The 124,384-nt window shown below is 42.1% G+C and overlaps 2 protein-coding genes and 1 non-coding gene across 3 annotated transcripts; 2 read left to right on the forward strand and 1 right to left on the reverse strand.

Annotated features, from left to right (window-relative positions):
* The first annotated feature begins 25,167 nt into the window (after positions 1–25,167).
* Positions 25,168–69,595, forward strand: GAS6 (growth arrest specific 6). Its single transcript, XM_033147707.1, is given in 15 exon segments — positions 25,168–25,353; positions 26,336–26,508; positions 41,113–41,137; positions 41,712–41,774; positions 49,712–49,834; positions 50,790–50,912; positions 53,484–53,609; positions 55,056–55,177; positions 56,040–56,158; positions 56,800–56,989; positions 59,666–59,830; positions 60,537–60,716; positions 62,617–62,787; positions 64,688–64,916; positions 68,908–69,595. Coding segments are annotated over 15 exon segments (2,028 nt in total). The 5' UTR covers positions 25,168–25,286; the 3' UTR covers positions 69,060–69,595.
* On the forward strand, positions 38,836–38,909 carry TRNAH-GUG. The gene has a single exon. It is a non-coding gene; the product is annotated as a tRNA-His (tRNA).
* Positions 68,884–110,595, reverse strand: TMEM255B (transmembrane protein 255B). The gene is given in 12 exon segments (XM_033147706.1): positions 68,884–69,065; positions 72,204–72,360; positions 72,362–72,387; positions 73,249–73,331; positions 73,334–73,391; positions 76,681–76,840; positions 78,571–78,656; positions 79,468–79,548; positions 89,340–89,429; positions 99,795–99,857; positions 100,795–100,937; positions 110,415–110,595. Coding segments are annotated over 11 exon segments (987 nt in total). The 5' UTR covers positions 110,476–110,595; the 3' UTR covers positions 68,884–69,065; positions 72,204–72,224.
* Between the last annotated feature and the right edge of the window lie 13,789 nt (positions 110,596–124,384).

Raw genomic sequence — 124,384 nt, forward strand, 5'->3', positions numbered from 1 at the left:
TGTAAACTGGTGGTGATAGGGATCCAAGAGGACTCGTTTCAGAAGAGCTGCATAAATTCAGAAGTGCATAATATGGTCTTCTTCCAGGCAGGCTTATCCATAGGTAATCTCTTGTTCCCATATGCCAAGGGATAGCTGGGCCCTGTACTTAGTAGAAAGCAAGCTCCTTGAATATATGGAACCAAGAGAACAAGTTGGGAACCTGTAGGTTCTGCTTAACCAGAGAAGTCAATGGATGGCCTTAAACAAGCCAACCTAACCTACTTTTCATAGATTGTCTATGAAATCTCACCTTGGAGAAAGGCTGAGGTGCAGATGTGGGAAATAAATACACCTCACTTTCATTGCATTACCTTGTGACATGCATATGTTGGACTACAAATCTCATCAACTCTGGCTATCGTGGGACCATCTGCAGAGCCCAATGTTGGCCACCTCTGGTACAGCACTTGCCCTATTCTAATACGCTGAAGTGTTTTTAATTCTATTCGTTTTGTAACTACTGTTACTACTAGATGTTAATTTCCTTCTGCCAGAAAGGCTAATACGTTTTGTTAATGGGGCTGCCCCAATGAAGTAACACAGCCATCAACTTTCTATCCAATCTTTTTAAAATAATAATAATAATAATAATACAATTGTTTTTATTACAGATTGGGTTGCAACCTTTTTGGACATCAGTCCTACAAGAAATATGCAACATAACGAAACACATACAGTATTAGAAGCCACCCCAGAACTAGCTCTACTGAATATTTTCCAAGACAATAGCACACACTCACACCACAAAGAGCTTATAACCCAACTTACTCTCAGCAGCCAGGAGTGTCATAGCGGGACTGTGGAGGGAACTGTCAGAAGTAAACCATGGACCACTGGTAACAAACTGTATGGGAAACAGCCTTACTAGAAAAGCTAACCAACAAACCAAAACTAGCATGGGGTCCAAATAAAACAGGATGCCTTCACCCCCGGTGTGGCTCCCCTTTATTACACACACGGGTCAACAAGACTTTCCATCCAGTCTTCAGTGTCTACAAATGTAATTTATGGAAAGCTTGATGTTAGATTTTTTGGCAAGGTCTCAGATAGATCAACAGAGACACCTGCTGGTCAAAGGAAACACAAGAGTTGCAAATTGTAGGTGTTTTAAAACAAACATACTACGGTACTCTGTCTACACACAACTGCTGACGCCACACAACTGCTGCAGGTACAGTATTTTGATGCTGTATCGCCGTTCGCCTACAGCAAACCACACAGTATAGGTCTAGGACCTGGGAGAACAGGGTTCAAATCCTGACTCAGCTGCAAAGCTCACTGAGTGATTTTGGGTTAGTCACTCTCGGCCTAACCCACCTCAGAAGATGGTTGTGAGAATAAAACAGGGAAAGAGAATCAGGTACTCCACTTTGAGCTTCATGGAGGAAAGGTGGGATAGAAATGTAAGAAACTGAACAAACAAATCCGTATCTTTAAACACCCGTGTGTGTGCCTGGAAGCTCAGATTGGGCCGGGAGTTCCTGATGTGTGAACGTGGGTGTTTAAACATGCAAGCATGGTGATCTATGTGTTACAATTGGGAGTTTACAATCCCATTCATGCAAGGGGCTGGAAGCTTCAAACATTTTATCTTTGATATGCTTGTATTTGTCAAAGTGCATAAACAGGACACTTTATCTTGGCTTCAGCTTAAGCAGGGCAATTTAAAATGCTATTTGCTAGTTCTTCCAACAATTGACAAAAAGGAGGCAGATCAGCAAAAAATAAACGAAAACAGTAATATATCCTAAAATTTGGAGCATTGGGAACTGTAGTTTGAGCTGTAATTTTTTACAGGGAAACTATAGTTCCCAACGTTCTTTGGGGGAAGTCGTGTGCTTTAAATGTACATTGCACAGGCTTCAAATGTGCTGTGTGGATCTGCCGTAACAAAATAGCACCTGACTCTGCTGCGGATTGCTGCATAACCCTGGGCAGGTCACTTTCTTTTTTGCCGTTTTCCTCCCATGTTTACTTTGACTGTGTTGGTATACTGCCTAGTACAATAAGGCTCATAACTTGCGGTTGCTTTGCCTCCAGAGACAACATTCAGGCAAACAACAACACAGGCAGCCAGCATTGCCCATTTTGTGACTGCTTCCATTCTCTGTCCGTCACATGTTATGAGCATCCACAATTATTCCAAGTAGTTAATCTTTAACATGCCTGAATGCCACAAACTGGAAGCTGTTTCTTCACTTACATCTATTTGCTGCATATGGTTCTTTAAATGCTAAGATTTTGGAGGTTAAGAATACAAATCGTGTGAGTGAACTGGCAGTTTTTATGGATTGTACGATCTGTCCGTCACTTGCCCCTGTGACATGTCAGCACCTGTCTGCAATTCTTTACAAAACAGGAACGCTATCATGATTTTACATCTGTAGTAATTGTGCTGCCCTCTTTTGTTTCATTCAGTTCTCCAGTAACAACTTTTCTTATTATCATATTCAACAGAAGTTGGAGGCAGTCCAGTCTTTGTTTAAATGGTTTATGTAACAGCTCTGGAAGGTACATAATAAAAATGTGTTTCTTTTGCACCTGCAATCTAACTCAGAGCTTGAAACTCATTGTTAGGTAGATTCAAATAGTAGCAGCACCTCGGATTAAGTTTTTAAAAACATTTGTGTACACATAGCTACAAAAAAAGAATATTTATTGTAGTTGGTAGTAGGTTTTTTTGGTTAAAAGATTATCGGGTGCCAGTACTGTTATCCCAATCTAAATGTCATGGGGGCAAGCACAAAATGGCTGCTTATGAGTAACAAAAGAAAAGAAAAGAAAAGAAAAGGGGGGGGGGGGGGGGGGGGGGGGGGGGGGGGGGGGGGGGGGGGGGGGGGGGGGGGGGGGGGGGGGAGGGGGGGGGGGGGGGGGGGGGGGGGGGGGGGGGGGGGGGGGGGGGGGGGGGGGGGGGGGGGGGGGGGGGGGGGGGGGGGGGGGGGGGGGGGGGAGGGGGGGGGGGGGGGGGGGGGGGGGGAGGGGGGGGGGGGGGGGGGGGGGGGGGGGGGGGGGGGGGGGGGGGGGGGTGGGGGGGGGGGGGGGGGGGGGGGGGGGGGGGGGGGGGGGGGGGGGGGGGGGGGGGGGGAGGGGGGGGGGGGGGGGGGGGGGGGGGGGGGGGGGGGGGGGGGGGGGGGAGGGGGGGGGGGGGGGGGGGGGGGGGGGGGGGAGGGGGGGGGGGGGGGGGGTGGGGGGGGAGGGGGGGGGGGGGGGGGGGGGGGGGGAGGGGGGGGGGGGGGGGGGGGGGGGGGGGGGGAGGGGGGGGGGAGGGGGGAAAAGAAAAGAAAAGAAAAGAAAAGAAAAGAAAGACAGACCCATTTTAATTACTGAGGGAGATACAGTGGTACCTCAGGTTTAGAAGTTAATTCGTTCTGGAGGTCCGTTCTTAACCTGAAACTGTTCTTAACCTGAAGCACCACTTTAGCTAATGGGACCTCCAGCTGCCGCTGCGCCGCCAGAGCACGATTTCTGTTCTTATCCTGAAGCAACGTTCTTAACCTGAAGCGTCATTTCTGGGTTAGCGGAGTCTGTAACCTGAGGTACCACTGTACTAAATCAGAGAGGTTGCTTATTTATTTAGGCTCTACAATAATTCTGATGTATTACTGTAATATGGGATTATAGAGACAAATATTAAAGTTGATATTCCATTAACAAGTGGCGGTAACTTAAAATTTAATGATCAAAATGTATTCCACTCTTCTTCAGTATTTCAAAAATACTAAATATATACTCCCTATATTAGTGTTCTTATAATATGTAAAGTTGATTAATAACTAATTAAAAGGCAGGAGATTTGACAACTAAAACGGTTTAATCAGTTGATGTCCCTAGATTTCTTTGTTTGTTTGTTTGTTTAAACCATTTTTGTAAAATTAGGATAGTGGAAATTGATGTGTGATTATGCTTCTCGTGCAAAAGTGATGAAGCATTTCTGGCTGGGGCAACTCAGTCAGATGAGCAGGGTATAAATAATAAAATAATGATGATGATGACATCTGAAATCCAGGATTTAGGAGGAAAATATTGCTATTTCAACTCACTTCTCTGAGTAGTGAGAAATTCCAAATCAACCTGGGTTTGATTTTTATTTGGAAACCTATTGGTGCTTTGTGTAATATTTGCATTTATTTACATCTACAGTTTGAGGATAGGTGGAAACACATCTTAGTGATCCAAAAAGTCTACTGTTCCCACGTCAAGGAAGAGCCAGTACCCTGAAATGCCGACCGAGTCCAAACTCGGCTCTTTGTTTTACCTTTTGGGGGCACTTCCAGAAAAGTTGCTATTCATGGGAAGGGCTCCATCGCATATCAGCAAATTTAGCTTGCACAATTATAGTGGATTTGGAGATCTTGCACAACAAACCCACTTCCCCAAAAGATCGTACTTTTGCAGTTATTAAAGTGGGATAATGTCTAACCTTCCCACAAACAAACCGGAATGAATGTTCAATAAATAGTTCACAACCTCCCTGCAAACGAATCGGGATGCTCAATAAACAGGTTGTCTGACTGTTGTTCTTTTCACACAGAGACACCTTGGCTCCTCCCCATTACCCATCATAAAAAATGAGTCATCTCCTCTGGCTATCAACACTCTCTTTTTGTCAAGTTACAGATAATGGCCAGGTATTACTTCAGGACAACCCACACACTGGTAGATGCTGTTATGAGTTTCCTAATAAAGCAGTTGTTTGTTGGACAGTTACAGAATGACCTCATCTCATTTTTACGGGATTTATGTGTAAAGGTTCAGATAAGGTCTGTCCTCACCATGACCTGATGTGAGTTTGCTGGAAATGTTTTCAACATTTCTCACAACAGGTCAAACTGACTTGGGCCACGCAGAAGAGAACCAGCTAATACTATTAATACACAGCTTTCAGCTTTATTGACATTATTATTATTTCTTAAATTTCTATACAGCTCTTCATCCGAGGACACAGGGTGGTTTACAATACAAAAATATAAAGATACCACAGTAACAAGCAATAACCCCTTTAAATCAAAATTAAGCCTCTTAAAACCCCCAATTTCAATAGAAGAGTTAAGCACACACTGTAAACAATGGGACTTGAAAGGATGCAACTATGGTTTAAGTAAACAATGGTTAATATACTACATTAAGTTACAAGATTAACTTGCACAGTGCCATATAAGGATGGTCACTTTTGTGATAACCAAAGGAATCTATTAATTGTCTTCGTTCCCGTTTTTCTCAAGCTGCAATCCCATCAAATCTTACCTGAGAGTATATCAGTGAACCTATTGTATGGCTTTTATCTTTTTGACATCGTAAACCACTTTGATGTTTTTTATGATTTAGCAAATAGGTATTTTTAAATAAATAAATAAAGAACCCACTGAACTCAATTGGACTTGCTACTGACTCTGAATCAATGTGCACAGGGCTGAACTGTGTGCCTTCAGGGATATGCAGTTTCTATGGAATATTTTTTTTTTGGAAGTAAAACCGGTTTAGGTCTGAACCTCTAAATCAGGGGTCGGCAAACTAAGGGCCGCGGGGCGGATCAGGCCCACCTGGGTCGCAAATCTGGCCCGCGCCGCAAAGCCGGAACAAGCCGCAAAGCTGAGACTCCCGGTGATGGCAATGGGAGGAAGAGGCTGAGCGGCAGCGGCTCTGCCACTCAATCGCCACACCTGGTTTACCTCAGCGCAGCGCGGGGACGTCTCTGACAATCAAACGCTGTGCCTGGTTTACCTCAGTGGCATTTGATTGGCAGAGCTGCCACCGCCAGGCCTCTTCCTCCCATCGCAAGGAGGCAAGGCAGCGCCCACCGCCAGCTCTGGCTCTACCTCTGGAAGTCCGCTTGGCCTTCCCCGTCAGCTTCCACCTGCGCTGCCAGGAGACAACGCGTAGCCGCACCCTGCCCTGCCGTTGGATGCATGGACACCAAGAGCCGTAAAGATGCGCTTACTCGCAAGTAAGCTGCAATCGTTTCAAGGTCACTTGTTCAGCACCTGAAGAACTGCTCAAGCCCACTGAGATTAAATGCACTACGGATCGCACCCCTGGGAAGGTAAGCGCAGCGGCTGGGCCTGGCGGTGGGGGTGGGGAGGAGGACTACTTGCCCCCCATGCCTCTTCTTACATCTCCCCCCCCGTGCCGCTTCTCCGGCCCGCCACAAGGTCTGAGGGACAGTGGAGCAGCCTGTGGCTAAAAAAAAAATATTGCCTGCTTTCCCCCACCATGGATGTTTAAAGAAAAAAAACAGGTATAGTGTTAGTCCTGAGTCATTTGATGGGTTAAAAATAATAATGAGGGATGAAAATTAACAGAGGTTGCCTGACATCATAGTATCATCCCGGCGTCCAGGTTCAAGGACAATGTACGTTTTCTTAAGGTATGCCAAATGAACTCATTTTTTCCGTATTGCTCAATCTCCAGTACAATGAGGGCAGAGCCATGCCTGTGCCACTGCCAGGGTTGTTTCTGCAGTTGCTGCAATTACGTGTTCTGCACGTTCCAATATGTTTTAGAGCATTCCTTTAAAAAAGATTTTGAAGATACCAAGTTTCGGTTTTCTTTCATGCCCTCATGTGTGTGAGAGGGGGAGCCTTGGTAAAAAACCGTGGGCAGGTGAGTCTGCCTGGAGCATAAATAGGTTAGATTGAATAGGTATTAACCCCCCCCCACACACACATTATAGCTGACAGAGGCACCTTTGAAACTCTGTCTGTCTGTGTTAGGCTGTTGTTTAGGAATCCAACAACAGAATCCTAGAAGTTAAACACAATGGTGTGGGGCTGTGGAGGGCATGACCCTGGCTAAGAATGCAATTTTATGTTATATCAGACATATATTACTTTGCAAAGCCTCTATAAGTATGCATCCTCCACAAAATTCTGCATTGTCATTAGGACTCGCTCCCAATATTTAAACTCATCGGCTACAGTGCTACAAAAACTCCCTGCAACTAGCTAGCTACAGCAGAGCTTTCCAAACTGTGTGTCGCGGCACATTAAGTGTGTCGGCTGCAGTGCGTAGGTGTGTCGTGCGAACGCTCCCCACGCTCCTCATGGGGCTGGAAAGGGGTTAGTTTAACCTCCGGTTAGCTAGTAAAACTGAATTACTGTGTCGCGAAATGATGCATGGCTCAGAAAAGTATGTCACAAACATGAAAAGCTTGGAAAGCTCTGAGCTACGGCATGTGCCCAATACAGTGATATGTAAATGCAAACCAACTTCTAATAAAACGTTGGAGAAATGTAGCATCAAGTTGCTGCTGAGAGAAGGCTTTGGAAGTTTACCCGGCCAAATCAATAACACATGCTCCAATCTAGCCTAGTGACTTATTTGTACCTTTGGGTTTAATGAGATGTAGTTGTGGCTAATATGAGCTGGACCTAGGCCACATATCTGTCTCTTGCACATAAATTAAATGCCCCAAACACCAGGTTGTATTTTTAAAGGACAAAATGCCTGACCGCTCTGCAGAGAGCAGCCTAAAGGCTCTTTAAATAGCCTCTCTGCAGTGGGCTGGTATAAAGCCATTATTTTTTCGATGCCATCTCACTTTTCAGCACTGAGCAGCAGCGTAGCAAGTCGCTGGGGTGCCTGGGATGGGTACACGCGCCCTACATGTGTGCCACCCATGGGGGAGGGACCTGCTGCCGGAGCTGCATCCCTCCCGGCCCCCTTCACCTGGGCGTGTTGCACATGCGCCAACCCAGCACTGCCTGCAAAAGCAGCATGGGGCTGGGGCCTGAGCTGCCATGTTCCTCCCGGGTGCCCTCCAGATGGAGATTTTGGGTTTGTGCAGTTGAAGGGCTCTGTAGTCCTGGCACAACAAATCCACTTAAAAATAAACAAGCCTGGGTGCACACATAATACTAAGCTATGGTTAATGTTAACCGAGGTTGATAAACGAGCTACCAACCTTGGTTTATGTGTGTCCTTTAACCATAGTTAATCCTGGTTTAGCCTCATGGCCAGGTTCAGACAATCAACTTTAATAATGGTTAACTAAACTATGGTTTACAAACCATGGTTTAGTGTTGTGTGCAAGCCATGCCAATGAATATTTGATTGTATTAATTTAGTTCAACCTTGGGCAATCCCTCTTTCACTCACACAGTATTGTTTATCTACCATTCCACTTCTGAGTAAGCATGCATAGGATTGCACTAAGGAATCCACAATCTTTTTGTCCCTATGCTGTTCTTCCCTGCTTCATCTGCAAGTGCAAGTGGAGACAGCAGTATTCAATCCATTAGGCTTGGTTTCTGGATGTAAAAATGGTGGAAAACTTCCTTTAAAAAGCAACAACTTTGCGGGTGTCAGGAACTTTATGAAATATGGCAACAGCGGGTCTCCAGCTGTTTTTGGACTACAATTCCCATCATCCCTGACCACTGGTCCACCTAAGGATGATGGGAGTTGTAGTCCAACAACAGCTGGAGACCCATGTTTTGAAAACTCTGATCTAGAAGGGCTTCACATAGGGCAGAACTAGATGCAATGTTATTCATCTTGTTTGGGGTGTACAGTATAAACAAATAGCCAATCCAGGGGTGGGGGGAAAGCTGGATAGGGACTGTGGCATAGGGAGAGGGAACTTTCAACACCTTGCTCCTGCTGCAGTCCCAATCAGAATAGGGGGGTCCTGAACCTGCCATTCACAATGGAAGGAAAGCTGCTGAATGTCTGCACCCCTTGAGAAATATGAGTTGCTTTTATTTCAGTTCATTTTTTGGTTGCAAATGGAAGGGAGACCAACAGGAAAGGGTGGGCTACCACCTACACTTTACATGATAATTTCCAACCATGGAGCATAAAATAAATACGGAGCTGGCTTTAGATGAAATTCCAAACCAAAACACAATTGTAGCTGAGCGGAACTCCAAGAAGAACTCTGAATGAGGTGCTACTTGTCACACATCTTTGGAATCTATGTAAAATTCCAAGAATACAGGAAACAGACGGAACAGGGACAGAGAAAGGCGATATGGGGACTCAGCTTCAGTCCAGCGAAGAAATGAGGCAAGAGCAAGGAACTTCAGCCAGGGTAGTGCCAGCTCAAAGTTTGGCTCACAAGGACCTCCTGCCTGACTTGCATCTCCTCTCAGTACAGTTGTTTGCAAAAGTGTGGTTTTGAAGGCAGCCAAGCCATATCTATGCAATTTGCCAGTTGTCTGCACTGGGGCAGGAAGGACAAAACTTTCAAATAGAAGGTGCATTGGACCCAACTCATCTGCCCCTGAGTTGCACCCTCCTCCGTCATTAAATCTAATATTTAATTTTCAGCCAAGACCAAGATTTCAGGGTGCTTGGGCTTCAATCATGCAAAGAAGTACCTACAGGCTGACCCAGTGGTGGAGGAAGGGGGGTGCGGTGAGTGCGGGCCGCTCCGGGTGTCATCACTGAGGGTGGTGACAAAAATATGAGGTTTTTAAAATAAAAATAAGTCTCTCAAAACTTTTTAGTTCAGTCAAGAAACGTAATGAAACGCGGCTGGCACTGGGCGCCACACCGCGGGGGGCCAGCACTTACTGTGGGGCCTGCAGCGTGCCCGAGCCACACGTCTCTTCTGGGAGTGACATGGTGGCTTGGGCGCCTGCAGGTTCCCACCGCCTCTCCCTCAGCCGCCCTATAGCTGAGGGGGAGGCAGCTGAGAGGCTCCACACAGCTTGCCCTGCCCCGCCCACGGCTGCAGGATGTGCACCCTGCACTGGGCACCCGAGCGGCTAGCTAAGCTGACCACTAACGGAAAATATTAACGCTTTTACATGAGTTTACAATAGATGCTTTTTCTTCTTTTGCAACTGCAGAAGTATAATGAGGGTCCCACACAGCACTAGGTAGACCACTAGATTATTCTGCAATGTCCTATGACCAAGATCCTTCTAAAACATCTACTCAGAAGTAAGCTCCATTTAGCAAATCTTATCTTAACATTAATCAAAAGTGATTTCATTACTTTAAAAAAGAGGGGAAATTGAGTAAAATAAGTAATCTAATCTTAAATTTGGTTCTACATATTTTGCAGCAATTTGTCATTTTTATGTTTTATCTTTTACGAAAAGAATCCTGATGAAAATTCACCAGCATTTTAGTGCAATTTTCTCCCAATAAACACATTTTTATACGTAGCTTGGACTAATGTACGTATCTTTCCCCTAATATAATGCATTTTTGTATGTTATTTTCACTAATATCTTAATAATTTTATGTACATTTTCCTCTACTATATGCATTTTTGTAAACATAACAAAATTTGGGTGCGTGCAAAGTTCCAAGAACAGCTGTGTTTCAGTTCAGATAGCATTTGAGAAACTGATGATTTGATAGATTCGATTTAAATGCATACTGAAACCAATTTATCCTCTATCTCAGGGGTAGGCAATCTAAGGCCCATGGGCCACAAGTGGCCCACTGGGGTCGTTTAACCAGCCCACAAGCTGCCCCCGAACTGAGCCACCTGCTCGGCGACTCCCAGCATGCTGTGCTAAACTGGCAGACGCAGACGACGGAAATTGCGTGCACGCACACAATCTGGCCCGTGGAGGGATTCCGCTGGAGTGAATCGGCCCAGGTGAGATAAACCTTGTTGACCCCTGCTCTATCCTATACCATCTTACAATAGCAGATTCCATTAAGTATACTTTAAAGGAATAGCAATTTTAGGTAGATATGGTAGCATAGATGCACCCTACGTGTGGGTCACTCCATGTAGCCAGTTCACATTCTGCTTCTCAACAAAGCAATCTACCTTTTAACATTTACATGATGAATATCACTGGATCACTGTGGCAAATGGCTGCCTGCATTCGGTGAAAATTCCCATAAATTGCTTTGAAAAAGTCCATTACGCTTGTTTGTATTCAACCAATCCACACACAAACACTGGTGTGGATGTAGCCTAAACTATTGTGGCTGCAACCCACAAGCAACCTTCTGTTAAACCCACTGTAATCATAATCATCATCTGTTTATTTACTGCATCACCTGCTTTTTATTTCATTGACCTGACTACTCAGCAATATATTGTCAGAAGTGTGTCTGTGGTTATATTGCTTTTGCTGCAGCAATCCAAGAGGTATCACTCTTGTCCACAGTTTCTCTTCCTTCACTGCTTGAAATAATACCTAAATATATTCACAAGCTGGAAGTAGTCAAGTATTTCTTCCCAGAATCGGAACACAGATACTGTGGATAACCACAAATTTATCATCCGCATTCCTTTATGATAGTGCATAGAAATGAAATGGTTTCAAAACCAAAAGTAACTTCAGTGCATGCCAAACCTTAGTATGCATTGCATATATTGGTCAAACAGAATGTCTTAAGGTTCCACCTAGATTATAGTAAAAACTGGCTCTGAAAAAGCAGTATCTGCATGATTCAGAATTTACTGTGAAAACACTGCAGGATACCTATGAGATGTTTTTATAAACCAAATAGGACATGTGGAGATGTTTAACAGCGCATAGAATGTGCTTCAATAAACTAATTTCAAGAACTGGAGCATTTGGCAAAACTGACAGCAGCAGCATTTTATAACTTTGAAATTAATATCCTGGTTGCAATCCAGTTTACAAACTTCATAGCATGATAGTGTTAAACCAAAACCAAATAACACAATTCATCTTTCAGTAGCTAGGACTGAATCAATGTCCTTGAAACTATGCAGTTTCTTACCGGAAAGAGATAATCAAATTCTTGTGGATTGCAATGCCATGCATTATTTACTCAGAAGCAAGCTCGACTATGTTCAATGGAGCTTACATTCATAGAAGTGTGCACAGAATTAAAGTTGTGCAATACAATCCTATGCATGTTTACTTGGAAGTAAGTCCCAATGTTTGCAATAATGCTGACTCCCTGTATGCCCTTACCTGGGAGTAGGTTCAACTGAACTGAATGGGACTCAGTTCTGAGCAAATCATGTATGGGATTGCAATGTCAGTTGTCATTATTTTTTAAAAAAAAAAACAACAACAGTTATCTATCAAGTAGAATCTCCTATTAGATAACAGCTAATTTTTGCAAAGTTACTAAAGAGAAGAACTTACAAACGTCTCCTAAATTTCAAAACTGTTTTTATTTCTCAGGAAATAAAATATTGGCCACACCTCTTTGACACAACTTTAAGTCAATCTTTGGAATGAGAGCAGCCCAAAATGGGCTGAAGAGGTTTCTGGCTGCAGTTGCAATCACATGAAATAAATGTAAAGCTTGTGGCTGGGATCCATACATCATTAGACATGGGCAAGCACTGAATGAGCTGAGTGGGATTTCATGGGTTTTTCCTCCTTTGTGCAGCACCTACTGTCCTCTCCCAAGGCCAGTACAGACTCTCCCTGCACTTCTGAATGCTCTTCCAGGGAGCAGGCAATGGGAGGTGGTGAATGATTTACTGATGGACCCAGTTGCAGGGATTCCAATCCACAATTTCAACAACAGTGCATTAGGCTGCTTATCACTCCCTTTAAAAAAAAGGTTATTTTCCCTCTCTCCTATCCCCTTCCGACTTAGCCCCCACACTTCTGCACCCTTTTTATGTATTTATTTTTTTCGGCCAAGTTGCAATTACGCAATCTAAATGCACACAAAGTTGTGAGTCTTCTGTATAAGTTGAATATGCTGCTGACACTATGACAACACAATTAACACCTGAAAATTGCCCAGGGATAGGAATGAATACACATTCCTCTAGCAAAGAGACCAACTTTGGGCAGACAACAGTTTTATCATTGCTTCCTCAGGTTGTTCCAATGAGTAAGTGTTGGCCAGTAGCTTTATCTCCTGTTGCATCTAAAATTCATACACACAGGCATTTTTGGCCAAGCAATGGATTGCCAGTAAATCCTGCTTAATACTCCAATGGATATTTGTTCTGACAGTATTTTCTGCAACTATTTATCAGCAGCTAACATCTAGTCATGATGCATGAGATATACTTCAAATGCCTGGAAGGATTTCTCCTGGGAACAATCACACTTGAAATAATGTGGAATGTTGTGCAATGCTGTTTTCCTCACTAATGAAATTCTTGGACAGGGAGGAAAACAAATGGAATGTAATTGGAAGTGGTGTTCCTTTCTCTCTTTTTTTAAATGCCAAAATTATGTTCACATTTTGGTGCTTTACTCATCTAATAAAATACTTATACATCGAATACTTGGAGTTTTGCATAACAAAAGTTGACGTGAACTCAAGTTTTATTTGGACCACCCAAGGAACTAATTAATCACCTTTCCTTGTGCATTAGCTATCAGTACAAGGTGGATTCAAATGTGCCTTTTCATGCTCCACATAAAATAGTTTATTTTAAACTTGTAAAGACTTTCAGAATAATTGTATTACTGTTTATTTTTAAGGCATCTCCCCAGCTAACAAACTCTTTAGTGTTTGCTTCATGTTGGGAATCTTGTACCTAAAAAATTGCTTACCACATCACTGATATTTTCTATATACTCAGGTACGCAGCTATGTACACAAATATTAGTTTGAATGAATTACTCGGGGACAGTTACAGCCACTGAACTAGAATGGTTTTCCTTGCCAAGTCACTATGCTTATAGAAACAGCAGTATCTACTCACCTGTAAACAGGTACTTCACACCATACTTTTGCATAATGTGAGAAGACCCTCAAGCATTTGGCTGCTCTGTGCCCCAGCATCTCTACTTGTAGACTTCTGGAGCACAGATGAATTAGCACTGGGGTGTGTGTGTGTGTGGATAAATCAACTGCATCTTCTTTCAATATGCTATTATGGGAACAGCTTATCATTTATCAGTGCAGGTGCATAGATATGTGTGCAAGCCAGGCTTGCACAACATGTGACTCATCAAACAAAACACACACACACACACACACACCCCAGTGATGATTGGCGACTTGCCAAGACTTGATAAACCCCTGACCCTTGTGGCCTGGCTGGGGTGTTATCAATCCCATGGCATGGCACAAGAGGTGTTGGGTCAGGTGGGGCGGGGGGGGGGGTTGGTCAGATGCGGGTATGATGAGTCACAGGTTGTAAATGAAAAGGACATTTTGTCTGTTACCAACTTCAGATAGAACCATAGAATCACAGAATTGTAGAGTTGGAAGGGACCCTGAGGGTATTCTAGTATAATGCAAGAATCTCAACTAAAGCATTCAGGGCAGGTGGTTATCTAACATGTGGTCCTTATTGAGCATCATTCTTATTTGTTTATGTGGCAGTTGTATGACAAAGAGCATTCATCCTGGATTTATCCTGATTTACTTTTGGAGTATTTACATGTCTTCCTGTTATTCATTCATTCTACACCTTTCAGTGCATTTTGCTGTCACTTTCTGAGCTGAAATGTATATTGTTGTTTTTAAGTGGATTTGTTTTGCTAGGACAACAGAGCCCTTTCATCGCTTTAATTTTGCAAACCTAAAATTCCAGTTAACACTTGAGTCCATTACACAAAACTTTGACAGCGTAGAGCGCGTATAGGCAAACTAAGGCCCGGGGGGGGGGCTGGATCTGGACCAATAACCTTCTAATTCCAGCCCGCGGAAGGTCCGGGAATCAGCATGTTTTTGCATGAGTAGAATGTGTGCTTTTATTTAAAATGCATCTCTGGGTTATTTGTGGGTCATAGGAATTTGTTCATCCCCCCCCAAAAAAATATAGTCCGCCCCCCCCACAAGGTCTGAGGGACAGTGGACCGGCCCCCTGCTGAAAAAGTTTGCTGACCCCTGGGGTAGAGGCACCCTGTGGCATGAATTTTATTTATATATTCTTTGTACTTACAACCCTCCTCTTTACAGAATTGTCCCAGGATGGGTTACAAAAAATAGAGTTAGAACAAGCAGGAAGTTTAATTATGATAATTAAAAAAAAAAAAACAACTAACACCAGCCAACCATCAACAAAGTTAACAAAGCAGAAGTACTATTTTAAAGAAGCAAGACAATGCCTAGATTGGAATGGCTTGGGAACAGGTGGGCTTTTATCAGTTAAAAGACTTCTACTCCACTGCGAAAAGAACAATTCTTTACCAGCATACCAAATCTTAAATGGTCATGGTACCATTTCAATCAGTTGCTAAGATTCCTGCTAAACCCAGATATTTCCACTCAGGCAAGCAAGAGCCTAACAGCAATAGAGCATATCTTTGTTCACATCTCTCTGTCCTCTAAGGCCTTATCTTCCTCAATTTATAAAGCTCTAATAAATCTAGAATACGGCAATGTATTGTACACAAAAATGCCGTGGGAAAAGGACCTGGGAGTGGCAAATACCAAATGAAAAATGGTCTGCTTTATGGTCTAAGAGACCATAAAAAAGAGACAATTTCTGCAAAAATCAGACAATTCTCATTATAATTGCTGCATTGGTGGCACTATAACTGGCGAGGCTATTCTGGATATCTGATGATGTCAACCATAATTGTTGCAGGAGGTATGCAGTCAAAGGTACATATTCTCATACAGTATGTGGTGGTTTTGCGACATCTTCAAACATTTCTGGAGCACTGTTTCAAAGAAAGAAGCTTGATCGGGGCTTTTTTTCAGTGGGAATTTACTGGAACACAGTTCTGGCACCTCTCAGGTGGGCGCCATTGCCATTGTAAGAGAACAAGGGAGGCATTCGTGGCGAGTTCCAGCGCCTCCTTTTCTAGAAAAACAGCACTGAGCTTTATATATAACAAAACAATTGAAATGTCTCATGCTGCTCAGGCTTAAAATCTCACCCACTCAAGATTATCCTAATGATGACCTCTTAGCCTTTCTATTGACTGCTGCACATATGGAATTTGCTCGATGTTGGAAAACTGGGGTTGGTCTTAACTTTGATTCCTTATACATCAGGGCGTGGTCAATGGCATTGGCAGATAAATTGATATGTCAGGTTAGAGCGGCTAAGGGTAAGCATAACCCCTGCTCCTTTTATAACAGAGTCGTACCTTGGAAGTCGAACGGAATCCGTTCCAGAAGTCCATTCGACTTCCAAAATGTTCATGTTCCAAAGAACACTCGCAAACCGGAACACTCACTTCTGGGTTTGTGGCATTTGGGAGCCAAAACATCCGAGTACCAAGGCATTCAGGATTCAAGGTATGACTGTATGTGGAAATCATCTATTGAATACATGAATTGTTCAGACCATGGTAGGAAACTACCCAGTACTCATGGGAAAATGTGGTGTGCAGAGTAATCAAATGAATTTTTTTTTTAAATCTAACATGAGGCTCAATTTGTATTGAGCTCCTGGTCTGTAAATACCAGTATCTAGATTTATGTCTAAATTTGCTGCCTGTTCTGAGTACAGATGGTTCTCTAAGTGATGTACTGACTCTATAGTATAAATAAGCCCCGCTTCATTGAATTTTAACACTGCAAACAAATAACAAATAACACATTCTTGAAGCAAATTATTTAAACCTGTTCATCCTATTGGTTGGCCTTAAGCCATTAAAAACCTGCTGTCAAGCTGGACTTGACTTGGTAGGTTGGCTGTGAGATTTCAAAAGTTTGCAAGGGTGTTTTATTATTTGTCGTATCGTGAATGAGATGTCGAAAGAGTTGGCTTTCTCCTCAGGTTTGTTGGTTCTGTAGCAGTTCCAGTAACACATGGGAGTGGATGTGTTTTGAGAACACATGCATGGACACGAATTATGATAAACAGATGGTGCTGGGGCGAATTGTTTCTAATACATTCCCATAAATGTAAAAATTATATCTATTACTCCTTCCCATGCCTAGCTCTGGGCTCCATACAGTATCCATTTACAGGGTTTTTTTAAGTGTAAACATAATGGATATCATCTTACACTGAGCTGCAAAACAAGATATGTATAACCAAAGTATAGTGAAATCCTACACATCTCTGTTCAGAGATCTCACTGAGTCCAATGGGCTTACTCCTAGGTAAGTGAAATGAAAGAGGAAATGGCAATCCTATAAACACAGACCCCATAGAACTGCAACCTTAAGGCATTTTCTTTCATTAAAACTTATAATTGGAATGTATCAGAAAATATTCAGGTTTGTTTGAGAAAGATGCCTTCATGGCTTTACACATTTGCATGAAGCTTATATATCCTAGGAGAGGGGATTTATTTTTGTTCACAAAATAATCAAATGAAGTATGTTCTTACTACTCCTGTAGAATTATAAATCCATGTATTCAGCACAGTACTCAAAAATATTTATCCAGATATTTTCACAATCTTGAAACAACTTCCACCATCATATCATATCTGGCTGGCTTCACGGTTTTTCCTGCATCAAGATTTTTGTCGGTACCTGTTATTGTGATATGCAGAAGTTCATAGAAGTGTTGGCTGGCTGCACGGTTTTCCCCACATTGTGATTTTTGCATAGCCCCCCCTCAACACATACCCCATGATTCACGATATACTGCCAAGTCTAAAATTATGAAACCAATATCACGATATGGACTTCAAACTGGTTTTGGGCGATATTTTGATATATCGCCCAGTCCTAGAATGTGGTCACATCAAATAGCACAGCCCTCTACAGCTTGTTACTGGGCAAAACACTGCCCCAACACCCCAACATCAATTGTGGGTCGCCAGTTATTATTATTTATTGAATTTCTATACCACCCTTCATCTGAGGATCATAGAGCAGTTCATGTCTCATCTGCTTTTGTGGCCCCAGTTACGTCAGAAAAAAATAATGGTCACCCAAAGGACCACCACACATGCCTAGTGGACTGTGTTTAACTTGCTAGATCACAGGTTGTGCTGGCTTTAAATAACATGTTTTGAAAACATGATTTTCATAAATGTAGAAGCTGAATTTCTAATGACAGTTACATGAACCAACAGATATAGGTGGCACATTTATATGTTCAGGAGACAGAGAGAGATGGTACATGTTAGATCTCTCAACTCAAAAGCAAAAGACCTGAGAACAACCACACAGATGCTTTAGTGGCCGACAAGGGAAAGCCTGGAGATAATGCATTGTCCCTTCACTTTCTTTACTGAAGTAGCTTCTTCCAGCAATAGTTTGTTTGCAATGGAGAGGAGCCATCATGCTAAAAAGAAAGCAAATTGTTCAGTTTACCTCTAGGAGGCAGAGCTTCCAGGTATACTGGCCCAACCTCAGCATAGTCTCTTCTTATAAATCAACCACTGGAGATTACTGGTATCTCTTTATAGGCAAAAAGCACTGCACAAAATGTCCTTTGGTTAATAACGGGGAAACAGAGAACTTGTCTAGATCCCTTCAAGTAAAAGAAAACTAGAAACCCTCAGCTGGCCATGTTAATCCTTCCTTCTGCTATGGGGAAGTGAGAATACGTCAAAAACAAAAACAAAACCTCAACTAGTTCTTCTTTCACAAGAAACAGCTTTTGAAAGATTCTGTTCCATGATAGAAGGCATAACCAATGATGAAAAGGACTGATGAAAAGGACTCCAGTCCTTGGAGAAACACAGCCAGATGGGCAGGGACATAAATAATAAAAATATTATTAAATTATCATTATGTATGCAATAGTAAATTGGTTCACCTTTACGTTGCTACAATATTTTTTGTTGTTTTCAACAGCAATTAGGTACAGATATGACAAAATAAAAACTAGTTCTGAGCAAGCTGTATAGAAAACCAGAGTTACAGTCACCCAAACAGAATATATAGTTGCCATTTTTGGGAGAGATGGCTATTTGTCAATATGACTTTTTGGTTCCTGAAATTCATGCTGATTGTGCAGATAAAATATAATGGATAGAACTCTACAGTATGTGTTACTAGTGTGTGAAAACAGTCAAGATCCAATATTATTACAAAATAAAAAATAATATTACTCACACCTGCATTCTACACATTTCTTTCTTTGAGTCTATGTGTGTGGAAAGGGAACCATTTTTCCTACAAAAGTCATCCTGAAAAGTTTGCATGAAGAGGGAGTTCACAATGCTATTCTGCATCTCTTGCCTTTTTTTATATAGCAGTGTGATCTTCCACATGTCTATTTAGAAGTTTGGATTTGATATCCCACTTTATCACTACCCGAAGGAGTCTCAAAGTGGCTAACATTCTCCTTTCCCTTCCTCCCCCACAACAAACACTCTGTGAGGTGAGTGGGGCTGAGAGACTTCAAAGAAGTGTGACTAGCCCAAGGTCACCCAGCAGCTAAGTTCCACTGTGCTCATGGAGGCTTATTTCCAGGTAAACAGGTATAGAAATTTTAGCCTCAATTCCACACTCAGAAAGGCTGCTCATGACCTTTAAATGAAACCTAAATTCCTCTTACCTGCAACAGCAAATTAAAGCAATGCAGAGCATGAAGTTTGGTTGCAAGAGATATGCCACAAATTATCTCATTAGTTCTGTTTTTAGCTGAGCAAATTTGCTTGTTAATTTTTTAAAAACAAACCTATGTGCTGGTAAAGTCACTTCAGGACAAACTGGACAAAAATGGCTTACTTAGCCAACATTCCACTTTCTTCAATTTGGTCTGAGCACGTATTTTATTACTACAGGAAAAACACAAGGCCTAATTGCCTTTTGAATCTAATGCAACAATTTCACAATGTTTCTTGTAAAAGTCCTTGTTCAACAAGGATAAATGCCATGTGCTATGCTCCCTTCCCATTTGCAGCTGATAACAAACATAATTCTCACTGATAAGCCCCACAATGTGCTTTTATACAAACCCACAAAATTACTGGTAAACAAAGCGGGAGAACAACAGTCATGACATCACCAGCTTCTACTGTCAACCCACCCCCGTCCTATTTTGTTCTTCTACGGAAGCAAAAAGACAAGCGTTCATTACAATTGTCCCATTTCTAGCCATTACTTCCCCAACGGCTCTGAGGGGTAAAACAATGCGGTCTTAACAAAGCTCCCAATTTATATTGATTAAGTCCCATGTTATCTAACCTGTCCCTGGTCACCCAATGCCCATTTCAATTTCAAAAAGAGGGCTTTATGTTGTTTCTGGAAGACAATTTGATGGATCCCTCCCGGCAGGAAATTTCAGGGATGAGGAACAGCTTTTGTGTCTATCTACCTGTACATTCCTTACTATTAATGTGAATTGACATATTGCTATGGTTCTTACCTGACTAAGAAGAATGAATAGTGAAGGAAATATAACAAAAGCACTGCAGTGGTCCTTTGCCTGGAAATCTCCACCTCCTTGCTTGTACTATGTGACACAATCAGTAGTGAAGACTGAGAGACAGCTAGGTTTCTGAGAACCTCCTATGTTCAAACCATGGTTTCAGAGCCTGGCTAGTTTAAACCAATGGTAGGGAACCTCAGGCTCGGTAGCCAAATACAACCTTCCAAGCCCCCCTATCCAGCCCAGGGCTCACTGCAACTTTCTCATGTAGGACAGGGGTGGAAAACATCGGGACTGGGGGCAAATGCCATCCTCTGTCGGGCCCTAAAGACTCTCCCAGGACCACACTCCTTACTAGCCATGCTTTTCACCCTCCTCAAGTGCTTTTGCCTGCATCCTTGAACTGCGATAATGTCTTTTGCTTCATAAAGAAGTACAGTGGTACCCTGGGTTACGTACTTAATTTGTTCCGGGTTACAGTACGTAACCCGAAAAGGACGTAACCCGAACAATTCGTTCTGTGCATGAGCAGACCAAAAAACCCCCAAAAACCAGAAAAAATGTGAAAAATGCTCTGCGCATGCACAAATCGCACGTGCGTCAGTTTGCGCTTCCAGGTTAGTAGAGTTCGTAACCCGAAAAGTACGCAACCCGAAGCGTACATAACCCGAGGTACCACTGTACATGTGTGGAAACAGAAAACCTCTGACCATTGAGTGTCCATAAGTAACCTATAGTACAAGCATTGTATGCCTTTGTGTATAGTACAATAATGCATGCATCATTGAATTACAATGCAGGTTTGTCATTCTTTTTCTCAATTCCGATTGAACCTGGCTTCGGGGGAAACACGTCAAATCACAGAATTTCGTAAGAAACAACATGATAGATGCAGGATAGCTGTGGATTGTGCTTAACCTTGTGTGTACAACCACTTCCCAAACCAGCCATGGGAGTGTGCTGGATGTACACAGCCTTAGAATCATATCCACTGTTCCACTCACGTGTTGTCCCTGAATCCTCCTTTTCTTCTCCTAATCTTCTGGCCCCTGGAAAGCTATTCACTATGGATTGCAGTCCTTGGGTTGAAAAAGGCTCCCCACTCCTAACAGAGGGGAAAGTTATGGTTTCCCAGTATGTCAGAACTAGGCCAACGTGCTGTGTGTCATCAATAAAAGCAAATCTAGTTTTAGAAGTTAATATGGAGAAGAAAACCACAGGCGATACATAAAAATATATGGTACTTACAAATGTGGAGGTCTTTGCAGAATTCTAGTTGCCTCATTTAGTTGCTGTGAAAGAGAAATAAAGGATCTATTAAAATAGCCATAGGTTGGGACACCTTCCCTATAAAGTTTAGAAAAAAAGATGACTAAGAAGACTACAGTATGGTGAAAATTTATACTGTACAATGATAAAGGATGTGAAGAGAGTGGATACAATTTAGTGAATTCCACTCATTATGTTAGAAGAACTCAAAGCCACCCAATAATATTGATGGGTACCAAGTCAAGGATGGACAAAAGGAAGTTTTAAAAAAACCTTATGAAACACTCCTAACTCTTCTTAAAATGAAATATCTTTTTTGCCATATCATTTTTATTGGTTTTATAACAATACAGTAATAAAATCCATCACATTATCTTTTCAACTCTTATCATTTTGGCTTTTTACGGCCATGACTTCCTTCAAACCCTCCTTAAGATATCCTAACATTCATCACTAATATCTATACTTCACAAATTAATCACTGCTTAAAATTATCACACTTAAACTTATCACTTAAATTTCGTATTACAATGACCTTCCTTCTTTAATCTACAAAGCTTCTCGCAATCCTATCAACGTATTCAATTCAATGCAATTGTCCTTCAAATAATCTGCAAATTTAGTCCAATCTTTGATGAACTTCTGGTCCCACTGTTCTCGGATTCTTCCCGCTTAAAATGAAATATCATTCATTCATTCAGCCAAATTTTATTGGCATAATTGAAATATTTATGGGCTGTGGTGTGCAGTACATTGTGAAAAACTGCCTTTGTTACAAAGCATACATTTTAACCCACATGCATGTCCAACACATACATGTATCCCTGTACATACTCCCAAGAGGTTTAGGGTCCTTCACTGGAGCTAAAACATGCGTCCATATGACTATGCTATAATAAGAAATAACTTTTTGCCATTATAAAATAGTTAGTCTTTAAGACTAACACGGGACACTCTCATCATTTTTGCTACAACAGACAAACATAACTACCCCTCTGGAACTTCTTGGTATTGAGAGAGCACTTTGAGAATCCATGATGTGTCAATATCACGTGTAACTGTGCAACTAAACGGAGGTAATTTTTTTCCAAGGTTTTAAAAAGGGTTGGGTGAAGTGCAGCCAGAGGAACATTTTGCAGGAACTTAAAGAACCCTTTTAAATTCAGAACAGCTTCCTTTTAAGCATTGTAAACATCTCCTGAACTAGATGCACAAGTCCTGACTGATTTTAAAAGCTAATTTCATCTGTCAAATATGACCTCCAATTAAAGGAAATCACACTGAGAATTAACTAAGGCACACATTGTGGGGACAAAACAGTCCAGCATTTCCTGTCTTTCAGAACCATGCTGTACTTCCTGGCACCTGTGTGGAAAATACAATTAGAAAACTAAAGTGGCAAGTTCCAGATCGGAATGTTTCTAAGGCATATTTTGACACATTCCCAGACTGCGCCGTGTTCTCTCAAATTACCCAATTTGCAGTTACTGTAAGTAATTCTAATATTTTTCTTCTGCTCAAAAAATCCTTCCTCTTATAAAATGTGTTGCATGCCAACAATGATATGTACTGATGCATAATTCTTATTGGGTTGCTTTCTGGCTGACCTAGTACAAGCCAGAACTTGCTACAGAGGCTTGATAAACTGAAGCACAGCCCAGACAACTCTGAAACAGGCATGCAGCCCAATCCTATGCATGTTTACTTGGAAGCAAGTCCCAATGAGTTCCTACAGAACTGCAGCTGCGTAGCACTGAGATGCCCTTGCAATTAAGTAGAACTGCTCATAGGTGAAATATCATTAAAGGGACGGAGGAGGGCACTTCATTCCCCTTCTCAAAAGAATGAATAAGAAGCAAACGATCCCTTTACCCATATCACATTATCGCAGTGGACCATGCAAACAGCTCCCTCACTCCATTTGTAAGTAACATTCCACGGAAGGGAATTTTTACAAGTCATGTTTGTGAAAATGGATCCCTCCCCCTTTAATAAATCAAATTTAAAAGCTGCCTCAACTAGTATGTACATTACATTAAACAATAGGCTTTTTTCTGCCAGGAATGTTACAAACTTTCAGAAGTGATGGCTTGCCAGGCTACAAAATGCATTCCCTTCATCACTTAGATATAATAAAGCCAAGTTAAGCATTTGTTTATGTAGAAAGTTTTTAAAACTTGCTAGAGGAGTGCTATACAAGTGAAGAAATAGTTCTAATACAGTATTATTTTGTGTGGCACCATAACCCTCACGGGACCACTTCAATACATGTACGAATGGAAGACAGAGCTATGAGTGCCATATGACCACCCTGCATCCCTTGAACTAATCTGCTGTCCCCAGGTGAGATCATAAGAATCATAGAATTGTAGAGTTGGAAGGGACCCCAAGGGTCATCCAGTCCAACCCCTTGCAATGAAGGAATCCTGCCCACAGCCGTCCCTGGGTGGGCTTGAACCACCAACCTTCTAGTTAACAGCCAGACGCACCAACCCATTGTGCCACAGTAAGAGTGAGTGATGCTGTTCCATTGCAAGAATAAAATAAAGATTCAACTATCAGTCTGGTGGGCACCTGTACATGAAAAGGGAGGGTGAGACTGGCTGCATACATGCCATACTTTTAAAGCACATCTGAAAGATATTTCTACCCTCAAATAATTCTGGGCAATGTAGTTTGTTAAGGGTTGCTGGGAACAGTAACTTTGTGAGACATAAACGGTAGAGCCCAGGATTCTTTGAGGAGAAAAATGTGCTTTGAAGGTAGAGTGTGTATGTATCTGTCTTGTCCTTTGCCTCAGGTGACCAAATGTCTTGGGCGGAGCCTTCATACATGCTCTGAGGAAGTGATGACCAATGGCAAGTTCTTAGAATGAAAGTGTGCAATCTGTGGGCGCTGCCAGGCTGTTGCTATTCAGGTTGCGCAATTAAAGTCGATTTGAATAAACTCGCTTCCCTCAAAACTGTATTTGCTGAGAAAAGGAAAGTGACAAAAAAAATTATAGGGAAATCACTTGCTTTGAAGCAACATCATCTAACTTCCCTGAAAACAAATCAGAATGAATGTTCAGTGACCAACATCGTCTAACCTCCTTGCAAACAAATAAGCATAAATGCTGAATAAATAGGCAGTCTAGAAGTGACTATGTGCATATCACTATACCACTACCACACACAGGAGCCTTCTCCTAGGGGCTGAGGTCCCTTCGACGAAGAGTAAAATATTTGAGGGGGCTGCTCACCCCAAAGTTGATTGGCATTGCCATTTGAATGGTGTGCATGCGCCACGTCATGTGATTAATTATGTGGGTTGGGGCTTACATGCCCCCCCCCAATATTTTATTCAAGTTGGATGGCACTCCTGCACACACACGGCATGGGGCACGCGCACCATTGTGGATATGCAACGACTGCCACTTAAATGCGTTAATAATCCTTACGTGGGCTATTTCGCGCTCAGAATTGCTGTCCACGTACGAATGTTGTCACCTCAAACGAAGCACAAACCTGAAGGCCGGAGGGCAAGTACTTGTACACAGTGACTTCGTAACTGTAAAGGAATCTGGGGCGCACGCGGAAGCTGGCTCGGTGGCACCGGGGGGCATTTCCCCACCACCACCACCACACGGGTCACTCGGCTCGTCCTGCCATATTCCCTCCGGGCCTCGCCTCTCTCTGCCCCTCTTTCCAGCGACCCTGCACCGAGGGCGCGCGAAGCCTGAGGTGTGTCGCTGTGGCTGCATAGCCCTGAGCGCGAACTTTCTCAATTGATTGGCTCAGCTGCACAAGCGACTCCCCCGCTGGGCTCGGCGGAGCTCGCGCTGCCTTCCAACAGTAGCTGCGCTCGCTCCTCCTGCACCAGACCGCCCTGCTCCTCTCCGCCACTCGGAGGGCGCAGCCCCAGCCTCAGCAGCAGCAGCCGCATCATGCAGCAGCCGCCGGCTCCAGCTGCTGCCCTTTTGCTAGTCCTGCTGGCTACAGACTCCTCGCAGAGTGAGTAGTACTTCGGGGGGGTTCGCCTTTTCCTCCCCCCCCCCGTCCTCACTGGAGAAAGAAAACACCCCTCTTTTACCCGCCATTCCTGCAATTTCTCCCTGCAGAGAAAAATCTCACTTCGGCTTTATCCTCTCTCTCCACCCCCGCCCCACTCTTTAATTAACCCCCTCCTTTAATTATTAATCGATATAGCAAAGTCTCCACACGAGCAATGCAGCTTCTCCGGACTGGGGAAAGAATCGGTATATTGTATAGAGACATGTCAGCCCTTTCGCTGCTCTAACCATTGTCCCTCAAGGTCAGGACATCCCAAACGCCTTTCTCCACAAGGAGTCGGTTGCACCCAATGAGCCACCCTGCCTGCCTGCCTGCCTTTCACTTCAAGGGTGCCTTAAAACAAAACAAATGTTTATGTTCTCAAACCTCCCCCCCCATCACTTTTTGGAGACCTCCTAATGCTGGGCTTAAAGGGCTGACTTTACCATTTTCCAGAAAAAGGGTGGGTGGTGACACTCTCTCTCTGCTCCCCCCACCCACCCACAACCACATCCCCGGCCAAGCATTGTTTCTTGGGGAGCGAGAGAGCGCGCGCGCTCAAGAGGGCAAGGGGCGCAGGGATGTCATTGTTTATGGCCCGGTGAGGTGGATCTCGGTGGCGCCGCTCTGGGCGCGCTGGCTGCTGCTGGGCATTGTTTTGGTTGCTCGAGGCAGGCAGAGGAACTTCAATGGAGGAGCTAGTCTAGCCCCCTGTGAGCTGAGGGGACAGGGAAAGCCGCAGCGGGAATCTCCCCACCCATCCACAATGACAGTTTCACCGACTCCTCTGGCTGCCAAGTGCGCGGCGGGGCCATTGTTTCCCGAGCGCGCGCGCGCCGCCCCACACCCCCGCGCAGCTTTGCACGCTCCGCTTTGTTACCGTCCGGGGGGGGGGGCGGCTTCCAATGCTAATTCCTTTCCCTGCTTCCTTTCGGGGCCCCAGCTATGCTGCTGCACAGAACCCGGGAGGAGGCTTCGCAGTTCCTTCGGCAGAGGCACCGCCGAGCCTACCAGATTTTCGAAGAGACCAAGCAAGGCCATCTGGAGCGAGAGTGTGTGGAGGAGCTCTGCAACAAAGAGGAAGCCCGGGAGGTGTTTGAGAACGACCCTGAGACGGTAAGGAGGGAGAGGGAGAGAAGGTGCCGGTGAGAACTAATTTAATTAATTTATTTTTAAAATTAAATGAGCAGCAGTTGAGTGTTCAGGCCTGCTGCAGCTGCAGGAGTGGGAACGAGGGCGCCAGCTGCTTGCACAGCTGGGGAAGTTGTTTGGAGGAGGAGCTATTAGATAAATAACTGAAACCACACAGGGTAACCAGCACTTCGCTTAACAAGATTGCATTGGGATTTCTAGGCCAAGAAAGCAGCGGGGAGGCGCTGTTTATATTGGACTAAATTGGCATTAATCTGCTAATACCAGTTTCTTGTGGGGAGGGGGGGTTATTGGGGTGGGGAGAGAGGAGTTTAACTTGTCATAATACTTATGAGGATCCTTTGGGATATCTTGGTTTTCTGCTTCACTCTTCCACCTCTCCTCTTTAAGTATTTAAAATGCTTGTAAGCCCCAAGGATTTTGCTGAAGCAATCTCCTGAAAAGAAGCATTTTGTATTTTTCTAATTTAGATGAGTGATCAAAATCCCCTATTGGATCAGGATTCCCCCCCCCCCATGAAAACTTTTGTTACTAGGTAAATGTAAGCAGCCATTGAGCTTATGTAGAATGAGTCTGGTTTTTTTAAAGTAGTATGCCTAGTGGGAACAACATGGTCCTAAGTCTGCAGCTGTTTAGTTCTAAAACTCTCAAAAGTGTAAAAAAAATGCGTTTTAAATAAATGTGTTTCAAATGGGTCATCAATAGGTATGTGTTATGATTGTACTATTCTGACTGACTAGTATTTTTGCAAAAATAGAATGGCATTTGAATGGCCGCTTAAAAATGATTTTCTGATTTGCTTGCATCTTCCAGATGTGCTGCTCTGAATAGGCTCTTTTATGGCTCGGATTATCTGGCATTAGTTTAGGGAATAAATTTCCTGGAGAAGAAATTGACTGGTGATTTTGCACAGGGCTGTGCTTTCCCGTTAATGATTTGATGCGAGCGGGTAGGGAAAGAGTTATGTAGGTCAAAAGTACTGAGAATGGGAGGGACTTGGCTGTTTTCTCTTAGAGTAGTTAATGTTTCGTATTTAAGGCAAAACATGTCTTGACATGCATACTTTTAATAGACTTGGAACTATCGCAGCACGAAGAATAGTTGCAAAACAATAGGGGGAAATGCAGCAAGTAACTTCTGCTAGAAGTGTTTACTGTGAGGTTTCAACACCAAGATCCAGGTGAAATCAAGGGTTGTTTTTTTTTAGTTTAAAGAGCAAAATAGACTGGGATATTATTTTCCTATTTAATGGCATGCAGTTAAGACTTTATAAGTTGGGTAGCATTGCAGAGTAAACTCATTAACAGTTGTATTCTCACTGAGTTGATCTCATAAATTACTTACTGACACTTGTACATCCTTAACTTTTAAATAGTAAGTGCCATACTTGAGCTGCATTGGTAAGGCTTTGGGTGGAGAATAGAATGTGGTGCATTCATCTCTCCTGGCCTCCACTGGTGGAGAAGAGCATTGTTCATGGGGGTTTCTTCATTGCAGCGGAGGCCAAAGTGGTTGGTACCACCATCCCTGGTGGTTTCCCCTTTAGCCAGTGGTTTTCAACCAGTGTGCCTTGAATGATGGTCAGGGGTGCCGCGGGCAACACTGCCCTCTGTCTCTCCTTCCTTCCTTCCTTCCTTTATTTGATGGCCTCTCAAGTCTCTGCCTCCAAAAGGCGTGTGCAGCTGTTTATTGCAGCAGCCCTGGCTATAAGTTCCACAGGCCAATGTTGCCTCTATGAGGCACCTCTTTTGGGTGGCGGCAGGGGGGGGGCAACCAGGGATGGCGGTGGCGGCAGCTGCCCGGAGGATTCCCAATGAGAGGGGAGAGGAGTGGAGGCTGGGGAAACACTCCACAAGGCAGGGTGTTTGAAAAAAGGGTGAGGGACTGCCAGCTCTGCAGGCAAGGGGTGACATAACTGGGCTCCTGAGTCCCACAGGGGTGCCGCAGAAAGAACGTAGTTGGTTAAGGGAGCCATGGACTCAAAAAGGTTGAAAACTGCTGCCTTTAGCAATAACCAGTAGAAAGCCAGGGTTCTGGAGGCTTTGGATCTGTGGGATCCAAACCCTGCGGATCCTTGAGGGACTCAGTACTTGGGCCCTGTGTGCCAGACCTGGAACTAGAACAGCAAAAAAAAGGAAGAAATACCTCCCCCCTTTTGCCATGACCATCAGGAACTGACGGGGCTTCAGGTATGGCATTGACTCTGCCATTCTAATCTTCCACAACCTTCTTAGGATGGCTCCACCCACTACAGACAATTCTCCTGAAATTCACATTTACAGATTTGCTGAAATAATTCATGGTAGGTCATGGAGTAATTTTTTTTTAAAAAAAACTTCAAATCTGAACTTCCCTGAAAGAAGTATTCTGAGGTCACCACAGTTTTACTCATTGGTTTTTAACCAAGAAGGTTGCTATGAATTAGAAAGCATACCACGCATGCTGAGTTTGTTAGCCAACGGTGAGGTCTGGTGTAGTGATGTCCTTTACCTTTTTTTTTTTTTTTTACCTTACCGTAGTGACATTTCAACTGCCCTTATAAAACGGTTGTGTCCCACTGTAAAAGAAGATGCAGTACTTTCTATTCTGCTGTTGCATTTATTAAAATACGTACAGCTATGAAAAGGGTTTGATTTCTCTGTGCCCCTTGTTTGACTTCCATTGTGTGCCATTTTACTTTTCTTCTTAAAACACCATCAATTTGTTAAAATCATTTTATCATTTCCCTTTGACTAGGGAGGAGAGAGGGGAAGTGGGATTCTCCTAAGCTTCAGGGGGAGAAGAGAATGGAGGGTAAAGTCCCTTACAAATATGGAAATGAAGTGAGCTTGAAGAGGTAGAGATGTATTTTTGGGGTTCAGCATTCAGTGCACTTAATGAAAGCTAATGCAGTGACTGAGCTCTGAACAGGGGATGCTTCTGGTTCAAATGCCATCTCAGTGATCAACTACTGGGTAGTATTAGGCAAACCTCTGTCTGTCTGTCTCCTTCCCTTTCCTCACTCCCTTAATAGTATGTGCTGTATAAATGCAGATAAATTATAACACACCTATGAATGTTACTAGGAATTAATGCCACTTTACAACTTTTGTAAGTCAACATCATGTAATTTGCAGGTTTTACATGCTATCATAGCATGGCACTGAAAAAGAACATCAGAATTGCCGTTTAGGTCAAACATTTATGCATTCCAGCCTTTCCTAAAAATACATAATGCTGCATTTCATTTGGTGTTTGAGTTAGGCTAGAATTAGAAATGTAAAAGCAAAGCAAAAGCTGGTGCTCTGTTGTTCAGAGTCATGACATGTGTAGTTGTCTGTATGGACCTTCTTCCCAAAAGGTATGCTGGTCTATGACCGAAATAAAGTTTGATACTGATACTCCCAAAAGGTATTTGTGAACTGTGCTTCTAAATGGTCCTACAGGATGTGACATTACTCATGTCTTTAACTCTGGTTTACATAGAAGAAAGTGGGGGGGGGGATCCAGACCATAACACTGGGTGCGGAAGAGTGGCTCTTTGACCCATCCAAATCGAGTTCCTTTGTGCTGGCTACTTGCAAAGGTCGGAGAACTCTTATTGGCAATTTGAGGATGTAGCTTTGTAGCTTTTTTTTTTTAATACTCAGGGTGCACAATATTTTTCTATAGCTGTAATGCTTTTCATATTTGGAAGTAGAAACTGCTGGCTCTTTCTCTACATGGTTGTGGAGTCTTTTCCCCGCTTGACAAATTAAAAATGTAAGATATTTGGTTGTGCATCCCTGCAATTAACACGTGTCCTGGGATGCAAGGACATTGATTTGTGTGATATAATTTCTCTGCAGGGGAGATGGTTTGTTGGAGAATGACAATTTATCATGGGGATTAAAGAATGTTTTGAAAAAAAAGCATGACATATTTATTGTCAATCCTGTTTACGCCATGCTGTCACAGCAGCCGTTATATCCCAGTTTATGCATTTCTATGCTGGCACAGCAAGTATTAGGCTTCTAGGTCATTAGGGATTTTCAAGAGATAATTTGGATGTAGCAGAAAGAAAGGGGGGGGAAACATTTTTTTAAAAAACCCCAACAATATTTTTCAGTTTCTGAAAATATAACAAACAAATACCCATATAGCCCTACCCACCAATAAACATTCCATGCATAAAGAATATAAATGATGCAGTCATACATTAAGTAGGTTTGTGTAATATTTTTGAGTTGATTATATCAGTTAAGTGTCTTCTACTCTGTTTTAACAGATTGTCCCAGTGAGCTGTTGGTAGCTGGTAGCAAGGGAACAACATTGTCATTTCCTGAATAAACATGTACCATGCAGTTTCAGCATTTTATTTGTGTTTCAGTTGGTAGAACATGAGGGTTGTGGGTTCAATTCCCACGTTGGGCATAAGATTTCTGCATTGCAGCGGATTGGACTAGATGACTTTCGTGGTCCCTTCCAACTCTACAATTCTATGATTCTTGGTGCTCTAGGATACAGTACTTTGTTGGTTTCTCCATAAGAGCTGCATTCCATAGTCTATCCCACCATGCCTCTAGAGTTAAGTTAGTAGCTGTTTTCCAGTATTGCGTTAACATATTCCTAGCTGCAGACATGAAAAAGATTAGTACGCCCTTAAACAGTAGATTATTGTTGCCCTCTATTAACATATCTAATAAAGCAAGTCTCAGATCAGGTTTATAACCTGCCCTGTTAGAAGAAACTTATTCAAATACCATTTTCCAAAATCATTGTACAGGTTTGCAGTCCCATCACTTACAGAGATGTAAACCTAAGAATTAACATCCTCTCGAACATAAAGGACTTGAACAAGAACTTAACCTGTGACATTTCACAGGTGTAAAGTGCCAGCTGGGAATTCTTTTAAAACTGCTTTCCCTCACTTCAGTTGACACTTTAAAAAGAAAGAACAGAACCTGGGTACAGAAGTAAGTGTTTGAGCACACATTAACACAGTGTTTTTCAACCTTTTTTGGGCAAAGGCACACTTGTTTCATGAAAAAAATCACGAGGCACACCACCATTAGAAAATGTTAAAAAAATTAACTCTGTGCCTATATTGACTATATATAAAGTAATTCTCTTGAATTTTTCAATTTTTCCCACGGCACACCAGGCAACATCCCGCGGCACACTAGTGTGCCGCGGAACAGTGGTTGAAAAACACTGCATTAACAAGTAAGCTAGATGTTATTACTAAGGTTGAAATTGAGGGGGGGGAACATATGGGATACAAAGCTTTACAAGAAAGTATGTTGCAGTGTTGTGGAATGTTTTCAGATTTACTAGGAACACAATTTATTTCAGATTCTTTCTACTGAGCAGAGTGAACTCTCAGTGAGAAGATTGTGCTACAAAAACCTGTGGTGGTTACAATGTGCAGAGAAAGAAATAATTGACCTTTTAGTGTTCAGCCAGGTACACAAACTCGATAGCAGAAACTGCTGTGGAATTTGGCTGATCTCAACGTAAAAAAATGTTTCCTAAACAAACATCTGAGTGAAAACTGAAGGCTTCTGTGGGAAGAAACTAGATGATTTTTTAAGGAATAGTGATTGCATCAATACCTGGCTCAGACGTAGTGCTGCTGCCTGATTGCCAAATATACCATCACGAGGTATAGGGCAGTCGGACACCTATTAGGTATTTTAAAACGTTCTCAACTTGGCTTGAGTTGGTTACAGATCACTTTCTTGTTTTCCTCAAGGACTACTACACAATGGCAGTTAAGTTCATTTTAGTAGTTTGTATTGTGAACTGATCTTCACACTTAGTTGATCTTCACATTTAGTTGATTTTAGTTGAAGATAGATGTTGACCCAATGTGTGGCAGCTGTGAAAAAGGCAAATTGCGTGCTAGGAATCGTTAGGGAAGGAATTGAAAATAAAACTGATGGTATCGTATAGAAACCTATGGCGTAACCATATTTGAAGTACTTCTGGTTACAGGTAGGTAGCCGTGTTGGTCTGCCATAGTCAAAACAAAATAAAATAAAAAATTCCTTCCAGTAGCACCTTAAGAAACCAACTAAGTTTGTTCTTGGTATGAGCTTTCGTGTGCATGCACACTTCTTCAGATACACTGAAACGGAAGTCACCAGACCCTTAAATATAGTGAGGGAGTGGGGAGGGGTATTACTCAGAAGGGTGGTGGGAATGGGTGATCAGCTGATAGGTGTGGAAAACCTGTTGACGACTGTACTTCTGGTTCCCTTATCTTCAAAGTATAGAGTTGGAAAAGCTTCAGAAAAGGGAACCAAAAGGATCAAGAGGATGGAGAAAATGCCCTGTGAGGGTTGGCTGCTTTTGGGACGTTTTTTGGGAGGGGACTAGTCCAACCTTCTGCATTGCAGGAATCTCTACTAGATCATACTTGGCAGATGGCCACTTAACCTCTGCTTAAAAACCTCCAAGAAAGGCGAGACCACCACCACCACCACTTGTAGGAGTCTTTTCCACTGTCAAACAGCTCTTACTGTCAGAAAGTTCTAGTTACAGGTGGGTAGCTGTGTTGGCCTGCCGTAGTCGAAACAACAACAACAAAAAATTCCTTCCAGTAGCACCTTAGACACTAGGTTTGTTATTGGTATGAGCTTTCGTGTGCGTGCACACTTCTTCAGATACACCTGTAAGGTGCTACTGGAAGGATTTTTTTTTTATTTTGTCTGAAAGTTCTTCCTGATTTAACTGTTAAAAAAACCCCATAAATTAGTACAGTTTTATCAACCCCATATTGTAGTGTTGGGGAGGGGAAATGGTGGTTTGTCTAATTAGGAAAATAGGAAGCTGCCTTAGAGCAGGCCATACTTAAGAGCAAAGCATGTGTGCTGCCACTTAGCTGCAGTGCCATTGAAACCTAAGCTTAGATCTCTTAATTCAGAGTCTAGAATTCCCACTAGTTGAGGCTATAATAGGCATACAATTCGAACAAGGGTCCTCCGAGCTCAGCCAACCAGCTCTATGTTCATTTTAGATGTGATTGCATATTTGGCACTGTGATTCTCAACTACATTTTCTCTTGAACAGATGTCTAGTATTAGTAGGAACAACATTTAGTACCAGACAGGATTAAGAATGTGCTTCCAGTTCTGGATTTTGTGTGTGTGCGTGCGCACACACGCACATGCAGACAGTGAAACTGAAAATCTGACTAACAAAGATGAGCATGCATTGTCAGTCATGTATAGAATAGGCTTGCCACATGTTGAAAGACCTGTTCCACTATACCAAAGGCTGCTGATTAGGTAGATGGGAAGGGGGGAGCTCTGGTAATAATCCAGGACTAGAGAGCCACATATAAACATAGCATCATTTGGTGAAGCAGAACAAAAGGTGAAAGACAAATATTTTCAAACTAGCTTTTGAGAAGTTCTGCTTTTATAGGTTTTTCTTGTTTATGTCCACTGCTGTTTAATCCTTAACTGCTTTTTATTGTAATGCTGCAATTGTTTGCATGGCTTTATCGTTCTATATATTAGTTTTAAATTTTGGTTTTAAATTTTATAAGGTGCCTTGAAGCACTCTTGAGGAGGAAGGGTGGAAATCTGTAATTCAGTGGAGAGGATACGAGGCTGATCTCAGAATTATAAGTTACAGTATTGTGTCTTACTTTACTTTATTTGTAGGCCATGTAATGCCTAGGATAAAGCAATTTTACATAATGGGAAAGGCAAGGCCTGACAGCTCTAGTCAAGTGATTCCTTGTTTTAATTAAGAGAGGTGTCATCGTTCTCCCTACACACTTTGAGTTTTATCAAGGATTTTTGAAAAAACTAAAATAGTGGACAAAAAAGACTAGAGTTTTGAGCAACTTACTTGATTTTGCTATTATTTCTCATTGGATTATATCCAGTGCTAGTCGGAGAAGACTCGATGAAGTTAATAGACATATCTAACTTGTGTCCATTAATTTCAGATAGGTTTACTCTGAGTAGAAGTTAGTTGGCGACAACCCACTGTGATTAAAAGGGCGAGAAAAATGAATGTGGTAATCTAAGACCTGGATCACACTTGCCTGTACAGTGGTACCTTGGTTTAATAACAGCTTAGTTTATGAACAACTTGGATTAAGAACACTGCAAACCCAGAAGTAGGTGTTTTGGTTGTGAACTTTGCCTTGGAATAAGAACATGTTTCGCTTCCTGTTGAGTGTGTTCCATTTGTAAATTGAGTCCCCCACTGTTATGGGAAAGCACGCCTTGGTTTAAAAATGCTTTGGTTTAAGAATGGACTTCGTAAACCAAGGTACCACTGTAGTTGTGGACACGATCCATTCCGGGGTGCAGTTCACACCCCGAGAAGTCCGCAACTAGAGCAGCACTTCTGCGCAAGCGTGGAGTGCGATAGAGCACTTCTACGCATGTGCTTCTGCGCGTGTGCGCACGGCAAAACCCAGAAGTATACACTTCTGGGTTTGCAGCATTCGCAAGCCGAAAAGACGCAACATGAACCTAACGCAACACAAGGTATGACTGTATATCACTGGCTAAGTTTGGACATCACACAAATTTGTTTGTAATTAAAGTTGTATACCACTCTTCATCCATATATCTCAGGGCAGTTCACAACATAAAAATACAAGATCAAAACACAAATACATAATAAAAACCAGAACAAAAGAAATCACACTAATTTAGTGTGATAACAATGAGTGTATCCTCCTCCTGGGCTCACACAAACTCCCTCTCCTATTCTCTTGCAATGGGAGGAGTTTGGAAGTTTTGGCTTCTCCTTTTTTAAAACCACAGTTTGGTGTGTTGTCTAGGCCTGGAACTATGGTTAACCTTAACTATGGTTACTTCACAAAACCAGTTCCAGTAACTCTGGTTTGATGCTGGCTTTCTGAAATTAACCACAGTTTATTGATCTGAATGATATGGTTCAACAAAAAGCAAAAACCATGGTTCAACAAAACCATGGTTCAACAAAAGCAAAAACGTTCAGATTCCTCGTACTGGTTGCCTGGGAGGAGAAAAGGGCAAGGGAGAACATATGAGACTGGGAGGAGGCTAGGTTAGTTTATGTCTTACTAAACCATAGTTTAGCATGATGCAGTCACTTGATAATAACTCAAATTTGTGAATGAGCTACTAGATCTACCAACACCAACAGAATTCCTTTATTGTCAAGTTCCAGTGCAAATGCAATAGTTTTCAGCAGAGGCATTTCACGTATTCAGTGTCTAGTAGCAATCCAGTGAGGGGAGGCAAGTGAGGCACATGTACATGTAAACGAGGGTGCTTGCTTGCAAGAGTGGACGGAAGTAGTGATGATCCCAGTAGCAAAAAAAGGTGTGGAAGAAAAACCCTGTTCACTGTGGGGTGTTGTGTGTGTGTGTAAGATGTCTGTATGGCCATGATCCAATCAAAACAAAGCATTTTACCGTTGTACTGATATTAAAGGAGAGAGCTGAAGATATGCTTTAGCATGTCACATTGAAATCCATGGGGCTTGCATGCTTGACTTGGGCTGGGTTCATCTTAGGACCACTATAGCCCTCTTCAGGTGTCCAAAGTGAAGAAGGCAGCGAAGACGTACGTGTTCATGACTCCATTCCCGGTGGGGACCTTCATGCTTTGAGAAGGGAAGGTTTGAAGGAGGCTTCAGAGGAACACAGTTAGGTACCCAACAATATCCGGCTTCCCTGATTGTACAGAGGCTTATAGGTAGTACATTCATCCAAATGCAATGGGAATCCCCCTTCATACCGTCCCGTTCAATGTGGGAGATTCAGGGCAATGGGGGTGTGATGATAGTTGTGGCGCATGTTGCTTGAATGTGCAAACAGGACTTCAATGGCCAAGGATCATCTAAACATGGCAACTGCATTATGTGCAGGGGTTTTTTTTTAATTAAAAAATGTGTTGTTATTTTTTGTAGCGGGTTCCTAATAATGCACTGCTGACCAAATGATAAATATAGTAGCAGTTACCCTTCTTTTCTACAAAGGATGTTTGGCAGCCACGATAATGAGACCACTTCTAATAATGGAAATATTTAGATATAAAGATATAAATGGCTATCTAAATGTTTATTAATACATTAGAGAATGAGGAAAGAATGTAATCGTGGTGAGGGAATGGAGGATTAAGAGAGTATAAAATGTCTTTGGTTTATGTTGGTGGACTTAAGTAGTCTAGACATAAATATCATTGGAAATGCAACCTAAGTCTAGCCATCCTAACAACAGTTACTATTTTGATTTGAGATATAAATCTTTCAAATCTGGTAAAAAAAATTATCCTGAAGATTTTAGCATTGCATTTCTTGGCGGATTTTACTAAAATGTTTCTGTGTGGATCCATGACTTTGCACCGATTAGACGCATTTCAGCATTCAAGGATAATGTGCCATTAGCAAACTATAGTGCTAGGAAGCTATATTACTACATGGGAACATGTCGTTCATTTGCCAGAGGCATATTTAGGGAGTATTGGGTGCTGAGCCTCGGGGGCGCCACAGAGGATGCCACAATTACTGTATTTATAATGGAGCACGAGAATTGGGGGGGGTGCGCCAAATTTTGGTGTTGCACAGAGTGCCACTGAAATTTGAGACCTCAAGTCCCAACACCGTATTTGCCCAATGACAGCAGAATCCCCTTGTTTTGGACTTGGCTGCAGTTCATGTGGGCGGAGCAGTTTGCGTTAGTACAATAAGGATCCTGAAGTGCCCCCTAAATGGCATTATGATTTAAATGCACAACAACTTCCTTGGGTGGGCAAAACTCTAGCTTGTTTCCACTTCTTTCCCTCTCCATGTCAGCTCACCTCCTGGGATTGGCTAAAGGTTTAGGTCTACTTATGTATCAGCAACTGCAGGTGATGCACACATCTCAACTGAACTGAGGAACTGGTAAATTTTTGTCACACTGCAGTGTGATGAAGAAATGCCAGAAAACTGGCTTTTATATACTGGACCAGCAAATGCTTTTTATTATTATTAATGGGTGCTTCAGTAAATTGCAAGGAAGCATGATGCGACAGAATTGGTTAGTCGCATTCTATCAACCCCCATAGTAGGAAAGCAAATTGGAGAGCAATTTTGACTGGAAAAACAGCTGACAGAAGAAGAGTTCAGCACACACACACACTGGCCCCCATCTGCTCAGTCATGCTCACAACCTTCTAAGGCTGCTTTTCATTAAAAAAATGTAGACCAGTTACAGGCTTCTGTGCATAACTTCTGGTTTTGGTTCTCAGAAACTGGTTCAGTTTCAGGGCAACTCCAAGCTATAAACCAGTGCCCAAGCCATAAAAATTGTGCAATTCATGCTGTGGTAAATGAGCCTGATGTAGCTGATTGTTTATCAGGAGTTTGAAGCTGGGAGGTGCCACCTCTTTCAAAACATTTTTAAAATCAGTCTTCATGTTTTATGTAGAGTGTGGTTTGATAGTTATTACTGTAATATGATTCTATTAATTGTAGTTTTTGTTGTTTTGAGATCATCACTATGCAAAGATGGAAATAGAGTTCTATTTAATGAGACTGCTCCTAAGGACTTGGGCCAGAAAAAGATGTATACCGTAATACTTTTCAAGTTTTAAGTCATAGCATTTCTTCTAAATGTTGCTGCACGCTCTCATTCCAGACATCAGAGAAAATAGTCTGGTGCCTCTATCGGGCAAGCTCACCTTTGTTTTCTGAATGATGCCGCCACCTTAACCTCAGCTGACTTCTTCCTCTATAGGATGCAATTTGCTCTTCCTGTCAGATTAATCCTTTTGGTATAAGCTGAACAGAAATGCCAATCTACAGAGTTTCGGAAGCCTGAATAAATGGAAATGTCATGTGTAGGAAAAGGCTATTTCCAGCTCAGCTCTTGTTCTCGTTTTTTGTTTTTCTCAAGAGTAAACGAAACTATTTGGGCTTTGCAGATATTCAAAGTCACAGATGACTGCCTTCTGAGCAGCCCATTTGACTTTGTCCCATAGTACAGTTCTGGATTAAATAGGCTGTGGATGGAAGTTTAAGCTGCTTAACAAAATTAGAAATATTCAAGCATCAGAAACATAAGTACCAATAGTTTAGAATTTTGTTGTGGGCATCTTGGTGCATTCTTTCATTATCTTGGCCTTAAAAGCCCTCCTCAGCCTCCAGAAGTGCTTACCATTTGTGTAACACTGCACTTTTGGCACTCTTGTTTGTTTTTCATCTCTCCTTCCTATCTACCATGCACTTTTCTCTATGCAAAAATCTTCCATTCTCTTCCTTGAATTCCTCCTCATGTCCCACAACAGCTGCTTAATATCCACTGAGAGCTAAAAGTCTCAATCATATCATTTTATTTCTGTGGCACAATGGGGCAGTGTGTCTAGCTGTGAACCAGAAGGTTGGTGGTTCGAGTCCACCCAGGGATGACAATGGGCAGGATTCCTGCATTGCAGGGACCCTCGAGGTCCCTACCAACTCTACAATTATGATTCTACAATCATTTTGTTTGCTTTTGGTGTCGTACACTAGGAAAAGCACTGCGTATGGCTGTTGCAACTGTTTCGATTCTGGTCTCATCCTCTTAATCTCTCCTGTTTATTGGAAATGAGAGGTGAAAGCTAAGTTGAGCTTCAAGTATCTGTCAGGGTGCAGTAACTGTTTCCAGATCTTAAATTCCTTTAAAAGCTAGGCCAGTTGCTACTTACTTGACCTTTGACTCAGTTTTGTTCCTCTTAAGGTGCGATGATTTTTGCACCAGCTTCTTTTCTTGTAATATATCCTGAGAACAGTTTATAGTGTTGGTAGCAAGCCTTGATTGGAGTCTATGTTTGACGCTCCACTCTAAAGTTTGATGTAGGCAGGCGGTAGTAGTTGTTTCACCTGTAGCTTTATTGGGTGTCTTTGAGGGCATAATTGAGATCTTGCAAAATAAGTATCTCCTGGTGATGGTGACACTGGAAATTACTAGGTGTTTGAAAAGATTGTCACTAAAAACCTGTTGTGAATGGGTTTGGACACTTGCCTCAGCTAAAGAGCTGTTTTACAAACTGAAAGGATCCAGAGAACTAACAAACTTTGACTCGTTTTATGGTACATAGCATAGCTTTATTGCATACATCCTTTTGGGGGGGGATCATGGAAGGCTTTGGAGAGACCTGCTTGAAATGACTGCAAGAAAATTTCAGCCCTTATAGTATAGCTCAGGGGTGGCCAACTCCCAAGAGACTATGATCTACTCACAGAGTTAAAAACTGGCAGTGATCTACCCCCCCCCTTTTGGGGTTCAGGTCAAAGTTATTGAGCTGTTTTTAAGGAAGGAGGAAGGCCCATTTTGGGGGGGTTCGGGTCACAGTTGTTGAGTGTTTTCAGGGAGGAGGTAAAATGTTGAGCTATTTTTAGGGGAGCCTCAGCTTCTTTGGGGGGAGCCAATGATCTACCAGTGATCTACCGCAGATGTCCAGTGATCTACCAGTAGATAACGATCTACCTGTTGGACATGCCTGGTATAGCTCATTCGGTAGAGCACCTTAGGGTCGTGGGTTCAAGCCCCATGTTGGATGAAAGATTCCAGCATTGGAGGGGTTCAACTAGATGCCCCTCATGGTTCCTTCCAATGCTACATGATTATTGCGTGTAAAAATTGGTATTTTTGTATGGTTGTTTGTTGCAAGGTTTTTAATTGTCTTTTTAAAAAGAAGAGCTCACTTTCCTTGTGATGTTCAGATTTTTTGGTGGGTAGAGTTCTTGCCTCGTTATTGAAATGGTGCCTTCCCCATCTAGTAGATTTGTGTTGCGGAGCTGGGGCTCAGTGGCGTAGTGGTAATTTTAAGTGCAGAATAGCATACTGACAATCCCCATAGCCATGTTCCCAAGGCGAGCTCATAGCCATGCCCAACAGAAGTGAACAAGAATGCAGGCAGCGCTCTCTCTCTCTCTCTGTGTATGTATCTATATCTATATATAAACATATATATTTGCCACTAAAGAGAAGCACTGCAGTACATAGTATGATACCCAAATCATTAGGACAGGCTGACTATTGTAGAATAAACTGGCAAAGGTGTTAGGGTGTTGAACCCTACCCCATAGGGTTGTTATGAGGGCAAAGAGGGTCGCTCCTCTTTCAGGTATATTGCTGTGGTGCTCTGAAAAATAAATGTCCTCGCTCCTTCTGTGGAAAAAGACCTGGAACTGTATTTTCCCTTGTTCCTTCTTCACAAACACCACTGCTTGGGAGAGCTACATTTCAAGTGTTGAGGGAGAATTTGGCTCTTGAAGCAAGTTTGCAAGAGCTACTGGGAAAGGCTCAGTTTTCAAGCGGGCAGCTGGGACCCACTGAGTCTGCTAATGGGTAAGCCACCCAAAATGGCAGGGTTACCAGCCAGCCTACCTGCCCATCAGGTGGTTTGAGGCAGCTGCTGGAGAAACAAGAAACAATGGTGGCTTCTGGGAAAACCTTGCTTCTGCTGATCTAAAAAAAAAACTGTTTCAAAGCACATACCTTATGACCTCTGTTAAGACCACATTGCTCAGCTATAAAACTGTCAGGAGCTTATTTTAATATGAATTCAGTTGTAGACCAAATCTAATAATCGTGTGCTCCCCCTCCCCCTTCTCTCTTTCCAACAGGATTATTTTTACCCGGGATATTTGGGTGAGTTGCAGTGATACCCTTTGCTTCGTACTACAGTGTTTTGTTGTCACTTTCTAGGTACAGTTAATATCTGCCCCAAAATGTGCAGCATATCAGAGTACATCTCTTTATCTTAAAAGAGATCAAGTTGCTGATTCTTCTTTTTCAAAAAGAGGCACATTTTATTTGCATACAGTTACAAAGTAATACAGTTGTAATGACTATTATTCAGAGAATTGTGACCCTTCAATATCTATTACCCTATTAAATTTGTGTTGAACATGTAAACACTAGAATCTTGAGAAAACTATATTCTGTCTTGAGTAAATTCTTCAGATTCCCCCTCCCCCCAAACTAGATTAATCACAGGTCCTAATAAACTTTAGCACCATTGAGACATCTGCATTTCAAAGCAACAATATATTTTGACAAAATTAATAACGTTTATAGCATTTGAATTATGTTTTTTTTTCTAATAAGGCAGTTGTAGTCTAAATAGAACAAACAAGCAAACATGCTGAATAGAATACTAGGAAATCAGAAGTTAGTTAATATGCCAACTTGCTTAATTATAATGTTTGTTTTTGTTCTTCAGGATGTATTAGGAGGTATGGGTCACCATATACAGGAAATCCAAATTTCCATACATGTGTGCATAGTAAGTATTTTTCACTTTCTATGTTACTAAAGGAATACAGTATCGTTGGTTGTTGGCTTAGGTGAAGAGCAAGTCAAGTCCATGTGAATATTGTCCAATGCTCCTTGTAATTCTTCCCATCAGACTTCTACTTTGCTCCATTCGATAAAATATTGCTTGTATTTGGATTTCATAATAAACTATGGTTATGGTGGGCAATGATATAGTGGAGAAGGAACATGGAGGAGTGAAGCTCTGGTATTTTTTTGTCATGAGCGATGGCATTATCTGCTGGAGCAGGCTTCATCATTTGTGTAAGATTTGTCAGGATTAGACGACGGCTCTTCCCTGCATGTGATCCCTTTGTGAGATAGGCTAGGATCAGCTGGCCCAGTGTTACCCAGTGAACAAAAATTTCCACAGCATGCTTATCACTGCACCAACCTTTGGCAGCTCACTTTTCTATAACGCGGATGGCACTGTGGCCTAAACCACTGAGCCTCTCTTTGGCTTGCCGATCAGAAGGTCGGTGGTTCAAATCCCCATGACGGAGTGAGCTCGCATTGCTCTGTCCCAGCTCCTGCCAACCTAGCAGTTGGAAAGCATGCCAGTGCAAGTAGATAAATAGGTATCACTGTGGCGGGAAGGTAAACGGTGTTTCCATGCACTCTGGCACTCATCACGGTGTTCTGTTGCACCAGTAGCGGCTTAGTCATGCTGGCCACATGATCCAGAAATCTTCTGTGGACAAACGCCGGCTCCCTTGGCCTGAAGCGAGATGAGCACCGCAACCCCATAGTCACCTTTGACTGGACTTAACCATCCAGGGGTCCTTTAGCTTTTTTTAAACCTTTCTATAACAGTTGGGTATAAAACAAAATCGAAAATTCTTTCTAGTAGCACCTTAGAGACCAACTCAGTTGGTCTCTAAGGTGCTACTAGAAAGAATTTTCGATTTTGTTTTGACTATGGCAGACCAACACGGCTACCCACCTGTAGTTGGGTATAAAACCATGTTTTGCTGCTTTGTAAGATACAGATAGAATGGATCAAGAGACCTACCCGTGTAGGTCTCTTCGGGGAGGTGACTATGCAGGCTGTCAAGATAAGTTCATGTGCTTCAAAATTCCACACTGTGCCATAGGTGACAGGAATAAGTCTAACCTCCCTCCCACCCACCCTAAAAAAGCCATCTCCTTCCCCCATTCTTCTGTGGTCCAAGTATGAGGAACTATTGGGTAACCTCTAAGTTCTGATTTTTCAGTTGACCACAGTTTAGCATTGGACCTGAGGAGGACAACAAGAGGAAGTTACATTGTGCAGCCAAGAGTGCTTGCACTATAGCAAAACTGTGTTGCTGAATGGAGTCCATAGTGATTCAAATATCTTCTTACCTTGCAATGGTGCCTAGTCTCCACCCAGTGTAACGCCATTGCAAGAAGGTCTTGGGGCTTGAGAAACAGGAAGGGACTCGCCAACCTTCTTGCAATGGCATTCCACTGGATGGAGATGAGGCACTGTTGCAAGGTAAGTTGAGGGAGAGGCTTCTGATTGTTGAAGTGCTGCTGGGCCCTCCAGCATCACAGTGGAGGGCATCCAAGCAAAATAAGCAAAGCAATATTTTATAAAAAGTTAAATTGCCAAATTTCTGTGGATATTGGGAGGCCAGAACCAGCCTGTAGGGCACAAGTTTTCTGCCCCTGGTATATAGAATTGTAGCCTAAGTGTTTTATTACAATCTCGTCAAATGGGCCATGTAATCCTGTCAAACGTAGGGAGTCTTTCACTATATGACATGCAGCCTATGCTTCACTTTATCTTTCAAGATCAGAACCCATTAACATTGTGAAAGATTCACCTAAAAGTTAACAGATGTGGCTGTAACTTAATTATGGGATTAATATGCAAAATCTCAGCAATTGCTGCCTACAAAACTATTTTTATTCAATGCAGAATAACCCTTCTTGCAATTATTTTAGAGCTGCTCTGCTATCAGTGCTCAGTCGTGTGGTTGTGCTACAGCTGCAGTTTTTTTTTGTGGTCACCATTTAGTATCTGCAGCAATGACAGCTCTTCCTCCATTCATTGCCACTGCCATCTACCACCATGGATTGGGCCCAGGGGGAGAGTGTAGATGAGTAATATGGCAGATGCAGAGCTGAGTTGACTTGGGCTGTTATGCCTACCTGAAACCAGACTATGTGTGGCCAGGTGGGCTTTTGGGCCTGAAAGGACAGTAAGAGGAGGTGATGAGAAGTGGTTAGCTTCTACATTAAAAAAAAAAATACCATCACAATCATAGCATACCCGCTTGTTAGTGTTAGAAATTCAGATATATAAGCTAGGTGCCAAATGGCTCCTTAAAAACCAGGGTTACAGTCGCCAAAACATAATGCCTAGTTGCCATTTTGGGGCCAGATGGCTTGAAAGTCGTATTTTTCAATATGTCTTTTTGGTTCCTGACACAGTTTTCTACTGTTGTCCATCTTTACAGCCTGCAAAATTTTTTTGCTAGAGTGATTTCCTTGTGACAGTGTAACGTGCTTAGAGGGACAGAGTTCCTTGCTCTAATTGAAGAGGTTGGCAAGCATTGTAAATGTATACATCTTAATACTTCAGATGGGAAGGAAAAATAGAACACACTAGGTTCTATTTTTCTATTGCGATCAAAGAAATCAACAAATTATTTGTGTGCTAGGCAGGTGGCATGGTGGAGGCTGCGCCATTTGCCTGTCACAATTGCTGCTTGTGAACTGCTGCGGAAGCTCCGCTAGTGCCGTCTTGGTAGTCAAGATAACCCGACAATTAACTGGTAGTAGTTGTAACCATGAGGTCATATATGCTTATATTCACTTGCTTTGATATGAGCTAATTGGCTTGCTTTGATGTTATCCTTATCTGTGGGCTTCGGGTGCTGGGCTCGGAGCCCAGAAAGGGGAGCTATCTGTAAGATGTGGCTCTTTGCCACCTATGCTCTCATCTGGCCAGGTGAAGTGATGGGAAGTCCTGGCCAAAGTGACACACGCTGCTTTGTGTATAAAGAATGTATGAACGTTTGCTTGGGCGCGGGCAAGCCATCTCCTTGCTGCAGTGTCCGTCCTGTGTTTGTAAAGGCTGGGAGACTTAGCAGGCTGATTTGCTGTAAGTCTACACCTTTCTCTTAATAAAGCGCTAGAACTTGATCACTCTGATGTTTTTGACATCCTTCTTTGGTATCCCTGCACCCAAATGCTCCCATGAGCCACCCTGCAGTTCAGGATATTGTTGCATATTCGGATGGGGAGCAGTGAGGCGGCGGTGAGGTCATTGCAGTGCAAATGTGCTGGCTAGAGTGCTGGCATGTTTGCACTGCACTGACCTCACTGTTGCCTTGCTCCTCCCCCCTTTCCATTGTGATATACAACAGTGGCACAGCCAGGCAGAGATCAGGAAAGCAACATGACCCCACCCCACTGTCCATTGCTGGTAATAGGGTCCAATATTCTTTCATAGTATTTAAAGGTGTGGTTAGCACTAGGCCTGGGTAATATATTGGTATATTGATGTACATTGATATATTGCCCAGGACTGGTATGTGGGGGCAGACTACACTGACAGCTTCACTCAGCAGTATATCACTGGTGAAACTGTCACCGCTCTTGAGTCCCTCTGCTTCCAGCCCGCTGAGGGAGAAACAAACTAGCTGGGAGCTGGAAGCAGAGGGACTCGAGCGGCGGCGGTTTCACCAGTGATATACCATTGGTGAACCGCTATCATATTCTGCCACAGCAGAGGGAGAATCACGCTGAATCAGCGAGGTGCTTGGCTACCGCCTCTTGGTCCATCTTCGGGGAGTGGGGGGCAAGCGGGCAATGTAGCTCGCCTTCCCCCCATGCCAGCAAAGGCAGAGGAAGCTTGGCCAAGGAGCCCCAAGGTCCTTGCTGCTCCACCATGAGTGGCAGGGGGCTCAGAGCTGGCTCCATTGGGGGCAGGAGCTCTTCCGCCCCCCCAGAGGAGGCTGGCCAAGGGGCCTCAGGGCTCGCTCAGCTGAGGCCAGGAGCCTTTCCACCCCCTGGCTGAGCAGCAGGCTGGGGCCAGCCATATTGGCCACAGCCCATGAGGTGCTGGGGTTAAACTGCCTCAGCTCCCACGATGAGAGCTGTGGTGGTTTCACCCAGCATCTCGCTGGCTGGGGCCAATGCAGCTTTTTTTCAACATTGTGTTATTTCGCCAAACCGCGATGTTTGGCTGGTGATACACTGTGATGTTGAAAACCCAACATCGCCCAGCCCTCGTTAGCACTACCAGTACAGTGGTACCTCGGGTTAAGTACGCTTCAGGTTAAGAACTCCGCTTAAGAACAGAAATCGTGCTCTGGCAGCACAGCAGCAGCAGGAGGTCCCATTAGCTAAAGTGGTGCTTCAGGTTAAGTACGCTTCAGGTTAAGAACGGACCTCCGGAACAAATTAAGTACTTAACCCGAGGTACCACTGTAGTTTATTGCATGTGTGTACTATGGACATTAAAAACATTGCTGGAGAGGCTGGGATAATGAGAGTGAGCTCTCTTGCTATGGTGGTCACCTTCACCATTGAAAGTAAGAGTGAAGCAGTGAAACCAAAGATACCCAAAGCATTGTGGGAAGAAATTCTTTGGAAGGTGAGGAAAAGGCAAGATGATTGGATATGGAAGGCCTGTAACATGCTCACTTTTTGACTAGCTATGTGCAGTGTTAGAAACTGAGATATGAAAGCTAGGAGCTAAATGGTACCTTAAACCTAGTTTTTGGGTGCAGCAACAGATTGTCTAGGCGTGGGGGGTTTTATAAGAAGAATACAAAACTGAAAATGAATGAACTGCAGCGAAAATATTATGTTCATTTACCACATGGTCTAGTCCTTTCCCTGCCCACCCCCCTAATATTCTTCAGAGGGTCTCTTCTACAGTCTTAAGAAAGTAGCTGGAAGTGGGGAGGCAGAAAAAGGTCCTCCTTTCCTTCCACTCTGGAGTTTTAATCTGAAATCTTAGGCGCAGTACTGCGCCCAGAACTCAGAAATCCCTGTCGCAAAATGCACCTAGAACAATGGGAGTTTCGAACAATAGCCCATGTGCAAAAAATGTCTCTGTTCAGAGGACAACAACAGAGGCATATATTGTTTGGAAATGAGGCTAAGAATGGGAGTGGTGACTGAGCAATGGAAAGCATGGTTTAAAGCAGGGGCCCCCAAACTAAGGCCCGGGGGCCGGATGCGGCCCAATCGCCTTCTAAATCCGGCCCGCGGACGGTCTGGGAATCAGCGTGTTTTTACATGAGTAGAATGTGTCCTTTTATTTAAAATGCATTTCTGGGTTATTTGTGAGGCCTGCCTGGTGTTTTTACATTAGTAGAATGTGTGCTTTTATTTAAAAATGCATATCTGGGGCATAGGAATTCGTTCATATTTTTTTTCAAAATATAGTCCGCCCCCCCCCTCACAAGGTCTGAGGGACAGTGGACCGGCCCCCTTCTGAAAAAGTTTGCTGACCCCTGGTTTAAAGAATGCCATCTGTTGAGCAAGAGGGAAGAAGAATAGAACAGATGCAGTGTTTTTCCTGTGGGTGAAAAATGCTTCACATAACAGTTATCTCGATAATCCTTAACAACAACCTGTAAAGTTGGGTATGTAAAGCTGTGAACTCGCTAGGTTGCCTAAGGCAATCTGTTGTCTCTCAGATCCTGGCAGGGAACCTCTTACTTAGAAATGCTGTGCTGTGCCTGAGAGATAGCAAGCCTGCCTAAGGCAACATAGTGAGTTCAGGGGGGGGGGGGTACAAACAAGAAACCTCACAGCATGCATTCTTGGCTAACAGATTTATACAAGGAAAAGAAACAGACTGAGGACTGGCGTGGACATCATAGTAAAAGGATGATTAGAATCCCTTGTCCTTAGCTACTATTGTTCTTAACATTGGCATAGCTGACACACAGATCTCACCCATGGTAAGATTTATGCCTGAAATTAATTATGGGAGGTGGCAGGCTATGCCTGTGCCATATAGATACATAGAAGTTAGAATAGTATAGAACTCCTGGCTTTCTGATTTATTTGGGATACCTACTTAGATTTGGCAAAGTGGAGGTGGCAGCTTAGCTTGGTTTAATTTTACTGCAGCCAAAGGATTTTTGTGTGCACCTGTGGGATCTGTTCTGCTGCATTGGCTGTTTTCAATATGACTTTGTGAATATCTCAAATGGTTTAGACAAGTAAGCACTATTAGCAACATTTCACATGAAATATTTGAATACCATGTTACGTCACTGCCCTACTGTCTTGTCTGCATCTTGATGATACAGGTATTTGCTGCATTACAGTGCAGACCTGTGGCTGCAGAGTTGTGTTCCACTGATTAGAGAGACTGTGATATTTCACGAAGGCTTCATTAGAGAAAGCTCAAATGTGCGGTTTGGGAGTGCTCCTGTATCCTGCCTCCAACTATGTATTTCTTCAAGGTCTTGCTTACAGTTACATACTTGGAAGACTTTGTGATGGGGATTGTCTTTGCCTTTCAGTAAGGCTTCTTTTGCTTTAGTGTTTAACAGTCAAACAGTACAGTTTATGGCTTTCAAGATTTTAGCGAATATTATAGGTATGCTTCCCTTTGGCAGAGGATAGTCACATGCCACTCCTTAAGAATTAAGCGTTCTTTCCTCCCTTTCTTACAACAGAACATTCTGCTACAATTCAAGATAAGTTCCTATCTCCAGAAGAAGAATTCCTGAAGCACAGTCTTGTTAGGCTTAGGACATAACACATATAATTATTATTAATAAATTGTATGCCATTTCTGCAATTAATGTTTTTTCTTCCAGAATGATGACTTCAAGTCAGAATGGGCAAAGTAAATGGTTCCCACATTTTTTTTCTTTAAAGAGTGAGCTCTCCAGGACAATAATTCATTTAGCTTTGCAAGTGTATTCACTTTTCTGTAATCGAGCAAATTGCCTAGAACAGTGGTTTTCAACTAGTGTGCCTTGAAGTATGGTTAGGGGTGCCATGGGCAACTCTCGCCTCTTTCCCTCTTTCCTTCCCTCCCTCCTCTGATGCCCTCTTGCGTCTCTGCCTCCTAAAGGCTTGCACAGTTGTTCGTTGCAGCTGCCCTGGCTGCAAGCTTCCCAAGTGAATGGTGCCTCTGGGACTGGCCAGGGGGTGCTGGTTGCTAGGAGCTGAGGTGGCCTTGGGAGTAAGCAAGCAAGTGGGTGAGGGAGCCCAGCCAGCTAGTCTGCCAGGCCTTGCTTTTGGGAATGGACAGACAAGTAGGAGGCCAGGCAGGCAGGCACTGTGCGGGCCTTTCTTGTGCTTGCTGTGTGCAATGCCTGCCAGGGAGCTGAGTGCCCAGTCCTGAAAGGGAGCCTTTCCACCATGCAGGCCCAGCAGTGCCCACTGCTGCCTAGCAAAGTAAGGTACTAGCCTCACATTCACCTTTGGCCAGTCTCTGCTGGGCCACTTAGGCTGGGGGCATCCTCTTCCCAGGTCCCTCGGAGGCAGTGTGAGGAGGCAGCTCTCTTTGGGGCAGGGAGGGCAGCTCAGAGACCGGCGGCAGCGGCCCGGAGGACTCTCAAGTAGAGGGGAGAGGAGGCAGAGGAAATCCTCCACAAGGGAGGGTGTTTGAAAAAGGGTGAGAGGTTGCCAGCTCTGCAGGCAAGGGATGACATAACTGGGCTCCTGAGCCCCACAGGGGTGCCGCAGAAAGAATGTAGTTGGTCAAATGAACCGCGGACTCCCAAAGGTTGAAAACCTCTGGCCTAAAAAACAGTGCCTTGTGGCAATGCAGTGCTGCCATCTTTCTTTACAAAACAATGCTAATAACTGCCTCCTTTCTCCATGCATTTGCCACATCCAGAATTTGTTTGAATGGTAATAGCAATATTGTCTTAAATAATTTGATTCCAGGGTAAAAGTTTTATGTGGTGTGTTTTCGACCCTTCCCTCCACCCCCAGATTTGCCAAATCAGTGTTTGCCTAGTCCGTGTCATAAAGATGGTACAAAAACATGTGAAGACTTGAAAGGCGGATTCCTTTGCCACTGCAAACCAGGCTGGCAAGGAGAAAAATGCAATGAAGGTAAGTCTTGTTCTGTGCTGCTTGTGGCTGTGTGTTCACGATGAGGATAATGAGATGGGGAATGGTTGCGGCTCAGTGCATACGCTTTGCATGCAAACATTCCCAGGGTCAATACTACTACTACTACTACTACTACTACTACTATTATTTATTTATTTATTTATTTATTTATTTATTTATTTATTTGCTACCCACCTGACAGGGTTTCCCCAGCCACTCTGGGTGGCTCCCAACAGAGTATTAAAAACACGATAAAACTTCAAATACTAAAAACTTCCCTAAACAGGGCTGCCTTCAGATGTCTTTTAAAAGTCAGGTACAGTTGTTAATTTCCTTGACATCTGGTGGGAGGGTGTTCCACAGAGCGGGCGCCACTACCGAGAAGGCCCTCTGGCTGGTTCCTTGTAACCTCACTTCTCACAATGAGGGAACTGCCAGAAGGCCCTCGGAGCTGAATCTCAGTTTCCAGACTGCACAATGAGGGTTGAAATGCTCCTTCAGGTATACTGGGCCAAAGCTGTTTAGGGCTTTAAAGGTCAGCACCTACACTTTGAATCATGCTTGGAAATGTACTAGCATCTGTAGGTAGTGGTGGAAAAGACTCCACTCTGAAATCCTTGAGAGTTGCTGCCAGTCGGTGTAAATCAGGGGTAGTGAATCCATCTCCCATGTGACAGATGCAGTCCCTGTGGCTTCTCCTTACCCTGCATAGAAATTGGGCTTGAAAACAACCTTTCATGGACACCAAAAGGAGGCTTTTTCTGTGGTGCAGGGTGAGTTTCGGAGATGAGTGTCTACAGCTGGGGTGGGATAAGTTTACTCCCCCCTCTCATGCACTCCCAACTTTTCTGCTGAAAACCCCCCTTTCCCACATGACAGTGAAGTTTGAAAAAAGCCATCTACTGTGTTTGCAGCACCGAAGTGAATACACACAATATTTATTCTTTCTTTCCAGATATTAACGAATGTGCCGAGCAGAATGGTGGCTGTAGACATATCTGTTACAACACGCGTGGCAGCTATCGCTGTTCTTGTAATAATGGGTTTGAACTCGTGGATGACAATAAAAGTTGCAAAGGTAAGATGTGAGTACAGAGTAAAGCTTAAACCACATACATGAACCATAGGCTTCCTCATGCATGATGGTTCATTCACTCCTCTGCTGATTTAAAGCAAACCGATAGTTCGCTGATTCAGAAGAAATGCCAAACTAGGATTTGCATCAAACCAGGAAAGGAGGAATGCCAGGAGCAAGGAAGCAAGCAGAAGAGGAGAAAGCACGTGTTACGTCTGAACTGCCCCAATGATTTAAACTCCCTTTTGTGGGAATTGAACATTTAGCAGGGTTTTGCAGAAGACAGCCCTGGGTTATTTGACCCTTTAATTTGTCCCCTCCTGTAAAAACTACATAAGACTCTTAAAGTTTAAAGAACTTTACTTAGTGTAGTTGCAGATACAGATTAAATATACTGTGCAGGTGGATATTTCTTAAATTGCTAATACAGGGCGCATAAACAGTTACAAACTATTCTACTCCAAGGCAGACAGCAGCACAACATAGCCTAGCTGCTGTAACAGTTAAAGACTGTTCAAGTAACTGCCATAACTGAACCAACTGCCATAACTGAACCAACTGCCATAACTGAACCAACTGCCATAACTGAACCAACTGCCATAACTGCCACAGAGCATATGACATCACAGAGTTCTACAGCTCTTACAATTAACCCTTTACATGTGATGTGCATTTTGGATGCTAACATCCCACACCCCTTATGTACTATGGGGCTATGATTGTTTCATTTTGTTGTTAGTCATGACTCCAGTGCTTTTCCAGAAGCCTACTGCACAAATGCCACTGGAATGAGTGAAAGCTCGATAACATCAACGTTATATGACGATTGCTTCCGAGAGGCCTATTGTAGCAAAAATAGGGGGAGTGGGGGAAGGTGATGAGATAAGACAGTGGTGGGGATATATTGATTGAAAATGTATTGTATTGTAACTGTATTGTAACTTTTGAATAATTTTTTTAAGACAGTTTTATTCTGCACAAGCTGTTCAAGTGAACTCTTTTGCATCTGATAAAATGGGTTCTAATCCATGAAAGACAAATCAACAATACATTTACCAGTCTTGGTGCCACAGGACACTCCGTTCTCTTTATTAGCATGTTGCCACTGATGGCTAAATTGAACTGTTACGAATACTTCTTAGTTTCTTACAACTGTGGCTTAAGATTCCAGTATGAAAAGCCAAGTGTACATGTCTAGGCATGTCTGTAGTTATACCACAGAACTGTCCAGCACCATAGCAAAGTGGTGATTCACAAAAGATTTGTATGTTGGATTGTGCCAGCGTGCCCCAGCTAACCAGCCTACTTTGACTCTGAAAAATAGTGCCTTTTGAAGTGTAGATTTTCTTAGTTTTTCTATATATTGCATTGCATTAGCTCATGAAATAGAGTTGAGTTTGGAAATGTATGAATGTTTCAACAATATTTGGCGGGAATCTTTGGATTATTCAATAAAAAGTCCAGTAACAGTGGACAAGTAGCTGTAAGTCTGGGGGTTTCTTTCCTGTCTGTGTTTTTAGTAAACTATGTAAGACTTCTAGTTACAGGTGGGTAGCCGTGTTGGTCTGCCATAGTCAAAACAAAATAAAATAAAAAATTCTTTCCAGTAGCACCTTAGAGACCAACTAAGACTTCTGTCTTTTCAACAGAGTAATGCTGTTGTAGTCTGCATACGGAAAAAACCCTACCCTGTACCCATTCTCTTTTGGCTGCCTTTCTAACCTGGTGCCTATCAGATAGATAAGCACACACGTGCACACATATATCTACAATTCCCATCATCCCTGACTCTTGGACATGGTGACTCAAGCTACTGGGATTTGTAGCCCAAAATATCTGGAGGTACTAGGTTGGGGAAGGTTGTCCTATAGTGTAAGTTTCACTTGGTGCCTTCTAGATGTTGTCAAACTACAACTCCCACCATTCCTGGCCATTGACCATGCTAGCTGGGGCTGATGGGAGTTGCAGTTCATGTCTGCAGTTCCAGGAACACTTCTATTAAACACACATTTTTAAATCCAGACCAAGAGAGTGGAATGGGGTGCAGGTGACATCATTTTTCACACCCTGCAGTGCAAACAAAGGTCATGTTCTCGTTCACATTAGTATGCAATAGCGAATTTGGATATGAATCTGCTCAAGATCTGTGCACATGATTCCAGCAATAGAATCACATGCAGAAGCATCCTCCCGTGTGTGTGTGTTACTGGATTGAAAAGGTTTTGAAAATATGTTTTCATTTTTTCCTCAGCAAAACAAACAATTTGTCATTTCCTAATTCTGTGATCCTTTTTGTCCCACAAATTCTGACCTTACTTTATATTGCTGTCACATTTTTCCTGTGATTTTTTTCGATGTTTCCTCTCTCAATAATGTGGTAGCATTTTACCCAAGATGCTATACAACTTACAAAACAGCAGCTTCTGGGAAGACTGAAGTCATTTCCTACTTCCATTATTTAGTTGTAACAATGGAATGAGAATTGACTCTGGACCAAGATGGAACTTGGGAATGATAGGCATTGAAAGAATGTTGACATTCTGATTATTGCTGTTGATTTTTCTTCCTTTTCAGATATAGATGAATGCACAGTATCACCAGGCATCTGTGGAGAAGCTCAGTGTAAAAACGTGATAAGCTCTTATTCGTGTGTCTGTGATGATGGCTATGTTTATGATGATGTCAGAAAGGTTTGTGAAGGTTAGTAGATGGAATTAATTCCACAAAGATAATTCTGAGGCTTGATAGATTGCTGTCGTAAAGTTCCCCTCCCCCCTTTGATAGTTATTTTAAAGTTTTTAGGGCAGTGATTCCCAAATTCCTCCTTCACCCCCGACCACTTGGAAATTTCTTATGGTCTTGTTGAACCTCTTAAAGATTTTTTGCCCTTTGTAGCAATCATAATGTAGGGTGCAAGATGTGGTATGATTTTTAATTCTCTTTGTATTGCTTCTTTTATTTCATATGTTGCATTTTTTATATTACAGTTTGCAGTCCAAAGAATTCAAACTAATATAAGAAAATGCGATATAATAAATAAAAGACAATTGAGATACAGTTTAAAATCCATGTGAATATGTAATGTGGACAGTGCTGTGTACCACCTGTATGAATCAGTGGTCCTTGAACTAGAGTTTGGGAACCCTTGTTCTAGAGAGCTGCTATCTTTTGAATATTTTTTAGCATCATGAATTTTTTTTGGCCTCATTTGTTTACTTGAATTAAGCCTTCATGAGACATTGTGGACATGGTGTTTTCTTTGGATAGCGACCATTCAGTGCTGATAATGCTGCAAACAGGTTGCTTCATAATACCCCTAAAGATGCAGTAATCTGAGTCTTCCCCTTGCAGAATGCCAATATATTACCAACAATGAGTCTTGGAAGGTTCCCCCGGTGGACAAAATTAACAACCAATTTTTTTCCCAACAATCTCAGTGGAAGGTGACTAGGGAGAGCTTGGTATTATGAAGCAATCCCTTTTGCATAATGTCATAAACGTACTACGCAATTTCAGAAATCAATGGATAGACATGGAATAGGACAAACTGAATCATATTAGCATCATGGCCATGCTTTCTATGCTATCACTAACACATTTTCTAGCACTGACCTTGGGAGTGTGGCATTCATTCCTGGATCTCAAAATTAGTATCCCCAGTCTGGCCTCTGATCCCTTTATGTTTCATCCACAATTTTACAATACAGGCAGGACCCAACCAAATGATTCATTGGAGAAGTGTGAGATTATATAGAATTAGGGACTTTTATGACAATGGCATACCCCTAACAGGTGAACAACTGTCAACAAAATTGGGGGAGAAGAGGGAGTGTTAGCTTTATAGGCACCAGATCACCCACTTTGTCACCGCCCCAAGCTGTCCTTTCCCAATCCACCAGACCCTTGACTCCATTCAGAAATGTAATACTCATTGCAACTCCAGAGTCCCCCAAAAATGTTTTCTGTCATGTATGAAATTATTGATAATACTATGTTCCCCTCCACCTGCTCCAGAGGGAATAAGACATGCTAGATATTACTTTTGGACAACAGTTTTTTTTTTTTTTGTTTTTTTTTAAGCCCAGCACATTAAAAAGGAATGTAAGAATCTGTGTCTCTGCTTTCTCCATTGTTGCTGGAGTATAGATGTGGACGAGTGCGAACAGAAATATTGTGAGCAAGCATGTGTCAATTTGCCAGGAAGCTACAGCTGCCACTGCAATGGAAGAGGTGGAGTAAAACTTTCCAAGAACATGAACACCTGTGAGGTACTGTGCTTACTTCTGTTCACCGAGATAGGAACGATAGAATGCAGTCCCAAAGCTTTGAAACAACTCTATACAAAGGGGAATAGTCCAACTGGCTCAGACTCCCTAAGACTGGAGGCAAACCCATTAAAAGACCAGCATAACTTCAAAAACATTGTGTGCCTACAGTGGATTTCAGTTCCTGGAATGTAATTAACTTGGTATTTGTTGCCTGCTTTCTCCTCCCTCCCCTTAATTCTCAAAAGGAAATATTACATAGGAACATAGGAAGCTGCCTTTTTCAGGGTATGCTGTTTGTTTATCTACCTTATAATTGTCTATTCTGCTTGAGAGCAGCTCTCCAGGGTTTTCACCGGACATGCCAGGGTTTGAACCTGGGACCATCTGCATGTGCCCGCTCACTGAGCTGCATCATAATCAACTTGTTCTTCTTTAGCTGTGTCTAAACATACATTTCTATGCCCAGACTCAGTGTGGAAGTAGGTGACTGCTAATCTGCAGTTGCTAACTGGAATGAGGAGGGATTGTTGGGAGTGGACTCAGCTAGACAGCTGCAAATAAAACGTTTTAGGTGTGTTGTAAAGTGTGATATACAAATGTGACACTAGATAGCGATGGTGAACTATGGCAAATTCAATATATTTTTCAAAACATTTTTTTAAAAAGTATTTTCGCAGCACTCTTTATATGTGTGTAGATTCCACCTGTGTGACTGTAGTCCCCTGGTTACTATTGGACAGTTGCAGTAGCACTGAATTATCAGTGTTTTGAAGATAAAAGAAATAAAAGAGAATTGCTGTTTCTAAACCTTGTCTTAAAGTTTTATGTGTGCATTATGTGTGATTTGCTTTTCTCCCTGCAGGACATTTTGCCCTGTGTATCTTTTGATACTGCAAAAAGCGTTAAATCCCTCTATCTTGGAAGAATGTTCAGTGGCACACCTGTTATCAGACTACGTTTTAGAAGAAAACAACCAACACGGTGAGAATCCATTTTTAATTAAAGAGGACAGGTCTTTTCTAAACACATGCTAAACGGGGGGATAGGTCAAAACAGATTATCTTTCCGTGATCAATAACTTGCTGTCACTATTGTAGACTGAATTCTAGAAAAGTATTTGAGGCTACAGACAGACAGTATGGTCTTTTGTAGGCAGAAGTCATGACACTTGCAGTCCTATGCCACAATAATGTAGTGTTCATAAGCAGACATGGGGAACCTGCAGCTTCTCAGATATTTCTGGACTACAGATTCCACATACCTGACTATCAGACATGCTGCCTGGGACTGATGGGAGTTGGAGTCCAGTAATACCTGGAGGACAACAGATTTCCCTATTCCTGTCTTTAAGGTACCACAGGATTCTGCAGTCATGTTTGTCACCTGAGTAGATGATTGAAACCCCCTACCATTTCTTGGCATGCCTTTGGGTGAGTGTGTGCGCTTGTGAGTGTGTGTGCTTATGAATGGCAGCTGTCATTGACAATGTGATTATATATCCTTTATAGTCAGTACCTGCATCTCTGAAATGAATCAGTTAGATGGAAAGCACACTTATGTTTCCTGTTTCCTGAAACACTGCATAAATTACTGATTTCTATTTCTTGTATCCTTGTGGCCAGACTTGTGGCTGAATTCGACTTTAGAACCTTTGATCCTGAAGGCATCCTTTTCTTTGCTGGAGGCCATCGAGACAATACATGGATCGTCTTGGCTTTGCGCAATGGACGGCTAGAACTGCAACTGAAGTACAATGGAATAGGCCGTGTGACCAGCAGTGGACCAATGATCAACCATGGAATGTGGCAGACAGTGGGTATAGTACAGGCTGCTGTTCTCATGCCTTATAACTCTTTAAATCCCACACCTCCAAACTTGTTTATTTAGAGCTCTCTGTATTTCACAAATGATGAATTCTGACACTTAATATTTTAATGCAGAGTATCGTTTTATTTTTCTATAACATGATGTCAATTGCTAACCCCTAAAGCGCACTTTAAGAAATACTAAAAGCATTAGTGCCTGGCGTGCTCTGGTCCATGGGGTCACGAAGAGTCGGACACGACTGAATCACCGAACAACAAAAAAAGCATTGCTTTTTAAAAAAAATTGTGGAAGTATTCTTGAATACTATTGTGTGCAAGAGAGAGAGAGAGACTCCTTATTTGTTAAGGAACTAATGGATAAAACACATCCTCTGCAGTGCTTTCCTCATAATTCCAGTTACGCCCATTCATGTCTGGTTCAGTTCCTGAACTACCATCAAAACAAACAGTTTCCTCCATTCAGTGGAGCAAACTGTGAATATAGTTTGTTTGTGTGTATGCGTTATAGGAGGAATTCATCGACATGCTGTTAGAAATGTTCTATCAGTGCAAGATTTCTGCTTGCCCAGCAGAACCATATCTCTTCCCCCTCTGCATGCAGTTCTAGGGGTTCTCCCAATGCTGCCCAGAACCAAAGGACCAGGAGGAAAAGGGGAGGAAGCCTTAGTGGATGTGCTTGCATGGGCTTCAACTAGCAGGATCAGTTAATTAAATCTGGCCCAAAATAGTCTTTTTTTGGCGGGGGGAGTAATACCTTAACAGTATAAAGTGCTCTCACATGTGTAAAATGATGGATTAGTTAAATGTTTTTTGTTTATAAATAGTTTAAACTTACAGTGGAAATATGTAATGCAGATAACATGTATAGGCTTGTCAGCTGCAGCAGTAAAACCAGAATTTCTGGGTTACATAATGAACATCTTGACCAAAAAAACCTCATTGTAAAGTAATGCCAGCCTACAAAACCAAAAAAGAAAACATTGCATTTATCAAAATTAATTCCAGATTTTTACTGCATTAATTGGTAAAGCGATGAATTTGTATGATATCATTGTGGTTGTGTGTGTAGAATCCGGTGCTTTTAGTACTGGATGGAAGAAATGTGGACTGGCAAATGCAATTATTTTGTAATTTGATGTAATTGCAAGAGCTTTTCTGATAGACTAGGAAGTAGTTTTAATCCCTGTTAATCTTCTTTACTCTGTCAAAAATTGTTCCTTTAGTTGCACTGTTGTAGTTGATGACTTGTAATTCATGTTCTTCCTCATAGTTCTGCATAAAAATAATAGAACAAAAAACTCAACAAGTGATGTATAAATGTCAGTGCCCATGAGGCTTGGTATATCTTCTTGGTTTTTTTTTGTAAATAGGATCAGGTGTTAAGAACAAAAATAAAAACCCAGAGCAAATTTGTAAATATCTACCTATATGCTCTTAGGAGAAAAAGGAACAGTTCTTGGCAGTCTGTTGCATTCATCCAGCTAGAATTCGTTGGCTTGGATTGCTCCCAAAGCTTCCCCTAAAACTACTGTATTTGTGAGTTTGAGGCCTTTCTCCAAATGCCTTTCCCTTTTAAAACATTTTGGAGTTATGCAGTCCTTCAAGTGTGTGTCCCCCCCACCTTCTTCCCACTGTGTGTGTCTTTAAAAATGTTACCATCTCCACACTTGCCATATTTCATATGATCCTCATTCCTGTGTAACATAGTCTGGTGTTTGCTGCGTGGGCTCCTTTGGGAGAAAGGGCAGGAAATCAATAAGCAAGCAAGCTTCTACATGGGCTACTTCCTGGTACATGCAGGCTGAACATTTCCACTTTGCTTCTTTGTTAGCCAAACAGGGAAACCACCTTGTTGCGGCTGCCTTAGTGCTTATGCTTGAACCAGCACTTGTGACTTGTTTCTCCCAAACAAACCATTGTCAGGAAGTCAAGAACAAATGTTGGATTCAGATCATGGTTTGTCTGGAAAGAAACAAGCCTGAACCATTGGTTCAGACTTAACACTAAGCCTGCCACTCCATGGTTTGTTTTCCTATTTGAGGGCAGCAGCAAAGCAGGGATCTTGTGCTGTGGCAGAGAAATCAAAGGATTGCACTGGAGCAATCAGATGGCCATCAAACAGGATTGCTAATTTTTCCATCCTAAAAGAGAAGCCATATTCCTCACGCACACTGCACATGCCACAGCTCCTACATGGTGCAAGGCTACCTGGTGCAAACCTTCCTATAAGATGTGGCACAGAACTCTGCCTCCATAGCCCATTGTACTCTCTCGGGTGCAGAGGATGGGGCTGGTTCCCAGGGTAAAGGGATTAAGGGCTTACCTTGCAATAGTGTTGGAAACTACGAACTATATGGTCTTCTTCCTTTGCATCATAAAGATCGGACTGCAAATATAAAACCGCCATAGCATTCTGTAATACTGCCTTCACTTTTGCACATAAATTGGGCTTGCTTATTGTACGTGAAAAGCCAAAGGAGGCTTGATCATAGCTAGGTGAGCTATGTGAACTATGTGAATTTCTGGAGAGACAAGAATGCTGAGGATGTGATGTTACTGTAGCTCCCTCACCTTTTTTCTTTTTCTTTTGTGGATGCTTTTTGTATCACGCAGGTACTAAACTTCTGAACTGTACTGTTTGTATCCCCCCCCCCTCCTTCAGATATCTGTGGAAGAGCTGGAGAGAAGTTTGGTTATAAAAGTCAATAAGGATGCAGTTATGAAGATAGCTGTCTCAGGGGATTTGTTTACTCTGGACAGAGGACTTTATCAGCTGAACCTAACCGTGGGAGGTGTTCCTTTTAAGACTAAATATCTTGTCCAGCCTGTAAGTACTACTGTTAAGTATATATAGCTGGCAGCCCATAGGTCAGATCCAGCCTCTGAATCAAATTAATTTGGTTTCTGGCATTCTTATTGAATTTGTATTTATGCTGTGATAAGAGGCCCAATTTCTATCATAAGATGAGATTTTAATTTTGTATGTAGTGTTGTGGGTATTCCTGGGCTCAAGTGTTCTGGACAGTGGAGTCCTTATTTATCGATTAGCTTTTCCCCAACTTGGTGCCCTCCAGATGTCAGTGTTCAGTAAGGGATGAACTCCATTAACATGTACAAACATCTATTAGCCCCTCTCCTCATAGTCTTTCCCTCCCAAACTAAAAAGCCTCTTGCGTTTTAGACTTTTTCTCATAGGGAAGCTACCATAAGTTTTTTCCATTACTGTGATATCCTATTTGAGATAGGTTCACAGGATTGTGCACAGTGTTCCTAGTGCGACTGTACTGCAGATTTATATAATGATCATTTTCACATAAGGCCATCTTAGTATCTTTGAAAGACATAACCTGACTTTTTGGATCTGCTGTACTTTATGATTTTATTGCTTTTCTGTGCCCTACCTTGGAAATATTTATATTTAAGAGAGATATTCAAGTCTTTAAAAATAATTTATAAAATGTTTATAACCCATATCCCTCATTACAAATTCAGCAAAAAAACTGAAAGTAAAGCCATGCACTTAATCTTGTTAGATTAACCCACGAATGGACGGGTGCATGAGGGGCTGGAATTGGCTGAATGGCGAGGATATGACCATCCAAGAGACAGTGCGAGTGAATGATAAGATGCAGTGCTTTGCAGTTGCAGGAAGAGGCTCCTTCTACCCTGGCAATGGTTTTGCTGTGTTTAATTTCAGCTATGGTAAGTGTCTGGTCATGTTATGCTGTAGAAAATACACATTTAAATTTTTGCAGAGAAAGAGAGTCAGTTGAGGAGTGTTGTCTTAAAATTGCCACATCCTCATAAAAAAAGCTCAACCTAAATTAGAGATTCAAGTAGTAAAGGAGAAAAAAATGTTAGGTATATTAAATCCCGCACAATATAGAAAACTCTGGTTTACATTTTGCTGCTTGCACTTCACAGTGTATTTTTATATTTCAGTTCAGACTTTTCTTGGTCAGGTCAAAGCCTTCCATGATTTGTTATCTGGTGAAACATTCCCTATGGGTTAAAATGCAATGGTGAGGGTCATTTCTCGCTCTCTGGCCCTCTGGCAGTGTTGATTACACGCACAGTCGATGTGGTCACCTTCTCAGTGACATGTGCTGAGTTGAGACTAATAATCCTACACAGACCGAACACAGTAGAGGCCTTTAGGAGGGTGATTAACATACACATCCGTTTCAGCCAAGATTGAAATTGGCATTTGCTCCCTGAACATATACTATATCGTGTCATTTCAATGTTACACACAAGAAGAAAGTCTAATGTGGAAGTGCACACCCAAAAAGACTATCTAGAATTAATGGGTCAAGCGAAACCTTGCCATTTAAAATCAGGTGTTAATATAGGCATACATACACACTTGTGTGCTTGGATAGATAGAAAGAAAGATATAGAAGACTTTAAAAAGCAGTTTAAAATATATGATTGTTGTACGGGATCATTTCTTTCTGTTGTATGGGATCATTTCTTTCTGTGTAGCAGTTACATCTTTAAATAGGTTGTTTTAAATTCTCCTCCCTAAATTTAGCAATGCAAAGTACAAAAAAAGTTAATTCAATATCTTGTATACATATGCCATCAACCCGCTAGGCTCTTTTGAAAGCAAGGATGGGATAGGAATTCAAATTAAAAAATAAAGCTATTAATACATTTTTTTCCTGCCAGTTTTTTTTAAATAGGGCACCAGATGCCCTATTAAGGAAATTAACAAACTAATATTTTATAGAAGATAGATGATCAGTTGGACAGATTTATTTATTATCCAGAGAAGTCTCTTCCTTTGGGATTATAAAACATACTGGTGAATCTTTGTGATATTGGCCTGTCTCCAAGCCAGATGCCTGATCTATCTCTCCTTTGTTGTACATGCAGACAGGTATCAGTCAGACTGCTTCCCACAATCCCAGGTGTGCTGGGTGATTTGACTCATTCTGTCCCTATGACACTTTATAGCAGGAATTATCAGCAGTGAGCACCACAAATTTCCATGATGAATTGTGCCACAACAAGGAAGATTAAAATGTGCTGCAAATAATAGCTCACCCAAAGGCATTCTGCTCCCAATTTAATAACTGACGTTTTAAAAAACAAAACAAATTGTGCTAGTTTGGTATCCATTCACAAAGTATAAAACTGAAATAAGTGAGAACAGAACCTGGGGCTACAATTAGGTCATGCAGACTACGTTCTATTTATACATTTATATTGCTGTGAGTTTTATGAAAGTCATCTTGTTTTCCCCTTGGGTTCGTTCATATCAGATCACTCAGTTACTTCCTAAAGCTCAAGGCTGATGCAGAAGCTGGATGACTCACATTGTAGGATCCCCAAGTACGGCGTGTTGATAGCCTCTGGCAATCAGAAGTCTCCCTGTTGATTAAAAAGCTTAACCTTGGCTTCAAGCAATCTACAGGGCCATAGCACTTTCTGTAAGATGGATGAAACAGAGCACTTAAAATAGTTTCGTATGGAAAAGCACACTCCTTTATACTGGTGATTTAATAATATGTAGCTATCTGTCCATCCCCCCCACCCAATGAGGAAATCTTATCTGTGCTTGACTATCTGAAACTTTTATGTACCTAAGTTCTGTCTTTCTCTCTGTAGCCCAACCACTTGACACAATGAACAGTGAAGCAGTGGGAAGTAAAAGTAAATATTCTGATTCGACCAGCCACAGATACTGGGGTGCTCTTTGCCCTCATCAGCAGTGAAGCAACAGTCCCTTTATCGGTGGCTCTGATTGACTATCATTCCACCAAGAAACTGAAACAACAGGTAAATATGTATTATTTTAGTTTTTTTTTGTTTTCATTTGGTGTATTGCTGAGGTTTTTAGGACCAGGATGAGAAGGCAGCATGCCAGACCAAAGATGCAATTCCAATAGTTATGTTTTCTACACACACACCCCTGCATCTTTCTCTATCCTCCATCCAGGCACCCAAGAGGCATTATCAGGGTTCAAAGGACCCATTCCAGCCAAAAACACTAAAAAAGGGGGGGTATGAGGTAGGGCTAGTAAAAGATGTGGCCACGGGAGTGGGTGTGTTCTGGGGAGAGTCCAGAGGGCTATATAGAAAGGATTGGAGGGCCACATTTATCCCCCAGGGCTGAGGCTCCCCACCTCATACTTAATGTCCCCCACTTAAGACTCCCAACAAATCAGGCATGAAAGTTTATTTTGCTAGATGTTACCTGATGTCATTAGAGTTGAGAATAACACAAATAAGGAGGAAGGGAGTCACATTGCTGTGTTGAGTAACTGCTGCAAAACAACAGCAAGTTTTCATAGGTCGCGGAGTCCACACTGTCAGATGCATCACAATAGACTTCTATGGATAGACACATAGAAAGCTGCCTTCATACTGGGCCAGACCTTTCTTCTATGTAGCTCAGTATTGTCTTCTGCAGTGACTGGCATTGCCTTCTCCAGGATTCCTGGCAGGGGGCATTCCCAGCTCTACTGGAGATGCCATTGGGGATTGAACCTGGAACGTAAGCATGCAAAGCAGATGCTCTATCACTGAGCTTAAGGCCCCATAATTTAATTCACTGAGTTGCAACCTGTGCCTTTTTGTTCCATTTTCTCTTTTGATACATTGTGAATTGTGAATGGTTTTATTGAACTCAAGGGACATACTGAAATTGTACCAGCAACTTTCCAACTATGCCCACAACATAATATATACATAAATTTAATTAATTGCCAGAGATGTATATCCATTAACAATGAAGTTTCACAAAGCAGAATACTAAAGTAGTGGGAACAGAACTTAGGGCTATGATAATTAACTGAATAGAGTGATTAATGCTGTGCTTGGCGCTGGATTTCATGGAATTCAGTGGAATCTACTTCTAGTAATCATGCCTCGAATCATATAGTCTGATTCTATACCCTCTTGTCTGAATTCAATGTGGCTTTATTTTCAGTAGAGATGTACATGATTATATTGTAAGACTATAACCTTCATTGACTATAGTGGGGCTTACCTCTGAGTAAACAGGCACTGGATTGTGCGTTGATGGAAAGGCGTTCCTTGACGCTAGTATTAAATGTTTAATAGCAAGAAATAAATTCTTAGCCAGTAGCGTTTCACAGACCTAGACAGTGATGGTGGAAGAGGTAAAAAATGAAATATAACATCCACCTCCTCAGCTTGCTTTTCTTTGCTCACTTCACCCACCATACTTACGCAGGTCCCTTCTTGCCCATTTCTTATCGCCATAATAGCTAAAGTGGCATGTCCCATGTTCAGATGTAGTATACAACTGATTAACCACATTCTGCAGAACAAGCTGTGTTTGTTGGCTACTAGCTTAATGTCTTGGTTATGAGTTTTCCAGAAATATCTACAGTAGATAGCCACTGCAGTGCTAGAGACTAGCAACGCAGTTCATGCGGTTAAAGTACTGAGGAGAAACATTTGAATTCAAACAGAGTTGGTTGCCTGCTAGTTTCAAAGCAAACTTTCCCAAAGCCTTTTCTCCTGAGTGGGGATAACAGTGTATTTGGGAGTGGTTGTCCACTACATTTTTGAACAATCCTTGCATTTGGTAATAGTATCTTAAGTTCCTTAAATATTTCTAAGGTAACAGGGTGTGTTGGTGCTATATTTTCCTATAAATATCTATAACTTCCATTTTCCATTTCGTTCCTTATTCTTTCTTGCTATTCAGTTCGTTGTCTTGGCAGTGAAGAACACAGTGGTGTGCAGACTAGCAGTAAGCATTTGTGATGAACAGGAACACTTGATTGACATCTCCATTGACAGAGGTCAAATATTGATGACTGTCGATGGCACTGCAGGACAGAGTGAACTAAGCCATTCACAGCTAGAAGAAAATTTGTCTCTCTTGGATAATTACCTTCAATCATCTGTGAAGACCTATGTGGGAGGATTGCCAGGTGAGTATCAAATGTTGCAGTCTAGAATGTTCACTAGAAGTGACCATGTTCTACTTCTGTTTGGACAGCATTCACATGTCACAGTAAACTGTGGTTAATAGTTAACAATGAATCCTCAGGTGAGACTCATTTTGCTTCTTGTCTAGTACATACAGGAGCAACAAACTATGATCACTGTCTGGTGATGTGTCCAAACTAGGGACTGTGGTTTGTTTTGGTTTGAAGTTGGCTGCTTGTTAAACCAACCATAGTATGTTGGTTTGTGTTAAGCTGTTTATTGTGCCAGATAACACAACAAACCACAGGTTAACACAAACTGAAATCAAAAACTTCTGAAGTTGTCTTCCTGGCTGCAGATGAGAAAAGAGGGGTGAGCCTGAGGTTTGCTGCAACTTGTTCCTGTCACAATAAAGCATGACTTGTTGTGACATCTATAGCCTGCCATTTGAAATTTTGCCTGTTTGGAATGAAGCACAACTGAACCTGAAGGGTGTTTTTGTCAGGAAAGGATGGGAAAGGAAAATAGTATGTTCCCAAGCAGAAATCACAAATGTGATCATTATTCTAAATTGCATTCCATTGTAGTAAGTGAGGGTTGCTTAGTAAGGGGCCACATAGAAATATTGAAAGAGAATGCAACATACATTTTATGTTCATGAAATGCCAGAGAAATGTTTCTAGAAAGATTATACTACTTAAAGATTGGTTTTATATAGATCTCCCTTTAAAGGCTAGCAGATCCTCCTGTGATTCTAATGTGACAGGAGTGGAAGCTAATAATCAGTCTGGCTGCTTCCAGGCACTTTGAATGCAAAGGTATAGCCCCATTCATGTGATGAATTAAATCTGGGCTATTCACACAAAATAGTGTTGGAATAAGAGACTTCCTCAGTGTGGAAACATTATCAGGCATCACCCTTTGTTCTGTTTTCGGAGCGATAAAATCTGGGTGTCTGCTTTTAGAGACACAAGGGTTAAAATGTTTTGGTTTGCAGAGAAATTCTAGTGTACTGGGGGAGTGGAATGGAAATACCACCAGATGTCTGCATCTGCAGGAATGTTTCCTGCCCCGCCCCACCAAAAATATTATACGCTTCAGTTATTTTTTTTCCTCCCAAGTAGCCGGTGTCTTTTTGAGGAGTGCACAGTTCTTCCTGACTTTATTTCTGGGCATCAGCCAAGCCCTAAGCAATAACTTTAGTGAGAGAAGGCATGGATTGTAAAGGATGGTTCCATTTTCAGGCACAGTTCCAAGTGCTGGTCTTTAAAGTCCCACATAGTTTAGGACCAGCAAAGGTTTGAGGATTGATATTCCTGTTCTGATGTTGAGATCTTCTTCAGAGGCCCTTCTACAGGCCTTTGGGAGTAAGGTGAGCAGTGATATGAAAGAGGATGTGTTAGTGTTGGTGCCCTGGCTTGTCTTCCCCAGGAAGGCTTGCCTGGGAACTGAAGACCCTTTCCTTTTTCTCTTTGTGCCTGGGCCTTTTAGATGTTTTTTGATAGGTTTTTGAATCTTTCTAGGCTCTGGTTTCAAACAGCTTTAATGCTGTTTGTTTTGGTTTTATTTGGTTTTATTATTCAATATGAAGAGCAAGAAACGTATAAATTAATAAATGTCTATGGGAAGTCTCTCAGTGCATGCATCTGGAAGGCTCTAAGCATGCAAAGTGGATGGATCTTGCCCAATAGGTTACTTTTTCGGTTTTAACTACTGTCCATTGGTGGTGCTTTAGGGAATATGACAGCAGCATAATTTGAATAGTAGAACATCTGTTCAGTTTTTCTACATGGTAGCTCAGCTTAGTACAATGTGCACACAGGGATCCTTCATCTCATCAGCTCTCCTTTTTATTTTGTGTCTTTTTCTGCAGTGGCCCCTTTGTTAGTTGCAAAGTCTTTTCCTAAAAGTTTTTTTTAAGGATATTTAAGAGGCAAAATACAATCACACTGAAAAATCTTTACCTAATCATACCTTAAATTTCCCCAAATTTACTTTTATTAGAATGCTAATGGTATTGCTGCAAAAAGTGTCATGTGGTTTTCTTAAATCAATGCGTTTTTTTTTTAGTTTCCTCCACAGAAGCATTTTGTTTCAGCCAATTTTTGTTAGATATCAATACATAGCTTGTTTGTTTTTAATGACCTCCAGAGCACAAGATACTTACTTTTTTTTTGGCAAATTTTACGTTTGCCAACTTTTGATCAAAGTCTTGTAGTTGTGTCTTTAACGGAACCCTGCTCTGCAGGAATTTGCAGGCTGTGCTTCTCTTTACCGCAAAAGGTTCACTGTTAATTCCTGCAGATCCAGCTTGTGTTACAGGCAAGCTACACAGGAACGACTACAGAGGTTGTTAGGTCAAAAACTGAAACCATGGTGTGCTTGCAAATTGAGTGAGAGAATGATTCTCTGCAGATTAAATTGCAGGTGGATTATAAATTAGACATAGTAATGTTGATATAAGCTGATTTCTTCATGTATTGGCTTATACTAAAACCCTGTCTCTCTCTTCTTGCTTCAGTGTTTACATGGATACTGGTAGGCATCTAATAAAAGATTTTTACCAATTCCAACACAGCTGTGATCAAAGGTTTATGACAGATATATTATCTTAAACATCTCTAGTGCAGGTTGCCTTCCCGCCTTTTACTGAAAAAAAGTATTATTTGGCTGATTCCCAATAATAGTAAGGAAAAGATTTCCATAGCCTATATGCATGTTCTGTGCCTGACAGGGAGGTCATCCCTCTATCAAACAGCACTAGGCACATTGAAGTCATTTGCTAAATCTTTATCTGGGTTCCTATACTCCTCTGCCTGCATCCTCACCGCACAATGCTACATGTGCACTTAGCCACCATCTATTGGAATGAGTGCCCACTTCCACCATGGTGCCCAAGGTGGGGTACAGGTGAAACTCAAAAAATTAGAATATCGTGGAAAGGTTCATTTTTCAGTAATTCAACTTAAAAGGTGAAACTAATATATGAGATAGACTCATGACATGCAAAGCGAGATATGTCAAGCCTTTGTTTGTTATTATTGTGATGATTATGGCGTACAGCTGATGAGAACCCCAAATTAACAATTTCAACTTTGGGGTTTTCGTCAGCTGTACGCCATAATCATCACAGTTATAACAAACAAAGGCTTGACATATCTCGCTTTGCATGTCATGAGTCTATCTCATATATTAAACTCCAGTAGCTAATGAAAACAATTGCTTACATAAATGGACTTTTCCATGATATTCTAATTTTTCGAGTTTCACCTGTATATGTAGTTCCCAGGCAGTTTCCCATCCTGGCACTGACCAGCCACAAATCTGCTTAGCTTCAGGAAGGTGGTGACCTCATGCTCCTTTGGACCATACCCCAAGTCCTGGGAACACATCCATACCTTCAGATAACATCAGCCATCTTGTGCTGAGCTGTAGATAATTCAAAACTGAATGGCAAGCGAGATGAGAACATCTTCAACAGAATGAGATTATCAGATAATTACACTTCGTCAGAAGTCGCCTCTGTCCTAAATTATGTAATGGTTAATCCAGACCTTAGCTTTTCCCAGACAGAATCCTAAGCTGTTATCAGTGCAGATAGTCCTGAGGGGGAAAGAGACCTGCAGGCTAAGCTTGCCTTGGTGCCAAAACTTAATCTTACAATTGAACAGAAGACCTTTGAAAGGAAGACAAGAATAAAATTTGAGAAAGAGAAGAAGCAGTGAAACACTACATCTCGGAACAATTTCTAATTCTTTGTATGCAGAAACCTAAAAGCAGTTGAAGTTTCTTCTGCGAAAGCTTCCCTGATTTTTGCAGCTTAGCTATTCCCATAGCTTGTGTTAGTCATAGACCCACATACAGCTTAGAATGTTAAATGGAAAAAAATGTTTTGTTTTAGAATTAACAAGAATGAGGAACTTGGTGGTAACCTTTATTGAAGATGTTTTCCTTCTCTTTTCTTTTAAAAAAAAAACAAAACAAAACATACAGATGTTCCTGTCACTTCAACTCCAGTCACCGCTTTCTACCGTGGCTGCATGACAGTGAAAGTTAACAAGCAAGCTGTGGATCTAGATGAAGCTGTCTACAAGTCCAATGACATCACATCTCATTCTTGTCCTCCAATAGAGACTGGTCAATAGATGCCACTGCAACACACACAAACGTTTTATATTCAGAAAAGTCCCATTTCAATGCTTTCCTTTATATATATAAATTATAAATATAAATATAAATAAGATATAAATTATTCAGACTTCCAGCACTGCGTGTATAGTTCTCTTGAACACTGAAGTTATGTAGGAGCTACTGAAACTCGTGTGTCAGATTAATTATTGAAATATTTCTTCGCTTGGGGGGGTTCAAAGATGTAATATATTTGTAAATAGTTGAGAAAACTGATATTAATAACCCAAAGCTGCAAATTATTACCGAAGGTGAGTTGTTAAGAGGCAGGTCATACCTGCCATGTGGCAACTGGTAATATATTCTGAGTGGACTGGAAGATTAAAAAAATAGTTCTGTATTTTTTATTACCAAATGCTTACTGACTTAATGAAATATGAAAGAATAAAATATAAAAACTTTTTTTGGACTTAGCTGAAGCAATGATGATCTGTGTTCTGGATGGAATTTTACTTTATTCATGTTGATTTGGAGCAATATTAGAGTTTTACAGTATATCAAAGCTTGGTTACTTTGCTGGCTGATGATATTTGGCAACTAGGTTGTGTCATTTTCTAATGAATCTAGGCAGAAAAATTTGTTTGAGGCTTTTTGAAAAGGCAAAGAGTGATAGCAGTTATTGGGGGAAGATGGGCTTTTTAAGGACACATGAGCAATGGAGCTGTTGGCATTTAAACCAGAAGCAAGTGCTATCTATCATGGCAGAATAGATCCCTACAAACTGGAACTGCCTCTATATGTTGCAGGGGTGGGTGGTTGTTGCTGTTGTTTGTGTGGGGCGTGAATACTTTTGCTCTCTTGCATTAAGTCCTTTGGGTGGTGCTAGTCTCTGTTATGAAATAGTTTGCTTCACTTTATGTATTCTCTAGCACATCCATACGCACAATGTTTGGTATGTTCTACTCTCCCCAGTGGAAATGACAAGGCTTTTCCTCCCACTTAGGAGTATTGGAGACAGATGGTTTGCATTTTCAGCATGGGTGCAGAAATAGCAGTGGAATAGAGCACTTTATCCCTCCCCCACCCTCTCACTGCATGCAGAACTATACATATGGAGCATGGAGAATAAAGACTTCTACTTTCCCCACTGCCTGCCCTCTCTCCTCTAGCTGTTATGGTCTATCACACAAACTCTCTTCTGTAGTGAGGTAAGTCTGGAACAGGGTCACTATGCACCATGACGGGGTGGCTGCTGTGCCCTAGGCAGCAAAATATCTTGGGCTGGCCCCTGGAACTTATTCCCTTTTGATGCTCAGCCCACTTGCTTCCAATTTGCTCATAGTTAGGATGGTAAGAAATTCAGTTTGGTTTGTGTTTTAATGTGAGCATATCTAATTAATACTTCCCATAATTAGCAATTCTTTGAATTTTATGCTACACCTCTCCAACCAAAAAAGTGTGCATTTCCTTTCTTCACATTGAATTCTGAACTTTTCATTAAAAATCCCATATCAAATAGGGAACCTGTGGCTGTCCAGATATCTGTTGCCTGTGGTGTGTGTTGGGAGTCCCATGTCATCAAGGGCCACAGGTTCCACATCCCTGGTATAAACCGCCCCATCCTGCTTGCTTTCTATTCCTCTTTCCTCTTCTCTGTTCTCAAGTTTCTTCATCATTATCCTCCACCCACCCCACTGTCTCATTCTACATAATGTGAAAATCTCTAAGCTAGAAATGGGTAGCCTGCGGACTCCATCCTGAGATAGATCCTGAAACCAAAGCCCTGTCTCATTCCAAACCTCTGCCAAAGGTTGCTTCCCTGTAAATAGCAAAAAGCTTTTAATATAGCCCCCCCTTTTGTTATGTACCAACATTAAATACTGCATCACTTGTTGAATCTGTAGCATATGGAAAAGATACTTTATTTTTAGTAGTAGTAACTACTGCACAGTACAACTGTTGAGACAAGAGAATAAATCCAAATATTTTAAAATACTTTGATCCTTCAGTATATTTTAACCCTTTGGAAAAACAGTTCATATTAAATTATGATATTTGATCTCATCTATAACATGCATAGACTAAAGGTACAAATATATTACACACAATATATTATTGTAAAATAATCGTCACAGCCTTTTGGAAGACATATCCACCCAAAAGAAGATATTAATGCTATGAAAGAAAGATAAAAGAATCTTTCCCTTTCTAAAACAGCTGTCTGTGTGTACCACAGTAATAATTTAGATTCTAAACTGGAGGTAAACCCAACTATTATGAATAAGGAAATAAAACAAAGAAGCCAGAGTTTTGCAGCTTTGTGAAGTGATTTACATACAAAGTGGCTTTGCCACTGTGCAGTGAACTGCTGCACATGCAGCTCAGATGTGTATCTGCATAGCTATTCTCTCTGGGTAGAGATGAACATCCCCTTGCAATATAAAGGCTGTTTATTTGCATCTAGTACCTATATTGGGCCACCAAGCACACAACATCTGCATTCAGACATACCTAGATTTCTTCCTGTAACAGTTTATGGTTAAGCTTCAAGTTCATGTGTCCCCATATAATCAGCATGACTGTGAGAAGGATATAAAAAAACTTGCTTCTATGTTTGACAAATCATAGTAGTGTTACGTGCAATTGCAAACAAACTGTGGCTTGGGGGCGCTTTTTTCAATAAGCCATGATTAAGATTAATCATACTTTAGGGTTGAAAACACTAAACCGTGTTAACTGGAAACTGAAACAAAAGCATAAGCTTCTCATTGCAGCTGCATTGGAAGAGGACGAGGAGTGTCACAAACCCAAGGCTCACCTAATTCATTTCCATTACGATAAACCAGATTTATCATTAATATCCAAGTGCAGGTTGTACGTGGCTACCTAGATCTTAGCTCTGTTTCAAAAATAATAGTTGCTTTGTAGGTGCAGGGAGATGCATGTTAGTTTAAAAGGTAGGTTGAAAATGACTGCATGCAATATTTGACTGATCGATCAACTGTCTGTGATGCCTGCCTGTTTTGCAATCATTATCTTGTTAACATGTTATTTGGATTTAAAGCTGATAAATAACATGCCACACAAATATGACACTCCTGAAAGTCCACTAGCTAGTTAGCACACATTTCTGCCAAGGCTTTTGTTTTTAAACCTGCTACCTGTTGATATTGGTGTCTTGGCTATGGTACGTACGGTGGAGGCTTTTCACCTGACAGGAAATAGGGTGTATATAACGGAGGAGCATTGGGAGGCAAGCCATAGTTAGAGCTGGACTGAGATGGTGGCTGAGTGTCGTCGGATAAAGAAATGTCAGTATGATGCTGTTGGGAAATTGTTGGTAGGCTGTAGCAAAACAAAAGGTTTTTGGTGATTAATGCTAATTGGACTTCAAAAGTGCATTAGGCATATATAAAATGTTTAAAAAACCTAAAAACCCATCACTTATGCATAATTGTGGTAATATACCGTATTTTTCAATGTATGACATACAGGGGGCAATCTTCCCTATTTTCTTAAATTGGAGTCCCTAAAAAATAGGGGACGTCTTATACACGGAAAAATACGGTATACACACAGAAACTCACAATGGATATCCCAGTTAGCAGATCATAAGACTCTTAATATCTGGGTCATGGGTTCAATCTGCACTTCGGGCAAAAGATTCCTGTATTGCAGGGGGGTGGACTCTATGACTCTCGTGGTCCTTCCAACACTATGATTCTATGGCGTAATTCACCAACACTGAATACGAGGGGAAATTGTGTGCCCTCCAACACTGGGCTCCAGTTCCCATCACCCTCAGCCAGCATGGTTGGGTGGTCAGGGTTGATGGGAGTTGTGCTTAGCAATGTGTAGAGGGCCACAGGTTCCCTATCCCTGCTGTGTACACCCAGCCACAGACAAATTGTCGGCTCGTATGTCATTCCTGCAGCTCTGGCTTGTCTTTCCAATTTTGATTCTGTGTTCTCAGCAAAGCACCTGCGATACCGGCCATATAACATTGTAGTAGAAACAATATAACACTTGATTTGTGAATAATTATTTAAAAGTGCTGGAAGCTACTTTCAGTGCTAATCTGATACATACCATCACCACCACCACACACACAAATAGCCTCCCCTTTGCCAAGAGCACAGTCTAGCAGCACCATAACAGTGCATCCGATTTACAGTTAAAGGAAGTGGAACTTTCCCCCTACTATACCTGAAGGGGTAAATGGTAGGAAGCATAATGAGGAACAGTTGCTGCAGAAGGGCAAAACCCAGCATACGTCAGAATCTGCTGGCTGGATTGTAAAGAATCTGTGGTGGAGGGCCAGAGCTGAAGGCAATTTGTGAGAGAGGCACCTGTGAAAGACAGTTAGATCAGTACATTTTGCTTATGCCCCCCACTTAATTTTTATATTCATCAACTACTTTTTCCATATCCATTGAATGACACCTTCGTAAACAGCATGATATAAGTTGAGGCAAAATGCTATCCCACATCTGCAGATTGCGGAACAGAAGACTTTTTTACAAGATAAAACTCCCATCTCTTTCTTTTACCTTAGAAAAATGTCAAAACACATTGGTGCCAAACCTGCTCCTATTTGTTCCTTGCAAAACACTTAAGGAAGGGAGCCGGGTCAGGCACATCCCCTGCTTGTGACCTTACACATTAGAATGCATTGTGTCCCCTGCCCAACTTTCAACGTAGACCAGTGTAAGGAAAATGCCTTTCTCTGGACTACAAAGAGTTATAAAAATGTCGCTGTGGAAGTCCAAATGCATCTGTGGAACAAATGCACCAAGCTCCTCTTTTTAAACGTAGGTATGTTGGTTGGGGGAAATATTTCACTGAGCATTCTCTCTATTTTGTCCTGAGTGCTGTGATTACCCGACAAAAGCCAACCCGGTAGCAGAACACAGTGCAAATGGTAACACACCAAATTCAACATTTTTTCAGAGACTAGTCAAGAGTGCTTGAGATGGGAAGGAAGCATAATGGGGATTCCTGTAAATAGTCCTTTTCAAACGTGCATTGAGTGTTATGATTCCTCCACAGTAAGACCCTAGGCCAGCGTAAGGGCCATCCTTCTCCAGCCTCACACTGTCAAATTTTCAAAGAACATGCAGCAATTCTTTACTCAGGTGTACAGTTTTTACTACCATGCCAAGCTACCTCATCTTAAATTCAAGAGCTATTTTTAAGAGCTTGAGGGGAAGATGACATTTAGAAGAACAATTCCATTTCCCCTCACTTATTCTTACTTCCCCTGCATTCTGTTGGGTGCCTGCCCCTGTTCTATTTAATGTCTTCTCCCAGTCCAGTGCTGACCTTTGACACTTCTCAAGGGAGGAGAGGGGAAGTGACTCAAATCTATTAGCAGTTTACTTCACACAAACAAACAAATGGAAATCCAGCAGCAAAGTAGATACCAGGAATTTAGCCTGGAGGGCACCAAGAAACCATTTGTCCGTACTTTCACTCGCTTGAGTAATACAAATGACACAATTTATTTCCTTGCCATTTGCTTTGGGACTTGAATGCTAACCTCAACGAAATCTCTGACAATACTTTGAGCAAGCTCTAATGAACTGGCATGCAAACTTCGAATAAAAAAATGGTTAAGATTGCTGTCTTTGTTGCCTAAAGAAGGAAGGCACCATGGCAAAGTATGCATTGTGGGAAACTGCAATTGCTCCATATGATAACTTAAGTAGGATTTGGAAATTGCGCTGTTTGGACCTTGTGCCACAGTCATCTCCAAATAGCTGGATTCATAAAAACCAAATCCAGGAATAAGGATTTGAAACTCTGTGAAAAGATTTACTGGTTCAAATTGCCTTTCTTTCAGCTGTCTATGTGACATTAAACTACAAGATGTCAAATGCTAGCTCAACCTGAAACTTTACACTACATGATATTTGGTGTGACTTTCAAAGGTGCTGGCATATTCAGGCATCATCCTCAGCTAACAGATGCATGGAAATCCAGCATGAGCACAGCAAGCAGAGAACTAAGGAAGTGCTATTTATCCTGCATGTGGTTTCCATCCTAAAGATTACTGTTCCAACCAATATTTTCAGGCATCTAGGTCACAACTGAACATCTATGCCTTAAACGAATAATTTAGAAAGCGCCTGCCTGTCTTTTGAGGAATCAAGAGCATCTCGGAGAGTAATGTATCAAGCAGCTGCATGAAATGCAGATGCGCAGCTTGGGGGAGAGTAAACCAAGCCAACTTTCGCCGTTAAAATAAGTACAAAAAAATGGCAAAGTGCAAAACTCCTGCACAAAATTAGGCTGCTTAATTCCGTTGAAATCCATGGGTTTTCAAGGCCTCAGTGCACAAAGCAGCTCTGGGCATTCGTATCGTGGGCTGCTGAACATGTATGTACCCAAATCCCAACTTTAACCCATCATCTGTGGTGTAAATGCCGGAATAGACAGATTTTGGGCAATGACATCAGCCGTGGGGGGGGGGAAGAGACTGGATCTGGCAGTCAAAAAGTAATTATGGCCAAAAAACCCACCTTACCACAGCAGCACTCATGAAACCATAACGATTAGAGCAACCTTTACCAAGCTGGTGTCCTCCAGACATTACTTGCTACAACTCTTGGCTAGCGGGTTGTAGTCCAAACCATCTGGGGGGCATCAGGTTGAAGAAGGCTGCTTTAAGACTTAGTAACTGTATGTGCAGTTCCTCATGCAGCTAGAAATCTTCATGTGCAGGGCACCTTTGATGTGTCAAGGTGATGATATGCTAGCCTTCAGGTGTTCTAACAACATGGGAGCACAGCTGTATGAAGTATCCTGACCCCTGATGCTACATGTGTCAAAAAGTCCTCCCCTCACCCCATGGTGTCTGCATGTACAGTGCAAACATCTATAGGGTGGGGACTTCACACATACAGCTGCACATGCAAAGACTTCCAGACACCCTGGAATCTCTGGGTAAACCTAGTACTCTACACCTAGCACCTCCAAACATTATTATTTTATTTTTGTTACTTGCCCTTTCACATAAAGTTCTAGGCTAGGCTACAACAACATAAAAATACAATACGTCAGGAACTGTCTGGATACTGAGCATGGTGGCTGAATTTTGATGTGTGGGCACCAGGCGAAGTGGGTTGGAGAATGACTTGGAAGAAGGGATCTGGACCTGGAAGAGGCATTAACAGCCAGGAGACATGAGGCAGAAGCAGGAGGATTGGAGAGTGGAACAGGTGAAGAGGAAGGAGGAGAGAGATCAGGCTGGTGTAGAGTGTCAAGGGCTTCCACATCTTCTCCTGCCCCCACCTCTCCTGCTCCACTGCCTCCCAGGACCAGGGGAGGATTGAACAGGGAGGAGCAGAAACAGGTTACATGCGGGCATAATCTTTCTCCTGCTCGTCCACAGCTCAGGTCTCTCTACTACTCCTAGATGTGCACCCGATGAGGCAGTTGCAGCAACAGCCGAGGCACATTGGTCTGGGGGACATGCCTTTTCCTAACTTGTAAATGTACTTTTGACAATAAAAGAGTTAATCCCCCTCCCTCCAGACATTCCTTGTTCAATAGCCCCAACTACATGTTCTGCATGGAGCCGAGGCCTACTGCATCAACTCCCATCGTATAAAATGCCTCTAGCATTTCGAGACTTACCACATCTTTAAATGCCCCAAGTATGGCTGCTGTGACTATGCCAAGAAACAATCCGATGATGTTCAAGACAGTGGAGGACCAGAGCAGCCGGTACAAGTGGACCACATCCTGACAGCTGTTCACGCCAAGGAACTCATAATAGCTGGTAGAGTGTTCTGAGCTAGTGAGGGGGGCGGGCGGGAAGGGGAGAACATCACATCAGCAGCAATTTACAAAAAGAAAACCCAGAGTGCCAGCCTCCAGCCCTGTCATTTTCTCTGTTGCAGTGATGCTAGTCAGAACTGTGGACCTTTGCACACAGATGTTCCAGAATGCACCTACTTTTCCCTTCGTCCTCTCATCCAAACAATGAAAAACTGATGATATTTCTGATATTTAAAATATAGCAGGTTGCCAGACATTGTGGTGGAAGGAATTTTCTAATGTGTGCTACTTCTGGAGGGTGGCTACAGTTTTTTTTAAAGTTTTTGTTTAGGTATAGGGTAGACTAGAAATTGAAAACAAAATAAAAATGAAAACGAAAAAATGTCTGAAAGCCATCCTAATGTTTGCATCTGAGCAGCAAGTGCCCAAGAAAGCAAAGAAGTAACCTAAGTAAATTCTGGATAGAAAGCATACAAAGAAATTAAAGCCACTGCTTGGGGCAGGCAGAATAAACAAATCTGTTTATAGCGACGATATCTACAAGTACCGTATTTTTCGCTCCATAGGGTGCACCGGACCAAAGGGCACCTTGTTTTTAGAGGAGGAAACAAGAAAAAAATTTCTGGTTTTCCTCCTCTAAAGCCCTGTTTTTTTGAGGATCAGCTAAAAGTTTTGCAGCTTTTTTTGCAAAGGGGGAAAAGCAAAGAGGAAAAGCCCCTTTTATGGGGTTCAACTCACATTTCTGCAGCTTCTAAAGGAAAGGAGCCTTTACTACAGTTTCCAGACAGATAATCTAATCAGCCAGTCACATGTCGCTGGGGAAACAAACAACCTCCCTCTGCAGCACATTCAACAATGGAGGCCTGGGCAAGAGGGCGGGCTGAAGGGAGCCGGGACTCTTATCTCTCTCCCGATCTCTTGCTGCTCAGCGGGGTCCTTTCAACACCCCCTTTTCTCTTTGTAAAATAAAAAGCATGATCTCTTTTGGCCCCTGGGCAATTCAGCTCCAGGGACCACCATTCGCTTCATAAGATGCACAGATATTTCCCCTTACTTTTTAGGAGGAAAAAAGTGCGTCTTATGGAGCAAAAATATGGTACTTTCCAACTGGGTTCCCTTCTGCCCACTCCACTTTGGTCTCTCGCAAAAACATGGGATTTTCTTCTACAAGTGCTGACATGCATATTAGCAAGGGAGGGTGTTTTGGGTCAAGGAAATAAACAACTATCGTGACTTTAGAAGCAATCTAAAGTCAGCCCTGTGTATAGTCCTGAAGTTTTAAATGTTTGAAGTCTTACTGTGTTTTAATTTGTTGGAAGTCACCCAAGTGGTTGGAGTAACCCAGTCAGATGAGTGGAATAATAATAATCACAGGAAAAAACCCTAGTCATTGCCCATTCCCACTGAACTTGTGTTTAATAGCAGATCATCAGAACTGGAGTAAAACAAGACCTGGCTGATGTATTCTATTGCTGCTTCATTCATTCTGACTGGGTTTGTATTAGAGAGCCAGGTAATGCTACTGAGAAGCATCATTTCTCCCCAGATTTTTGACTAAGATTATAAATACATGCCTGGCTGAAAAAGCAAATGAATAGGCTCCTCCTATAATAGTGACTTTTGCAGGAAGATACATGTCTGTTTATAAGACTACAGATTGCAGCATCCATTGGGTTACAACAGATTGTGGCTGAAGAGGCTCAGGCTGACAGGAGCCCTCCAAACCTGCTGTCCACAGGTACTTACTTTTCACAATTGTACAAATCGCAGCAGTAGCATGTGTTACTCTTCACTTTCAGCTGACACTTGCTGTTTAAGGTGTAACATGTCACCTGAAGAAAGAGGAGGTAACAAATCTTCATTTGGGAGACTTGGAAGTTCTGTCCACTAAGTTTACACCATGTATCGTGGTCAGAAATTAGAAGTGTGCTTCGCCCTGCTCAATCAAGAAGCTGTTTTGGAAACAAATCCCCATGTGCAAGATGGATGCTCAGATTCCCTTCCACTTCGTTAGGTAGCCTAGTTCTGTTTTATTTTACATAATTCATTTTCCATGGGGCAGATTTTGTTTCTGTTCCTTGTCCTGCTTGCAAAACAATAGATGGGCCTTTTGTTCAGAACTTGCCAACATATACGCTCAGCATAAAACATACAGTAACACAGACCAAAAACAATATGTATTCAGTGTAAGGTTTTAGTCAAAAGTCCATTTGCCCACAACTGCTCCTGTACTTGGCTGCAGAGCCGCAACCCAAAATAAATCTGAATACAAAATGCAGACATTGTTGGACCGTGTCAGACTATTACACTGTGGAGTTGTAGTTGGGGCCAGTATAAACCTATTAACTTGAACTTGGGTATATATGACAATATGCCACTCAGTAAAAAAGAGAAAGAAGAAGAAAAAAAAGAGTTATGTCTAAGGAATGCATTCCAAGGGACCATTAAGCAACAAGAATGGAATGAGAATAGCTTTGATTCCAAAGAAAATATCTTGTTACAAATATGATAGTGTGTTTTAAGTCTGGAAAATAAATCCACAGTGGCTGAGGGCTTTGACTGCAAAACATTTATCCTCCTAGTCATCTTGGAAGTGGCCTTCCCCATTCATAAAGCTACAAAAACTACACTATAATAGCTTACTTCGGTCTGGTAAACATCATATAAGAATCCTACTCCACTTGAATAATACTGGCACCGTTTATTATATAATGGCCTGGGTTCCTGCAAAAAACAAAAGAAAAGAAAAAAGATAAGGCTTTGAGATACATTATTGCAATTATCTCCCAGACAAACTCCATCAATTTTGTAAAGTTGTTAAGTCCATTCAGGTAATTAGATAGCCAAGGAACACTTTGCCACATGTTTCCTTTCTAACCACAATTGTTGGCTTGGAAGCAAGACATAAGTGGTTATGCTCAGCAAGGAGGGTAATGTGTGTTGGGAAAATATAATCATCCTTACTGATGCTATGCAAGCCTTGATTCGACCCTGGTGGCAATTTCATACACTGCAATTTCAAAGGTTTAAGTTATAGAATAAACAATTTTGACTGATCTCCTAAAACAATTCCTAATATCAAGAGCAGTTGGGCAGTAACGAAAACTAGTTCCTACTTGTCGTCCTCCAAACCATAGTCAGGAATATTGGAATAAACTCTGTGCTTCGGCATTCCCTCCTCTTTTCTCCAGTTACACACTTAATGAATTCTTTGTTTGATCAAACTTCTTGTGCATTCAGGAGCAATGCAGGATCCAAGCGCAGACTCAAGACTGAGGTTCTGCACACCCAGCATGGCAATGTGCATTCAGGTGATGAAGGCAAGGAACCTTTTGGAGGTGCTGTACACACGCCATCCCCATGTCATCTTTGACCCGCACTAACTGTCAGTCTAAAGGAACAGTTATAATCCATTTTGTGCCGGGAATGTACTTCTCAAGCACTAGCTGCATACATGTGTACACAGGGAGTGCTTTCTCGGGTCCACTTCCTATTGGGGCAGATCTTCTGACATTGCAGGGCTGTGCCACTCCCTTCAATATGTTTGACTTGTCTATGAATGAAATAGCTGCTTCTTTCTACTGATATGTAACATTTGTATATCAACATACAAGTTCCAGCACCTTCCAAAAGACTGGTTTTTTTTAAAAAGATCTGTGGAAACACTAATTGAGGAGAGAGGAATAGAAAACACAATTGCACACTAGTTTAAAAACATGCCCACCTGTGGGTACAGACAACGCAGAGAATAGCTGCTGGCTTTAGATGAAGGTGTGTACAACTGTACAAAATAACACGGGGGGGGGGGGAATGACCCCTGTGCATTTCAGAGTCTATGTGTGAACACCACCTGAGTCTTCGGGAAAGTAGGATATCCCAAACCAGTTTTTCAATTACAGTCAAATCACTTTGTTCCCCACCAAACACTCTATCTTGCCTTGTTACCCACACAAATCATGCAGAATTTGGTTACTGCACCACAAACCATGCTTAAAAGTTGTTGCTTTTGGTGGTTAGCTTAAATTCAAGCTTAACTCTGTGAATGAAACTTGCAGAGATTCCAAACTAGATACTTTTGTTTTAAAATCAGTGTGGGAAGCTTTGCTTGTCCATCAATGATCTCAAAATACATTGCAACAAATTATTATGGAGTAGACTAGACTAACTAATTGGAGCTTTCTAACAACCCCTTCCCCCAGATAAGGAATCAGAATGAGGCGAAACCTGATTTTATTTTAAGTAGCTCATAATCAAATGGGATCACACCCTTTACCCTGAGTAATACATATAGTGCATATCTATAGGCATTATAATTGCTTAACAGCAGCAAGGTGAAATGGACCAAATCTAATGGAAAGTGAAATGGACCAAATCTAAAAGCTAAGAAAATGCTGCTACTGAACAGTCTATGAAGAACTCACTGGACAGCTTTATTTGCTAACTGCTGTCCAACACATGCTACGTCCACAAATCATTTATTTCAACGTGTGCATAAGCAGAAGATCTCTTATACTGTATCATCAAAAACTCACATAGACACCCACAGTAATGACAAGCCGACCACAACCTGCAGAAAAGCGCAAGAGAATCTCGCTTCATGTCCTTGCCCTGCAATGATCAATGTCCAAGACCTCTGTGTTGGGAGAGTTTTCAAGAGCCCCCATTATTCATTTGTGTATAGACTTTGGTCAAAATCCTAATTGCGGAGTTATATACAAGGGTCTCTGATCCTCTGACATAGATCCATAACAACAACTGGGATTCGCCACTAGAACATGTAGTGATGGCCAGCCGTCTGAACAACTCTAAAAGGGGATTTGACAAATTCATGGCGGATATGGCTTTCAGAGACTACTAGTCATGTTCAGCGACCCCTGAACATCAGTTCAGAATGATAGGCTCCTACTGCACTTACATTCTGCTTGTCAGCTTCCCATGGGCATCTGGTTGGCAACTGTGAGAACAGAATGCTGAACTACGTTTTTAAAATGAAACTGTGTTTGCCATTTTAAAGAGTAAAGAGTTTTCAATATTCGGAAGAGCATGTGCGCCCTCTAGAGGAAGGTAGATATATCTATACAACTCGTAGAAAGTGTGAAATCAGAAAGCACAAGCTACAGATCTTTTAAAGCTTACACTAGCTTTCCAAAGCAAGGACACACATTGCATGATCCATCAGACTTTCATGCACATGGAATCTAACAACAGGCTCCCTACCCCCTAGCTTAAATGTTTTCATTCACTGCCCATGTTTGAGACTGAGTGAGCTAGAAATCCAAAACCCAACTGACAATTCAACTGCCCTGACAATATGATTGAAAGCCATCCATCTGCCGCAAGAAACAACAGAGTGTGCCTCTGTGGGCAATGCCAAACTGCTGTGTTAGCAGCACCAAAGTGACCTCTTTGGGGCACAAGCCTGGGCAGTGTGTATGGCGGCCCTGGGATGGCGGCCCAGACGACAAGACACACACACACCCTCAGCCTCACTCATGTGGTCCAAAGGAAAGCAGAGCAACACATTTGGCACCAGCTGGCTGCAGGAGTTGCCAGAGGGAGGCATACAAGACGCCATCCAACCACCTTAGGGACTCCACTCTGGATTTGTACAGTATAGGGTTTACTCCTTAGCATGTTCTTCTCCTGAAGATATCCCACAAGGCAGCAGAAGTTTAGGATCAAAGCTTCCTTTTCCTAGACGGGCTACCTTCCCAGGTTGATGAGTCCCATCTGCCCATCACTTCCCCCTGCTGCACATGCAGAAACTGGCTCCTTGACTGTAGGACCCACTATGCTAAATCCGCTGGAGCCTGCCTTTGCATGCTGGGTGAAGTCCCTAACTCAGCAAGAGTTTGAGACCCACCAGCTACCCTCACCCAGTTTTGCCAGTCAGTCTTGGGGTGTGGCTGATGTTGCATGCTGACAGCTTCTAGGAGCCACAGGTGAGAGCTGGATGGGGACCAAAGGTGGAAAAAACTACCGCAGAAGGAACACAATGTGTCCCCTATCACAGGTTACTACTGCTCCTCTAACACCCCAGGGCACTAATGTATATATTTAAAAATACAGTAGAACAAAATAATTTGATATTTTAAAAGGAAGACAAAGCAACAGGTACATCTTACAAGTATCTGAGAATCAACCTCGGTTCCAGCCCATAACTACCTGATAGTTCAGCAGGTTGGCAGAATTTGTTCTCACGTGCAAAAAAAATTAATATATCCCCTTTATTTAGATTTGAATATGCTCACAGTGGATCTGAACTTATGAGACAATGCCACAAAACCTATAATGTATTTGGGGTATACTTTGTCTTGAGCTTGGGATTCTATATGCTGCCAAGCAGAGAATTCATCTTTCCTTTGCAGTATCTGCATTTTTCTATTTTTACTCTCTGCTTCTGACTATGAAACTAGTAGCTCCTGGCAGATACCCCTCTATACTGTATAGTGAAACTTCTAAACATGTGTCTAAATGAAAGTTACACTCCTTCAGCAGTTTTGAGATAAAATACTAAGACTGGTAAGCTGAAGCTCTAAGCCAGGCGGATCACTGTGATTACTGCAAAAATCAGGAGAGGTAGGAGATCAGATTTATTTATAAGAATTATGAATGCTTCCATGTTCTCTGTAGCTTTTCTTGGGCCAAGCACTTTCTCTGTTTATCTGCTATGCATTTGTTGTCATGGCACTGCATAAGAAAAAACCAATCCACATTTGTAACATCACTACAAATAGCGTTAAAATAAAGCACCTTGCTGTAAAGTCCTTGTGAAGTAACTTCTGCCAACTCAACTTAGCTTGATTTTATGATGACATGGAACATATGTTCCTGGGTTGAAAAACATAGCACTGTTTTCAAGCCAGTTTTCAAACAAACAGTGATGCCATGGTGATATATTCTAACGCCACTCAGACCTTGGATTTTTCCTACTTGCATATCTAAAAAATATATATTAATCTCTTTCACCCCTCACAAAAAGGGATGCTACTATTTTTCTGATGCAAAATAAACAATTGTCAAGTTCACAGAAAAGCACATAGTGCACGAACAATACATGTGTCACTCACAATACCATATTAAAATGTAAGAGTAATAAACAAAGTGTTTAGACACCTCAGCAATCAATCTTGTGCTTCTGTATGGGAAGTTCTAATGTGTCTCCCTAGGCAAAAAGAGCCTTAACCAAGACTCTTAATATGTACCGGTAGTTTTAAGCCTTTGTGTCCAATGAGCAACTTCCAGTAAGTAGGAAGGTACACCTTATAACTGTATCAACCTGCTTATTGCCTGAGAAAAGTCCAGTTTTCCATCCTGTTATTGATTGCTTGTTGCTAATTGAAATGGTCCTGCTGGCAAACTGAGAAACTGTTTGCACTTAGGTCAGTGGAATCTGGGTCCAGGCTACAGCATTGTAGGCACAGCCCCATTTGGAAGAAATGAATTAATTGCATAAAAGCTACAGCAAACCACATAGCCTGAGACACATTTTCAAAATAAATACATACCAGGAAAATTGCATATACATTTCATATCATCTCTAGGAAAACATCCAGATATTTGCTTTCAACCAGGAAGGGAGAACCTACAGCCTTCCAGATGTTGTTGGCATACAAGTACCATTATCCCTGAGCTTAGCTATGCTAGGGTTGGTGGGAGTTGTAGTTTAAAAACATTTGGACAGCTGCAGGTTCTTTGTCCCTTTAACTCAGTGTTTTTCAACCTTTTTTGGGCAAAGGCACACTTGTTTCATGAAAAAAATCATGAGGCACACCACCATTAGAAAATGTTAAAATTTTAACTCTGTACCTATATTGACTATATATAAAGTAATTCTCTTGAATTTTTCAATTTTTCCCACGGCACACCAGGCAACATCTCGCGGCACACTAGTGTGCCGCGGAACAGTGGTTGAAAAACACTGCTTTAACTAGTCATCACCAATAATGTAAAAGGTCTTGAGAAAAATAAAACAAAGCTATAAAATAGGCCGCAGATCTTTAAACACAAAGAAAATCTAAACCCAAGAAGTGAATTAAAGTTACTTTCCCATTCGGAATGATGAATGCTAATTTAATTTTTTTATAAATAAATTACCATATGAGCTGTGCAATTACGTTAATGACTCACTCAGGAAATGAATTAAAGGTAATTATTTATGATTTTGCATCTTGCACCACCATGGAGAAGGAAAAATAGGCCTAACATTTTCCTTCAAAGCTATTGGCTAATTTAATTGTGGGGAGGCATTGCATATTACGGTATTTGAGTTCGGTTTCCTACTGCCTTGCCGTTTATCAACAGAATTGCTTCTATTTTTACAGAGAGCCAATAAATAGAATGAATTTTACTGGTAGCATTGGTTTTTCCGAAAATATGCCAATACGGTTAAGTGGAGAAAGAGTACGCATGTGTGAATAAGAGGTGCCATTCTGATTATTTGAAATGGCCTGAGGTCCACAACCATTTGTGCCATAACAAATTTATCAGTCTCTGTGGGGCCACAGGATTCTTTGTTTGTTTCTAAGGCAACAGACTAACAAAATCAGCCCTGTGGGATTTTTAGCATCAAAAGCACACTGGCACTAAAATTAACATGATTCAAGCATCATGCTGTCCCAAATATTCATTTTATACCATGTTCTATGTATGATACTGTGGTTTTTATGGAACAGGATGAGGTTCTTCCCAGAAATGCCCTCCTGTTCTAGGAAAAAAGCCACTAGATGGCACCATGGAATTCACAAATTCCTAAAAAAGGATAATAATAATAATAATAATAATAATAATAATAATAATAATGATAATAATAATTTATTATTTGTACCCCGCCCATCTGGCTGGGTACCATAATGAAAGAGGTTTAGCTTTTAGTAAGGGCCTCCCCACTCAGGATTTTGCCAGAATCTTAAAAATTAATTCATACTGATTACTATTTGATTACTGATTACTATTTGATGAAGGAAAAGTAAAGGTAAAAGGTAAAGATAAAGGATCCCTGGACAGTTAAGTCCAGTCAACGGCGACTATGGGGTTGAGGCGCTCATCTCACTTTCAGGCCAAGGGAGCCGGCGTTTGTCCACAGACAGCTTTCTGGGTTGTGTGGCCACCATGACTAAACCGCTTCTGGTGCAACGGAACACTGTGACGGAAACCAGAGAGCACGGAAATGCTGTTTACCTTCCCATCACAGTGGTACCTATTTATCTACTTGCATTGGTGTGCTTTCAAACTGCTAGGTTGGCAGAAGCTGGGTCAGAGCAATGGGAGCTCACTCCGTCATGGGCACATTCAAACAGCCAGTCTTCTGATCAGCAAGCCCGAGAGGCTCAGTGGTTTAGACCACAGTGCCACCCACATCCCAGAAGGAAAAGTACCTAACAGTGCAATCCTATGACGCTTACTCAGAAGCAAACCACACTGAATTTGACTGGGGATCAATGAACCTGTCAAATCTGACTTCCCTCAGGTTCTCATTTTCCCAGTCTTAAATTCTGCTCACATGCCATCATTAGGTTGCAATTAATCCTCAGCGTTCACCAGCACTTTAGTATAAATTTCTTCAAAAATACATTTTGTGTTGTGCAGTCTTGCCCTAACGTGCACTTTTTTTTCCAGGCAACGTCCCTAATATAATGCATTTTGTATGTTATTTTCACTAATAGATACATTTTATGCACACCTCCCCACTAATATTCACATTTGTTTAGACATGTTTTGGTTGGAGAAGTGCATTGCAAAATAAATACCTTACCCCCCCCAACCCACACCGTTCCCTTTTAAGTATTTGGGTGAAGAGACATGCCTTGAAAGTTTGTCCTCACTGCCCCCCCCACTCCAGATATAGAATCACAAGGGGGAGCAACTGTCTTCTACATGCGTGGTGAAAAGGTTGTTTTGTTGTTTTGCAAGGATATAAAGTTACATGCAAGGGCCAGCCTCTACTGCTGTGTAACAATATATCTCCAACAAACATGATTCACAGATAATGGATTCCTGTAATATCCGTATCCCGCCCCCCCCCCCCCGCCCCTGCCCCAACTAACATAATTACAAACTACTTCCACCTTTATTTGTTTCAGTTGATTCAGGCATTCTACTTTTAAAAAAAAGTGGGGGGAGATGAATAGTGGTTTTGAATATACAAATGCTGGGATGAATGTGATTAAAGCAAACTACATCTGTATTACGATTTCTCACATGAGACAGGGGTACTTTAAATCAAGCCCCCTTTACCTCAGCTTCTAATTTTTGTAAGTGCTTTTCTATAGAGCTTTCTATTAAGTGAAGCGGTTTTTTCCTTCCTCTGAATGGGGCAAATCATGTGGAGCTATATATCCTGAAATATATTTTTCTTCAGTAGTGTTTGTGCCAAATTTATGCCATCTTCACATCTGAAAACAATGGATTCCCCCCTCCTTTATTTTTTTATTTTTTAAAAAGCTGGAGGTACTTTGTGAAAGACAGAACATAGCTATCTTTCATTATTTTGCTCATGGCTTTTTAAGAAAAGCAGGAAAGAAATAAAGAAATTATCTGCATTAAGAAAGCAGGCACACAGTGAAAAAGATTGTGCATTATTTCTTATAACCTATTGCCATCTCTTTTCTAATGAAATCATGATCTAAACACAAATAAGATGCCACATTATATATTTTGCTGTGATCAGGGGGAGGGGGTTAAGTTCTATTTGACAAGTAGTATTCTATCAAACGATCCTGTCACTGTATATTTTTCATACTGTGGTTTCCTCACAATATTGGCCCATGGGTTTTTTTTTGGGGGGGGGAATTATGGAGCCTCAAGAAGTGAGTATAATAATCATTATTTTATTCCATATTTCCATATATTCATTAACTTTCAAAAAAGGGGGGGAAACATTTGTGTGTGAAACTTCTACACCTTGAAATTAACTTCTCACATCCAGCTCTATATTTATATATATATATATAATTTTTATATATCTTTCACCCCCTCGGATTCACTAAATCCCCCAACAGTTTCAGAGCGCCAAGTGACCAAGACTATGAACCAGGAAGACTCTAGTTCAGGGTTTCCTAAAACTTGTGTCTCCAGTTTGTTTTTGGACTACAACTCCCATTATCCCTAACCAGCAGAACCAGTCCAAAAAATAGCTGGGGACCCAAGTTTGGGAAAGCCTGCTCTAGTTCAAGGTTTAAGGCAAAATTATGTACTTATTTAAATGAAAAACCTCAAAACTAAAACCCTAACGAGCTGCCGGCTCTACCTCATTTCACTGGACACTCCGTCAGTTTCCTCAGAGGGAAATCAGAAAGTTACTAAGATTAAGTCCAAATATTAACGAGCAGTAGGGGGAGAGTCCTCCCAAAATATATTCTTGTAATTTAAACGAAGGCTAGCTAACCTAAATGGTTGTTTACTTACAGCTCGTTAGGGTTTTAGTTTTGAGGTTTTTCATTTAAATAAGTACATAATTTTGCCTTAATTCACTGAGTTGGTTGGGGACCCTCACCCCATTTTCAGTTCGTTTAGAGTTATTTCTTTATCCCTTTATTATACTATTATACCTTTCCCTCGTTTTAGGGACTAGTCATGGCTGAGTATTAGATACTTTTTTCCCCTTGGTCATTGCATCCCGTGATTGTCTTTCTGTTTTTTTGCTAGTTCAAGGTTTGGCATAAACTCAGGAAGTAACCTACCGAGGTATCAAACATCACTTTGCCTCAGACCCCTATCTGCTGTACGGGAAAGAGTACTGACTTCCCTGTACACATTTCTGAAATAATGAGAACACAGGAAGGGCCATGCTGGATTATACCAAAACCCCAGCGTCCTATTCTCACAGCAGCCAACCAAATGCCTATGACATGAGCAAGCATGACATGAGCACAATAGGCATTTTCCCACTCGTGCGTTGCATGCTGAAGTCATTTATTTTGTCTGTCCTGAACCGTCCAGCAGTTTTAATCTGAAATATTAGGCGCAGTACTGCGCCCAGAGCTCAGAAACTGCTCACGCTAATTAAATTCCCTGTTGCAAAATGTGCCTAGAACAATGGGAGTTTCGAAGGCTGCCCTTAACATAGGGCCAGGATTGTGGCCTTATATATACACCTGTCATGTCCCCCAAATGCCCTTACACACCATTTTTCCAAACTAAAAAAACACCCATGTGTTGTAAGTTTTTCTCATAGGGGAGTTGCTCCAGTCCCTTAGTGTTTCCCACTTATACAATATCCTTTTTGAGATGTGGTGCGCATAACCATAGGCAGTGTTGCTGCACCAGAAAATTGCAAAGCAAGCACTATCATATAGGCAGTTTTGTTTTCAGTCCCTTTCCTAACGACCCTAACATGCGAACCACACTGAACACGTGGACGTGTGTTCTGCATAACTGCTAACAGTCCAAATACACCCCTCACATGCTGAACCCTGAAGTGGATCACTAGATTTTCACCACAACCAGAAACAGCTTAGTAGGCACGAAGCATAAACTAACCAGGGGAGAGAGCAATATCAAAAAGGCATACTTACTATATGTCGTGCTGCAAACACACCGTCAACGATTGCACAACAGAAAGCTGCTACCACTCCAAAGCTGATGAACACAATGGATGCTATCAACTAGAAAGAGAAAAGTGGACTTAGATTATTATATATTCATAGTTACTGAAACCTGATTATGAAACACTTGGTCATCCAACTTGCACAGTGTGGCAGAACAGAGGAAGAGAAGCTGACTCTCTAGGAAGCTCCAAATGTTTTTGAACAGGCATTTAATCCAACATGTCAGAATATCTCTTCAAACCATGCTATATATAAAACTAATAATACTACAGTATTTTTATAGTTAATGCTGTTTTATTGATGGCTGTTGGCCTCGGGTGCCCTTCGTTCACTTGTACACCAGTCTGACACATTTTGATGTTTAAGTGGTCTATGAATGTTTTAAAATAAATTTTTAAAAGTAATAAAAATAAATAAATAAAGCCTGTGGATTGCTAAGCAAACACCACAGAGATACGTATCAGGGAATCATTTAAATCTGTAAATGGTCTGTGCCAATAAATAGTAAACAGGCCATTCAGTATTTCAAAATGGCTAGCAACCTTTTCCTGTACCACACCAATGCACCAGGGTATTTAAAACATTTAATAGGATAAATTTGTTGTAGGTGCGCCTGGGAGACTTCTATTGTGGGAATGATCCTGGGTGGATTCTTCAGCTGCAACTGCCCATTCTATAAAATGGGAACAGTAAGGACCTACCTCATACAGCTACTGTGAGAACAGAATGTTAACTCCCATAGTAGCTCTAGGGCAGGCATAGGCAAACTCGGCCCTCCAGATGTTTTGGGACTACAACTCCCATCATCCCTAGCTAACAGGACCAGTGGTCAGGGATGATGGGAATTGTAGTCTCAAAACATCTGGAGGGCCAAGTTTGCCTATGCCTGCTCCAGGGGCCATTTCACACAATTAGCTAAGAACTAATTAGCTGAGAATGCACGCATGAGGTGGAAATGAAGTAATAGACTACAAGGAGGTAAGGCAGACTGAACTATTTCAGGCTGCAGGTAGAGGACCAGTCTTGTAACACTTTCCCACCTAAAAATGTCCCTACAAATAAGAAAACAATCACAGCAGCAAACTAGCTGAAGCAGATGCTCTCTCAGCAATGTGTATGTTACTTGCAAGTAGCTTTGTTTTGTTTTGTTTTAGTTTAAAAAGTGCCACATCCCACATGCAAGCCAGAAGTGGCATAGCCTATTTTACCACATCACTTTGCAATGATCATAGTTATCAAATGATACGCTTCTCTATTCATAAACTCACCTTCATTGCTAAGCTTATCTTTTCCTAACCTTATCGCTACTTATGATACTGAATAATAATAATAATAAATCCTCAAGCAGTTCTATTACTGCTTTGCATAGCCAAACTCTCACTTGTTATTGATAAGTACTGTACATCTATAATGAAAAACCCCTGTATTTATTATTAAGTGCTGCAGCTCAAAACATTCATCATATACCATACAGGAATGAGCCCATGGGAGAAATAAAGCATTACAATGGAAGTGTGAGTGGGAAAAGGAGAGACCATTTGGCAGCCAAAGCCCAAGAGATGTGCCACTTCCTCAGCTTTATCATGGCCACTGGTCCCATCACCTCCTGGCAAACAGAAGGGGAGAAGTGGAGGCAGTGACAGATTTTACCTTCTTGGGCTCCATGATCACTGCAAATGGTCACAGCAGTCACAAAATTAAAAGACGCCTGCTTCTTGGGAGGAAAGCAATGACAAACCTAGACAGCATCTCAAAAAGCAGAGACATCACCTTGCTAACAAAGGTCCGTATAGTTAAAGCTATGGTTTTCCCAGTGGTGATGTATGGAAGTGACAGCTGGACCACAAAGATGGCTGATCACCAGAGAATTGATGCTTTTGAATTGTGGTGCTGGAGGAGACTCTTGAGAGTCCCATGGACTGCAAGAAGATCAAACTTATCCATCCTTAAAGAAATCAGCCCTGAGTGCTCACTGGAAGGACAGATCCTGAAGCTGGGGCTCAAATACTTTGGCCACCTCATGAGAAGAGAAGACTCCCTGGAAAAAAACAACTCTGATGTTGGGTAAGATTGAGGGCACAAGGAGAAGGGGACAACAGAGGACGAGATAGCTGGACAGTGTTCTTGAAGCTACCAACATGAGTTTGAACAAACTGTGGGAGGCAGTAGAAGACAAGAGTGCCTGGCGTGCTCTGGTCCATGAGGTCACGAAGAGTCGGACACGACTAATCGACTATAAACAACAACAATCAATGATTCTGCTTTGTTTGTAAAATCAAAATTGTTTAGTCATAGGCAAAAGGCACACTGATTCCCCCATCCTCACCATTTCCAATGTATGGTCATCTTAATTTTTGTCTGTTTTGGCACCTTCACCACCTGACTATATGTAATGATAAACTATAGCACTTTGCTCTTTTAGCGTTGTTTTGAATGGCGGAAAGGAAATAATCCTTTACCCGTTCTGGTGACCATGTGAACAAGGGGATGCTTCAAGGACTTTAAAGAGAAATTCATTAAGAGATCTTTATGAATAGCTTCCCCCCCTCCCCCTAAGAAGAGATTCTATAGTTGGGTAGCTACAAAACCCTTTTCTCATTAGAGAGCCATTGTAATTGTAGCCAGTGTGACAGCTAGAATAGACATGAATGAATAATGAACACTCAGTACCCATGACATAATCATATCTCCTCTAGTGTGACAGTCCTCGAGTGTCGTCTCAATTACAGCAGCGCTATTACTGAGGCACCGACCTTTGGAAAGAATAGGTTGACAGGGCATAAATTGTGAGGCTTGCTGCTTACTGCAGCGATAAGATGCCTTAATGACCGAGGACTGAGCACCCTTGCAAGAACTCGTGTTTTGTTTTGGGTTTTTAAAAAAAAAATACTGCAGAAGTGGAGTCCACATTTCAGCACAGTTGTGAATGGGGATGGGGAGTTTGCTAAATGGAAGAAATGCCATAGTATCCACAGGATGATTATTGATCCTGTTTCACCACCCTGTCACTAGCTGACAATACAGGTGCCTCAATACCAACAGCAACCGCTCAGGCAGAATGTAATGAATTTCAATCAGTGAATACCCTTTTACCAGGATATTAAATCTATTTTGCTGTTTAGTTGCCATAGTAACAAATGTCACAATTTTTGGTGTGTTATGGATGGAGATGGTACATGAAACCTGTTCGACAGTTCTGCCATGTATTCGTCTTACAATGTACACAAAAGAAAGATGAGGTGATTTTCCTCTGCTCTCAGGATCAGGGAAATCAGGATAGGAGTCACAAATCCCCCCAGAACTAACCTGGTCTCTTCAAATAAACCTTATCACATAAGCAAACCTTTCATAGACTTTTGGTAATGTATGACTTGAACTCTAGGCAGGTGAAGAAGAGTCAGATTCATGGGTAGGGTATGATAACATTGTGGAGGTGAGGCCTAACCCTTGACCACAGCAGCCAAATGCCCTCCCCTTATGAGAGACTACAAACCTAACCCCCACTTACTTTGGAGTTAGCCCCATTGCATTCAATAGGACTTACTACTGAGTAGACACTTAATTTGTTATATTTATCCCACCATTCCTCAAAGGATCTCAAGGTGGTATATAGGAGGTTCTTGTCCCTCTCCATTTTATCCTCACAACCCACCCTGTGAGGTAAGTTAAGCTGAGAGACCGTGACTGGCCCAAGGTTACCCAACAAGCTTCGTGGCTGAGTGGGGATTCGAACTCAGGACTCCCAGGTACTAGTCCAACACACTAATCACTACATCACACTGACTGTCTAGCATGGTTAGGACTGTACTGTAAACTGCTGTCGGAAAGAGCAGTCCCTTCTGCATCGAAGCTCAAAAGCTTTAGAACAGCATTCCTAAAGAGGTCTGTCCGTGTTCCTCCAAGGTGCCCTTCCAGAAAGGTTAGAAGGCTCATCTGTTTAGCCCAGCAATGTTTACTCTGACTGGCAAGCACTCACCAGGGCTTCAGGCAGGGGTATCGCCTGCTGCTCTTTGCACAGGCCTTTGGCAGTTAAAAAGGAAAAGCAAAGTTGATAAATTCTATTGTTTACTCTTTTAAAATACAGTCATACCTTGGATCCTGAACACCTTGCAAGTCGAATGTTTTGGCTCCCAAACACCGGTTTGCGAATGTTCTTTAGAACCTGAACGTCCGACAAAACTTCGACGGCTTCCAATTGGCTGCTGGAACTTCCTACAGCCAATCGGAAACTGCGCATTGGTTTCCAAACGTTTTGGAAGTCGAATGGACTTCCGGAACAGATTCCATTCGACTTCTGAGATACCACTGTATGTTTGTGTTTCAGCAATGTTTTGGTGTTTCAGCAAATTTGATATGTTGCAGAAATGTTTTGAAAGCAATAAACTATTGCTTTATTGGGGGGTGTTGGTTGGTTTTAAACAATTTAAAAGTAGCAGTAAAGGCAGGACAGAAATATTTTTAAATAAATAAATTGCAGTAATGCCTTAAAGGCTATGTAAGTAAAGGGGTCGGTTCATTGAACTGGAGTACAAATCCGTGGTCATAATCTAACCAAAGGGAACACAAATCCTAATAATAAATGTCTGTGGCCATATTCAAGACTGTTAACTGTGCAACAGGTTCACATTCCAACAAGTGTCTCCATAGGCAAACCTCTTACAGTGTATCTTGAAAATAAGAGCAGGTATTCATTTGCAGACTCAGTGAGGACAAGCAAGACCAACTTAAAAAAAAAAAGTGAGTCATGAATCAAATACAAGACATTTGAGAGGTACAAATGAGGCCAGGTGTTTAAGCCAGGTGCATTTACTGGAGTCTAATGTGTCATCGAATCAAATGCACACCTCAATTTACAGAACCTCGAAACCAAAAAAAAGTATTTGCTGGCGAATGTAAATGCGCCATCGAGTATAATGTGCCACCGGACCTTAATTTTCGTGACGTAATTTGGCCCCCAAAAAAGTGAGCATTAGATTCGAGTAAATATGATAATATGCAAGTTAAGAAAGCAACACGTTTATGCTCAGGGAGCTCTGCCCAGTCACACACTTGTGGGCTAATCCGGGGGAAGAGAAGGAGGAGAGAGAATAAAGGAAGTAGAAAGCACATGGTTCTCAGAGCAGCTGTTGTAAGGCAAAAGGGAAGGAGGGGTCCAGAATAGGCAAAGCAATGCCAGAAGGCTCAAGGGCAGTCATGTCAGAACAATAAGAAAGGCAACTTCACATCAGAGGTGGTTTCAGGCAACTGGTGCAGCCACAACAATACCGCAGAACAGAGTGCAATAAGCAGGAAGCTGAATTTTAGCATCGCACAGGGCGCTGCTGAAATTTGAGGGCCCAAAGTCCACCACTGCTTCAGAGGGTGTAGGCACTAACTGGCCTTCAAGCCAGGGGATGAGGCACATAACCACTATGCTGTAGCAGCTGTCTGTTTCCTGAAAGCCAGCAACTGGGAATGTCGAAGTTAGAAAACATGTTCCCCTGCCTGTCTTAACACATGGACCAGGTGGTGGTCTTTTTGCCCCCAGGACCTTTAGAGCATAGCTGTCAACTTTCCCTTTTTTGCGGGAAATTCCCTTATTCCAGCGCCATTTCCCATTGCAAAAAAAAGGGGGAATTTGACAGCTATGGCCGTTTCCCAATGCGAAAAAAGGAAGGTTGACAGCTCTGCTTTAGAGGCCCTATGCACTTACAATTTTGGTTCCTGTTATGTACTGAGCTGAATCCTAGAACAATAGGATCCAGAATGCAGCAGTCTGATTGGTCCGCAGGAGTCACCCAATCCAGCTCCAGGTGGAAGTGATTCAGCTACCTGATTGGCCTGCAAGAGCAGCCAATCAGGCTCCTGGATGAAGTAAATCAGCAACCTCATTGGCCTGCAGGAGCAGCCAATCAGGCTTCTGGAGGAAGTGAATCCGCAACCTGATTGGCCTACAGGAGTAGCCCGGAATTAGCCAATCACACGGGGCCCATTGTGTATATAATGAACATATAACAGGTGTTTTGGGGAAAAATTCATTCATTACTACTATGAGCTGAATAAAGAGCATGAAATTCATACTTGACTTCGAGTATATTTCTGTTCCCCCATACACACACACACACACACAATAATAAGCCATAAAATGAAAATCTATTTTTCAAAATGAAAGAAAACCTACAGTGAGATGGAAAACGATGCTTATTTTCATATACTTCCGCTTTATTCCATGATATGAACAATCTAACTACTAGCTTACAGCTGAATCTTGTGCTTTCATGCTTTAATTAATATACACGGATTTTATCTCAGAATTTGTAAACTGAAAAGTGGAGTTGCTGGTTCATTGGTAAATCTGGCAATGCAAAGTTTCTGTGGTGCCCCTCCCTTCCCTTGAAGCCCTAAGCATGTGATTATTTTGCTTAGTGGTTAATCCAGCCCTATCCCAACCCCCAAAGGTGCTATCAATTGCAGGCATTTTTTTTAATTGACGTAATTTGGGAGTCTATCATAATGGGCGCTTATTCACTTTTTAAAACAGCCAGTCTATTTTAACTAATAGCGTCATCTTAAGACCCCACTATACAACAGCAGCAGGAGAGTGTAACATCCTGCTCCTGCCTGCCAGTTCCATTGTCAGAGGTCATCATGGCTGTAGTTCAGAGTATTGCTATTTCAGCAGAAAATGCCGCTGAAAGGAAGGAAAAATGCAGGCTGAGCTACTTGGAGTTGGAGAGCAGAAGACTTTAACTGCCCTAATCATGTCTCATGTGTTGTTAACAATAATAATATTAATTAATTTTGCTGACCTATATTGTGAAGGGTGTTCCCAAGCCAAAGCAATGCAAACAGCAGATAGCTAACTCTTTATTGTCAAAACTATGGCTCCAAATAGCCACAAACACCAGTTTAGTGTCTAGGCAACTATTCCCAGGTCTGCATTCTATGGAGTATGAATTTTAAGCGAGAGTGTGCAAGTTGATTGCCATGTATATGCATTGCTAAGGTGGCTTTGTAGCTCTCTGCGTGCAAGAGCTAACCTTTTAAAGAATGTGTGAGCAGGCAGGCACAATGATTTACTAATCTCTCTACAAGGGCTGTGTGTGGTTGAAGCTGATGGAGAACTTAGGGCAGCAGCATCCTCTGTAGATATTCTCCCAGTTCCGAGAGGTGCATATACTGAGCTCATGACTCTCCACAGATATGCTTCTTAAAAAATATATATACTCGGGCATCATTTGAAATACTACTCAAGCTCAGAATGAAGAGTAGGCTTTTAAAATCATAATTAGGTGAGGCACGGCTGAAGGCAGGCTGACAAAATCAATGACTTGGTTTTTGCAGTTCTGATTAATTTAAACCTTTTCTGGATATCATATATATATATATATATATATATATATATATATATATATATATATATATATATAACACATAACAAAAGCACTGCAGGATTTACGCCTCATTGTTTGGAGAAGGTAACGTTGCGAACTTAGTTGGCCTCTAAGGTGCTACTGGAAGGAATTTTTATTTTTATTTTTTATTTTGTTTTGACTATGGCAGACCAAGACGGCTACCTACCTGTTGCGAATTTGGTAAGCTTTTTAACCCCCCAAAACCACTTGTTTTCAGAGTTGCAATCTGCTGTCAGAGTCCAGCTGAGCCCTTTGAAGATTTATCTGGGGTGGGGATGATTTGATTTCAAAATATAAACAGTTTAATTTATTAAACTGCATTAGTATCCCATGACAAAAGAATAGTAACATAAAAGTTGCTGAGATACACAATGGTTAACGTTTTCTTATTTTACACAAAAAAGCATGTACAGAATATGTATTTGTTTTCCTAATGGCAAACAAAGTTCTGACAACCCCTCAGCTATGAAATCTGCATTGGGGTGTCAGTTATAGGAGGAAATACAGCAGGAGAAAAAGCAAACCAGAAACCAAAACATGCCAAGGTAAAATGCTGGTCTCATGGTAAATAATGGAAGGGTGGTCTCATATACCCCTTTAGCCTAATAGTTTTCTTCTAATAACAGAACATTACAGAGGGCCTTCTTGGTAGTGGTGCCTGCCCTCCTACCAGAAATGAAATAAACAACTATCCGACTTTCAGAAAACATCTGAAGGCAGCCCTGTTTAGGGAAGTTTTTAATACTTGATGTTTTATTGTGTTTTTAATATCCTGTTGGAAGCCGCACAGAGTGGCTGGGGAGGCCCGGCCAGATGGGCGGGGTATAAGTAATCAATTAATTAATTATCACCATCACCATTATCATCATCATCATCAAAATAAAGCCAGCTTGGAGAAGAAATTTACTCCTGGGGTGCAACAAATCCCTGCAGTGGTGTGTGTGTGTGTTTTGTTGTTGTTGTTGTTGTTATAATAATTATTATTAGCAGCAGCCCTGGAGTAGGGGGGAACGTACTGCATTAAAAACACACAAACACAGAAAAAAATCTACCCTGGTGTTCCGGAAGTGGACTTTATGATTCATCGGAAATGCTAAGTTATTTTCTGCACCTTACTTTTAAGAAGTTTCTGAAGATATACAGTGGTGCCTCGCAAGACGAAATTAATTCGTTCCGCAAGACTCTTCGTCTTGCGGAAATTTCGTCTTGCGAGGCACCTTTTCCCATAGGAACGCATTAAAATTTAATTAATGCGTTCCTATGGGGAAAAAAGTCCGGGGGCCCCTCCCGACCGGCACCGGAGCCAAGCCAAGCCACGTTTTAAGACTGCAGTGAGCGAACAGCAGCGCTGCTGTTCGCTCGCCTCAGTCTTAAAACGCAGCTCCGCGGCTTCGGGAGGGAGGGAGGGGGCCGTGGGATGATGCCCGACATTGGGCATGATGCCACGGCCCCCTCCCGACCGGCACCGGAGCTCCGCGGTGCTGTGTTTTAAGACTGCAGCGATCGCTGCAGTCTTAAAACGCAGCTCCACGGCTCGCGGAGGGAGGGAGAGGGCCGTGGGATGATGCCCGACATCGGGCATGATGCCACGGCCCCCTCCCGACCGGCACCGGAGCTCCGCGGTGCTGTGTTTTAAGACTGCAGCGATCGCTGCAGTCTTAAAACGCAGCTCCGCGGCTCCGGGAGGGAGGGAGAGGGCCGTGGGATGATGCCCGACATTGGGCACGATCCCACGGCCCCCTCCCGACTGGCACCGGAGCTCCGCGCCGCCGAGTTTTAAGACTGCAACGATCGTTGCAGTCTTAAAACGCAGCGGCGGGGCTCCGGGAAGGAGGGAGAGGGCCGTGGGATGATGCCCGACATCGGGCATGATGCCACGGCCCCCTCCCGACCGGCACCGGAGCTCCGCGGTGCTGTGTTTTAAGACTGCAGCGATCGCTGCAGTCTTAAAACGCAGCTCCACGGCTCGCGGAGGGAGGGAGAGGGCCGTGGGATGATGCCCGACATCGGGCATGATGCCACGGCCCCCTCCCGACCGGCACCGGAGCTCCGCGGTGCTGTGTTTTAAGACTGCAGCGATCGCTGCAGTCTTAAAACGCAGCTCCGCGGCTCCGGGAGGGAGGGAGGGGGCCGTGGCATCATGCCCGACATCGGGCATGATGCCACGGCCCCCTCCCGACCGGCACCGGAGCTCCGCGGTGCTGTGTTTTAAGACTGCAGCGATCGCTGCAGTCTTAAAACGCAGCTCCGCGGCTCCGGGAGGGAGGGAGAGGGCCGTGGGATGATGCCCGACATTGGGCACGATCCCACGGCCCCCTCCCGACTGGCACCGGAGCTCCGCGCCGCCGAGTTTTAAGACTGCAACGATTGTTGCAGTCTTAAAACGCAGCGGCGGGGCTCCGGGAAGGAGGGAGAGGGCCGTGGGATGATGCCCGACATTGGGCACGATCCCACGGCCCCCTCCCGACCGGCAGCGGAGCTTACCTTTTCGCTGCGGTCGGGAGGGATGTTGTCCGCGTCTGCCATTTTGGATCGACTGCGCATGCACAGTCGATCCAAAATGGCGGACGCGGACATCACCCCTCCCGACCAGAGCGAAAAGGTAAGCCAGCTTACAGTGGTACCTCGCCAGACGAATTCGTCTTGCGAAAAACAGGCATAGACGAATTCGTCTTGCGAGTCAACTAAAAACTCGCAAAACCCTTTCGTTTTGCGAGTTTTTCGTCTAGCGAGGCATTCGTCTTGCGGGGTACCACTGTAATGGACACCAGTTAGCTTAGGCTTTGGTCGTCTCACTTTTGTATTCATTTCAATAGGGATAAATTGGACCTTGATGGCTATGTAGGATAAACTTTTTAATGTTTTTTTAAAAGTTGAAAAGCAGGAGAGGAGAGAGTTGAAACACAACAGGGCAACTGACCACTTGACTGTTGAAGGATACATGGAAAATGAAATGTCTGAGGTCTGCAATAACATTTTTAATCTTACAGATTTTTAAAAACAACATTTAAATATATTACGTGCTTACCATTTGCTTCCGGTTCTCTACAAGATGGATACCGATAATCCCTAGGAAGGACCCAAAACCAAGCTGCGGCAAAGAACAAAGAAACAACAGGTCAACTTAGCTGTGCATATAGGATAGTGTCCTGGTTTGCACACCATGTTAAACCATGGTTTGTTTAACATTCATTTATTAAACTATGCTATCACTATGTGTGAACCCGGTCCAGCATCTTAAATGTGGTTAAAGATTGCACATTACAGGATTAAAAATACAATGTTTAAAATCATATCAAGATCACAAATAGCCTGGGATTCTATCTTGTTTTAGAGTTGCTCCAAGCAACTGAGCAGTATGTACAGGTTGAAGGCTTATGGCAACTGCAGCTATTAATATATAAACTATATAGGAAGAAAGAAACATTTACTAATTACTGTAAATAAAATACCTAAAATTCTGGAAACTGTGGAAAATGAGGTAGGAATACAGAATTTACTTCCTGATTAAAATTTCTCACAAGTATGGTTGTTCCTACCTTGCATTTTGGATTTTAGCATTTTACGTGCTGCTGCACTTGAGACCTTATCTTCCAACACATATATATATATCAATCTGAGCTCGTTCTGTATTCCCCAAGTCTGTGCAACATGCATCTATGTATGTGAAACACAGTAGGAAATAATGGACATTTAGGCAGCTCTCTCCATGAAATATTACTCATGACAGAGATTCAGAACTGAAGATAGATGGGTTATTAATATTCCTAACAATACTTGCAGTGGAGCCCTGTATCCATCTACCAGTATCTTGTTCTAATCTACTCAGGATGTGCTGGCTTGCTTGACTTCACTTTCACACATACACACACAAACATATGTACACACACAATCATGCTAACATTGCTTGAGCTGTCAAATTCCACAAAAAAGCTTTGTTGAGCAGATAATTCTGTACAATAGTTACTTCATTGCATGGCACACAACATTGTAAATACTTGAAAGCCTAAAATATAATTCCTACTTACGATTATTCCTGGATAATAACCGCCCACAGTTACATTTTCTGTTCTGGTGGTCGCTGCAAGGCCTATGGTCAGTATGAAAACAGACACTATCAAGAGGGCGATTGTGAACCACAGTGAAGTTTTCTTCCTTTTTGCAAAGTGCCCTGTGGAGCGAGGGGGGAGGGGAATGTTATTATAAGCACCACAGTATATATGCACAAATCCCAAGGCGGCAGCAATGAGCTACACCTGTATCCTACTCTCCCACAAAGAAACTAAAAATGGTGAATTAACCTTATAACCAACCCTGTCACGTAGGCTGAGAAACAGCAGCTTGCCTAAGGCTTTCCAGTGAGTTTCGAACAGGGACAGCTCAAGCCATTTTGCTGCCTGATCCAAAGGGCTAGGTGGCACCCCCTCCCCCATTCCATGCATCAACAGAAGTACAGTGTCCAGAACAAGGGAAGAAATAGTACCACTCTATCCTGCCTTTGCCAGACCACTCCTGGAATACTGTCTCCAATTCTGGGCACCACAAATTTAGGAAGGGTGTTGACAAGGTGGAACTTGTGCAGAGGAGGGCTACCAAGATGAACAAGTGTCTGGAAACCAAGCCTTATGAGGAACGGCTGAAGGAGCTGGGTATGTTTAGCCTAGAAAAGAGGAGACTGAGAGGAGATATGATAGTTATCTTTAAATATATCAAGGGCTTTCAAATGGAAGATGGAGCAAGCTTGTTTTCTCCTGCTCTGGAAGGCAGGACTCAAGCTAAGGGCTTCAAGATACAGGAAAGGAGATTCCGATTAAACATCAGGAAAAACTTTCTGACAGTAAGAGCTGTTTGACAGTTGAATGGACTCCCTCAGGAGCTTGTGGACTCTCCTTCCTTGGAGGTTTTTAAGCAGAGGTTGGATGGCCATCTGTCATGGATGCTTTAGCTGAGATTTCTGCGTTGCAGGGGGCTGAACCAGATGACCATCGGGGTCCCTTCCAACTCTACAATTTTATGATTCTGTGTACATAAGATAACTGGATTGACAACTAAAGCTTATTTCAACATGGGTGGCAGGACAGCTATTCTGTGCTTAAACTTTTATTAAGATTTATTTGTGCATGCTTTTGTAAACCACTTAGGGAAGTGGGTGTAAGGGGAGGGAGACAAATTGCTGCACCAGCCTGGAGCAGGCTCCAAACCCACCTCAGGATCCAACAGATCCCAGGCTGGCTCAGCCCCAGCCTGATGCTGCTTTGGGAATACTGATGATCTCACTTCCACCAATCCACCCAAGCATTTGTAACTGGGGAGGGGGAGCAGCTGGGGAGAGTGATCTGCAGAAGAGAATCAGAAGGCATAGGAAAGGGCGCTAGGCTAAAGCATTTTGTCTTCCCAGCTGCTTGCCCCCTCTACAAATTATCTTCACTTTCCTCTCCTCTTTTCCCCCCCTGTTTGAATTGACCATTAGGATTTTATTGCCTGCATCTGCATGGAACATTTAGTTAGGCTCTCTAGAAAGACAAACTACACACAAGAGCAGCCATGATTCAAGAGTAATCAGAAAAAGGTCTCTTTGGTATCTCGTATCCTCTCTCCTCGTCTCCTTCTCTAGCACAGGGATTTCAATGGATGATACTATTAAAAAGGAATGACATTTCTGTTCAAAGGACCAGCAGAACTGAAGCATAACTCCAAGTGTCAGGCATTTTAAAGGTCCAGGCTAGTGCTTTGAATTTGTAATCCTTCACACACAAGAGAAGAGTGTACTAAGGAAAGAAGAACCACACCAGAAAACAGGAGGAGTCTCTTCCTCCTGCTGCCATCTCTCCAGATTCAATATGCTTCTAGAAACCACTACATTCATATTTGGTTAAGGTCCAGTATTACAGTATTTTACATCCAGGCTTACAGTATTTTATAATGCACAAGTCCCTATACACTGCCTACTTAGAGAAAAAGTATATTTGTAAGGTCTAAGAAATAAGTTTTAGTATAAGTTCTATTGGATTTACTGAAGAGATGTTTTTAAATAAAACACCCACTGGATTTACATCAGCAGAAATCTAAGCATCTACCAAACCCGCCATGACTAAATGTGAGTGAAAGGTACAAAAGTGGGACGCTGGATTTCAAAAGTCACTCAGGCATCTGAAATGACAGAAGTTAATGTTCTGTGGCAAAGTTGCCTTGAAATCATCTCCAACACCCCGAGCAAGGAAATTCAAGCTGCAATCCCCTCCAATAAACCCCACAAAACTCAATATGATGGATTCTACTGTAAAACAATTGTTCTGCATGTTTTCAGCATGTCCAGAGAAAGATAGTTGTGGTGAATTCCTGCAGGCTAAAGCGCATGTTATCATCAACTTGAATCAGTTTGCTTTAAAAAAAAAAAAAAGATTTGTGCATTTTCTTTTGCAAAGAGTAGGATAGATGCATGTGTTTATTATTCTTCATAGAAGCATTACTACCCACTCACCTTAAAAGAGTAGCCACCCACCCGGAACTCACAAACTTGCCTATCATCGCAACCCTGTAATGTTCATAATTTGCTACTTAAGTTACTACTGGCAACATTTCTAAGGCATCTTCAGCTCTATGATAAATCAAGAAAACCTCAGGAAAAATGAGTTCTTGACCCATTACAGTGAACTTGTAAATTTTGCTTGGCTACTTTGATTGGGAAGGTAATAGTAGCACTTGGATAGCACACTGAAAGTCGCCGTATCACAAATTTAGAAGGCAAATAATTTTGCCTCCACAACTACTGATTTGAGCATTGATTAGTTTATTGTAAGTCAGATAATGACACCTTAGAACACTCTGGCCAACATAGTGTGTTCATCGTGGTTCAGTTTCCATGTTATGCAATACACATTTTGGGATTGTTCTCCTTTCTCATTACAGTTGTGCAATTTCTATCAGTAAACAGTTCTGTCCCATCTTAACTGTTGTGCTGTGCAATACAAGTTCCTTGTCTCAGGAGTGTTTGACCACACCTCAAGTATTAATTTGACGTATCCATGGGAAGGGAGAAGAGAGATTAGGGCTGCAATCCCATGTGCACTTACCTGCGGTGAGTAAACCCCACTGAACACAACAAGAGTTATTTAAATTGCATAGGATTGTCCTATTAGAGAGCACCCACCCCTTGCCAAATTATGGTTTCTAGATGGAAAGGGGGATAGGGCTCCTGCAAATAGTTGTGGAGAAGTGGAAAATTTCAGCAGGTATAGCTGACTACCTGGCCTGTTTCATAGCCCAGCCTAGAGGAAGGAAACTGAATAGCTAAAGTACTCATTCAACAAAAAGTGGAATTTCTCATGTCATTTACTGCCTTAGGAAATTATTTAGTACAGAGGTTGCTGAGGGTCTTGGCCAACTACTTAATGTCCTGTCCCCCCGTCTGTTGTATGTTGTGCTAGATGCCTGTAGTATTCTGTGACAGATGCTCTACAATGTATGGTTTCTAATTGTATTGCTGTCTTGTTTTTTGTCGCATTTCAACCTCTTGAAAATGAGGAGTTCCTTCATACCAACAGATGTAAAGGGTTCAAAACCAAGCCTACAATGCTGTCTAGGGCATTGTGATATCTGAACAACAATGGGTGCAATCCTATATCATTCACCTTATACTAAGCCCCACTGAATACAGTGAAACTCACATCTGAGTAAGCATGCATAAGACTGGACTCCCTAGTACAGTGGTACCTCGCAAGATGAATGTCTCGCACAATGAAAAACTCGCTAGACGAAAGGGTTTTGCGATTTTTTAGGTGACTTGCAAGATGAATTTTTCTATGGTCGTGCTTCGCAAGACGAAAATTTCAATGCATTCCTATGGGAATTAAATTTCAATGCATTCCTATGGGAAACAGTGCTTCACAAGACAAATTTTTCGCAATACGAAACGACTCGCGGAACGAATTAATTTCGTCTTGCGAGGCACCACTGTATATACAAACGCCATGCACAGTGAGTTACAGAAAGTGGGTATTACTTAGATAAGTAAAGATTATTCCACTTGAGTGTAAGACTTTACAGCTTTCTAAATTGCATGGTGTTACAAAAAAAATGTTCTGAACATTTAATCACCGGTAACACGGTGAACCAGCTTTTATAAGAAAGAATACGTACACACAGAGAATATTATTAGTAACAAAACATTCAGTATCCAAACGTTTGGTAGCAACACCAACATTTGAAGAATTGTATTTGTCCATGGGGCGGCGGCGGGGGGGGGGGGGCAAGTTGTACAGGTTAATTTAAAGAATGGTGCATCCTCATACTATATGTTATGCCTTAACGTGCATAGTCCACAATATGCTTTTCGCAATTGCTTCCTCTGAAAAAAATATTTGATTTGTCCAGCACACAGAGAAACTAATAAATAGGTTCTACTGCAAACCCCAAGACAGGCTATTATGAATTTATGTGGTAGAACCTGGTTGTGTATATTATATATGCAGATCCTTAGCTCGTTGAATTTAAGAGAAGAGGGGAGAGAAACCCTGATTTTATGTTCTCAATAATTTAGCTACAGTAATACAGTATTAATGTTGACTCCATTGCTTTGGTATCAATTACTTCTCCAATAAATAATTTAATGACTGGTTAAGGTAACAGAATCCTCATTTGTCTTTATTTCAAAGTTTTAATGAAAATCTCTCTGAGCAGCAGTCTTTTTAAATATGCCACCGAAAGTCAAGTGGACAAGACAGCAACAAAATTAACAGGAAATATTTCCTTTATGTATTTTTTTATTGTGTGTCATGATGGCAAGAATTGTTTACCTCACACTATTCAGACAAAAATCAGTATACAGTACAGATATTTTACATAGTACTGGTTTTAATGAACGTTATGGAAGCAATAAAGTATTGGATCTGACTTTTATGTGCCATTTATATTACTTTATGAGAATACAAGTTAAGGTAGACAAGGGCAGGAAAAAGCCAAGTAAAAAAAAATATTTTATCAAATAGGTAGTCTGGGATAGCTAAAATGGAAACATACCGGTAAATTCAGTTGTCATGTGAATATTGCAACTGTGGTAATCAGAAAAGACAAGAGTTTTTTTTTGGGGGGGGGGGTTAAGATAATAACCTTGCATCTATTTGAAAAACCTCTTGCAAACAGAAGAGACCCAACACTTTATACATCAGTGTAAGAACTTAGGTGGTGAGTGCTAACAGGTTTGTAGCTAAAACAGGACCACTGAAAATTAAGAAGGATATATCAGCATGCTCAAAGGAACCCCAAAGTTTGCAGAAGTACAATTATTTAGGGGGGGGGGAAGCTAATGGGTCAAAAAGTAATCAGTCTAATGCTCAGTAGCCAGATAATAGTGTCTGTTGAGGGAAGGGACCTGGTTAGAAAGGGAATTGAATAGAGTTCCTGGAATTAGACATGGCTGGCTTAGGTCCTGAACAGGAGGAATCCACAATTCAACATTTGTGCATGCCCCACTTTAGATGGTCTAAACAAACAGTCCTGCAGACCTAAAGGAATGGGCCTGAAGAAGAACACCAACTATTTATTTTTACCAAAAGGTTAAGATCAATCTATCTATTCTATGGCATCAGCAGACCTCCCAGAGCAGACTTTTGGGCACATGGGAGAGCTGGAGAGAGGATAAACAGAAACTGGAAGTCCCATTGCACAAGCTGATCTCTGTTGCATGAGCAGACGGACATCATTGGATGATGCCATTGCTTTTGTCAAAAGAATTGAGAGACCAGCGTAAAAAGATGTTAGAAAGATAGGAAACTAATATATTTGAAATAGTAGGCCATAACTCTAAACGGCTGCACGGTAACAATTCTATCACCCTGTTCTTATTTTAAACTCTTTCTTCCTTGTTCCAAATACAATGATGTCCCAGCCCTAAGCGTGCTTCCTTAGAAGGAAATTTGACTGAAATCTCTAGCACATTATCTTCCAAATAAAGGTAAACGGCAAGGAAATTCTGCTGGTAAAATGGAAGTTGATTGTAAATATCATAGCCTGAAACAGACTTCAGTAGAAGGATTCTAAAAGACAACCTTTACATTCCAAACAGTCTCTTCTCTTAAGGTTCTCAGAAGCACATTGTATCATGTTTTCCAGTTTGCTATTGAACAAGGTGATAAGCTAGGACTCCTCTATGCATGCAGTAATTGAATTAACTACAGCCACCAGCAGCACTGCACAAATGAACTAGTAAATATGCAACATTACCATTCAAGTGGATTAGCAGGAAAAGGGCAAAAATAAAAATGCCATACAGCATGATCCAGTGGTCCCTTTGGAAATCCAATTAAGAAGCTCAAAGTACATAATTCTCTCACTGAAATCAATGAGACTTAAAAATACTTAAAGGGGGTTGCAATTGGGCTTTTAAAAAAAAGATATGCATAGCAATCAATAACAATCAACAATAGGATCCAGAACAAGTTGCTTGCCTCCCACTATTTTAGTCTCATGCATATCTGTAAGCTCCCTTGCCAGATTTTTGTCCATTCTGCAAATTATGTACAATTTTTTTTGAAAGATAAAGAAATGTGGTCTTTTGAGCCTCCATCCCCCCAGTAAACAATGTGCAGTTAGATCTATCTAAACATCCTTTAGCTTCCGTTTCCCCACACAATCAGGATGATTAAAGAGTGGCAAAACTATGGGATATAAATGTTGTCAACGTATCTATTTATCACAGTCCTAGTCTTATATTTGAAACACTGAGGACAGAATCAGGATACAATAGCTATTCCACATAAAATAACGTATGGAATAGTGTTTCCCAAAGGTAGGACAATTCAACACACTACAATTTTAAGTCAGAACAGTGTTCTTTAAGACATGGCTAAAACTAAAATGCAAGATGTGCTCAAACATGTTGGTTGCAATCAGAGGGACGGTTCCAATTAATTGCTTTCCTTCATTGGAATGGGTGCTGCTTCTTGTTTTAAGATTCCTAGGTAAGTGTTTATATTATTAGAAACTTTACTGCAAAAGTTAAATTCTACACAGGGGCTTCCCTGATCTTTTCTTTAAATCCAATTAGGCTCCCTAAATTTCTTTTTCAAAAAAATGGGAGAAGCTGCCCAGAAAGGACAAATATTCCTCTCTACAGGCGTGGGTACTCAGTGGTGAACGAAATGTATTCTTCACGTGTTCAAAGACACTCTTATTCTTTTGCAACTTCATAACCCTTCCTTCATACCATGATTTCATACCCATGGACTGAAAAAAGATCAAACTTATCCATCCTTAAAGAAATCAGCCCTGAGTGCTCACTGGAAGGACAGATCCTGAAGTTGAGGCTCCAGTACTTTGGCCACCTCATGAGAAGAGAAGACTCCCTGGAAAAGACCCTGATGTTGGGAAAGAAGGAGGGCACAAGGAGAAGGGGACGACAGAGGATGAGATGGTTGGACAGTGTTCTCGAAGCGACTGGCATTGAGTTTGGCCAAATTGCGGGAGGCAGTGAAAGATAGGTGTGCCTGGCGTGCTCTGGTCCATGGGGTCACGTGAAGAGTCGGACACGACTGAACAACAACAACGACCATGATTTCAATGCCGGATAATGCATAAGTCTTCATAGATGGTCAGGCTTCAACATAATGTGGTTTTTCTGTATATGAATTGTTCCTAAAGGAGTGGGGAAGGGAGGAAGCATCAGTACTTTGTACTTGGCATGCCCAGTGCTCCAAGGGTCATAGAGTATCCATGGGCGGCTTCTGAAGAGGGAAAGAGAAGCAAGTGGCTCCTGGTTCCTTTGTAGTTCAGAGATGTGTGTATCTGCCCTGGACAGAGCAATGCTCTCCCAAACTCCAGGCTTTTTGGACAACATGTGGAATTTTTTTTGAGAGAAACCATGAATCATGTTGCCACTCTTCATTTTTTCTAACACCAATCAGTATCTGAGGGCTACCTCAAGCGTGACAAAATTCCTCTTAAAAAACACCTGTGTGTACGTTAACACAGCAAAAATTGCACATGGCCTTGGTCAACAGTATGCATTCCTGGAGTGAAATTCACATGTATGAATCTGCATGGCAATTAACGCCTGTGGGATGTCATCTCTTTTCTGTATAGAAGTTCTTTCTTTCTTTCTTTCTTTCTTTCTTTCTTTCTTTCTCTTTCTTTCATCAAGGGGCAAACTCTATCACTGAGAATCATAGCATGGGGCTCTTCGGTAATAAGCTGCTTGCCCCAATTGCTGTTTAAAGTCATTAAAGACATAGGCAGTAGAACAAGCACCATGTCTACACAAGGTTTCGGAAGTAATTATATATATATTTAATTACTACTAATTTTCAACCAGAAACCGATAACCTGCAACATTTAAGATGGATAGTTCAGATGAAAGCATGCAGCATGATTCCGCGGCCTTGTTTTTATTTATCTATTTATTTATATATATATTTAATAATAGATTTGTGTACACTGCAGTCCTCTCAGGGGGTGGAAAAAAGTTAACAGCTTGATTGGGCGCTGGAGTCTCCTTAGTTAGGAGGGGGAGGCAGACAACAGATCCTTACAGAGAAACTCAGATCGCCTCCCAGTCCCGTCCCCAAAGCAATAAATTGGTTAAAGCAGTATCAAAGGAACCTCTGAAATGTCTATCTATCTATCTATCTATCTATCTATCTATCTCTAAGAGAACAAGGAAGTTTGTGGTGAGCTCTGGCACCTCTTCTTCTAGAAAAATAGCACTGTATATATCTATATGATAAATTTGGGGTTGGGGGAGGAGAACAAGACGTACTAATTCAGCCTACTTGAACGTGTCTTTGAGGAAAGGGTTGTAGCTCGGATGATACAAAATCTGCTTTGCCTGATGAAGGGCCCCAAAATCATTCACTGGCATTTCCAGGCAAGCGTGGGAATGCCCCGCTTCCCGGCCTGAAATCCTGCTGGAGGGCCAACTGCCAGTCAACGCTAACAGCACTACTAAGCCAGAGGGACTCGAGGTCTAACTCGCTTTAAGTCAGCTTCCCACGTTGGGCTGCAGTAGACGTGCCTAGGAGGAATGAGCTCAAAGACATGAAAGGCATTAAGGGAGCCTTCACTGTGCAGAATGAATCGCCCTTCCTAAGAGCACGGAGAGCTCTTAGAAGCTCTGGCGGGAGGTGTCTTTGGTTTTGGGTTTGTTTGTTTTTTGCAAACACTTGTTAGTCTCTCCAAAGTGGGAGAAGGTTTGGAGTGATTTTCTCGCCCTTTGGCTTCGTTGGTTTCTCCCTCCAGAGTTCAACGCTCAAGTTCTTCTGAACTCGTGTCTTCTTGGTCGTGTGAAATCTGCCCTGTGCCCAACTCAAGGGGGGGAGACACCCCTATTCTAGAAGTTCATAGCAGGCAGAACACGAGTGGGCTATGCTCGAGAGGATCCTCACGACGCGCCAATATTTGTGAAGGGGAAGATGCAATCTCCTTCTCTACCCCCCCGCCCAGTGGAGCGGGAAATAAAATCTTATATTCCCTTCTCACTTATCCATGTGCATGCAAGGTAGTACGTCTCCGACCCTGTGGAACTACTTGAAGCAAAAAACGCAGGGTGTAAAACTGTGCCGGGTACAGAAGGAAGGCGGGAAGGCGAGAGATAAGCCAACCTGCTTCTCCCTCGCTGCTTCTCCGGCTCTGCTCGCCCTCCGCCCGCAGGACTTACCTGTGGGGTCCAGCACGCCCAAAGGGTCAGTCATGGAAACCGGAGCAGTGGGAGGCTGCATCCTCCGAGCGCCGCGCTCTTCGCCACACGGCGGGACGCCGAGGGCAGCATGCACGGCTCGCTTCGGGAATAAACTGGCCCTAAGGAAAGGAGGCTAGCTGGGAGGCAGGCGCTGCTGCCGCCGCCGGAGGGCAGGACCAGAGGCGGCGCCGGAGCCCGAGGGAGGAGGAGCGAGCGAGCCAGTCGCTCTCCCCGGGGTCCTTGGGCGCCACTGGAGGGGGAGAGAGAGATCCCGCCTCGCCACGCTGCGAGGTGGAGGGCGGCTGAGGGCTCTGGAGCAGCTCGCTCGCCTCCAGGCTCGTGGCAAAGGGGAAAGGCGGCCGCCGGTCAACTTCCCGCCTTTTCTTGTGGGGCAGAGAAGATGCAGCAGCAAGCTGGATGGAACAAAAGGAATGGAGTTCCTGGGTCACATCCCAAGCTAATGCTGCTTTCCCCCACGAGTGTATTTGTCCAGCTAGAATGTGTCCTTGAACTTGAGCGATGCGTTTTTGTTGGCCGGATTGGAGTGGGCCCCTTGCACTGAAAATGGCTCCCCACCCTTGCTCTGGGTAGTGTAACATAAGAGGGTTGGTCATGGGTCATGGAAGCAGCAGCCACCTCATCCTCTCTCTCCTGGATTCCTCCTTTGAGGGGTTTCCAGCAGTGGAGGCTCAACTGGGTGAACCTGCTGTGCCACCCAGAGAGAACAGATGAACAAGAGGGCATGGTGGCTGCTTCCGCATGCAGGCATGGCCAATCTTGCCCCTCCATATGTTTTGGGACTACAATTCCCATCATCCCTGACCACTGGTCCTGTTAGCTAGATGGGAGTTGTAATCCCAAAACATCTGGAGGGCCAAGTTTGGCCATCCCTCCTCCACAGCATCACCCAGCATTTCATCTCCTGGTTGAGCAAGAGGTGGTCTCTGATCACTCACCTGCCCACTCCCCACACCCTTTTGTGGGGAGAAAACAAGAAAAAGCAGGTGTCTGCCTAGCCTCTCTCACTGGGCCATGTGGTGTGGAGGAACGGACTTGTTGGATCCAATCCAACAAGATCATTCAACATGATCCAATCCAACAAGATCATGATCATGCTATCCAGAAAGCAAGAACAGGTGAGTGTGAGAGATCTGGCTTCTCCTTCCATGACCAGCTCTCTGTGTGGTTGGGCTACAATTCCAATCATCCCCCGATCATTGGCTCCGCTGGCTGGTTCTGAAGGGACTTCAGCATAGAGGGCACCATGTTGGCAACTGTGCCCTATGCCATATTTTCATTGCCCAGACAGAAGGCAAGCAAGCAGGCAGAAATAGTTAAACCACCACTTCTCTCTAAGCAATAGCAAAGGCCCAATACCCCTTCCACACACTACTATGTATATTCCACATGCAGTTGACCTGAGCTTAATTAGTCCAAGAGTACATTTTAGTTTCCATGTGAAAACCGAACAATGTTTTTCCCCCTTTTTTGCTTTTCCTTCATCCAAAAGGCAAATATAGTATTTAGATTGCCTAGGATTCTTAAGCCACCCTTTCAATTTTCTATCCTGCATTAACAACCTCCACACACCACTCACAAGCAGCATGAGAAAAGCTCACAAGACTTCAATGCTTCCCTTCCTTATGGGAGAATGGATTCCCACCCCACCCCCCTTTTTATTCCTTAAGAAGTATTAAGAAGTATGATGAACTTAAAAGCTATGAGCAACAGAAGAGATTAGATTATAATATCATGATTGTGATTTGATAGATAAGAAGACAGGGCACAGCAGGAGGGGAGAAACAACTCCATGGAAAACGGGGTGGGAAGTCGCCAAAAATAAAGAGAAAAGATGAAATTTTGATTTTTTGCGTTTTGGTTGTTGTCAGCATCCCAGGATCGTTTGCAGTACAGGGAACCACCCCCTTTGTTCAGCAGTTCGTCATCCCCCTCCTCAGGAGGAAGTGACCATTCCTCCAGTGGGGAGGGGGAGTTGGAGGCAGGAAGTCGGCGCAGGGGCTGTGAAGGGATTGCAGAGCCTGAGCACCAAGGGGGAAGCGGGGGAACAGGGACAGTTTCCCGCGCCCCGAGTTCGCAGACAGGAAAGACGTGGAAGGGGGAGGCGGGGGTTTAGAATCCCGCGCCTCTTTTGCTGGACCAAGAACCAGAAGGGGTCATTCCCGGACTCTGCGGAGGGATGAGATGGACGTTTGAACTTTTGCTCCACTGTAAATATCTTCACAATAAAGAACTTAGTTTTTAGAAGTTCTGCGTTTTGGCTGATTACTCATGAACAACCACTGAACGTCCTTACAGTTGTGCATGTTAAAAAATATTGAAACAATAAAATGTAATGGAAGGGAAATGAGAGAAAAGCTCACAAGTGCACTTAATATCCTGTATCAAAAGTCATAAATAATCACAACCAACTACCAAGTATCTTGGTTTAGATTGGGGGAGTTAAACTGATCTCCCAGAAGGTGTCGAACTCCAAGTCTCTCATCACTCCAGACCACTGGCCATGCTGGTTGGAGCTGGTGGAACTTGAGAGCCCAACTTTTGGAGGCCCACAAGTTCCCCAGCCCTCCTTTAGACGTAAAGCTGCCAGAAACGAATGAATATGGTACCCAACAAGCCAAGTCCTTGGCCAGTCCTATTCTAGAAGAGTAGTTCCTCTGCGGATGTGGCCTTGAAGTTAGGGGTGACATTTCATTTCTACAGAAGCTCTTCTGAATCATGAAAAATAAAATGTCAGCTTATCCTTTGACCATTTTTGCAGTAGAGAAAAAGTGCTCCAGCTTGTCCTTCTCCATCCCTGCCTGTTGCTCTTTTAAAAAAAGGCATAATTAATTAAGCATAAAAGCAACAGCGGCTGTTAGCAGAGATAAAGGCAAACAGAAAGCAATGGTTATAGCCAAAACCTTTTTCTACAACTTCCAAATTTTCAACAGCTATGGGGCAACTTTTTTTTCTAAAATCTGTGAGTAGTGATCATAGTTTCATCTATAAGTTATCATCTATAAGTTTCTGCTTACGAGCTTGTTTGTCATTAGAAGATACACAGATAAAGAGGAAATACAACACAACCATAAGGCAGTTACAGGTGGGTAGCCGTGTTGGTCTGCCATAGTCAAAACAAAATCGAAAATTCCACCACCCTTCTGAGTAATACCCCTCCCCACTCCCCCACTATATTTAAGGATCTGGTGACTTCTGTTTCAGTGTATCTGAAGAAGTGTGCATGCACACGAAAGCTCATACCAGGAACAAACTCAGTTGGTCTCTAAGGTGCTACTAGAAAGAATTTTCGATTTTGTTACAACCATAAGGGTTAGAGCTGAAGAATATTAATAGGTATAAAAGAACAGTTTTGGCAGTTTTGTTCTATAATAATTTCCACTTCGTAACACAACTAAAATGGCAGGTTACAAATTATATTTGTGGAACCTTATTACCACAAGATTAATTTTATTGTATTCATCAGCTGTGTTCTCCACCAGAAGGTACTTAAGACTATGCACAACATATAGAGCTAAAACATAAACAACCTATTTAAGTTATCATCCTAACCCAAAACAACCAACAAAAATGAAAATTCACGCATAAAATAAAATATGTGCCAGCCATCAGTGATCAGATACCAGGAATGATACTGTCTTCATCTGCCAATGGAAGCTAATCAAGGAAGGGGTGTCCCTTGAAAGTTAATTTTTACAGTGGGCTTATAAAAGCATCTGTTCCATTATGATGATTGTGAGCTATTCGTGTCATCTGGCTACAATGATAAGACTCGTAGAGTTGGAAGGGATCATGAGGGTCATCTAGTCCAGCCCCCTGCAATGCAGGAATCCTTTGCCCAACATATCCACCTATGGCAAATGCAGTTTTAGCAGGGACGCGAGTGGCGCTGTGGGTTAAACCACAGAGCCTAGGGCTTGCCGATCAGAAGGTCGGCGGTTCGAATCCCCATGACGGGGTGAGCTCCCGTTGCTCGGTCCCAGCTCCTGCCCACCTAGCAGTTCCAAAGCACATCAAAGTGCAAGTAGATAAATAGGTACCGCTCCAGCGGGAAGGTAAATGGTGTTTCCGTGTGCTGCTCTGGTTTTGCCAGAAGTGGCTTAGTCATGCTGGCCACAAGACCCGGAAAAACTGTCTACAGATATATCAGCTCCCTCAACCTGTAAAGCAAGATGAGCGCCGCAACCCCAGAATCGTCTGTGACTGTACTTAACTATCAGGGGTCCTTTACCTTTTTTAAAGGGAAGTACTAGAGATTATCACAGTCCTGGTTCAGAAACTATAGCAATTAAAACTTTGGAACACCCCTATAGATCTTTTCATCATTATTTTTTATTGCTACACTTAGATCCCATTAGAAGGAGTTGCACTTTCCCAGGTAAACAGAGCACAGCCATGGTTTGGGGGGGGGTATATTTTTGCTCAGTCTTGAAAAAGTTATGCGGACTGAAAACAACAAATAGTTGACTTTGCATTTATTGCTTTTAAAAACAGATCATTTGAAAAGGCCCGGGGTGGGGGAAGAATCATTTATTTACCTGGCTTGTGTGGTATAAGCAGAATTATTTAGCATCACCAAAGATAAATGTTGCAAAAGGGGGATAGGAAATGGATGTGTATGAGAGAGGGGAGGGGGCAATTTCCAAAGATTACCCAGAATGTTGGGAGGGAATCATTGTGTTACGATGTTGCAGCAAAAACAACTATTGTTGGACGAACAAATTTACACACTGGGCAAAAAATAAGAGAACTATGAAGATCATAGATAAGTTATCTCGTCCTACGTTACCTATTTTTAATGAGAGGGCTTTTCATTGTGGGGGGTGATAAACAGGATTAAAAAATATACCTGACATATATTTAAACTGTATCTGCTGTACTTGTTAAAATGCTAATGGAAGCACATATGCATATATTAATGCAATACAAGCATTCTGGCTGCTTGGTTAAGCATATCATTTGTCTAAGAAACAGCACTGTCTGTATTGCATTCAGTTTGGCTGGCAATGTGCTCTGGCCACCATCTTTTTCTGTTCATAATATTAGCATTCACATGAACATTTTTTTTAAAAGAAACTTGCTGTTGAAAATATTTGCTTATTATTCTGTACAGCAGCAAGGGTAATAAAGATCTTAAAGCTCTCACATGTGGTGAATGTGCTACGGCCATATGGCTAATGTAGTAAATAAATTGATTGATATGGTGAATGTGTATGTTTTTAATCTTCTTATACAAGCCTGTTCTGCCAGGTATACAAACAGCTATATGTTCAATGAATGCAGTCCTTATTACTTACTTCTAATTGGGACTTGACTTCATGTGAACTAGCTTGGAGTGGATTGAGGGATTTGGCATAGAACAGGAATCTGTCTATGAAATAAGAAAGCATAACTTCAGGACCATCAGACTACAGCAGCCTTTATATAACTTTTGGAGGAGGCTGGCTCTACCTTCCAGTACACAGAAGATATTTCCCTATAATTTGCATGAAAATGCTTACCTGAGCAAAACTTCTTTGGCCAGCTAGATAATTTCTTACGCTCACTGGAAGTTATCTGAACTAATGAATATACTGGTGCATGCTTATCTTATGATAGGAGTTGTACGTTGATTTTATTTTCAGGTCAGTATAGTTAGGTATAGTTTGACACAGGTTAATGCACTGTTAGTTTGAAAATGGCTAGTTTCTCCACTGACTCCAGAATGCAGTTATATATATGTGGTATATCTATAGTTTTACAAATTAAAATGTGCATTCAAAATCATGAATAATAAAAATAAGCAAATAAAGATTCAACCAAATCTCTGGACTTCCCCCCCCCCCTCCATGGGTTCCATCACTAGTCCTTTTCTGCTGCATATTTTAAGTCACTCCAATTTTTAAATACCCCATGTATCCCTAGTTCTTGTTACAAGTGTGATTCAAATCCTGCTAAAGAGCTCAACTGTTTACAGTGGTCTCCAAGGTAAGTTATAACTTTCCCCCATTCTTTATTGAAATTCTGTTCTTCCTGGTTTCTGATTCCCCCAGTCATTTTCGCCATCTCTGCATAGTCCATCAGTTTGGTCTGCCATTCCTTTCTGGTAGGAACTTTTTCTCTGGACCAGAATGCAGTTTTGAATGCTCAGAGTAACTCTAGTGCACTGGTCATTCAAAACATTCAACAACTGGAACTTTCGGGGAGACCTCACGTTCATCCTTTACCAATAGAGAATGTATGTTCAAGGAAATTGAAATCAATATATGTATTCCTGATGTTGGAATAAATTCCTCCAGCAGAAAGGGGGAAAAGTTAAATACAGAGTTTGGAAAATAATGTTTTCCATAATGCAAAGAAAATAATATGCTTCATCCATAATGGCAGCAAATGAGAGTAAGGTCCTGAACAATAAATATTTATTTGGGGAGGTTATTGTTCTGTTAGTTTCGAATAGTTGGGGGGGGGGAAGCTATTTTCATCCACAATTTGTGTGCAAATGTTTTTAGTAACTTAAAAAAAAATTAGTTGTAAGCTTGTGGAGTTGGTCTCCCTTGGGAGGTTGTGGACCCCCCTTCCTTTTAAGCAGAGGTTGGATGGCCACCTGTCGTGGATGCTTTAAGTTGAGGTTCCTGCATTGCAAGGGGTTGGACTAGATCGGTGTTTTTCAACCTTTTTTTGGGCAAAGGCACACTTGTTTCATGAAAAAAATCATGAGGCACACCACCATTAGAAAATGTTAAAAAAATTAACTCTGTGCCTATATTGACTATATATAAAGTAATTCTCTTGAATTTTTCAATTTTTCCCACGGCACACCAGGCAACATCTCGCGGCACACTAGTGTGCCGCGGAACAGTGGTTGAAAAACACTGGACTAGATGACCCTTGGAGTGCCTTTCCAACTCTACAATTCTATGATTTCATGAGGTCCCAAGGAATAAGATCAATGGTATTTGCAAAGCATATCAATGTTAGACACTTGCTGACTTTTTTCCAATAATGATCAGAATGAACGCAAATCTGAATTGTGCTGATAATTTCTCTCTGCAAATATTTAACATAAATCTGTGTGTAGCAAAATTACTCCCATCCTTCTTTGTGGCCAGGCCACTACCTATTCCTTCCTATGGGAGAAATAGAAGTTGGAGGCTTTCGTTATGAAAATAACATTGAGGGAGGGGGGAAATGGGGGCACAAGGAGATTGCTGAGGGGAAAGAAAGGGGGGGCTTGAGTCATTAAAACTTGCATACAAAGTAGTGCATTATTAATTGTGATGTTGTGGTTATACCAGAAAATCACAAGGAAGGATTCAAAAGGTGACCCCTGCGATCTTTTCACAGCCTCTCCAGTGCCAACTGAGCTGATGTAATAGCTAACTTTAAAAAGAATTAGAGACACGACATTCATCACTCTTATAATGGCAATTTATAACCCTTTGTTCCGACTTCCTTGTAGGTTACATAACAGGGGTTCTGCTATGGTTGTCTGGAGATGGTTTTTTAAAATTGAATTACTCCTCCCCCTTCACTTCTCCTTGATATCTCAGAATCATATGTCTTAATTTTTCTACACTCCCCAATCTTGCCTTACTTCCCCCGCCACCACTTATCAGTGTAATTGTTCAGCCATAGTTTCAAACCCAAGCTCTTTTCGAGATCTGTATCTAAAGAAGCACACCGTTGCAACCTGCAACAAAATGTTGCAGTATATCTCCCACCCCATTGCCAGCCAAGAACAGGAATCTTGTAGCGCTTCTCAAAAGGTAGAAGGGGCAGGGTTAGGAGGAGAAGGAAATGTGAAACCTTTTTCATTCTGCTCCCACCCTCCAGGGACATTTCCCTACTGCAGGGGTCGGCAATGTTTACCAAGCCTGGGCCGGTTCACTCCAGCAGAGATCCCTCCGTGGGCCGGATCGTGCGCATGCACCCGCAATTTCCAGCACCGCAGAATTGAGTCGCCACGCCAGTTTAGCGCCGCGCACAGGGACTCTCTGAATGGGCGGATCAGTTCAGGGGCAGCTTGTAGGCCGCTCAAACAACCCCCATGGCCCACTTGTGGCCCATGGGCCTTAGGTTGCCGACTGACCCCTGCTCTTCTGTGCTATCTAAGAAATGTGTACACGGCTTCAAGCACCAGCCATCAGAGCAAACTGAAACCCGAATAAACAGCCTAAAATTGATACTTAACGGTCTGTCAGACTTTGAGTTTCATTAACCCTTCTGTTTTTCACACATAACGCAGGTTGGAAGCAAGAGTTGCCCGTAGAAAAAGGCAGGATTTTTGTGGACCTGTGACTGGTTGTCATGCTGCACCCCCACCCAAAGGTGGCAGCACAGGACAGTTCTGTCTTTGCTGGCCGATGTGAACCTGGAAGATACATTTCCTTTATATTTTACCATTAGCATGTATGATGGAGCAGGATAGATCCCTGCCCTGAGGAGTATACAATCTGAAATCTGACATAGGGTAAATAACAAAGGGAAGGCAGGGTAAACAGTGAAATAATACATGGTTTTGCTTACGGTTGGGTACCTGTGTTACAGGCTTAGTTGTAGACATGAAGTTACCGTACTTTTCCATGTATAAGACTAGGTTTTTTGACTTTAAAATAAGGTTTAAAATCTGGAGGTGTCTTATACACGGAAGGTGCATATGCTCATTTTCTAGATTTTGGGTCCCCAAAAGTAGGGGGCGTCATATATGGGGACGTCTTATATATGGAAAAATACGGTAGGTACTCCAGGGTTTTCTTATCTTTCTGTCATCAGTGACTTTCTGTCCTCTCAGGTCCCCATCAGACTGTTTGTTTGTTTTTTTAAAAGAACAACAGCTCCTTCTGGCTTTTAATTAACAAACATCTGTAACTCAGCATAACTAGAAAGTTCCAAGGAACCACTTCCTTATTTTGGGTTCGACCTGTTTCAAAAATAATAGGCATTTGGCCACCTGAATTTGCTATAACAAGAAAGAAGTAAAAATAATAATAATTATGAATTTGTGAGACAATTCATTTTAAAATTAACCAAGCTCTTCCATACAGGCACCTTCCATAATAGGATCAGATATTCACTGCTGATGCTTGTGTGGTGTAATATTACTAATCTTCATATAAATCAGGGGTGAAACAGACAAAAGGAAGTGTTTCCAAGAAGAAATGTACATTTGTGTAATAGCTCACAAAGATAGCCAAGTTATTTTTTATCACATGTTGAAACACAATTCATCATTTGTTTAATTCCTAGATAAGTTGAACAGCAATCGTGTTTTCTTGTACTGACTTCCAGTTGTTGTTTTTTCCCCCTGCAAGTAGGTAAGAGAGCCAGTGTGGTGTAGTGGTTAAGAGTGGTAGACTCATAATCTGGTGAACCAGGTTCGCGTCTCTGCTCCTCCACATGCAGCTGCTGGGTGACCTTGGGCTAGTCACACTTCTCTGAAGTCTCTCAGCCCCACTCACCTCACAGAGTGTTTGTTGTGGGGGAGGAAGGGAAAAGGAGATTGTTAGCCGCTGTGAGACTCCTTCGGGTAGTGATAAAGCGGGATACCAAATCCAAACTCTTCTTTTTCTTCTTCTTCTTCTTCGAAAGACTCATACTGCAGCAATTATTCCTTTGAGAAACCATTACAAAACCTGTTACAATGGAACTACGTACTGTGACTTATCTCCCAAGAGCGTTTCTAGAAGACACAAAATGAGGTGCACCATTTTCAGAGGCAGAAGTAACGGGCAAGGTGGTTCTAAAGAGCACACGGCAACTTTTGTTATTGCATGATCTCCAGGTGGTCCTATGTAAGTTATCACAAGACATCCAAGATACCTAGCTGTGTCTCCACAAATCCAGGGCCAATAATTGAATCCCAAGGTTTTAGCCTGGGATGGTGGTGGATATTTTACTGAACAAGAAGTCTAAACTACCTGTGGGATGTGGCTCCAACCTGCACTTGGACCATAATTTTCTATAACTACCTTATCTTGCAGGGAGGAGGGAGTTTAGAGAGAAGAATGGGACTGAGACTAGCCTCCAATTCACCTGATAATGAAAGTGGGGGGGAATAGATGTGAAAAGGCATCTAATACATGTAGGCCATGTTCTAAAATGCTGAAGTTAGGACGTTTAGGGAAATTATGATTGGCTGTGACTCACCATTTTTAATTTAGAATGAGCCACCGAGAACAGATGTCGCTCAGTTTACTTCTTCAACAGTATGTTGCCAGTAATCCCACGACCATTTTAATTATTTATCCAATTACCTTCTGAAATCAGTAAAGTGAAACTCCACTGAGGTATTTGTGACTACCGAGTGCTCATTACACAAGTGACATAGCAACTTTTGTCTTGGCTGCAGGGGGGGGGGGGAAATAGATCTCAAAATTAAGAAGAGAGTTTCAATTTATACTGTGAATCAAGCTTAACTTAAGATTCATTACTGTAGTTTGTACAATATATATATATATATATATATATATATATATATATATATATATATATATATACACACACACACACACACACACACACACACACACACACACATACACACAGCTTAGGGCAGTATCTGTTAAACCCAAAATGTTGAGGAAAAATCCAGGGATATGCAATAATATTCATAAGAGCAGCATGTCTGAGGAAATTTCTTAGTGCCAGTCTCCATTTAGTTTGATGTCTGCAATGCTGTTAATACCAGCTCTTTGCTAAATACCCAATGGGATACTTTCTGCTCATGTAATTGTGTCTTTATATTGAATTAGCACTTGACATATGCTGCCTAATATTACAACCGCATGTTTATCATTTAGCCTCTCAACTGTTGTGCTTCTGAAAGTGTAAGTAGAAAGAGACATATCCAGTTAGTGAAGGAAAAGCAAGGGAAATCAGTCATATGCTCTTCAAATCGCCACCAAAACCCTTCCCGCTGAACTTTTGGCTTAACTTCTTAGGTCTCTATCTCCAACCAAATTTAATATTTAAGGACGTGTAACCATATTTGCTTACATAGAAGAAGGAGAAAAGAGAGGCATGTTATATCATAGCATATATGGTATATAAAGCTATATATGTAACCACCGCTTGACAGATATTTCCAGGGTAAATAATAATAATAATAATAATAATAATAATAATAATAATAATAATAATTTTATTTATACCCCGCCCTTCCCCACCAAACCAGGCTCAGGGCGGCTAACACCAATAAAATCACAACAAAAACATAAAACAGTTCATTAAAATACAGATTAAAATACAATTTAAAATTAAATCTAAACTGCAGCCTCATTTTTAAGTAGCCCACCAATCACACATCAGGGTTAAACTGAAACCAACCCAAAGGCTAGGTGGAACAGCTCTGTCTTGCAGGCCCTGTGGAAAGATGCCAAATCCCGCAGGGCCCTGGTCTCTTGTGCCAGACTGTTCCACCAAGTCGGGGCCAGTACTGAGAAGGCCCTGGCCCTAGTTGAAGCCAACCTAGCATCCTTGTGGCTCGGGACCTCCAACAAATTATTATTTGAGGACCTTAAGGACCTACCCGGGACATACCAGGAGAGGCGGTCCCTTAGGTATAACAAACACAAGGCACAATAAAACAACAACAACACAGGAATAAATACAGTACACAGTAAAGCAACAGTCTATAAAGCAGCAGACGTACCAGCATTAAGAAGTCCTCAGGTGTTTGTTTGTTTTTAAAGGCCCCTGGACCTTTAAAATAGGTCTATGTGGTAGTAGAAAGATAATAGTATAGGCATCAGGTAATCCTCCCTGGGGAGGGACTTCTGTAAGTGAGATGGCAATAACACCCCCCCCCACACACACACACATTTGCTACCTGCCTCATTTCAGACTGCCGGAGTAGGTGGTGGTACAGAACATACAAAGATGGTCTCAGGACAGAGGCAGATCAACGTGGGAGATGTTATTTCATGCACCCAACCATGATGTAGGGCTTTAAAGGTCCGTAATTGTATATACGGAGTTCAGATTCCTAAGAATATCAGCTTGCTAACTTGCTTTTAATAGGCAGAGTTTTAGTAATGATATGCCTGGAAATTATACCTCCAGTCAAATCACTGCTATGCAGGTGAGGGCTTTCTGAGGAATGCCGTCTTATCAAGAGGCCCCCCTGTCCTGCACAATATGAAGAATCGGGCCTATAGTGTTGTGGCACCTACGCTTTGGAGTGTTATTTATTTATTGAATTTGCACACCACTTTTCATCTGAGGATCACAGGGCAATTTACAGTATTAAAAAAAACAAAACACAAAAACACATAACAACAACAAAACAAAAACAACTCCCATCCCTCTGAATATTATAGACGGGCAGCATCTCCGTTGCCTAAATACCTTTCTCTTTCATCAAGTCTTTTAAGCTGAGATCTTTCCCAGCCTGGATCTGTATTGGAATTAAGATTTCATAAGAACGCGCACAAGTTGCCTTAGAATTGTTGAGTTGGAAAGGGAACCTGAAGGTCATCTAGTGCAACCCCTTTAAAATAATATGCAGGCAGCCCGTACGGGGATTGAACCTGTGACCTTTGGCATTATCAGCACCAGACTCTAACCAACTGAACTAAGATGTTTTTTGTTTGTTTTTTGCTATCACTGGTTTGATGCCCTGGAATCCTTTGGGAGCAGGAGACAAATCAAACAAACAAATAAATGGGCACTGGAATATGATGTTTCCAGTGATTAAGTCTATATCTATATCTATTAAGTCTATGGAACCTCACTGCCTGGCAGAGCAGAGCAGAGTACAGTATCTGAACAAAGGGGAGTTCAGCTCTCTATTCCCCTTTCTTGAGGAGTTCTGTTTCAGGCTTTCATTAGGCATACCAGTTGAGGTGAAGAGAGTCTTCCAGAGCTACAGTTCATTGCCATGCCTTGTCTAGTAGATGCAAAATGAAAGCGAGCAAATATTATCTAGTTGCATCCTTTTTACAGGTGGGTTTTGTTTCGTTTACAGGCCCATTAGTGAATGGATTTGGAAGCTCTTCATACGCATCCTGATATTATCAGTGGTGGTTTTGGGGTGATCAAATGTCAGCAGCACCCTGTGCAATGCTAAAATTCATCCCGGCTTTTCGTGCTTCCATTCTACAGCATTGTTTTGGTCCCCCCAGTACAACTGCACGGGTCGTGCCACCCTAAAACCACCTCTGCTATTATGAATGGTTCAGTACTGCCTTGTGTGACCTTGGGCCGGTCACAGTTAGCCTAGCCTGCTTTACAGGGTTGTTGTGAAGATAACACAGCAAAGAGAATCATGTAAACTGGCTTGAGTTCTTTTATTTTTTTTAAAGGCAGGCTATAAACGTAATAAATAAAGGCATTACAAAAAACCCACAATGGAGGCTTCATATCCACCACTTGCGTTTGGGAGGCGGAATCAAGGAGATCTACCAGGACGGATAGGTGTTTACAAAAAGATCTTCACAAACTTTCTTCAACCACATTAAAATACAATTTTAAAAACACCCCAAGTTGAACAGTCATCTAAACTAGCAATAGAACAACTAACTAAATATTCTCTGAACATATCTGGCCAAAGAAGCTTCCTGCTTTGTAGGATAGAAAGCAAGGACTTGCCAGCCTGGTACACCAGCTCACCTCATCTCATACTTCTTCATAAGACAAGGAAGTACAATCCAAGAAAATAGGAGTGATTGTACTGGAAGATGGGAATTAGTGAAGCTCGTTGAAGCAGTGACAGCCTATCAGTTACTTAATATTGGTATTGCAGCCTACTGGAACACAAATAAACCGTGTCACACAGACATGAAATGCTACACACTGACACTGCTTTTTTTTTTGCGTGTAGCTGTAGATAATAAAGTCATAATTCACCAGGAAGCCAATATCCCTTTGCTGGATGGGTCAGGCAATCATTATTCCAGTTAGAAGACCAACCTTCACTTTTATGAGTTGTAAATCAGACACAGAATTTTGCTCCT

This window comes from Lacerta agilis, chromosome 4 (assembly GCF_009819535.1).
Source record: "Lacerta agilis isolate rLacAgi1 chromosome 4, rLacAgi1.pri, whole genome shotgun sequence".
NCBI lineage: Eukaryota > Metazoa > Chordata > Lepidosauria > Squamata > Lacertidae > Lacerta > Lacerta agilis.